The following is a 144179-nucleotide window of genomic DNA, read 5'->3' as shown; positions in this document are numbered from 1 at the left end:
GAAACAGAAGTCACCTCATAAAATCACCTAGCAAGTAGCAGAAATTGGATTCTGATCCAGAATCCGAATCCTTCCCGCCATTCCAGCATCTGTTTTCTGTAACCTGTGATAGATTGTGTTGAACGGTAGCTTTATCAGGTATAAACCAGTCCCAGGATTCTGAACCTCGCTGGTGATCAGGTTATCCCTCTACTTTACTCTTCATAACCTTGAAAGATTTGCTACAGGCCAGCTACGGTGCCTCACACTCATAGTCCCATTATTCGGATGATGGAGGCAGGAGAATCAGGAGAATAAGGTCATTCTTAGCCACAAATAGCAAATTTGAGGCAATCCTGAACCAAAGGAGACACTGTCTAAAACAAAACAAAACCCAAGGAAGTAGCTGTTGGTACAACACTTGCCTAGCAAGCACAGACCCTTCACCCCACCCACAACATGGCTAAGAAACCAAGTGTGAGGGGGGTGGAGGGAGACATGGGAGGGGGTATGGGGTGTAGGGGGTGGGGTGGAGGAGGGTTGGGGGGGTACTTGCCCGTCCTGACGCTTTACACCAGAAGAGTGCTAGCTTAAGATCAAGCTTCCTGACTTTAAAGTGAACAGAAGCTTGGCATTTTATTACACACCTTCAAACCAAGCACTCAGGAGGCAGAGGTAGACAGAGCTCTGTGAATTTGAGGCCAGCCTGGACTACAGAGTGAGTTCCAGAACAGCTATGGCTATGCCTCAAAAAGCAAACAAAATTTAAAGAGGTTGTGAGATGGCTTAACAGTTAAGAGCACTCGCTGCTCTCCCAGGGACCTGGGCTTGATTCCCTGCACCCTACACATAATGCACTGACAGCTCACAACTGTCAGGGACTCTCAGGAGTCCCACGGCACATGTTCATACACATAAATCTAAAATCAAACAAATAAAATGAATAGTACAAATAAAGGAAAGGGGTGATTATGTTCAAAATACATTGTATGAAATTTTCAAAGAATAAAAACATATTGCTCAGCAGTTAAGAACACTGACTGCTCTTCCAGAGGTCCTGAGTTCAATTCCCAGCAACCACATGGTGGCTCACAACCATCTACAATGAGATCTGATGCCCTCCTCTGGAGTGTCTGAAGACAAGTCAGTGTATATATGTGCAATTTTAATTCTTGTATGTGTGTGTGTGTGTGTGTAAAAAGTAGAGAGAACAGAGGAAGACTGTGAACTCCTGCTAGAAACGCATCCAGGACATAATACTGAAAATGTTTTTCGAAAAGAACTTACTGCACCCGTATGGCCCCTTGAGCAAACTCTGGGATTTCGGCGATTTGTTTATCTGGCTGTTTCTCCATATCTATGGAGCATTTGTCCACTGAACTTCAAACACGCTTTTCTAGTTGACTGCTAAAATCCACTACTAACCAAAACCAATAAAACACACTTGTTAGTACGACTTATTATCTGAGGTTTTATGAAAACTATGGGCACATTAGTTTTCCTCAAGGGAAAAAACAAAAATAAAAAAATGAAAATCAAGGAACTAAAGAATTATTTATTCTCAAGATATGCTGGAGAATAAATAGGAAGTAGAGTTCTGTTTTTTGCACACTCTAGAAATGGCTATAAAAATGCTCTCCAAGAAAGTTTTGCATCAATCTTTAGTTGGTGCAGAGAGCAGGGAGGATCTGCAGAGGACACCGCATTTCCACCCGTCCCTGCCGGTGAGGACCCGGAGCTCAGACCCCGCCGGGCTCCCACATTACCGACGCCCGCATCTGCCACATCCCTTTCTTCTGTTCCTCCTCCACTGCCGCCGCCAACGCCGCTGCTACCAAGGACTCTAAGGGGTCTTCGCGTTCGTACTGGCCGACCCTTGCTCCGGTGATGGGATTTGCAGGCATGTGGAGGATGGCAGCAGAAGGTCTGACCGCCTGGAGCGGCGAAGCCATCGCCCCGCCTCCGAGCCCGAGCGCCCGCGCCCGCCCGGGGCGGGTGAGCAGACGCCGCCGCCCAACACGCTGATCCTGGCTGGGGGGGAGCGGTTACTAAGGGCTCGGTAACTAGGGACGCTACAGGAGGTGGCGAAGAACCTCAACGCACGCTACGTCCTTTCTCACTGTCACAAATGCGAACCCCGAGTCCAGCCAATATTTAATGGTGGTTTCTGATACAACCCTGCAGTTTAACGGGGCATTCTAGAAGCATAACTATCTGAAGCTACACGAATGACTACCACAGTAAGCGAAAGTAAAACGCAATTTTCAAGAGAGTTGCTCAGTGGGAGTCTCATCCGTGCCGGGACAATTACTGACTCATTTGAATGACACCCAGGTCCCTGGCTAGGGACTGAGCTTTTCTCCAGCTTTATTTCGGTCTAACTATCTAAACGAGAACTTCTCGCGGAGAGCACGTTTTTACTAACTGGATCATCATATTAGAGCACAGAAGAACAAAAAGACCGGGTGTTGGGTGACCACCCCAAGAAAAGGACAGGCTTTGCAGTGCGCTCTTCAACATGGCGGAGAATGCAGTTCATCTCCTAATTGACAAGAACCAGCACGAGCTGACCAATCAGAAGGAGAATACTTATTTGTCCCGCCCTCTTTTTTCTGGACTGGCCAGTAAGACACTAGACTTAGGAAGTGCCTGTCACTCGGACCAGTGAGTGATGGGGTAGCTTGTCTTGGGGTTCTGCAGCTAGCTTAGCGGCAGGATTGGAGGGGGCGAGAGCCCACAGGGACCACACCCTTTCAGCTCACCCCCACAAACCTCCTGGTCGGTCTTAGGTTTTTGGCCGCTTCGGATGGTCTTTCACTGACGTCTCAGCCACCTGCGACATAATACTCAATTTAAAAGCCCAGCTAGTGCCCCTGTCCCCACCATAAGGGTTCCGGTAGTTTCCACATTATGCAGCAAACCTTCCACAGACCTTTTTCTGACGCAATTGCTACCAGCCCTTCCTTGTTCGCCCCCGCGAAGTCTCCAACACCTCACCTTCCCTGCTTCCTGTTTTGGCTGAGCTTGCCTCTTCCAACGGAACTGATGGATTACTGGTTGGTTCTGAAAAGCTAGATGTGGGGAGGTATCCAAAACCGTCTGAATGACAAAATAGTGACTTCCTGTCAGCCACATGCAACTAGTTCTGTGATGGGATTTGGTGTAAGCCAACTCAAAATCATGACCTATCTACAGACTGAAGCCCTGTAAGCAGATGATTTTAGGAACGTGAAATAGTAACATCAGTGTGTGCATAGAATAGGAAAGTTTTGGCTAACAGTATTCTAAATTTGCAGACATCTAATAACAGCTATAAAGAGGGAGGGGGACAGAAAGGGGCAGATCTGAAAGAAAATGGCATCGCAGAAGTGCTTTTGCACTTTTGTATTGAATTGTAATACACAGGATAGTGAAATGAATAATTTTGATTGTATAATTAAGTGAACTGACAAGAATGAATACCCAAGGAATCACAGGACAGCTACACAGAGAAACCCTGTCTCAAAAACAAACAAACGTATATGCCAGTTGATGTTTGGGTTTATACTTGAGTAAGATGGAAACAAAGCATCCAAGATGTTAGAATTGCTTGTTAGTATTGGGAGAAGTTCTTGCAGACAGATGATGTTCTATGGAAAGCTTTAACTTCCTGTTACACTGTAAAGAACACAGAGGACACTTAAGCTTTCTCCCTCAGTCTCTTAACTATCAAGTTCTTAGCATTTGCATTGGCTGATTTCAAGGTCTGATCCCTAGTTACTGAAAGAAGAAAAAGAAACTGAACAAGAAAAGTTGGCATTTGTGAAAAAGGAAAATGAGGGCAACTTCTGCCATTCACGGACTTGGAATCTATTTAGGTAATCTGAGTGCTGATACCCTCGTTACACCCAAAACACCCCCTTGTGATGGTGCTGGGAGGCAGGGCCTTCAGGAAGAAACCAAAGGGCTCCGATGTCTAAAACGGATCCGTAACTTTAGTTCTCTTTGATGATGCAGAGAGATTTCCCAGGAGCTTGTAGACTTTACCATGAGTACTTGAAAGAGATTGAGGCCCTGGCATACTTTATTAAAATTTTATGTTCCAAAGCAAACAATTTGACAAATTTTAGTGAATGTGTGAGAAATTTGTCATTTCCTCAGAAGGAGTATAGCACATAGTTCAATGAAGCTAAATACAAAACACACAGTCACACTAGAAATAGGTAATCTAATGAATGGATCAATGTCTGGTACCACAGAGCTCTCTGCAACGACCATGGCCAGCAGAGCAACAGAGGGGGAGGTAAGAAAGCTAGCTGTCCAGTTTGACAGGACTCAGGAGCCAGTGCTGGTTCACTATGGGAGTCTAACACTAGGTAGGTAGTTTTTTTAGGCATATTTAAATTCAGCAAAGGTTTCCTGGAGATAATTAACTCAATCCCATGTGAATAATAAAGTTTAAGACATGACTACAGAAAAACTCTGTAAAGTACACGATACCTTCCATGAAGATGGGTTCTATAGATTGATCCTCTGGGGGAGGATCCAGTATGCTCCAGACTCTATTACCCATGTCCCATTCCAGCCTTCTGAACAGAAAATAGGTTGTACATATCTCCCTTTGAGGGGACAACCCTGGGTGTCACTCCTGGTTTCCCAGGGGCTTATCTGCGAGCACAGGACCTCTGCCACTTTCTAAGAACCCCCATAAATCAAAGTGCAGCTCTTCCACAACTCTAGTTGTTTCTCAAGCTTAGGTGCCATATTTACATAGGACTGCTTAGCCATTTTTAACAGGTGCACACCTTTTCTCTTTTGTTAGGTTCATTGTATACTGCTGACTCAGTTGTGTTAGGCCCTGACCTTTGGGTGGTGATAGGTTCCTTGCACAAGCTCTTCCTCCTAAGAACACCATCTGAGATCTCTAATTTTGCATACTGTGGGCACTTCAAAATTGACCGAATGGCAAATCTACTTGGAGGAAATAGTCTGCACACCATTCATTAAACACATGGAAACCTTATAATGAAGTTGGAACTGAGGAACAGCACTGAAATATCAGCCTACCTTTCTAGTCCCTTTGAAGTACATCCTTTTAAGTTTAACAGGGCAACTTCTTTCAGCATTAATAGAACAAATCTCCCTTTGGAAAAGCTAACTTTTTCTAATCCCTACAACAAAGCTATTGTTAGGATTGTTAGCTATTGTGCTACAATGCCCTACATCAAGTCCTAAAGGTAGTGGTTTGCTACCACTGCAAATTTCACATAAGCAGTGGTTAGCAGAAGTTTGTCAAAACAGCTGCATATTTAGACAGACCTAAGTAGTAATGGATAATATCCCAGTATCCATTAATATGAATTAGAATAGTATTTTGACCTAAATTTCTAAGATGTACCTGATTCAATTGTTTTATAATGTAATTTTATAAACAATTAAAAGGAAATACTAAATTCTGGATAATTCAAGTATCTTTATCAAGGCCCTAGATCCAAACATTCTTTTTTAAGATTTTATTACATGTGAGTACACTGTAGATGTCTTCAGACACACCAGAAGAGAGGACTGGATCCCATTACAGATGGTTGTGAGCCAACATGTGGTTGCTGAGATTTGAACTCAAAACCTCTGGGAGAGAAGTCAGTGCTTTTAACCACTGAGCCCATTCATTTTTCTCAAGTTTAGATTCTGTGATGCAGGGGTAATGAAGCACCATATTATGCAGGTCAAAATATGCCTCACCTTAAACTCAGCCTTTATTCAAAGGTACTTCTAACATATTTTCACACCTATCAGGTCTTAAAAACTCATAGGTATATAGCTAGAATTAAGGTAGCCAAGTTGAAATTTACAAACATGGTGAGACATGAAATACAATTAATGTGTGAAATACAGTGGTTGGCAATAAAAAGCTAAGCTCATTTGACTCTGTAAAATATGCCACATTGCACAGGCTTGTTTTTTAGGTTCTGGAAAGACTGAACATGAAAATGAACTTATAAAGATCTCTACCACTGGGCCATCCCCTCAACCAGAACACTACAGGAATCCCAACTAGCACTTGGCTATTACTTCAAAATCATACATATTTACGCTTTTAAGCTTTCTACAGGAAGGGGTACTTGTGGATGAGATATCTCCCACAGGCTCAATTGGTGGTAGTTTGGGCAGCTAATGTCACCGGGGCAGGCTATCACCACTGGCGTTCAGTTTTGTGCTTGTTCAAAATGCAAGCCCTCGACCTTCCATGTCTCCGGGTTTGCCACCATGGACTTTAACCCTCTGGAATTGTTAAGCCCAAATAAATTCTTTCTACAAATTGTCTTGGTCATGGTGTTTTCTTACAACAGGAAAGTAACTAACACAGTATTTGTGTAATAAGCATTAAGGAATTTTTTTCCCTTGAGACAGGGTCTCACTATGTATAATCCTGGCTGGCCCGGAACCCACAGAAATCCACCTGCTCTCCCACATGAGTGCTGGGATTAAAGGAGTCCACCACCATTCCCTGCTATTAAACCAAAATAAAAAGCTTACTAGGGGTCATCAAGATAGCCTAACAAGTTGAATTTGATTCCTGAAATCCAGAATGAAGAGATATGCTCCCAATTTGTCTTATTTCCATGTACCATATCATGTACATTCCTCCCCAATATTCAAACAAAATAAATAAAAACCTTATATCTGGTACACACTTGTAATCTCAACATTAAGGTTGACAGGATCAGGAGTTGAGATAATCCTCAGTAACACAATTCCAGGCCCAGCTACATGAGACACAGTCTCAAAAACAGAAAACAAAACAAAATTCCAACCAACCAACTGAACTGTGGCTCAGTTGGTAGAATGCTTGTCTAGTATACCCGAAGCCCTGGGTTCCAACCCCAAGAACTTAAAAACTGGGCATCACGGTGTTAATCTTAGCACTTGGAAGGTGGAGGCAGATCAAATGTTCAAGGTCATCTGAACACAACCGAGAATGTTAATAGAACACACAGGATTAAGGTGTAAGGTCAATAGGTAAATGTTACAATTTTGAAGGCTATAGTTTACTTATAGGCATTTCCCCCTAAGTATCAAAAACAATTTTGGAATGACAAATTAATATGAAGTTTAAAACCAAATATTTAATATTTTCATTAAATCGTTTCAATACAATTTTGAACAAATGCCAACTGGAAGACAGTGTCCAAAAACTCTGAAGAAGCAAGCTTCCAGATAAAGGATGAGGCGATCGCCTTTCACTCTACAGCCACAGTACTTCTGTTGATCATGGTGCCAGTCGGCCAGCCTTATCCAGATTATCGAGTATTTACCTGGTAAGAAAAAAACATTTAGGTTTCAAAACTTGTAATGACAAATGTACAACCTAAGTACGCCTTTCTGACTTCCCCTGGAACTTAGCTCCATTTGCTTACCACATCATCAATTTTCAGAATGCTTCGCACTGTTTCAGTTGCTAGGGTCAAAGCACTGACTGACACCAACAGAGGCTGAACAACCATTTCCTCCAAAATGTTGGAGATTCCACCCTGCAGAGAAGCAGATCCTTCAGCATTTGATCACAGACAACAAAATAAACAGCAAGAGCACAGCTGTCACTCTCCCGTGCTCACCAGGCATGCTAACTGCTGATGCTCACCCTCCCGAAAGACTTATGTGCCCTCCCCCTAAAGACTTATGAGGTACTGTTTTTACAACCCAGGAAATGAAAGACTAACTTCTTACAAGTTAAGTTAGTAAATGGCAGTTAATAACTGCTACTTCCCTGGCATCATCTTTATTCTGAAGGACATGCAGTAAGCTTGCCAGGTCTCAGGTTACAAAGCCTTCTAACAAATCAACAAGGACAAAATTGTAAACAATGTTTCCTTCCACCAATCTGTTCTTCAGCAACCCCACCAAGATTATTACCTTTCGAACATTAATGCCTGTTGTTTTTTCTCCTTGAGCATGGCGGTTTCTTAGTTCTGTTACAGTAGAAATGGGATTCAGGCCAGCGTTTTCAGCTAGTGTAGATGGAATGACTTCCAGAGCGTCTGCGAAAGCACGAACACAGTAGGACTCCATACCACTCAGTGTTCGAGAGTACTCAGTCAGTCTGAGGGCCAACTCTATTTCTGGAGCACCACCTCCTGCAATAAGAGCTCTGAAATTCACAAATATTTTTAGCTTATTTTACCCCAAAGACACTATTTAATTTACTACTTAACTAAAAAGTCAAAATATAACAGTTTGGTTATTTTTTAAAGGTAGGCTAGCCTAGAACTTGGATGAAGTGGAGGACACAGAGCTTTTAGTCTTCCTTCCTTCACCTCCTAAGCATTAGGATTATAGTTGTGTCTGACCACACACAACTATATTGTTGTATGCAGTGCTGGGTGGAGGCTGAACTACTAAGTACTGTTATCAACAGTAGGTATTATATCCCAGCCTCAAACTAAAGTCTTCAGAACATTGGGGCCAGCAAGATGGCTCAGCAGGTAAAATGCCTGACATCAACCCAAGTTTGGTCCCTGGGACCTACATGATGGTAGGTAAAAAAAGAGACTGCCCATTGACCCACCCACGCATGCTATACACTCAATAAATGTAATAAATATCCAGTGGTGCTCATATTACCTCTTCTTTACTAAGCATCGGATAACACAGAGAGCATCATGAATGGAACGCTCAGCTTCTTCAATCACCAATTTGTTAGAACCACGTACAACAATTGTAACTGTTTTGCCTGGGCTTGTACAACCTGTAATCTTTAGTGAACATATTTCAAATTAAGTAATGGGCTAAAAGGAAAACAAAACAAAGAAAAACAAGGTAAGGAAAGTAAAGCTTAACAATCTATTATTACCTTGAATAGTTTTCCAGAACCATTCAAACTGACTTCCTCTGCCAACTCAGCAGAACCCAGCATGTCAGCAGTGAATTGGTCAATGTGAGCAACTGGTTTGGTTCCAATTGTCTGGGGAAAAAACCATCAAGTTCATAAATCAAGACAGCATTGTGCTAGACTCAGAGGAAGAACAAACACTTGTCTGGTATTTTATTCAAAGCACTACTCAATACTGGACTACACAACAAGAAAACACTGCTGGGCCTGGAGACAGGGCTCAGTGGTGAAGAGGCCAGCTGCTCTTCTAGAGCACCCACTGGGCAGTTCATAGCCCCACAGGAACATGAAGCCCAAATCAGGCCTCCAAGAGGACAGTGTGGTGCACATGCATGCAAATACATATATAAAAAATCTGAAAAAACAATAACCCACAATACATGTTAATAGATATTTCGCACATTAATTTTACCTTACAGATGAATTCAATGTCTTCTCTTTCAATGTCCTTAACCACCATGATCTTCATCTTATTCAGAAAATGTAATGCAAGATCACTAAGAGCATCTCTAAAATACAAAAATGTTATCTTAGGTTTTAAAAAATATTATTGTTCAATAGTTACAATTTTAATTTAATTAATGGCCAATTATGAAGGAAAACACTTCATGTTCATTTAAAAGTTCAAAATGTTTTCCCTCTTCCTTTTGAGACAAACTTTTCCTATGTAGCTTTAGCTGCCTGGAACTCAAATCTGCCTGCCTTTGCCTACTAAGTGCTAGGATCAAAGGCTTATGACATTATACCCAGTAGAAGTTCAAAATTCGGGTTGGAGAGATGGTTCAGAGGTTAAGAGCACTGACTGCCTTTCCAGAGGTCTTGAATTCAATTCCCAGCAACCACATGGCGGCTCACAACCATCTGTAATGGGATCTGATGCCCTCTTCTGGTGTGTCTGAAGACAGCAACAGTGTACTTACATACATTAAAAAAAAATTTCTAAAATAAGTAAATAAAATTTTTTAGAAAGTTCAAAATTCTTCCGAAGGTTTCTAATTTTACTGGAAAAACATACTACAATACAAAACTGTACAACACAAGTAACTGGGTGGAGATTGAGAAATGAGTACATTTTGCTAAGCGAACGTTTACTTTATATATTTAGAAGCACAATTCTCACAGTCTATCAGAAACAATCCTAGTAATAGTAATCCTATGATCTACCAACATAGACATTACTATCGCTGATCAAAGCTGAGAAGAAACCAATTTTGGTGAACAATTTACTGAAGGTCAGAGCCACTAAATGACTGGAGATTAGAGCCGTCTTTTACTTGCTCACAAAGGACTCTCTATACCTTCAGGCATAGCTTATCAGGAGTAAATGGGAATATGCCCTATCTATTTAAAAACACCACACACACACACACACACACACACACCAGAAAAGGGATGGGGGAAGGTGAGTTTAAATTTAAAAATTCTCTTATCTATGTATGCAATACCCATAAATTCTTTTAGTTAATTCAGCTGAGGTTTTTCACTGTTTTGAGACACCCCAGGCTAGCCGAAAATTTTACTCTGTAGCTGGACCTTGACTCCATCCCATCCTCTTGCCTCAAGCACTAAGAGTAAAGGCATGTGACACTACACCAGTTTAAGCCATGCTGGAGATCTAGCCTCAGTTTTAGAACAGGATTTTGAAATGTTGCGCTCTCTTTAAGATGAGTGTTTGCCTGTACATATTCATATGAACCATGGTGGGTCTGTTGTTCAGAAGAGGGTGTCATCCCCAGAACTGGCATTATGTATGTTTGTGAGCCATCATGTGGATGCTAGGAACCAAACCTGGGCCCCCAAGCAACAAATGATCTCAAAAACTAATCCTCTTCACCTTTTCTAAAGGGTTCAGTCTATCCCAGGCTGGCCTGACTTGCAGCCTCAGCCTTCTGAGCACGAGGGTTACAGGCACGAACAACTATGTCTGACCTTCATTTTCTTACAACTTTGATCTAAAAACAAAAACCAACTATAGCCCATGTTTAAATTACCAAGAGAAAACAGTCCTCCTGTTTTTATAAATGAAAATATGATGCACCAAAATATGTACTTTAGAGTCTGTTTCGTTTTAAAACTGCTGGGGGAGGGACAAAGATGGCTCAGTGGTTAAACAGTGCTTGATGCTCTTGCAGAGGGCTTGGGTTCAGTTCCTAGGTTCCTAACACAGTAGCTCACAGCTGCCTATAAACTCCATTTCTAGGGCATCCAACACCTTCTGATCATCAAGTGATTCTGATCCTGTACACAAGCAGTGCACACCCTTAAGCAAACACATAAACGTAAATATTTTTTTAAAACTACTTGTAAGATCCACAAATCAATTATAATTTCAGGGATAAGAAAGTAAACAGAACAGACCTTAGGATAGACTTCTGTATGAGAAGGACATTACATCCTGTTTTCTTAATGTGCTTCACCAAATTTAAAATATAGGCTCTTTCTTCTCGAAGCACTCGATCCATCTGGGCATAGTCAGATACTACTATTTGATTATCCATCTGATGGGAACAAGAACACAGAATTATTTACAGAAAAAGACTTCAATGTTAAGTGAAAGACTAGTCCACACTTACTAGTTACATAAATATGCACAGAAAAGGGTCTAAAATTACACACATAAAGCTAATTTTATTTATGTTTCTTATATTTTTTTCTTTAAAGATAGGGTTTCTCAGTATAGTCAAAGCTGTCCTGGAACTTAACTGTTCCAAAGATGAGGTTGGCCTTGAATTCAGGAGCTCTACCTGCCTCTAAAGTACCTGGGGGGTGGGGTGGGGGAATTAAAGGCATTTGTCAGTACAGCCTGGCTAAAGCTGGTTTTTCTTTTTTCTTTCTTTCTTTTTTTATTACACACACACACACACACACACACACACACACACACCCCAGAAGAGGACATCCGGCTTCTATTATACATGGTTGTGAGCCACCATGTGGTTGCTGGAAATTGAACTCAGGACCTCTGGAAGAGCAGTCAGTGCTCTTAACTGTGGAGCCATCTCTCTAGCCCCAGCGGACTCTTTTTAGTCACACCCATTACTAGTTATTGTTGAAAGACAAGTCCTTACTATATAGCTCACTGCTCAGGCTGGCCTTGAGTTCACCATCCTGACACCTCTGAGTACTGGAATATAGTTTTGTATTACCTTATACACAAGGCTCTACTGCTTCTGAAGCTTTCTGCATATACATTTTTAGTAACTAAAAAAGCCCAAATTCTCCAAAATGAAGTTGTCCTACATACCATACACATTACAGAAATAACTTTGAATTGCATCCTTTTTACTCTGTGGCTTGTCATATATATTGCACAAAAATTAACCATCAATTTTCGTATGGCTTTTTTTTTTTTTTTTTTGAGAAACAAAATACCGAACAAGCCTATGATGGCAGAATATAATACAAACAATCTGAGGTGTCAAACATATATTTTTAGATAATTAGACTAACACGGTAATGTCTTATGTAACAAACAATTTTTAGTTTGGCTATCAAGTTAGTCTAAGGTTCCACTTGCAAACAAAATCTTTGTGGGCTCCATCAGGTAGACACAATCTGCAAACTCGAGGAATGAGTACAAGGCACGTATCTCACTTCATGCAAACGCCTATAGTCTCCACCTCGTGTTACTTGTAGCAGCAACAAATTCTGATTTTGTCTCAATTTTATTAACGTTTTTGAGATCTGCATTTTAAAGACATCACCCACACCAGCATTTTCTAGTTTCATCTTAAAGAACACATCTTATTAGAAAGTTACAGTAGGAAACCAGCTTGGATTTTACTTACATCTGTCTTAGGAGCAGATAAGCAAAACTGAATAAGCCCAATCTTGGCCTTTTCAACTCTTGTTATGCCAGAGTTCGCCACTTTCTGTGTGAGAACGAGGCCTTCCACCAGCTCACAGTCATCTATTGTCCCACTAGGAAAAAAATCAGAGCAGAAAGTGCTTTTGGTCTTACTCATTCTCAGAACCCATCCTGGGACCTTAGATACACTTCCACACATCATAAGGAAATATGTGCAACCCTTGAGGTTGCCATACAATAAGGTCCAAGCCAACAAGTGTTTCTAATATTCACTTTCAGAGTTACTTTCACTTATGTTACATCACTGGCCAGGAAGGTCATCAGCTTAAGAACATACTAGTTTTTAAAGGGTTTTGTAGAGACAGAATCTCACTCTAGCTCAGACTGTCATGTAACTCATAGCTTGTCTCCCACCTTAGCCTCCCAAGTGCTGGCATTCTATGTATAAGCCACCCCTAGCTTTCTTCAAGTTCATCTGGTTTTGGCAAAACTGAAATTGAAATCAGAGATGCTTACCCAAGCTTCTTAACTATTTTGATATCTCTAAGATCGACACTGGTAGCTGTGGCCGGGTCGATCACTTTCATCACCGCATTGACACTCATTGGAGAGAGCAGACTTGAATACTGAGACACAACCTAGATTCAAGACAGAAAGTAAGCTACTTGCACAGAAGCAATAATTTAAGAAATAAATACCAAGTATGGATTTACAAGGACTTGTTATCACCTATTTGGATATAGTAGATGAGACACTAAAGTTAAAATTGTTTTTCCCACTCAGTTTGCAAGTTGCCTGATATACAAATAAGAACATAGATGCTCTTCTTTTATTACAACATTTGGCACTATCTAGATTGCCAATAGCTATAAAGAAAAAAAGGCATTGAATTTTATATGAAAAGTTCCTACCTAAATTGAGTATGTAATCATGCTATCACATCAGATTATATTTATGTACCTAATACCAAGGGGCTGAGAAGACAGCCAATGGATAGTGTACTGGCTGGTTTTGTGTCAACTTGACACAAGCTGGAGCTATCACAGAGAAAGGAGCCTCCCTTGAGGAAATGCCTTTATGAGATCCAGCTGTAAGGTATTTTCTCAATTAGTATCAAAGGGGAGTACAAATGGATATTACACCTCTGAGGAACCCCTAATTCTTTTGTTTTTTTTTTTTTGTTTTGTTTTGTTTTTTGGACAGGGTTTCTTTGTATAGCCCAGGTTTTCCTCAAACTCAGGAGATCTGCTTTCCTGCGCCTGCTGAGTGCTAGAGTCAAAGGTGTGTGCCGCCATATCCAGCTAAAAACTCATTATTTTGTTAATCTGACGGATCATTTTACCTCAATCTTAAAGCCAATTCCATTATAGTACTATTAAATAATACTAAATAATTATTTTTACTAGTCTTGAGGCAGTGCTAGATACAGTTTGGGAATCAATGCTCATAGTATCATAATACACTATTAATTAATTTTCCCTTAGTGGTAGTCTCACCTTTGAATTCAATGAAGTGGTCGCGCTATTTAACAAAGTTTCTCTGTCGCTCAGTTGCACAGGTCGAGACATGTCAGTGAGGATTTCAAGACCCTTTTCCAAAGCTTTCTGGAATGACTCGGAAATGATAGTTGGATGTATACCTGCCATTTATGAACCAAGTTAATTTCAAACTACTTACTTATCATTATTTTGAAGTGTTTTACTCATTAAAATGAACAAAGTAATCCAATACTTTTCCTCCCTTTTTTCTTTGTTTGTGATGCTGAGGTTGACCACAGAACCTCTAGACTGGTAGGCAAATACTAAGCTATGCAAGAGGCTCCAAATCTTCACCATACAAACAGAAATTCTTGACAAGAGAGCAGCTACTTGAAATTAAACCCCACATTACTAATAGCTTGGCTTTTTATGTTTGCTTTTTAAAAGTTTTTCTGTCATTCTTTAGTAGTAAGAAGTGTTTTGTATTTTACATACCTTTCTGCAGAAGCTTGGTACAGGAGTCTAAAAGAGACCCAGCAATGATGACAACTGACGTGGTACCATCCCCTGCTTCTATGTCCTGAGCTTTGGACAGTTCCACCAGCTATAGGAATAGAACATGCCAAAATACTAAGTGAGAACCCTGTAATGTAACTCAAGCCATCACATTGATGCCACTGACACAGAATTATAGAAGGCAATACATTCCTGACATCTGATTTTTAGTTTAGGTTTTATTTAAAGATAAAAATCAATTTGTGGTGTACACAATTGTTCTTATGATTTCTAGTTTAAATTGCATATTGTAAAGAGTTCTCAGAGGTCCAATACAAAAGCATCAATACTTAGGGCTGAGGATATGGCTTGGGAGTGTTTGTGTAGCACTCAGGAAGCCCTGGGTGTTTGGGCTCCAAATAGCATAAAGGTGCTGTGGTGCACATGTAATTTCAGTACCTTGAAGGTGGACACAGGTTATCCTTTGCTACAAAGCGGTTCTAGACTAGCCTAGGCCAAAAAATGATGCCCTGCCTGAAAAAAAAAAGGCATCAAAGTCTTACAGGTATCTTATAAACACTTTAGTCAAGTTTTTCTGAAGTGACCACATAGAAATAACCATACTTATTTACAAAGTCACCCTTAAGTAAGGAAAGGAGAACTTTTGAAGCATGTTGTCTATGACAGGCTCCAATGATCCTTTTGTTTCAGAGTACTTAAGATTACAGGAATTTGTTTGTTGTGCCTAACAGTACATTTTAACAGAGAGCAATTCCTAAAGCTTATATTGCTAATACAACTTCTCACTTGCCACAAGACTAATTGTGACTCTTGAATTATTATTTTTAATAAAAACTAGTGAGAACATTTGATGTGATTAAAATTATTTTGTTTTCTATTAACTGTGGGTGTAGCTCAGTAGTTGAGTTCTTGTTGATCTTGTACAATGCTATGGGTTCAATAAACAGCACAGAACCAGGAAAAAAAAAAGAACCTCAACAATATCTTAAAAAGTACATTTTTTAGCATAAAAATAAAACTGCCATGTTTAAATAGTATTAAAATTAACTCTATCAAGTATCATGTAAGTACACTTAAAACAAACCACTTATCAAGACAGCACATGCCCATGAATATAATCCCCAATATTCAGGAGTTCAAGGATGTACAGTGACTACCAGGTCAGCAGGGCTACTGAACAAAGACCGTGCTAAAAACCCAACCACTCATCTATACTTACCATTCTGGCTGCTGGGTGTAATACTTGCATTTGTTTCAGAATGGTGGCACCATCATTTGTAATGGTCACATCGCCTTTTCCATCTTGAATCTGGAAAGTTTGTTTTTTTAAAACTGTAATGCAGTATTCTACTTAGCTCTATTCCATTTACTATTACATACAAGTTAGTTTATATATGTACAATAACTTAAAATTCTCTTCATTAGTAAAACAATAAGAACATTCAGAACAACTCAACTTTACAAAAGAACTGGCTCTGGCCAGGTGTCAGATCCTCTATCTAGAGACAGAAGCACAGCCTGGGTCCTTTGTAAGAGCAGTATGTGTCATCTCTCTGGTCCCTGCTCAGGGTGTCTAGAAAGATGAGGCTCATTCAGTATTACCACTCAAGCATCAGGACCTTGGTTCAAATCCCCCAAGTTCCCTGGCCAGCCATATAGGTTTGTCTCATTTTTGATTGCTATTTAGCTCTTAATCTGAGGACACATCAATCCAAAATTATTACAACATATCTGTTTTATGTTACCAGTCAAGAAAAAGCTTGAAAGGCTGAACTGAGCACAGTAGCTCACACTGTAATTCTAGCATTCCAGAGGCTGAGGCAGAAGGATTAAGCTCAGGTTTCAAAATAAATGAACCGCCACACATGCTAGCACAAGCCTGTGATGCCAGCACTTTAAACAGAAGCAAGAAGATCAAGGGACAGTCTCAAGGGACTGACTCAAAAGGCATTAAAATATATAATTAAATACTACCTAATCCCTTCTTTTGATGAATTCTAAGACTTTTGGAGGAATTCTGGGGGAGGTGGTGGTAGTACATACAAGGGCTCAAACCTAAGGCCTTGCTCCATCCTAGGCAAGTACGTTATACCATAGAACTATCTGTCAGGCCTGAAACAGCACCACCTTTCGTGAGACTGTAAATGTAAAAAGTTCTCAATAAGTAATGAGTTATTTAAACTTTTTACCATTTTGTCCATTCCTTTAGGTCCCAGGCTTGTTCTAATGGCATCAGCAACAGCTGTTAAAATGTAAAAACAAAGTCACTTATTAAACCAAGACAAAAAAAAAAGTGTTTTGTTTCAAACTTCTCCTTATTAGGATATGCTATATAACAGCTTATTGTGTCCCCTAAACCTTCATGCCTAGTAAGAAACTGAGCCCTAAGAGACACCAGAATTCACATATGCTAGGTCTATATAGAACAAATTTTCAAGATTCCTATGAGAATCAAAAACAGCACAATCTAGTCTGAGTCTGAAGTTCTTAATTTTATTTCCTCTGTTCTTAACAGTACAAGCAGCAGTGAGACAAACATCCTAATGCAGTACACAACTCACTCATTAACTTTCTCTCTCCCCAACAAAAAGCATAATCCATTAAGAACACATATCCATGACCAAGTCTAATTCTTCTGTATCCCTTAATATGCTTTTGCCTGAATCAGGTAAGAAAAAAAAATACATAAATTTAACAGAAAATGCCTTGTATACCATTAGTATTTTATGGATTTCATGACTTTGATCTAGCAGTTATTATCGAAGTTTCAGATGATTTTGGTAGACCTTTTTCAAAATATTTACTACCCCAAAAAAGACAGTATTTTAAACTCTACATCTGTTACTCTGTAACACAAGCTAGTGACTGTTAAAGGATTCATACTAGCAGTATTTTCTGTCTGAAATCTTCCTCACCAGTAAGCAAGTACTGTTGTCATTTTTTTTTTTTTTTGGAGAGGGACGGATAACTCCAAAATGAACTAAACTCAAGCTGTATCTGGAAAAAGCCTTTCTTACTTCCTAGGGCTTGTCTTAAGTTAGAAAAATGAGTTTGCCCTTTGATCTTTTAGTAACTAGATAGCTTTACAGGCAATCTGAGTAACCAATCTTTCCCATGTGCATGGCTTCTGTTCTGTTTTATTTTGACGGGTGACTGTGATGGATAGTTTATATCAACTTGACCCAAGCTAGTCATCTCAGAAGAGGGAATCCCAAGTAAGAAAAAACCAATTAAGTCTGTAGGGCATGTTCTTAATTAGTGATTGAAAGGGAAGGGTTCAGTCTATTGTGGGTGGAGCCGTCCCTGGGCTGGTGGTCCTTGGATCATAAGAAAACAGGTTGAAGGGCTGGAGGGATGGCTCAGCAGATGGATAAGAGCACTAGCTGCTCTTCCAGAGGTCCTGAGTTCAATTCCCAGCAATCACATGGTGGCTCACAACCATCCTTAAGGAATCTGGTGTGTCTGAAGACAGCTACAATGTACTCATATACATAAAATAAATAAATAAATCTTTTTAAAAAAGGTTAATCCATACCCTCTGTTTTTTTTTTTTCACAGTAGTAGAAACCCTAGCTAAGATGGCTACCTGAAATGAACTACTTACTCATTTATATATGGTGTGCACTCTATTCTTGGTCACTTAAATGGCCCTAGAACCGATCCACTATCTATGTGGACCTAATGTAACTAAAGAACGCAATAAATATCCTGGTGCCAGGTTTTCACTACAAACTTACAAAAGATTTTTAAGCCGACTACCCACCAACTTGACTTCTCCATCCTGCACTCCACAGAGCCAACATAGTCCAGACACCTGCAATACTTGCAAGTTTTACTTTATACACTTTCACATTTTATCCTCCCAGCAAATAAATTGTACAGAAAATAAGCCAATGATTTCCTGGATCCCAGGACCTTCATACTTGTCCAATTTCACTTCTCAAATCACGCATCTTTTTCTCCAATCCTGGCAATATCTCTAAAGCTTTGCTCTTAATTTCCTTTCCATATTTTTTTTTCTTTTTCAGTTCGGGTTCTCTAAATGCTCACAATCACAGAAAGCAGTTGGTTTATCTTCCCCGAACTGACAGTAAGAAAACTTTGGTTCAGAGGTTAAAAACATGATATAACACATGCAGAGAATAAAACTCAGGCCTGGCTGATTTTCATCGTGTGCTTTACAACCTTTATGTTCCCCACCTACCAGTCCAATGGAATTTATACTGACTATCCAAAGTACCACAAAGCCAACCAAAAAAAGTTTATTTAACTTGGATCTTTAAAAAAATACTGTGCCGTCTCCCACTAGGTTTAATAATCAGCCAAACTTCAGACCCGAAGCGTCCGATCTCAAGGATCATTGCTTTCAGTGTCTTCTACCGTTTGTCCGCACTAACGTGACGAACACCGCCCAAGCCCGCAGGGGATGAACTAAGGAGCACCCCGTCCCACAATGGGGCGTGTCCGAGGCCTCCATGCTTCAAGTGCTTAGTGTTAGTACAAAGCTGTGCCCCACGGGACGAGGCCACCTTGGGAGGAACACAGCCCACCCGGGGCTAAGGTCACAGTGAGAGGCTGGGCCGTATCGCCACCAGGCAGGCCGGCGAGGGGGAGATACCTTTGGCCGCGGAAATGTTGCTGAAGCGGATCTGCGCCGGCTTGTCGCGGTCCTGGTAGGCGCCTTTCCCGCGGCTGCCGGGCCCCGCGGCGGGTGCCCCGCTCCGGGAAGCTACGTTCTCTGGCATGGCGACCTTGGTGGCGTCTGAGCGGGTTCAGGAGGACCGATGGACACGGATTCCGGCCTGCCGTAGAGTAACGGTCTCTCTGGCCGCCTCCTCCACGAACCTTCCAGAAAGCGACGCCGGGAGAGAAGGCGGAAGCCGGGGAAGGGGCCTGCGGGAGAGGCGGCGCAGGTGTGACGTCAGGGGCTGTCCGCCGCACGCCGGCTGCGGAGATCACGCCTGCTGACTGTCAACCCGGCCCAGTGCCTGGGAGCTGAGATGGCGCGGAGGTTTTAAAGGCGTGGCTCCTGCCACTCACTCTATGTGGACCGGAGCCACTAGCTCCAGCTAGTCTTGTTAATGAAGCCGTGGCAGCCCTGGCTTTGTTCCGGAGTGGGTGTGGCGCAGCCGGCATTTTACGGACATCCATCCATCTATCTATCTATCTATCTATCTATCTATCTATCTATCTATCTATCTATCTATCTATCTATCTATCTATCTATCTGTCTATCTATCTATCTAAATTCTAAGTTCTTTTCCTAGTTTATTCAGTTTGTAAAGGTGTTGGAGGAGAGATTTGCTATGAATAGTTTCCTCTCTTTTGTATTTGAGTGCCTAGGGATTTACATACACTGGTTAAATGGCGCAGAATCTTAATAGTTGCGGAGCCACATCCAGTCTGTTTTCTAGTTAAGACCTCTTCCATAAACATTTTAATAATTGATTAGTAGTTATCTGCTGAACAAAGTGTGAAGTCTTTACACCCTTTACCTTACCTAATCCTCCTCATAATCCCATGAAATAGGTGCCATTGTCTTGACTTCTTAGCCGATGAAGCTAAAGCCCAAGGTCAACAAGTAAGGCAATAGAAGCCAGGAAGAAGTCTTTAGGTAAGTTTCCAAGGTTTCTATAACCACTATCATTGACTAGATAAATTTATATAGGTAATACTCATTCACTAATAGTTCACAGTTAATCACTGAAAGCCCATAGAGTGCCAGATGCCTGCGGTAGGTTAAGAAACAATTGTTTCCTGGACTTAGTTCTGTGATGAAGAGGAGCTTTTACATGAACTCAGGCTATTAAGACTAAAATGAAGTTTTCAAGCCCCAAGTCATCCCACCCCTGGACACATCTTTTTCAAAGACCAGTTTACCCCTCCCTCGAAGGACATAAATATTCTATGGTTGTTGAGACAACTGGTTTATATAAAGAGGACAGGTGCTGGTACTGTGGTGGTTTGAGATGCCTCCTCTAGTTTCCGACATTCAAATACTTGGTCTCCAGTGGGTAGCTCTGATTGGAGACACTTAGGAAGTGTAACCTTGCTAGAGTAAGTGTATCATTGGGAGCAGAGTGTGTTTCAAAACCTGCCAGCCATTCCCAGTTTGTGCTGTTTCCTGGTCATAATTTGAGATGGGAGCTGCTCCTGCTCCATGCCTACCCTTTGCCAAGCTTCCCCACTGTGCCAGTGATGACATAATCCTGGAACCATTACCCCCCCCAAAAAAACCCCCCTCTATAAATTGCCTTCCTCACAGTATGCTTGCTTGTTTGTTTGCTTGTTGAGGTATGGTTTCCCTGTGTAGCCTTGACTGTCCCGGAACTAACTCTGTAGACCAGCCTGGCCTCTAACTCACAGTGATCCACCTGCCTCTTCTTCCCCAGTGCTGGGATTAGAGGTGTGCCACCACCCAGCATAGTCATAATGTTTTATCACAGCAACAGAGAAGTAACCAACAAAAGAACTCTGACTTCTCCTGCCCCTAACAGCAGGAGACAAAACCCCTACCTGAAAGGGGCCTTCACTGTGCCAGGGACGGGGAAGCAGAATGAAAGAGGTCCAAGCCAGCCTCTGCCAATCGTGCTGGAAATCTGCATTCACTGCCCACCCAAGAGGCAGAAGTTCATTCATGGATGTTTCAGGGAATTCTTTTTTTCTGCCGTAGTTGGATGAACAGCTTGGGTGGACTGTCTGCGTGCTTTGCTGTCTTGTGCTTGTTGACATTTCCTTCATGGCCTATCTGTCACTGACATAGAAGACAAGAAGTGAGGGACAGAAACATTAAGATTTGTTTCTTGCAAGGTGAACTGAATTGCTTTCACAGCAAAACATGACCTTAAACCATCTATGTTCTTACCAAAGCGTGGATTTGTTGGCTCAAGCCCCTTTATTTGTCTCATTAAGATATGATTGTCTGGATCAAACTTTCTTTTTTTTCTTTTTGGTTCTTTCTTTCCTTCTGAAGTAGTCTATGTCATGTAAGGCTTAAATTTATATGTTTTATTTATCTGTCTTTGTTGAAAACTTCTATCCAAAAATGGGGAGTTGGTGGTGCATGCCTTTTACACCCCTGTACCCCCACACTCAAGGGTTTAAAAAAATTGAACTCAGAGCTGGAAAGATAGATACTTTAAAATACAGTTTAGAATACTTGTTACTCTTACAAAGGACCAGGTTTGTTTCCCAGCACACACAGAGATTACAACCACCTATAGGTTGTATAGATGGATTACAACCACCCATAACCCAGCTCCAAAGGATCCGACACCCTCTCCTGATCCCACAGGCACGGCACATACATGGTGCACATGCGTACATGCAGGAAAAACACTATTAAGGAAGCTGCTTAGTGTGTGCCATCATGCCTGGCACAGTTTAGATTCTTAATGTTGATAAAAATATTGCTTCTGGAACCATTTGCTTGTTGGCATATTTGGCCATGATTAGAGTGAAACCTGTGTGGAAGGAGGGCTGTTTGTTAGATGTTGGTTTCCCTTGGGGCTGAGCTTCTGGGGCTTTTCCTTGTTGCTGCATTAGAACATTCTCTTAGCGTTTGCCCGGGTTTGTTATCTATAAAACCTACGACTCGGAATTTAATAAAAGATAACTGTATTTTGAGCCTTTTGTTTGAAAAGCATTCTACAATGCAGCTGATGCCAACCTGCAGCTGCAGCTATGGCAATAGCAGCCTCTGGTGGCAGAAGAATGAATTTCTTTTATTGATCAACCTGGCAACAGGCTGACAAGGTTCTCTGGTGGTCCTTGGCAGAGTATAGCCCCACCCAGGCACCACTTTGGTATAGAATTATTATGAATCTAAAGCAATTAAGAAAGAGTAGGTGCCAAAAGTCTATCAGCCAAAATCTGTCTCGGTGAGTATTCACTCTAAAGCTAAGTGGGGCCTGGCTGGAGAGACGGTTCAGGGCTTAAGTGTATTTACTGCTCTTAGTTACAGAACACCTGGGTTCAGTTCCCAACACCTCCGTCTAGTGGCCTCCCGGAACTGTGATTCCAGGAGATGCAGTATCCTCTTCTGACTTCCTTAGGTAAAGCACATGCATACATTTAGGCACATACTCATAAAATAAAATGAATAAATAAATCTTTAATGAAAAGAAATGGAGCCAGAGAGGTGATTCATTGGGTAAAGATGCTTGCCGCCAAGTTGACACCTGAATTCAGATCCATATGGTAGAAGAAGAGAATCCATTCTTGAAATTAGTTTTTTAGCCTCCTTATGTATGCTGTGGTGTGTGGACAGACAGGCAGACACACACACACACACACACACACACACACACACACACATGGTGGGGGAGAAAGAGAGAGAGAAAGAGAAGGGAGGAGAGGGAGAGAGAAAGAAACAAAAATTTAAGAAGTTAAAAACTATGAGATAACTTTTTCTGTGTTCCATGAAACAAAAAAAGGAATGATTTGGACACGGCCTTCCAGATGGGAGACTTACAAGTTATCTGCTTAGTGGTAGCATTTCTTCCACCTGTCACCTTCTCTCTTCCACCCATTTTTGCAACCTCTTTTTTGTTGTTGTTTGTTTTGTTTAAGACATTTGTTTATGCTTTGTTTGTTCCTTGACTACTCTGTTTTGCCTTAGGACTGACCATAATCTTTGTACGTACCTAAAATGGTATAAAAGCAGACTGGAAAAAACCAAGCCGGCTTCAGCCTCAGAACTGGCTGGGGCCATGTTTTAGTGTTGTCTAATGGTCTTTTTCTTTTCAGTCCTCACTTTCTCCCTGGAGACCCTGTTGACTGAGCTGGTTCTCAGTCTGCTGAACTGTTCTCTATGGAAGTGGTCCCATGGACTTTGGAAAGACTTCCAGAGTAAACATATCTTAAGCTTTGCTGTACCCAGAGGAGTGAGTTAATTATCATCAGGAAACTCTTCCAAAATTGTGCTGTGGTTAAACATGTCTTAAATAAACTGCCCTGTGTCAGACTCCTGAGGTTTAAACCAACACCAGCTCCTGAGATGTATTCAGTGGGATTTCCTTCTTGCCTCAAGTGATTGCTGGTTACGATGTTTGAAGAGCCATGATCCCCCCACCCCCACATAGGTTTTTTGTTTGTTTTGTTTGTTTTTGAGACAGAATCTCATGTGCCTACAGAGTGCAAGTATATAGAAGCCAGTATGATATATATATATCTCCATCCCTGGCCTGGAGCTCCCTATGTAGCCCAGCCCATCTTCCAACTTACAACTACCTGTCTCTGCCTCCTGTAAGATGGGATACAGGAATGTGCCACCACATCTAGCTCAATAAGTTTTATATCAACATTTTAGACCTAATTAAAACAATTAAAAAGAAAACAGCCATTGTTAGTGTACTCTTAAGTCCTCAACACGGTATAAGTTATCCATGAAATAAGTTTTTGGTCTTTCATGTGGATATTTAAAAATTAAAGCAAATTCACTGGAGATGTTGCTTAGTGCTACATGCCTGCCTAAAACACACATAGCCCCTTGTCTAATTCTCTAAAAACACAACTGAAGTAAATAAAAACTTCAGGGTTCTTTGAAAAGTCAGTGGGATGGTGTTTTGCTGGGACAAGCACGTGAAGAAATTTTGGCTAAAGTGCACACAGGTGTGAAAGGCTAAGGCCGACTCATGAAGGAATGTTTTGCTGAAGCAGATACAGGGGAGAGGATGTTCTACTGAAACAAACACATGAAAAGACACATGGTAGAAGCTTCTTTACTAATGGCACACATATATTGGTTTGCCTTATTTAGCTGAGCCACGTCTGACAGGATGCCATAGAAAGAAACGCACCAAAGCACTTTCAGCCCTGTGCTACTGTTTGTTGTTGCTTCCAAGGGCTCAGGCTGATTGAATATACGTGTCGAGGCAAGACACATGGAGGACACATGATGTTTGGAGGGCATAAATAGAGCTCCAGAGACAGACTGTGGCTTGCTCATCCAGCTATCTGAGCACAACAACCTCTCCCCAATCCGCAAATCCACGTCTTTTGTAGAAGCCACTGTTCCAAACACATTTCCTTCAAAAAAGATGGAGGCATTTGGCTACTTCACACACTGTTTGCTCACCAGTCTACACAATCGTGCTTAAACACAACTGGAGTTCATACTGTATTATGCTATTTCCCTTTATTTTAATTTTTTGGTTTTTCAAGACAAGGTTTCTCTGTGTAGTCCTGGCTGACCTTGAACTCAGAAAACCTCCTACCTCTGCCTCCCAAATCTAGGGATTAAAGCCTGGCAAGCTATTTTTTTTTAATATTACAATTAGCTTACATTAATTTTTAAATTGGGGGCTAATTTACATATTGTGAAACTGTCTTTTAGCATATACAATGCACTAAGCTTTGCTAAAGGACAAAGCCGTGTAATTATTACCAGTGGCTGCTCATAGGCATTTTCATCATCTGAAAATAGATTTTTGTATAGATTTGCTTAGACATTGCATATAAATAAAATTGTCCAATTGCCTTTCATGTCTGTCTTCATTCATTTCATGTGGGTTTTTTTTTGAAGGTTTATTTTTAATTTTGTATATGTGTCTGTGCACATTGCTGGTAGCTCTAAATTTCTGAGGTTGGAGTTACAGGAGGTTGTAAGTCGCCTAAAATGAGTGCTGGGGACTGAACTCTGGTCCTTTACAAGGGCAGTATGCATTCTTAACCACTGAATCTGGCTAGCCCTTACTTAGCACATTTTAAAGATTCACCTATATTTTAGTGTCATGCTATATGCTTATTATAGCTGAATATAATTAAGGTTCCTTTTATAATTATGTAAATAGGTATTTACGTAAGTGATTCCATTTCAAAGATGAAAAGGAGGCGCTGAAAAATATTGGTTATAGAAAGAAACTGTGGACCAGACTACTGATGATGGTTAGAAAGACAACATTCGAGTATAAAAAAGGAATTAACGCAAGCAAAGGGATCATGTCCTCAGGAGGTAGCTACATTTGGGGGTGGGGGAATTACAGAGCTTTGCCCTGAGTGGTAGGCACTATTCACTTAATTGCAAACTCTAGAATGAGATACTGCTATAGAAAAGTTAAAGTGGCATTCTTACGGAGTTACGGCTAGGTATCTCCAGCAAGCGATCTTTCCTTTGAGTACGCATCAGAGTGAAAAAGGAAACAGCAAAAGCAGTGTCCCTAAAGGAACGAGTAGATTTGGCTGTGGTGGAAGTAGTTGATGGGTGTGGCAGAGAGCAAACGGGAGAACGGTTTAAATCAACTAGTGGAGGAACCCGGCTTCGCGTTCCGTGGGTGCCTTTGCCAGCATTTTCGGCCCTTCTCGGCCCCCGTAGCGGACCGGAGATCAGCCGCTGGGCGACAGGCCCTTCCTGGCCATGGCGGGCGAGCTGGAGGGCTGCAAGTCCCTAAGCGGGCTGCTGAGCGGCCTGGCGCAGAACGCTTTCCACGGACAGTCGGGTATCACTGAGGAGCTGCTGCACAGCCAACTCTACCCGGAAGTGTCACCGGAGGAATTCCGCCCCTTCCTGGCGAAGATGAGGGGGATTCTCAAGGTACAGTTGTTCCGCCGAGCAGCCCTGCCCTCCACAGCGTCAGACCCGCCCCCAGCCTCGGGTGCTGCTCAGTAGCAGGTCTTTGTATGCTCAGCTCTTCTCCAGAGCCGTGGAGCTCGCTGTTTATCCCTTTGACTTAGGGACACATAGCGGTGGAAACCCTCCCCATGCCCCCGCTCAAGACTTCTCTGTGTCTGCAGTATAGATAAGTTTCAAGTGTTCTTTGTCCCGAACTTTGATGGGTTGCACCAGGGCTTTAGTGCACTTTAATCTCTGCACTAGGGAGGCAGAGAACAGCTTGTACGTAGCGAGTTCCAGGACAACCAGGCAAGCCAGGGCAATGTGGTGAGGTTCTTATTTAAAGAGAGTGAGAGTGTGCTTGGCAGCTTTCCTAGGTTGTGGAAGTTGGAAAGCGTTAGAATGAGGTGGTTGGTGAGATAAAGGATTAACTGGAGTAAACACCATTAAAACAGTCGACTCTGTGGTTAAGATATACTTACCAAATGGAACGAAGTATATACACTAGACTGTCTCATGAAAAGTATTAGAGGGCAACATAACAGGTGAAATTAAGTAAAAAGACTTATTTTATGGTATGGGTGTGGTGCCTGCATGTGCACTCGTGGTTGGAACGGTTATAGGTCACCACGTGGGTGCTGAAACCCAGGTCCTCTGCAAGAGCATTATAACGTGCTCTTAGCCTCTGAGCCATCTCTCCAGCACCTCCCCACCACATCCCCCCAACCCCCGGTTTTGAGATAGGAACTCTTGTAGCCCAGACTGACCTTGAACTCACTGTGTAGTTGATCCTTCTTCCACTTCCCGAATGCTAGAATTACAAGCATCTACACTACCCCCTGCTGTAGCGTGTGTGTGTGCACGCGTGTGTGTGCGTTTAGGGCGTATGGAGGTTGTGGCTCTAGACTGGCACCTTGCACTGTCTCTCTACCCATCTTTACAGAGCCTCTCACAGTACCTGGAATCCAGTCTCACTGACTGACTAGACCAGCCAGGAACTCGAGATCTATTTGTATTTGCTCTGCCAAGGCTTGGGTTACAAAAATAGGGGCCCATGCCAAGCCAAGCCGTCTCATGGGTGCTGGAGAATCAGAACTAGGCCCTGACTGAGCTATCTACCCAGCTGGTTCCTGTGATTTGTTTTTTGTTTTTGGTAAGATGTTATAACTAAAGGTGTTATTATTTATGTAATTACTATACAGTGTATTGTTTTCACAAGTTTGTTTTTTTTTTTTTTAAATGTGCAATGGCATTTTGTCTGCATGTGTATCTTTGGGAAGGTGTTGGAAATTTTGATGCTGGAGTTACAGACAGTAATGAGCTGCCATGGGGGTGCTGGGAATTGAACCCGGGTCCTCTGAAAGAGTAGCCAGTGCACTTAACTACGCAGCCATCTCTCCAGCTCCTTCACAAAGTCTTTAAAATGTTATGCATATTTTACATTTAAACTTTTTAGTTGCAGCTAGCCACATTTCAAATGCTTAAAGTGGCCACATGTGGCTAATGACCACTATATTAATTCTGATTAAGACCCATGTGGCAGCCTATTTCAGTCTGTCACCAATTTTAGATCTAGCACCTTCTGGTCTTCATGGGCACCAGCTACTCATGCAGTGCACATATATATGTGAAGGCAGAACAGTCATACACATAAAATAACAGCCCACACCTCTTTAAAAGACAGAGCGGATGGACTAGGGAGGTGGTGCATTAGGTGAGGTGCTTGCTGTATGACTGGGAAACTGAGTTGGACCCTAACCCCCAGGTAAACTTCAGTCATGTATGTAACCCAGCTCTTGTGAGATGGAGAAAGGAAGATGCCCAGACTTCACTGGCCAGTCAACCAGCCTAGCCAGTTAGTGAGCTCTGGGCTCCATGAGATCTTGTGCTAGAATTTAAAAATAGAGTGGAGGGCCAGGGAGATAGCTTAGCAGGTGAAGACTCTTGCTGTTAAGTCTGACAATCTAAGTGAAGTTCTTGGAACCCATATGGTAGAAAGTGAATTAATTGTGGCAACTAATTCCCTGGCCTACACAATCACTTCTTTTTCTTTTTTTCTCTTTCTTTCTTTCTTTCTTTCTTTCTTTCTTTTTCTTTCTCTCTCTCTTTCTTTCTTTCTTTCCTTTCTCTTCCTTCCTTCCTTCCTTTCTTTTTTAAAGAAAAGCTGGAGAGTGATAAAGCAGGATACCCCAAATCAACTTCTAGCCTCCACACCACAGGCTCACCCATTTACACACAAATGGTTGTGCCAGTGAGGAAAATACCTCTTACATCCAGCTGCACAGATGAGGAGGCAAATTTCAGATGTCTACTTTTTTGTTGTTTTTTTGAGAGAGTGTTTCACTGTGTACTTTAAGCTGTCTAAATAACTTAAAAACCAATGAAAGTTCCTGTTAAATTTTAGCTTGCTACTAAAAATCCTTATGCTTTTATTTATTACAATAAATATCTCCTTTTTTAAATCTCTTTTTCAAGACAGGTCTTTATGTAGCACTGGTTATCCTGAAGCTTACTCTGTAGACCAGGGTGGCTTTGAACTCGAGATCCACCTGCTTGTGGTTCCCAGTGCTTGGATCAAAGGCAAACACCACTACCTAATTTTTCTCAACAGTATTTGAATATAAGAGAAATAAATGCAATTACTTCACTTGCATTTGACTGGAATTGGCTCATGAAATGGGAAAAGTGATGTCTGAGTCACTTGTGGTAAAGTAGTGTCAGAGAGGTGTAGGTCCGATGTGCTGACGCCCTGGAGGAAAGACAGGGCATCTTGAATTGAAGGCCAGCTTAGGTCTACAGAGCTCACTAGGCCAGAGGCTGGGGATGTAGAGTGCTTGTCTAGCATGTTCAATCAAGGCTCTAGTTCTGAACCACTGTCATCAAAATACAATTTGAAGTCTTGTATGCTTGTAGACATTCTGAGCAATTTTATTGGTATCATATGCCCTGATTGGATGCCTGCTATTTTATCAAATCTTATTCTTCAAGTAATCTGTCAAGATTTTCTAGAAGTTTGTATGTGTTTGGTGTTTACTTGGTCTACAAGGATCTAGGGCTGCAGGAAGAACTGCACATACTGCAAGCAGTATTTTAGGATCTAATGTTGGTGTTACTGTTCATCTCCAGACGATTCTTTGTTTTATAATAAGATAAAATTTGCCAAGTAATACAGAGAAGAGAGTATTTGCAAGCTATCTCTTTTATTTCATTTTAAATATGTTGCTAAGTGAGGTCTAGGAAATTTGAGTTTTCTGAGTGGGTCTGAGTTATAAGGCTTGCCTGACTACCTACAATAGGCAGTGCTTCTAAAGCTGCAGGTTGGGTGGCGGGTAGCACAGGTGCTCATCATGATTGCTTTATTTATTTATTTCGATGTTATGTATTTTATTTTATGTTTTTCCTTTTTTAAATTGGAAATTCTTTACATTTACATTTCAGATGTTATCCCTTTCCCATAATCCCATCCTCCCTCCCCTCCCATTGCCTCCATGAAGATGCTCCCTCTCCCAATGACCCCCTCCACCTCAGCACCTTGGCGTTCCCCTACACTGGGAAAACGAGCCTTGGCTGGGCCGAAGGCCTCTCCTCCCATCGTTACTGCTTTAAAAGAGAAGGCCTTGATTAGTTGAGATCTGGAATGTGTGCTTAGGAAGACTTGTTTTAAATCATCAAATCACCTTAGAAGTAAAAATTATTTTTATGTATTTATGTATGCCTGTGCACGTGAATGCAGGTTCCTGTAGAGGCCAGAGGTGGATTCCATGGAGCTGGAGCTACAGGTAGTTGTGAATTGCCTGATATGGGTCGGAACTCAGGTCCTCGGAAAGAACAGTGCATGCTCTTAACCACTGAAATAGCTCTTGAACCCCAATTCTTATAAAAACATAAAGTGAAAATGATTTTTAAGTGGAGAATGTCTATTAAGTTTTTATTATATATATATTTATTGTGTGCATAGGTCAGAGGATCACTCTGAATCCTGTCCCCTACCATATGAAATTGCTTTTGTTTCTGAGACAGGGTCTCATTATATAGTCTGGGCTTGTCTGGAACCCACTATGTAGACCAGGCTGGCCTGGAATTCACAGGATCCACTGCATGTCTGTCTCCTGAATGCTGGGATTGATGGTCTGCAATACCAGGTGGTTTTGGGGAAGTCAAGTCCAGATGGCCAGGCTCGGCAGCAGTGTCCTTTTCTGCTGTGCCATCTCACCAGCCCATCCATCTTTAATAAAAGGGAACATAGGTAGATATATGATGTAAGGGTGTTATAGTATTTATAAGCAGAAGTAAGAAACTGTGGACAGAAAGGCATTCTTTCTGCCAGACGTTTTTCCTTTAAACTAAAAGCTAATAATTTTATTTTCACAGTTCATGATACAAATAAAACTACTTTTAAAAAATCCCTCTTTTCCTAACCAAAACTATTCCCTATGCTGGATATGGGGAGATGTCTTGCTTGTCATACCACTGTAAGATACTCAGGTGTAGCACCCTGGTCTCCACTGAAACAGAAGAGTGCAGAACCAGTGACCCCTGCCCTTACCTGATGTCTGTGGCATGCCATGCTAGGTGAGTACCATCTTATCACTGGAGGCCTGGACATCAAGGGCATGCGGTCTCCCGTGGGTGACCTCATTATATGAGTGGCCCCACAAGCATCACCCAGGAGGAGGGGCAATTACTGGTATCATGGGAGGGTCTCCCATATTGGGTCCTTTCATCATACCAGAATGAGGAGGACCTGGGGGACTAGAGCCAGGTGGGATTGTGGCCCCTTAAGAAGGAGGAACAGAGACTGCAGCAGGAGTGTCTTCCCTGTTGAAACCAAGTGTCATTTGTCAGGCTCTGGCCTGCTCTTAGCTGTCTATTTCTAGAAGTAGTCTTTCCCATTCCTCTGTTTCCCACCACTGCAGTGTCTTCAGACCGAGTCATGGATAAGATATGTGTCACAGTAATTACAAGAGAACCACCTCTACCCTGCCGGATTATAGGACCGCCCCCTTATTTTTAGACAGGGTGTCAAGACCAGGCTGGCCTTGTACTTATAGAAACATGCTTGTTAACGCCTGCTGAGTGTTGAGATTAAAGACATTTACTACCACCACCACTCTGGCAGGCTTCTTGAAGGTGCTTTGCTGTTTTTGAACAAAGTGATTATTTTAGATGTTGATAAGGGGCAACTTTATGTGGTAGTCAATGTGAATGGCAGATGTGGGGTAGTAAAAGTGTAGACCATGTTCAGGGGTTAAATAGGGCTGGAGAGACAGCTTGGTAGGTAAAAGTGATGGTTGTTGAAACCCTGAGTTTGAATCCCTAAAACCCACATAAAAACTGGCTGTGTACGGGCTGGAAGATGGCTCGGTAGCTAAGAGCACTTGCTCTTACAGAGGATCTGAGTTTGGTTCCCAGCTCAGTCATCTGTGCGATAAGTTCCCGGGAGCACAGCACAGCACCCTCTCTTCAGTTCCAGGGAGCACACCACCCTCTCCTCAGTTCCAGGGAGCACAGCACCCTCTCCTCAGTTCCAGGGAGCACAGCACCCTCTCCTCAGTTCCAGGGAGCACAGCACCCTCTCCTCAGTTCCAGGGAGCACACCACACCACCCTCTCCTCAGTTCCAGGGAGCACACCACAGCACCCTCTCCTCAGTTCCAGGGAGCACACCACACCACCCTCTCCTCAGTTCCAGGGAGCACAGCACACCACCCTCTCCTCAGTTCCAGGGAGCACAGCACAGCACCCTCTCCTCAGTTCCAGGGAGCACAGCACCCTCTCCTCAGTTCCAGGGAGCACACCACAGCACCCTCTCCTCAGTTCCAGGGAGCACACCACACCACCCTCTCCTCAGTTCCAGGGAGCACAGCACACCACCCTCTCCTCAGTTCCAGGGAGCACACCACAGCACCCTCTCCTCAGTTCCAGGGAGCACACCACAGCACCCTCTCCTCAGTTCCAGGGAGCACAGCACCCTCTCCTCAGTTCCAGGGAGTACAGCACCCTCTCCTCAGTTCCAGGGAGCACACCACACCACCCTCTCCTCAGTTCCAGGGAGCACAGCACACCACCCTCTCCTCAGTTCCAGGGAGCACAGCACCCTCTCCTGGCTTCCCTGGGCACCAGGTACATACAAGAAGCATGTGCAGGCAAAATACTCATATCCATAAATCTTTTCTTTTAAAGATTTATTTATTTATTTTAGGTATATGAGTACTCTTAATACACATCAGAAGAGGGTATCAGATCCCATTACAGATGGTTATGAGTCACCATGTGGTTGCTGGGAATTGAACTCAGGACCTCTGGAAGAGCAATCAGTGCTCTTAACCTCTGAGCCTTCTCTCCAGCCCCATAAAATCTTAAAAAAAAAAGTCTTAAAATAAAAATTCATCATGTAGTGTATCTGCAATTTGCACACACTCCTATGAAGAGATGGGAGGTGGAGACAGGAAAACTCTAGAAACTTAGGGCCAGTTAGCCTGGCATATACAGTGGAAAGACAACAAAGAAACCCCATCTCAAATTTAAGTAGAAGGTAAGGACAAACACCAGAGGTTGTTCTGACTTCACTATGTATACTGGCACACACATGCTCCTGCAGTCACACGTGTGAATGTGTGCGTACACACATATGATACACACGCATGAATGTTTGCATGCAAACACACACACACACACACACACACACGAACACGCACATACCCATACAAGGAATGGTGAATCATCTAATTTGATCATAGTGTGAGGGATGTGGTAAGGAATGCAGAGATCCTTTATTCTCCAAGCACTCCTGTTTGAAGCAGGCTACACACTTACACATGGATGGTAGTAGACTGTGTGTTGTCTGTCACCTAGAAAACCATGTTCTGCGTAAAAATGGGAAAGGGAGATACAAAGGACAGAATGTGAGGAGAAGATGTGGAATTCTAGAGAATACCATGGGTGTTCTCATGCTCCTGGTTTTGATAGGCTGAGGAGCAAACCCAGGATCTAATGCTTGCTAGGTAAGGGAGTAATGCTGAGCTAAACCCAAGCCCAGGTACCAGTTTTCTTATTGCCAACTGCCTGGCAGTTTGTTGTGCAGGGTGTTTCAGGTTCCTAACTTTCACATTGTTTCCAAATGTTAGGTCTGCTTTTCTGACATGTGTACTGAATGCTCTTTTCTATGCACAGTTAATCACAAAAGGGCAGACATTTACTATGCTTATGGATATAGGAAGCAGCCCATTCATTCACACTAGTGCACCGTGGTGCACATGTGGATATCAGAATTATAGGAGTCAGTTTTCTCCTTCTACCAAGTAGGTTCCAGGGATCAAGCCTGCAGCTTTAGGCTTGGCACTTTCATCTTTATCCAATGAACTATTTTACCGGCCCCCACTCTCACTTTGTTTTCTGGGTAGTGCCCAAGGAGTTGTAAAATGAATAAAGTAGTCATAGTATATGCAGCTAGTGCTCTTAACCACTGAGCCATCTCTCCAGCCTCCATTGGTTTGGTCACTATGTGCCTGGAACTCGCTCTGAGATCAAACTGGTCACAATCTATAGAGCTGCTCCCAAGTGCTGGGATTGAAGGTATGCACACCAGTCACAGCACACTGTCTAACTTTTATATGTCTTTTATCTTTGAAGACTCAATAATACTACTTCATTTTTATACTGTACTTACTAGGTTGTTCACTTGTAAAAAAGGCAAACTTTATTATTTTTCCTACCCTTAATACTTATTTCTGGCATGTGATAGGCACTTAGTAAAGATTTGTAGACTATTTGAATAAATGGGTAGTGATTAAATGTGCCAGTCACATTGTAAAGGGTCAGCATAGTTGGACACAGTGTCATATGCCTGTGTCCTAGCTATTGGGAGGCTCTGACAGAAGTCTAGAGCTAGCTTGGGCAATGTGAAGGTACAATTCCTGCTGGGGGAGAGCAGAAAATCTAATACTCCAAGTCAGAGGGGGCACTCTGGCTGCAGAACTGATCTGGCCGGTGCTCCCATTCTGCTCCTCACTGTATCCCCATCCTTACTGTTTTTATTGTTTGCTGTTACTGGGGGTCATTAAACCCATGGCCACGGGCATACTGGCAGGTGCTCTGCAGCAATTCCTCATTGTCCTTGATTTGATAGATAAAGCTTTGCTATAGCATGGTAACATGTTCATTCGTTTGCCATCTTTAGCAGCTGTTGGCAATATAGTACCAGTGGCTGTGACAGATATTGATATTAAGAGCCTAAAGTATTTAAAAATCTAAACATTTACATAATGATAACTCTTACCTTAAACATCTACTCTTAAATTTACAACGTTGGTTTTTTTGGAAACAATATGTGTAAATTATGTTGATTACTTGGTAGAGAACCTAAAATTTTTACTAACTTGTTCTCAAGACTCTTGAGATCTATGATTTAAAAAAAAGTCACTATACACACACACACACACACACACACAACACAACACACACACACACACAACACACACAGGCTTAAAAAAAATAACTGAAGAAAAGTTACCATTGGATTTTTGGAGGTGGAACTATTTTGTGACCCCAGCAGCTGATAGGCAGGTCTTTGTGAATCCAAGGCCAGTCTAGTCTACACAGCAAGTTCTAGGCCAGCCAGGGATACATAGTGACAGCATGTCTATAAAAAGACATTAGTGTTTCTGTAATCCTAGTCTTTTTTTTGTAAAACAGAGATACGTATTTGGAAATTTTGTCCAGATTCAAACAATATAAAAACAATGTTAATAAATATATTAATGATAAAGCATCACAATGCAAAGTTATTACAGGAAAACAACACAGGAAGCCAGCTTAAAGTATATGGAAAATAACATCAATAACATGATACTAAGCATTATAACAGTATTATAAGCATTATAACAAAGAAACAATACCTGGTTTTGTCTCTGTTAAAGCCACAAGATTTTGTAACTTGGTTGGGAATTAGATTAAGTCACCATGCCCTTCTTTTGTAATCAGTTTTGTTTTGAATATCTTGGGGAATCTGAAGGATACTGTGTTAGGTTTTTATTCTGTAATGAAGTTTTGTTGCTGCCAAGCCTGATATCAGAGTCTTGGGTCCAAGTGGTTCTGCCGAAGCCGGGCTCAGGTTCTGTGGCTCTGGCTTTGTGGACCTGGGCTGCTATCCTCATCTCTTCCTCTTCTCGAGCTGTGCCTCTCATGACTCTTGGTTGCCTGTTTGTGAGATTTCTTCCACCGGTGAGGACTCTTCCTCTCAGACTCCCTGTTTCTCTTGGAGGAGTGGTAAGAGCCAGAGTGGTAGCTTCTTGACTTGCTATAGTATTCCTCATGGTGGTCCTTCCTGTCCCTCCTGTCTGAGTTTTTACCAGAGGAGCCAGTCCAAGCTGGAGACAGGTAGATATCTCTGTTAGCTTCTCTGAACTCGTTGTTGGGATTTCTGAACACATGAAGAAAGTTGCAGTGCTTTCCTTTTGGACACTTTTGCATTTCAAATAAACCGCAAATCGCAACCTTCCACCGGGTCACTGGACAGAATTCACATTGGAGCTGTCGTCCAGCGTACCATCTTCCATTAAAGAGAGAGAGGGCTGCCTGGCATTCTTCTTCCGACTGGTACTGAACATACACATTGCCCCTCAGATGAGGTTCCAGGTTGCAGCTTACTTTGAACTGAATTACCTTTCCCACGTTCTTGAATTCGGGCAGCACGTCATGGTAGAAATCCAGGAACTGCTGGTAGGTCTCCTCCTCACTGTACTCCAGATTTGCGTCAGAGTCATAGTCATCCCTTCTGCACTGCTCCATTCCAAACGTTGTAAACATACTCTTCACAAGAAGGGTTGGACTTGACGTGGGAAAGTCATGTTTCCGTGAACACCTGTTACCAAATCTGCAGGCTCCCGTTTTATTGTAGAAGGGACAACTGGGCCGATATTTCTCCAGCCTTAAATCCTTGGGTGGTTCCGGGTTCTGCCAAGTGCCTTCATTCTCAGCCTGGTCCAACATCTTCTGCACTGCTTCCTCCCTCTCTCTCTTCTCCTGTAGCTTCTGCTCCTCCTCCTCTCTCTGTTTTTTCTGTTGTTCTTCCCATTCGGCCTTTATTTGTCTCTCCTGTTCTTCCTTCTGTTTTCTAGCAGCCTCTTCTTTTTTCTTCTTTATTCTGAATTCTTCTTGTGCCTTCTCCTCCCTAAGCAGCCACTCTTCATGTAATTTTTGCCGCTCTATCTCCAGTAATCTCTCCGCAAGTTCATCATTGGCAGAGACATCATCGTCCTCCTCCTCTGGTGGGGCTTCCAGAGCTCTCAACCGAGCCATTTTCTGCCGACGTTTCTTGCGTTTTTCCTTCTTCATTGCAGCCTTGTATTGTTTTCGGCTGAGTTTCTCAGGAAATGTGGTCTGCTGTGATGCCATTTTACCGCAGAGCACGGGCCCCTTCCTGGTTCTCGCGATAACCTCTTTCTGATGCCGTGGATTGAAAATGTCACCAACTGCTAAGTTGTTCTGCTGTTTAATGTTCGTTACCTTCCTGAATAGCGACTACAAGGTGGCACCATCCAGTCCAGCTGACTTTCCTTTTCACCAGCCTAGAGAATTGAACCAGCTGAGTCACGGGTGTGTTTGCGCAGTGCAGCAACCAGTAGTTGTATGTGCGCATGCGCAGTCCAGGGCCCGTGTTTGCGTTAGAATGTGGGCTGTACCACCTGCCTGCGCAGTTACCCGGTTATCCGGTTTTCCGCTGTACGGCCAGGCTGCTCAGTTACCCAGCTATCCGGTTTTCCGCTGTACGGCCAGGCTGCTCAGTTACCCGGTTATCCGTGGTACGACTTGCCTGCCAGTTATGGCCTGCTGCGCAGTTACTCAGTTATCCGTGGTTCGGCCTGCCTGCCAGTTATGGCCTGCTGCGCAGTTACCCAGTTATCCGTGGTTCGGCCTGCCTGCCAGTTACGGCCTGCTGCGCAGTTACCCAGTTATCCACGGTACGGTCTGCTGCACAGTTACCTAGTTATCCGTGGTACGACTGGCCTGCGCAGTTAACCCGGTTATCTGTGGTACGGTCTGCCTGCGCAGTTACCCGGTTATCCACAGTACGGTCTGCTGCGCAGTTATCCGGTTATCCGCGGTACGGTCTGCTGTGCAGTTATCCGGTTATCCGTGGTACGGTCTGCCTGCGCAGTCATCCGGTTATCCGCGGTACGGTCTGCCTGCGCAGTTATCCGGTTATCTGCGGTACGGTCTGCCTGCGCAGTTACCCGGTTATCCGTGGTGTGTCCAGCCTGCTCAGTTACCCAGTTTTCCGTGTTGTGACCTGCCCAGTTAGCTGGTTATCCAGTTATCCATGGTACGACCACCCAGTGCAATCCGTGGTGCGGCCGGACTGCGCAGGTACCTGGTTATTTGGTATGTCCTGCCTGCGCAGTTACCCAGTCATCCGTCATCCGCAATACAACCAGCCCGCGCAGTTACCCGGTTATCCGTGGCACAACCTACGCAGTTACCTGGCTATCCGCAGTACGGCCTGCCTACGCAGTTACCCAGTTATCCGTGGGCACAACTGGCCTGCGCAGGTACCGGGTTGGTTATCCATGGTACGGCCAGCCTGTACAGTTACCAGGTTATCCACTTTATGGCCAGCCTCTGTGGCACAGTCAGCTTGTGGAGTTAACTGGTTATCCGTAGTCCAGCCAGCCTACGTAGTTACCGGATTATCCATGGTACAGCTGACCTGTGCAGTTACCCGGTGGTTATCTGCTTTACGGGCCAGCCTGTGCAGTTTCGGGTGGTTATCCGCAGTAGAGTCTGCCTGCGCAGTTATCCAGGTATCCGCAGTTATCTGCAGTGAGGCTGGTCTGCGCAGTTACCTCGTTACTGCAGTTACGTCTTTTCTCCGGGAACAGCAGGCCTGCGCAGTACACGTCTTACTGCTTTTTGTCTCCGCCCCCTGCAGTGGGAGTGGTCCTGCTGTGGGAATGCAAGGCCCTGAGCCTGCGCAGATCTGTTTCACTGCAGGCTATCCCTACAAGCCACTGTGCTGCGTCAGCCCACCTTCCCGGGCTCCTTTTTGTGGGTGCTGGGGGTAGAAATTAAGTTCTCATATTTGTTTGGCAAGGGCTTTACCAACTAAATCATCTTTCTGGCTTCTGTTCTTCACTCTTGTGGAAAGTCAGATTTAAAAAAAAATTGAATGTTTTTTTTTATTTTTCTTTGCAAAACGCATTCTTTTCATTTGTTGCGTAATGTAGTTTTGTGGGGTATTCACCAGAGAAGACTGCTCAGACAAGGGTTTAAGCCAAGAGAAAATATTTTCTTTTCTTCTTCTTCTTCTTTTTTTTTTTTTTTTTTTTTTTTTTTTTTGCGACAAGGGTTTTACTGTGTAGCCATGGCTTTCCTGGAACTTGCTCTGTAGACTAGGCTGGCCTGGCATTATGCTATGTTTACGTATGGCCCCCACAGACTCATAATGTTTGAACAAGCCTATGGAGGCCCAGGGAGTGGCACGATTAGAGGCTGTGGCCCTGTTGGAGTAGGTGTGTCACTGGGTATGGGCTTTACGAGTACCTGGAAGCAGCCTTCAGATGAAGATGTAGAACTCTCAGCTCCTCCTGCACCATTCCTGCCTGGATGCTGCCATGCTCCTGCCTTGGTGATACTGGACTGAACCTCTGAACCAGTAAGCAAGCCCCAATTAGATGTTGTCCTTCATAAGATTTGCTTTGGTCATGGTGTTTGTTCACAGTAGTAAAGCCCTAAGACAGAAGAAAGATCTGCCTGCCTCTGTGTTACAAGAAAGTAGATAGATACTTGTAGTTAGTATAGCAAAAGGTATGTTTTATGCTGAGGGTCATCACACAAGGGTCACACTTTAAATTCCTAACTATGGTCCTTAGTCTTTATCCCCAGGGTGCTCACCTGTGTGATATATCTTAGCTGGAGGACAGGCCCAGTCTAACAGAAGTCTCTGAGTGGAAGATCAGGATCCAGTTACCCGGCTCATCTAGGTGGTCTCACTCCAGATGTGCAGAGCAGTGGGCATCATGGGGTTTTATGCCTGTGTCAGGCTTTCATGAGTAGGTGATGTTGGTGGGTTCTGGTTATCAGGCAGTGTTGGCTGTAGTGGAGGTTATGTCTAAGCTATTTCTACTTGTCTAAAGACGTTTTAAACAGTACTTACTCATTATACTGCTTCCTGAGTGCAGGGATTAAAGGCCTGCACTCCCTTCACCCAGCTAGAAATTCTTTATTAGGCTGCTGGTACTACACTGAGCCTTTCCAGGGTGACCTTTTAAGCACAAAAACCATGTTCTGGGTTGACATATTTCAGCTAGCAAGAACATCTAGCCTCAAGCAGAACTAGCCAGAAGTAACATTAGCATAGTTTATGGACTGTATTTTAGTTTTGGCAGGTGTCTGTCTGTGCTGAGTGTCACAGCGTGATGGCACTTCCATCACTGAGTCGGTTGTGCTGAGGGCTTCCCTGTTACAGTAGAAAGATTTTACCCTTGTTACTGAATGGTTTGGATAATATAATTAAACATTGGTAAAGATAGATTTAGAAGAATCCCAAAGAAAATAAAACAAATCCAGGCAGTGGTGGTAAACATCTTTAATCCCAGCACTCAGGAGGCAGATGTAGGCAGATCTCTGCAATCAAGGACAGTATGATCTACAGAGTGAGTTCCAGAACAGCCAGGATACACAGAGACACCCTGTACGTCTCTGAAAACAAAACCAAAAATGTGAGTTACTTACTTGGGATACAGTCTCACTCTTTAATATAGGCTGGTCTGGGACTCACTGGGTAGCCCAGGTAGGCTGTGAACTTGAAGCAACTGTCTTGCACGAGTCTCTTGAGGGTTGGCATGGACAAGACCTGAGCTAAATATGGGCATATTTTTAGGCCTTAGCTGTACTTTTATTTTTGTACTGTAGGTGGCAGTAGAATATTAATAGCTGCAGGCCTGCACAGAGATGTTTAAATGTTTTTTTTTTTTTTTTCCTGGAATGTTCGGGGCAGAAAATGCTTTTTCTGGTTATTCAACAGTAATAATTTTGTATAAAAAATTCTAAACATTTGGCTTGGCATCTTGAAATTAAAATTATTTTTAATAAAAAGTTTGTTTCAGTGGGCCTGGAGAGATATCTCAGTAGTTAAGAGCTCTGATTGCAAGCTGGGCAGTGGTAGCACAAGCTTTCACAAGTGCATGCCCACATACAGATAGATAAATTAATGTATAATTTTTATTATTATAATTAAAAAGAATGGGAGCCGGACAGTGGTGGTGCATGCCTTTAATCCCAGCACTTGAGAGGCAGAGGCAAGTGGTTGAGTTCAAAGCCAACCTGGTCTACAAAAACAGAAAAAAAAAATGGTGGCTCACAACCTAGTGTTACTGCAGTTTTAGGGGATCAGATGTCTTTCTGTTCTCCAATTCAGGGAAAACATTTATATACATGAAGTAAACAAATTTAAAAATTAAATTATTTCAACTAATTTTTTCATTAAAAATATTACACAGAATTTTGTATAGCAAGGAACAGTGCCTGTTAATCTTTATAGTCCTAGAACTAGAGAAGAAGAAGCAGGAGGATTGGGAGATCAAAGTTATATTTGACTACAGCCTAGGCTTGCTCTGTCTGTCTGTCTGTCTATGTTTTCTGGAGACAGGGTTTTTCTGTGTAACATCCTATCTATCTATCTATCTACTTACCTACGTACCTCCATGATTTTTGGAGACAGGGTTTCTCTGTGTAGACCTGGCTGAGTTGAAACTCACAGTGGATCCACCTGTCTCTGCCTCCCAAGTAAGTGCTTTGCTCAAAGGTGTGCCACCACTGCCTAGCTTTAAAAGTCATTTTTATGACTTTATGTGTGTAAGTGTTTGCCTGCATGTGTATCTGTGTTTCATATTCATGCCTGGTGCCCACAGAGACCCTCAGTTGCCTTGGATCTGGATGGCTGTGAGGCCCCATTGTGGGTGCTGGGAACTGAATCTGCGTCTTCTCTGAGAGCTGCCTTTAAATTAGCCTTTTCTTTACTGGAGCATATTTTGCACTTTCAAAACAAAGTATTATTAGTTTATTTGAAATATAGTCATGTATTCAAGTCAGCATCTTTGTATACCTCTATGAGGTCTGTGAACATCAGTGAGACAGACTATTTCCTTGCCCCTTGAACCTGGATGTTCAAGGAGTGGCTAGATATGGGAGCATCCTGACAGTGAGTATGATAAACACGTGAAGATATGAAAAAGAAATATAAATTCGCCTTTTTACAACTTTCCTCACCTCCTGTAGAGGAATTTTTAATCTAGCAGCATGGCTGCTCTGGCAAGGGATAGCATCCAATGACCTAGGTGGCTGGAATGCAAATGTGCTACACACCTTTAATCCCAAACAGTGTAGATGAGACTAGTGTGTAGAAGGAAGCAACCATGTTTGAAACTGATGTCTAATCGAAGCGCAAAGTGACGAGTCAGAGCAAGATGTGACAGAATGGGTCGGGGAGAGGACAGTGCAGTGAGTGCGGTGCAGCTGGGCTGAGCTTGTTCCTGAGTTCATGCTGTTCAGTGCAGGGCAGCAGGGCAGCAGGGCAGCAGGGCAGCAGGGCAGCAGAGGCAGAGAGCAAGGAGTGAGATGATTAGAAAATTGCCAGTTAGACTCCAAACAGCACAATTCATTGAGAAGCTGAGAGAAGTCAGATTCAGTCAGTCAGCTTAGAGAGGAGTTTTAACCAGAACAGCAGAGTTGAATCAGCCTGCCAGAGTTCAGAAAGACTAAAAAGGCTACTCAGCAGTAAGCCTCTGAGATGATAGTGATATCAAGCAGATAAAAGTTATTTTTACAACCTCCATTCTTCATTTTTAAAAAATATACTTGTGTGTGTGTGTGTGTGTGTGTGTGTGTTTGTGTGTATGCGTGCATGCATATGCCAGAAGACAACTAATAGATATTGTCTTCTTCCATATGGGCCCCTGGTTGTCATGGCCGGGTGGCAAGTGTCTTTATCTGCTGAGCCATCTTGTGGGCCCCTTCCTTCCATCTTAATCTTTATTATTTATTTAATTTTTAAATTTTTGTTTTTTAAGGCAAGGTTTCTCTGTGTAGTTCTGGTTTTCTTGGAACTTGCTCTGTAGACTAGGCTAGCCTCAAATTCAGGGGCATGTCTATCTCTGCTTCCCAAGTGCTGTGGTTAAAGGTGTACGCCACCACTGCCTGGCTTATTCCTTGTTTGTTTTGCTTTAGGTTTTATTTTATATCTGTGACTGCACTGTTCCTGTGACACACCAGAAGAGGTCCAACCTCATTACAGACGGCTGTTTTATACCGTACTACCTGCATCACAGTTTAGGGCCTTTTTATCTGTCTGTGTGTCTGCCTTGTCTGTTTTTAGTGCTAGAGGCTGTGCTTCACCCCCAGAGCAAAAACACCCAAATACTTTTTGTCACATTTTAATAGTTTCTCTTAGTTTTTTTTTTCTTTTTAAAGTTTATTTTTGTTATTATCATTTTAAGACAAGGTCTTGCTTACTTAGCCCAGGCTGATCTTAAAATTGCAGTTTCCCTGCCTCAGCCTTGTGATTGTTAGAAGGCCTGAGCCACCAGGCCCAGCTCCTAGTTCTCAAGCTCCCCATCCCACACACACACATAAAATGAAGTAAGTATATACAGAGACAAATACTTACTTGTTCTTGAGTTGTGCGCTGCACAGATCAAATACTGTCTCCCAAAGAAGCCTCAAGGCTGCAGCAGCACAGCAGTGAAGTGGGAAGGAGAAAGGACTCTTTCTTACTTTGTAATTATTTTTGGAGGCTTTCCTACCCTTAATGATCCTACTTGGTAAAAATAGTGTTTTGGAGCTTAAGTCTTGCTCAGCAGCTCCCAGGGGTGTTAGATCTCTGCCACCTCAGAATCATAGCACTTGGGAGGAGATGGCAGGTAAAGTTCAAGGTCACATTTGGCTTCATAGTAAGTCCACGTCTATCCTAGGATACGTGAAACTCTATTTCAGAGAACATCTGGACTGGCAAGATGGCAGAGCAAGAAAGGCATTTGGCACAACGCTTGCTGACCTTAGTTGGTCCATACAACCCAACCCTGTAAGTTGTCCTTTGAGCTCCACAGACCTTGATTCAAGCAACAGCAAAACCAAGTAACAAAACTACAAAGTTATCTATCTTAGCAGCTGTCTAGGGATAGTACATTCCTGTTGTGGGAGAGGGAACCTGAGGACAAACATCTATTTGCAGGAGAAAAATTAGAGTCAAATATATATAATTACAATTGATTTTGTTTTGAATGATAGCTAGGTTAACTGTGAATTAGTTTTAGAATGACTAAAATTATAAATCATTTTATTGAATAACAGAGTAATTTAATATAATCCTAATGTAATGTTCTGTAATTAGAGTTAGGTAATGTAGAAGATAACATGCAATTGCTTTCAAGAGACCTAGCCTCGGGATTTTGCAGAAGCAGATACTAAGCTTTTAGATGTTCAGAATATTAGTATTAGAAAGCTGGCTGACTCATGGGGGTGAAGACAGAAGCTTTTTTTCTTATTAACTGAAAGTTCATTCTTTTTGGTTAGATGTAGTCCTTAATTCCTTGGGTGTGACATTCATAACATGAATGAATGTATGGAGACAGAATTGATGACCTGGAGTGTTTAATGAAGCCACCATACACGTATGAGGTGTCTCGTTCATTCTTGTATGCAAAGTACTGTACTAAGTGTGCCGTATCTGTGCTGCTGGGGTGAAACCCTGAGACCAGAGAGTTTGTTTGGGCTTAGGATTTCAGAATTTGCAGTTCTTGGTTGCTTTCAGATTTGATGCAAGGTTGAATGTCAGAGTGATGCGAACATGTGGCACAGTTCATCTTGAGGTGGAAAGGAAGTGCAGACAGAGAGAACAAGATACACTCCTCAGAGGTATGGTCCAAGTGACCTACTTCCTTTAGCCCTGTCCCTCATCTTAGTATCCTGTTTAGCTATGAGCTCATGAAATACTTGATGAGATTAGTGTCCTTAGGATATATTCTCTTTTAAAATGGTTTATATTTTATTCTATGCATATACATGTTTGTGTATATGGATATATGCACATGTGTGCAGGTGCCCACAGATGCTAGAGGCATTGGATCACCCCAGAGCTGGGCTTACAGTTGTGAGCTGATTGGCATAAACTCGGGTTTTCAGGAAGAGCAGTACATGCTTTTAACCACTCAGCCATCTTTCTGCCCCCAGAGACAGAGTTTCATCTGTATAGCCTTGGCTGTCTTGGAACTAACTCTGTAGCTCAGGCTGGCCTGGAACTCACAGAGATTCACCTGCCTCTGCTTTCCAAGTGCTTGGATTAAAAGACATGCATTACTATTGCCCAGATCCCTGTAGCTGGGAAACAAGCCTTCGACAAGTGAACTTGTTGTTGAGATGCTTCATATGTAAACTATAACAATCTATCTCTGGGTATAAAGACAAGTATGACATCATGTGTTTAATAAAGAACCCATACTGTATTAGAAGAGATGAAAGTGTATTCAAATGGTAAGATTGAAAGCAAAATAAAAAGCCTAATAAATGAGTTGTAGATTATAGCAAATTTTTGGTTGGATTCTTGGGCTAGTGAGATGGCTCATCAGGTCAGGTGCTTGCCACTAAGCCTGATGACCTGAGTTTGATCCCTGAGACCCACACAGTGTAAGGAGAGAACTGTAGCAGTAAATATTAAATTAGAAAATAGGGCTTATCCCTTTATTGGCCCCGAAGTCCCACTCTGTGGGTCTGATTCTACTATGGAGCCACCTCTGTGGCTCAGTCTGAGTCACCCCCATGGCCTAACTTTGTCTGCAGGACTCCCTCCCCTGGTAGTTTTCCAACACCTGTTTTCCGCCTCCATCCTGGGGTGTTTCCTTATCCCAAAACCCAACACAAACACAACTCTATAGCCCGATAGCTTTTCATACAGGTTTATGTATTTAATTCTCAAGCCACAAACCCTCTACACATCAAGATTACAGCAGATGGACAAAGATACAAACTGCCCTTCTATATGAGATATTGGACCTATAAAATCCTTAAATGTTCATAGCTATTTAATGCCAATCAAACCCATCTGGATCTAGCTCATCTTTCTGGACGTCCATCTTGGAGTTTTTCTCCTCCCTCCTCTGACCTCTTTTTCTCCACCTCCCTTACCCTGCCCAGTCACTGGCTCTCCTTTATTTTTTTAACTAAAATGGGAAGGTTCAGATGAAGTCACTGCATGAGTATGTGACTAGACTGCCCTTCTTGGGGAAGTGGAATTAACATCAGAATACGAACAGCTTCAGGACAGTCTACAGAGAACTGAGTCCTGCAGGTTATTCTCTGATGACACATGCACGAGTGCAACATATACTAAATATAAACATTATCGTTTTCGCTTTCTTGCTGGTCCTAGATTTTTAAAATTTTTATCTTTATATGTATAGCATGTATGTGCTCATGTGTGTGTGTGTGTGTGTGTGTGTGTGTGTGTGTTATGAGACATGTTAGAGGACAGCCTTAGCTGTTGGTCCTGGTCTTCTGCCCTGTTTGAGACAGTTTCAGTCCTAGGAGCTTCCAGGCATTCTCTACCTTTGCCTCCTCTCTCACCAAAACCAGGTTTGAACCTGGTTTTTCACTTGTGTGGCAGGCACTTTACCCACCTTCTCTATATCTTTGAAGATGAAATTCTGGGGCAGGCATGTGCTATGGTGAATGAGTAGAGATCAGAGAACTGTTCAGTGGAGTCTCTCCTTCCTCCCACCTTTATATGGGTTCTGAGCAGGTCATCAGGTGTGGATAGCATATACCTTTACTTGCTAAACTATCTTGCTGGTTCGTGATGGTCAAATTTTGACTACTAGGTTCTGCCTTGATGGGGAACACATTAAGACTTGAGGATGGAATAGTGTGAGTTCAGGGACGTCAAGGTCATGATACAACAAGTGAGGTACAGTTGCTAAAAGGGATCTAACTATCAAGGATGCTCTACCATCTGTGGGGAGGAAGGAGCCAGGGAAAAGTTGAAATTGGGCAGGTAGCATAAATTCACATTTCTAAGAGGATTTTTTGAATAATGTGTAACACAAACCATTTTGAGTGTAGTTCCCAAGCCATGGTGTTCCAGATGGGTTTGTTTCTTGCTGGGAGACACACTGACCTATTGACCTTATCCTTGTGAGGTTGGATTTAATTTCCAACTTTTTTAGCCAACCATAAAAGTGTCTGGTTAGGAGAAATGTTGACAAGTGGCAGAGGATGTGGTTATCGCTCGGCCCCTTTCCAGCACCACCTATTCTACCTTCAAGCTTAGCGTTTGCTGCATGGCTGCCCTTGCACACCAACTCACAAGATTGTTACAGATGGAAGCGGCTAACCTGCCTGGGCAAGAAAGCAGATTGCAGAGGCAGGCCTTAGCTTCCCAAAGTCAAAAGTATTTTTGAACACTGTGATTTTACACTGTAATGGCTCTTGTTGGTGGTGGTGGTTTGTTGGTTTTTTTTTTTTTTTTTTTTGAGAGAAGATCTCTCTGTGTAGTACTGGTTGTTCTGCAGCTCAATGTGTACACCAGGCTGGCCTCAAACTCACAGAGATCCTCCTGACTCTGCTACCTCCTGTGCTGGGAGTCTGCTGCCACGCCTGGCACATAGTGACTGTCTTAGGTAGGGTTTTTATCACTGGGAACAGACACCATGACCATAGCAACTCTTGTAAAGGAAAACATAATTGGCTTACAGTTCAAAGGTTTTGTACATTATTGTCATGACAGAAAGCATGGCGGCATACAGGCAGACATGGTGCTGGAGAAGGAGCTACAGAAGGAGACTGTGAGTGTCTCTGGTGTAGCTTGAGCATAGGACCTCAAAGCCTGCCTCCACATTGATACACTTCCTCCAACAAGGTCACACCTCTGAATAGTACCACTTCCTATGGGCCAAACATTTAAACACAGGAGTCTTTGGGGCCCATTTCTATTTAAACCACCACAGTCAATGTGGGCAATGAGATCTTCTCCTAACTACATGGGAGCCAGTCTTCTCCTAGCAGCCTGCAGAGGAAGATGTAGAACTCTCAGCTCCTCCTGCACCATGCCTGCCTGGATGCTGCCATGCTCCTGCCATGAAAATGGACTGAACCTTTGAACCTGTCAGCCAGCCCCGATTAAATGTTCTCCGTATAAAAGATGCCTTTGTCATGGTGTCTGTTCACAGCAGAGAGATGGCTCAGCAGTTAACACTGTTCTTCCAGAGGTCCTGAGTTCAATTCCCAGCAACCACATGGTGGCTCACAACATTCTGTAATTAGATCTGATGCCTTCTGGTGTGTCTGACAGCTACAGTGTATTCATGTATCTAAAATAAACAAATCCTTTTAAAAAGTTCTTAAGAAAGTGTTTATTATCTATATTTAATTATGTGTGTAAGAGAGAATGTGTACCGTGTTTGTGCTGGTGCTCATGCAGGCCACAGGCAGGTGTGCACTCCTGAGTGTGGAAGGAGATCCCACTGTTCTGCCTCACTCACCACACACTGTATTCCATGGGACTCTCTGTTCTCTCCTGCTGTGTTAGCAGCTGGGGCACAGAAGGGCCTATCTTAGTCTGGTTTTCTATTCCTGCACAAAGCATCATGACCAAGAAGCAAGTACACTTCCACATCACCAAAGGAAGTCAGGACTGGAACTCAAGCAGGTCAGGAAGCAGGAGCTGATGCAGAGGCCATGGAGGGATGTCACTTACTGGCTTGCTTCCCCTGGCTTGCTCAGCCTGCTTTCTTATAGAACCCAGGTCTATTATCCCAGGGATCAAACCACCCAGGGATCAAACCCCGCTTGATCACTAGTTGATAAAATGTCTTACAGCTTGATCTCATGGAGGAATTTCCTCAAGGGAGGCTCCTTTCTCTGAGATAATTCCAGCTTGTGTCAAGTTGACACAAAACCAGCCAGTACAGAAGTCTTGGCCTGATTAGTCAGTATAGATCTGTGTCTAATTGAGGTAGGCTGCAATTTCTTTTAGTTTCTACTGTATCTGAGTTTTCTCTGGCTTTTGTAACAAAATACTATGGACTGCTTGGCTTAAACAGTATAACTTATTTCTCATATTTCTAGAGGGACCTGTGGCCTCTGTGTGTGATGCAGTAGAGAAGACACACACTTCTAAGAGTTCTAATACCATCGGGAAGCTCCTGTCTGCATAACTTCTAACACCGACCACCTCTCAGGCCCCATCTCCAAACCCTCAAGTTAGGAATTTGGATATGAGTGGGATATATGTATCCATTTGTAATTAATACATTAGAGTCCCTTTTCCTCTGTGATAAGTTGTTTCAATAGCACATAGGTTTGAAGAAGAAACTAATCATTATGCTTACTGTTGAAATTTACAGTCAGGATCCCCCTCTTTTCTTCTCTTTAGTGCTAGAGAGCAAACCCAGTGGTTTGCATGCATTAGGCAAGCACACTACCTCCGAGACATTTTATCCTCACCCCTCAGGTTTTACTTATTTTATTTTACTTTTTTGAGATAGGGTCTAGCTGTGTGGCTTAGGCTAGCCTGGAACTTGCTATGTAGATCAGGCTGGCCTGAGTGCTGTGTTCCCAGGTGTGTGTCACTGCTCCCAGCTGCCACAGAATCTTTGGAGCACAAGGTTGACATTTTTTTTCAGATAACCAGAATATACTGGATGCTCTCATGCTGAGGACTGAAGTCTCATTCTGAATCTGCATTGTTCTTTGTACAGAAGGAACAAGCAAACAGCACAGCTGGCTGTGCTTAGCTTTGGTTCTGGCTCACTCCTGTTTATTTTGGCTCCACTACAGAGGTCAGATCCTAGGGAAGTAATTGGTGCCTTGCTCACCTTCAAAATAAGACTAAAATTGGTGGGTGAGTAAATGTTTCTTAGTATGAAAATTGATGGATCTTCTTTCTTCATAATATGATCACAGAAACACATTGCTGTTACTTATTAAAAATAGTAAATAGACTTATTTTTTAAATGACAGGGTCTCATTATACAGCCCTGGCTGTCCTAGAAGTAAACACAGAGATCTGCCTGCCTTTGCCCGTTGAGTGCTAGTGTTAACGAGGTGGGCCACCATACCTGCTTAGACTTCTTTACTGGCAGTGTAGACCTTACTATAGTTTCACAATCTTCACAATCACTTGTACTGACACACACACACACACACACACACACACACACACACACACACACACAGAGAGAGAGAGAGAGAGAGAGAGACCTGGTAGCCACTGTCGCTTTCTTGTCTCCCTGCTTTTACCTTTTCCAGAATGTCCTAATAGTTGGAATCATGCAGTATGTAGTATTTTCAGACTTTTTCCCCCCAATTAGTAATAGGCACTCTGTAGTCTTTAACGCCATGATAACCCGTGTCTTCTTAGCACTGGATAATACTGCATTGTTTGAGAGCTGGGGATTTAGTTCCGTAGAGTCTTAGAGACTACTTAATTGTATGCAATAATTATTTAACTTTTTTTTTTAAAACACTGGCAGTGTTTATCCAGAATAGGATCTAATTGAGAGTGCCTAAGATGTAAATTTGTCTGTGTTTAAATATCTTTGTAGTTTGAAACTGTACATGCGTTCTGACTGTACCTGTGACCCCAGGTAGACAGCGTTCTGACTGTACCTGTGACTCCAGGTAGACAGCAAGTACAGCAAGTACAGAGAGCGACCTGGGTGTAGGACTCACTGCCATTAGCATTGAAATGTTATGATAAAAGAAAGGTTGGGTGGATCTGTTGAAATATTTCATATTTGAATTGATTTTAGGTAAAGTCCAGGATGTTTTTTAAGTCTTTATAGTATTTGTTTTTGTTATACATAGTCAACAGAATTTTATATTTGGTCATGTTAAACAATATGTTTGATTATATCCCATCTATGACAGGTCGAGGATAACCTGGGTGTAGGCTACCATGAATATTTACGCAGTGAATAATGTCTGAGACACCACAGCTTACTTCTGGCTTTTTCATCCTAATCCACATGCTGTGTTTACATGCCATGTTTGTTATGGTGGATGAACCAACATTTTACACATCACTAAATCTTTCGTCTAGGCTTTACTGTTTAGTTTCCTGTTTAGTTTTGATTTTTTTGAGTATAGCCTTAACTGGCCTGGAACTTGCTATGTTAACCAAGATGGCCTCCAACTCATAGAGATCCCCCTGCCATCATTCTATGGGGTTTGACAGGCATAATGACAAATCTGTAAAATTCCTCAAAATAGTTTTATTGCCCTAAAAATCTCATGGGACTTATCCGTTCATCACTTCCACACTCCTGATCTTGATCTTGTCTTTTATAGTCCACAGCTACATACTGTGTGTCAGTCTGTGTGCTAGGCCATAAGGATTAAATAATAAAAATTGGGGCAGAGTCCTTACACTCTCTTGTTTGATTTTTTTCAAGACTGACATTCTCTGTGTAGCCTTCACTGTCCTAGAGCGCACTCTGTAGACCAGGCTGTCCTTGAATTCAGAGGTCAGTCCTCCTGAGTGCTGGGACTAAGGGTCTGTACCAGTATGACTGACCGAGCCCTTTAAATCATTTCTATTTTGCTGCAAGATCCAGGTAGATCTGGTAGTTGTCCTACACTAATGGCACACCACTAATTTACTGTAAAGTCTAGGTTTGGAGGTTCAGGAAAAATATCCTATGTAAAGTAAGATCTATTTTAGTTTGTTTTTTAATTAGGTCATAGTCTCATAGAGCCCAAGCTGGCCTTGAACTCCTAATCCTCCTGCCTCAACTTCCCAGACACTGGGATTCTAGGCCTGTACTAGTATACCAAGCTAAAGAAGTTAAGTGGTGCTGTCTTAGGGTTTTAGGCTGTGAACACACACCATGACCGAGAGAACTCTTATAAGAGCAACATTTAATCAGGGCTGGCTTGCAGGTTCAGAGGTTCAGTCCATTATCATCAAGGCAGGAACATGGCAACATCCAGGCAAGCATGGTGCAGGAGGAGCTGAGAGTTCTACATCTTCATCTGAAGGCTGCTAGCAGAATATTGACTTCCAGGCAGCTAGGATAAGGGTCTTAAAGCCCACGCCCACAGTGACACACCCACTCCAACAGGGTCACACCCACTCTAGCAAAGCCACACCTTCTAATAGTGCTACTCCCTGGGCCAAGCATATACAAACCATCACAGGTACTATCTAGAAATGGGGGTGAAGGAACAGCAGCTGGGATTTTCTGGGTAGAGGGTCATAGGATAAGGGTAGGATGGCTGGCTTAGGAGATGAAAGGGGCTTAGTAAAGGAGAGAAGCACAGTGAGTGGGAGATCATGAAAAGAATGGCGAGATGAAGAGAAATAGAAGTGTAGAGGAGAGGCCTTGCTCACCTTTACATCTTGAGGAACCTAAATCTGGAGGTCAGAAAGTCCTTAAAGGGCCTTCATGTCCTCCCTTCTCTTATTCCCTCACAGGGATTTGAACTCAGGCCTCACAGATGTTGAGTTGTACTGTGTCACAGAGCTGCACACTTGGTCTTTTTAAGTTCTTTTTTGGAACATGTATCCTTGCTGGTCTTGAGATCACTAATGTAGGTGAGGGGAACCTGAACTTCCAAACCTCCTGACTCTGTTTCTTGGGTGCTGGGATTGCTGACAAGTCCTGCTTCCACCGCCACATTTGGTTTGATGTGCCAAGTCTCGAATCCAGGGTTATAATATACATATATAATATACATACAGGTTATAACATATAATATACATGGTAGGCAAGCACTCTATCAACCGAGTGATATCCCTAGTGGTTTCACCCACTTCTGAAACTTTTATTTAGTATTAGTGCAAAGTTATGAGTGTTATTGTGATATCTCATAAAGGCATGTTGCCTTACTTAGGCTTACTATGTCTGTGATAAACACCATAACCAAAAACAACTTGGGGAGGAAGAATTGTTTTTTATCTTACAGTCCATCATGCAGGGAAGTCAGGGCAGGAAATCAAGGCAGGAACTGATGAAGAGGTTGTAGAAGAATGCTAATTACTAGGTCGCTCCTCATGGCTTGCTCAGCTTGCTTTTTTATACACCCCAGTCTACCAGCCTAGGGGTGGCCCCACCCACAGTAGGCTGGGCCATGCACATCAATCACCATTCAAAAACAGTGTCCAAAAGCTTGCCACAGACCAGCCTGGTAGGGGCATTTTCTCAATTGAGGTTCCCCACATGGAGGTGTACGACTTTCTGTAACTCTTGTTCCAAGGGATGTGGTCCTCTTTTCTGGTCTCTGGGGGTACAGATTTACATGCAAGCAAAATGCCCATATGCACAAAACACAGAATACACACACACACACACACACACACACACACACACACACACACACAGAGAGAGAGAGAGAGAGAGAGAGAGAGAGAGACAGACACACACACAGTGTGCATGATGTGCGTGCTCAGAAGAAAGCTTTGTGGAGGAGTTTGTCCCTCTCTGTGTTTTGTATGGGCTCTGAGAATCAAATTCAGGATATCTGGCTTGTCTCACTGGACCATCTTGCCTGCGCTGGCTGGGTGTGGAAAGCTTCTATGTCTGGGACACTGGTCTTTTGTTGTGTCTCACAGGTCACTCCTCCTTTCTTCCAAGGTTTGTATATGTGCTGCTGAAGCAAGCTCACCCCCTTCCTTAGAGAAGAAGTCAATTTGATGTCGGTTACTTTCTTTTTTCCTTCCTTCCTTCCTTCCTTACTTCCTTCCTTCCTTCCTTCCTTCCTTTCTTTTTTCCTTTTTGTTAAAGATTTATTTATTATATATAAGTACACTGTAGCTGTCTTCCAGAAGAGGACATTGGATCCCATTACATGATGGTTGTGAACCACCATGTGTTTACTAGGAATTGAACTCAGGACCTCTGGAAGAGTAGTCAGTGCTCTTAACTCCTGAACCATTCCTCCAGCCCCCAGTTTTTCGTTTTGAATTGTGTCTTTTGTTGTCAAGAGACACTTTTCATAGTCTTAGATCCTAAAGATTTTTTTTATTTATGTGTACATATGAGTTTCTGTTTCATTTTAAATTTAATAAAAGCTGGGAGTTTACAGTTTGAGATGGTCTTTTAGTACAGGCACACCTTGCTCTGGTACCTTGTCATTCAGAGAAACTGTGAGATGTGTTAGTCTCACAGAGCAGAATTGGGGGTTAAGCAGGTTCCTTCATTCTCTGTGAGATGTGTTAGTCTCACAGAGCAGAATTGGGGGTTAAGCAGGTTCCTTCATTCTCTGTGAGATGTGTTAGTCTCACAGAGCAGAATTGGGGGTTAAGCAGGTTCCTTCATTCTCTGTGAGATGTGTTAGTCTCACAGAGCAGAATTGGGGGTTAAGCAGGTTCCTTCATTCTCTGTGAGATGTGTTAGTCTCACAGAGCAGAATTGGGGGTTAAGCAGGTTCCTTCATTCTCTGTGAGATGTGTTAGTCTCACAGAGCAGAATTGGGGGTTAAGCAGGTTCCTTCATTCTCTGTGAGATGTGTTAGTCTCACAGAGCAGAATTGGGGGGTTAAGCAGGTTCCTTCATTTTGCTGAGGCAAGTGCAGTGTTGGAGAACTGAGAGGGGCAGTTGCCTTATTGGGGAGAAGACACTGGAAAAGACATCTTTGAAGAGCATCCTGATGGGTAGAAAGGGCTAATGAGGTGAGGTGGCTGAAGGACATTCTCAGCGGCCACAGCAGCACAGAGGCACTGAGAAAGGAGCTGCGGTTGGAAGTACAGATATGAGACTTGTGAATAGGTTAGCGCTGCTTGAGTTCAGTGGGGAAGGCAGAAAGTCGTCAGTAAGTACTGAAGATGTGCCTGGTTTGTTAAGCTTCTGCTTGATGCTCAGAACTTACAAAATGTTTTCTATAAAAAGTGAACAGGGTCCTGGAGAGTAGTAGATCTGAATGCTCACATAGTAGATCTGAATACTATCTGAACAGTAGTCCTGAGCCTATCTATGCTTGTATTAACTTAAAATGTATTATTATTTCTTTTATGTATATGTGGGTTTGTCTGCATGTACCATTTGCATGCCTGGTGCCCAGGAAGGCCAGTGGAGGGCATTAGATCCCCCTGAGACTGAAGTCACAGTGTACTGCTATGTGGGTAGCTGGGAATTGAACCCCAGGTCCTCTGCAAGGGCAGCCAGGGCTCTTAACCTCTGAGCCATCTGTCCAGCCCCCTGCTTACATTTTATAGTAAACATTTTTTCTAAGACTGGTTTTATATCCTTATAACAAATCTTTATGTAAGTATATGGAGCTGGGGAGATGACATAGTTGTAAAATACCTGATATTCAAGCATGAGGAGCTGAATTTGGTTTCCCAGCATCCACGTAAAGAGCCAGGCACAGCGGCATGCATGTGTAACTCCAGTGTGGCAGTGGTAATGGTGACACACATACCAAGTCAGTGAGCTCCAGGGTTAGTGAGACATTGTGCCTCAAAGGGGAAAGTGATTAAGGAAGACACTGACCTCTGGCCTCCACATTTACCTGCAGAGACATGGATGATCACTTGCCCCTCCTCCCCCGCCCCCCTCACCACACATATGCACATGCACACACATACCACACATGCACACACACACCACACATATGCACATGCACACACACTACACACATGCACACATACCACACACATATTCACACATAGATACACCATATATGCACAAACACACCATACATATGCACACACAAAATATAGTTTGTATCTTTATAAAAAAATCAGCATGGCATAAATAAATAAAAATGAAGGAAAGTAGAGTAATCTGAGATGTTGTAAGATATAACTATTCAAGCACTATTGTATTATGTATGTATATGTTCATGTTGTACCTATATGTGGAATCTGTGAATATATAGCTACAAATGTACTTAGTGTACAGCTGTGTTGCATTGGCAGTTCATACATTTTAAACTTAGCAATGATTCTTCCAAATGTTCAGCATCCTGTTTATAAAGTTGAACCCTAACCATAGTACAAATTATTTTAGTTACATCTCTAAAAAATTTAGTGTTTACTAAAACTGTTTAAAGGTACTTTCTCTTGTAAGCGAAGTTAATTTCTAGGCTCTGGTCATTATAAACCGGTTTCCTCATATAATGTCAGGTGGGGCACTGAAGTCACATGAAACTTGGCTCAGCCTGTTTTGTGGTATGTTTTTGAGCAGGGCTTGACCATACTTCCTGTCCTTGTATAGTTCATAAGCAGGGAATTGCTGTTTCTGTTTTTTGCTGTTTGTTTGTTTTTCTCAGTGCAGCCCCAGCTGCCTTGAACTCACTCTGTAGACTAAGCTGTCTCCTCCTGCTTCTGCCTCCTGAGTGCTGGGACAAAGGCACATGCCACCACCTCCTGGCTGAGAATGCTTTTTACAGTTTTACTTGTTTAAAAATGAGAAGAAAACTGCAGTGAAGCTGATGAAGGGAATCCATGATTTTGAATTCAATTCTAAGTCAGTTGCTCATTTGTTTTTGAATTGTGTTAAGAGATGGATGAATTGACCCCAGTTCAAGATACTAATTGAAACTTAACCAGAGTTATGTCAGAGTTCAACACGCTGTCCTGGAACTCCTTGGGTAACTGAGGATGTGGGTCCTGCTGCTGCTCTCGGACTGTGCATACAGGGTGCATCACCACATACGTCCCAGAATAAAATCTCATAGAATGAGGAGGAAATAGTATAGGGCTTCTGTGTCGTGAAACAAGGTGCTAATAGGAATATTTAAAAATCAACGTTAGTATACTATGCTCAGTAATTTCCCCTCCCCCTGGGGATTTGCCATGTAGCTCTCTACCTGTCCTAGAACTTGTACAAACAGGCCAGATGTACTCTTGGCTATTCTCTAATTTTATATCCTAAGTGCTGAGATTATAGTCATGAGCCACCAGGCTAGTGTTTAAAGGAATTTCTATTGGGAGTCACAGCTAGAGATTTGGGGTGTATTATATGGCAAATAGCTAGTAAATGTTTTCAACTGTAATATGAAGTATAATCTGTCAGAAAGTTTGGGTGTTTGCCACACAATTTTTTAAAGGAGATTTTTATTTATTTTATCATCATCATTTTTGGTTTTTTTCTTTTTTCCTTTTTTCCACTTTTTAAAATGTATAAATGCTCTGTCTGCATATACACCTGCATGCCAGAAGAGGGCATCATATCCCTCCATAGGTAGTCATGAGCTACCATGTGGTTGCTGGGAATTAAACTCAGGACCTTTGGAAGAGCAGCCAATGCTCTTCACCACTGAGCCATCTCTCCAGCCCTTTCACAATTTTTATATAAATAGAGACATCAAAAACAGTACATCTATAGCTGTTCTTGGCCCGTAGCTGTGGTTTGACCTACACCATTTTCTAAACTTTCTTGCAAATTCTTAAACTAAATTAGTTGGATGGCTTATAGCAATGAGTATTTCTCACTTGAAACAGCTAAATTTTTAAAAGATGAAATTTACTTTCCAAGGAATATGAATAAAGCTTTGTAGCTAATGCTTAGGTGGTGGGTGACATTTTTATATCATTGATGGTAGAAAGAATCAGTTTGACCTTTTAGCCATCATCATCAGCAGCAGCAGCAGCAACAGCAGCAATGGTGACAGTTTCCATATCTGTGTGCAGTCACTTGTGACAACCAACCAGAGAAACATGAAACATGGCTCAACAGGACTCTTTGGCTCGCTGGGCCTTATGGGAAGTCTGTGATCAATACTTCTTAGTGCTTCTGACTACCATGTTGTCTGTGAAAGGGAAAATAAAATATGAGTTTCAATAGAAGTAATAGATGTGCGGCATGGGCTGGATTGAAGACAGCCACAGCCACAGCCCACAGAGCCTGGGCCTATGATAAAACCAAAGATAAAAACCTCCCGAGGCCATGTTGATCTTCTACCACACAGTGGCGCCCTGCCCACATGGGAGAGCTGGCCCCAATGAGCAAGGAAGAACTGGCTCTGAGCCTTGCCTGGCCAGCAAGAGAGTCAGCTCTGGTGGTTGTAGGTGTGGGAGAGCTGACAGGCTGATCAATTTAGCTACCACTTATGCCCAGATCCAGGACTTTTAGCTGGTCTACCCAACCATCTACCCTATCTATTAGCTCCTGGAGTGTGTGAAGGGTCTGGTCCTGTAGAACCAAAGCTGCAAGATCTCCATGGGAGAGGAGTCTTAGTGACATTCTAGTATTTGTATAGCAGAAGCAGGAGGCCTTAAACCAGACCAGTGACTCATTGTAATGAACGTTTGCAAGTAAAGCTGTTTGGACAAGAGTATACTGTGTGTGTGACACACCACGACACACTGCAGCATCCATGGTGGGATGTTCTGTTTTGTGGGGAAGGTTACAGGGTGGAGGGTATAAATGGAAAGACTAGGAAATTAGTATGATTGGGGTGCGTGATGTGAAATCCACAAAGAATCATTAACAATTTATGAAAAGAAGTGATAGGGGGCTGGAGAGATGGCTCAGCAGTTAAGAGCACTGACTGCTCTTTCAGAGGTCGGGAGTTCAATTCCCAGCAACCACATGGTGGCTCACAACCATCTGTAATGGGATGCAGTGCCCTCTTCTGGTGTGTCTGAAGGGAGCAAGTGTATGCCCTTAAATATTTAAATAAATATTAAACATATTTTAAACATTAAACATACATTACATAAATAAATCTTAAAGAAAAAAACTTATAGATGTGAAAATTCTTTGAACATAGAGTATTTTGCACACTTAAGACATTTTATTTTACAATTAATATAGTGTCTTAGTTCGGATTCTGTTGGTGTGGCAGAACGCCATGGCTATAAGAACCCTAGGGAGGAAAGGGTTGATCTGGTTTATCATCAGTGGACTGGATGCACACCATGGAGGAACGTCGCTTCCTGGCTTCTCCTAACTTACCCATTGCTTTTTTAGACAACTCAGGGCCACCTTCTCAGGGGTTGATCCCACAAGTGGGCTGGGCCCACGCCGCCCATATCCACTGTCAGTCAGGAAACTATCCCACACTGCCCACAGGCCAATCTGATGCAGACATTTTCTCAACTCAGTTGTGGTTCCTTTTCTCAGATGACTGGAGATTGTGTCAATGTTGAGCAAATATCAGGCTGACACATTTAGTTACTGTGTTTTCTTAATGCTAGAGTTGAGAACCTAACTTGAGTGGTAATTAAGTAAAATGTAAGTTAGCATTCAGTGTCAGAGTAGTAGTGGCTCTGCATGATTGAGACAGACCGCAGAGTTCAAATAACATCCATTTAACAACATTTACTTAGTGCTTCTAATGGATAGCTCATGGTACCACAGTAGCATGTCAGACCAGGCCTATTGAGAAGGAATTATGTAAGATTTTATCAGAGAACTGTTTTTTGTTTGTTTGTTTGTTTCATTGTTTAGGATAATTTTTATTTCTCCATATGAAGCTGGATATTTTAAAAATTGGATTTATTTATTTTATATGTATGAGTATTTTGCCTGTGTGTATATATGTGCACTCTGTGCATTCTTGGTGCCCGAGGAAGTCAGGAGAGGGCACCAGATGCCCTGGAACTGGAGTTATGGACAGTTATGAGCTGCCATGTGCATGCTGGGAACCTTGGCAGTAACAGCAAGGGCTGTTAATCTTTAAGCCACCTCTCCAGTCCCCTGAGACTGGATATTTAAAGTTATATTCCCACTTTTGATAGAGAATTTCTGGTATTTGAAAGAGTATTTTTGCATTTGTGCTTTAATCATTGCTCATTTTGTCTTGTCACTTGTCTTGACCAGTGTTCCATTGCTGTGAAGAGACACCATGAACAAGGCAACTCTTATAAAAGACAACATTTTTTCCCATTAATTTGCTGCTCTAGTCTATCAGTGATAGGAGCAGTTATACGCATGGGATAAAACAATATTGGGCCACTGTACGTGGAGATGAAGTATATTTTGTTTCTTGTACATGGTCTAGACATTGTTAAAAAAAAGAAAAAAGATAACATTTAATCGGTGCTGGCTTACAGGTTCAGGGGTTTAGTCCATTATCACCATGGCAGGAAGCATGCTGGCATGCAGACAGACGTGGTGCTGGAGGAGCCAAGACTTTTATATCTTGACCCACAGGCAGCAAAAGACTATGTATCACACTAGGAGTAGCTTGAGCATAGGAGACCTCAAAGGCCAGCCCTCGCAGTGACATACTTCCTCTAACAAGGCCACATCTACTTAGTGCCCCTTCCTATGGGCCAAGCATTTAAGCTCATGAATCTATGTGGACCATACCTATTTTAACCATCACAGCACTCGATGGCTCTTTTTGAAAGCATATTCAGTGATTAAATTCAATCAAAATATGTCTGTAGCTAGGCAGGTAGCTTTGTCTAGTTATCTACCAAGTTCAAATATATTGCTTTTTCTGTTATCTTTATAGTCTATTGCATCTGCAGACATGGATACCAACCAGTTAGAGGCGTTCCTGACTGCTCAAACCAAAAAGCAAGGTGGTATCACCAGTGAACAAGCTGCAGTCATCTCCAAGTTTTGGAAGGGCCACAAGACAAAAATCCGAGAGAGCCTCATGAACCAGAGCCGCTGGGACAACGGACTTCGGGGTCTGAGCTGGAGAGTCGATGGCAAGTCTCAGTCACGGCACTCAACTCAGATACACAGCCCTGCTGCCATAATAGAGCTGGAGTTTGGGAAAAGTGGACAGGTGAGTTCAACTTCACTCTCCCTTGTGAACTATGTATTTTCATTACTTATTCTTAATCCATACACTTAGTTTACTTTCATTTAACAGTGTTTGCATAGGTAATCTTAAAATCTCTTTTAGATCCAGAATCACATGAAAATTTTGATGTGTTCAGTTATAGACATTCTAAAAAGCAGCCACAGCGTCCTTGTAGTTGTCTCAGAGAAGGGCAGAGTCAGACAGGTGTGATTGCCGTCTCCCAGGCGATGATGGGACACAAAGAGCAGATGCTGAGGTTAGCCAGTGTGGGAGAAAACATTTCTATCCTGTTATCTGTGTATTCATTCCGGTATGGGAGGTGACACATCCTAATCTCTTAATCAATCAATGTATTTTTCCTAAAGACCACGTGTGCCATCTCTGACCTTAAGCTCACAAATAATTTTCACCTGGATCTTGATTATTCATGAACCCGTGCTGCTTACCTTTGGAGTCTCAGTCATTGTAATGGGGTTTTAGTGTCTGCGGTTCTACTTAAAGCTCCCCAACTCCTGCTCCAGATGCCTGCCAAGTACACTTCAGGTGATGGGGAAGAGGAGTAAGAAACTGGTAATTAGAGACTATCCAGACCACTGAGATAATCAAATAAGTGCTTTCCTTATATCACATCCAGTTATATCCTCTACTAGAAATGCATTTCCTTTTTCCATGATATGCACCGTGCCTTTAGCTGGCTGGTTTCTTCACATATGCTAGTCTTTAGTTTTTGGGTTTTTGTTTTTCCCAATGTAATTCCATTTAATTTAAGGCTTTTTGTTAATTAAAAAAATTAGAATGCCTTTATCATCTAGTTTAGAACAGTGTTAATTGTAGCAATGGGCTTGGGTTTATTGATTGTGAAGTCTCCTCAACTAATGATTCTGCTCTATAGAAATGTGCCTGTTCTTTTCCATACAGAGTAAACAAAGAGGGGTGAGAGAGAAGCAAAGAAAGGACTAACAGCTAGACGTGGGGTTTTCTGGCATATGCATAGGCAGTTTACTTTTTATTCTGGTAATAACTGAGTGTACACATCTATCTGTGTCTTTAAGAAGATTGGTTTTAGGACACCATGTCCCTGCACAGATACCAAAACCCATGCTTAACTCCTTTTCATAACATTAGGTAATATTTGCATGTAATTTACACATATCCCCCTTTATTTTAAATAATTTCATATTGCTTATAATTTATAAAACAATGTAAATTCTATGTAAATTATTGTTATGCTGAATAATGGCAAAATAAAATTAGTACATGGTAGATATAGATATTTTGTATGAGTGTTTTTATGTTGTGGTTGGTTAAATCTTCAGATATGGAGCCTGTCAGGAGGAGTCTACTGTATTTCATGTTTCTTTAAGTACTTAATATGTGCTCAGGATATGAGAACATGCATGTCTATTGTAAGAATCTTAGGAAATTATTAGAGCATTTCTTTAACCTAGTATTTCCCTAATACTTCTTGAATTAAGATTATAATGTGCCTTTTTGATTTTATTACAATAGTTTATAAGGCATGCAGTCAAAGGAAAGAAGCCTTGACACACAGAAAGTTATTTACTGTTAGAGAAATTACATAATTTATATCTGATTCTTTCTATATCATAGTTAGACTGTCAGTAATGCCAGCCTGAGGAGCAAAGTTGATGTCCGTGTGTTGGCTCTCAGCCATAGCTTCCTGCTCAGCGCTGCTCCTGTTACATCCATATGTTAGCATGTTGTGTTTCCATCTGATTCTAGGAATTTCTTTCTCTTTTCATACTATAAAATATTTATTTAATAAAAATAAATATATAATCTATATAGAATTTAATAAAAAGTACAACAAATATTTTCACTTCTTTGTAAAACTTTAAACAGTTCAAGCAACACACTCCAGAATTCTATAAATACAGTTGCATAGTGAGATATGAACATATTTTTTATTTTAGTAGGTCAAAAGGATGAGACTGGGTGTTACAAACTTAAAATCCAGGGAAATGTTGCTTTGGTAATGTGCACAATTTGGTTGTGCTTCAGTACATGGCATTTTAGAAAAGAATTTTCTCAAACACAGCACTTTTCTTGTTTCTGAGTAACCAGTTCCCTATAGAGCAACAGATGAACGTTTTGTGTAAACTAAAGCATTGGCCGGAGGAGCGCCTTCATCTCAACAGACTTGCCACCCCGGCACTGGGCACGCTTGTCAACAAAAAACCGCTCCTGGCATTTCTTAGCAGCACCCTTTTGTTTGGTTTTTGCTTTTGTTTTTCAAGATAGGGTTTCTGTGAAGCCCTGGTTGTCCTGTAGACCAGGCTGGCCTCAGACAGAGAGATCTGCCTGCTCTGTCTCCTGGGGGTGGGATTAAAGGTGTGGGCCACCATCACCTGGCTGTTTTGTTGATTTTATAATATTTGATGTCCTCATATTTGCTTGCTTACTGCTTCAGTATAGTTCATTGTTCCCTATGTCTCATGAATGTTATTGTTTTCTTTAGTGTGTAGGATTCCTTCCGGTAGCTTCTGTACTTCTGGATTAGTGGTAATGAGTTCCTTTGGCTCGTATTTATCATGGAGACTTTTTTCCCTCTTTGTGAAGAAGAGTTCTGCTGGGTATAGTAATCTAGGTTGGCCATTGTTTTTCAGAGCTGAAAACGGACCGTAGCTTCCTCTGACCTTTAGATTTTCCAGTAAGGAAATGTGCTATTGTTGTGATGGACTTACCTTTGTATATGACTTGATATATTCCCCTATGAGTCTCAGTGCTCGTTTTTCTGTGAGTGTGATGTTGAACTGTAGCACGCATGGTCTTTTCTGTTTGGCTTGGTTTTTGAGTACTTCCTGTATCTGGGTAGCCATCTCTTCCCATGTTTGGGAAATGTAATTTTCCCGTAATTTGTCAAATCTATTTTCTGTACCTCTAACTTAAATAACTTCTCCCTCTTCTCTGTCTTTTCATTATGTCTCATAAGTCTCATATGTTGTCTTTGTCATTTCTGCTTTTGTGGTATCGGGAACGGAACCCAGTACATACATGCTAGGCAAGTCCTCAGCCACTCAGCCATCCCTTCTTTTATCTTTCTGTTTCTGAGATAGGATTTCAGAAAGCTGCCTAGGGTTGCCTTAGCCTTCTGTAAGCTCAGACAGGCCTTGAACTTGTGGTCCCACCCTCTGTTTCCCAAGCAGCTGATGTTCTAGGCTAATTGGATATGCCACTGTGAAGTGCAGTATAAGCCAGGTAAAGACAGTCACTATTTCATTAGAATATTTTTTGAAGGAGCAAAGAAACAAACATAGCACATGCAGCCTCTCTTGGGAACAGGTGTGAGGCCTGGCTCTGAAGTCCCCAGGCCCTATGATACTTGCTATGGATTTCCAGAGTGAACTGAGAAGATATTTGACAAAATTACAGAAGGGAGGGATGCTTGCCTCTAGACTTCACTGCTGCTGACTTAGCAGGGATCTTTTCAAAATGGCTTCTTAGGGTTAGAGAGAGAGGTCAGTGGTGAAGGGCACTGCCTGCTCTTCCAGAGGACCCAGGTTTGATTTCCAGTCCCCAGACGGTGGCTCACAACTGTTGGTAATGCCAGTTCTAGGGGATCCAATATCCTCTTCTTGCCTCGGAAAGCACCAGGCATGCCCATGGTGCACAGATGTACATGAAGGCAAAACACTCGCACACATACAATAAAAATGAAAAATAGTGGTTCCTCGGGTGTGCATGCCAATAATCCCAACCTTGGCGAGGCGTAGCCTCTGGTCTCCTGTCCTCCCACTTGGCTTCCTGGTAGTAAGCTTCTTTTGAGTGATTTGCATATTATGCTGTGGGCAGACCAGGCTTCAAGACTCTAGGAGCTGACATTTGCATCTGTTTTCTTTTCTTCTGATAGCTTTAGCCTTCTGATCCAGTGTGCACACTTACAAATTAAGGAGTCACTACAGACAGAATCAGTTCTGTGAGCTTGTGTTAAGTCCTCTGCATTTACCTTGCTCATCACTTTGGCAGTGACTTAGGAAAGGTTCCTAGCAGTAGCCAGTTCTTTTTCATGTCTTCATACATGTTGCTTCTCCATTTCCCACCCTTGGGCTGTAGTAGTTGACAGAAGCAGCAGAGGTGGGGGCTGGGATGCTCGTTGTCTCTGAGGCTCTCAGCTGCTGGGCACCTTCGGACAAGGGTTTCTGCGTTAGGTTGAGTATTGAATAGCAGGAAGGTCCCAACCTCAGGAAGGTCTAGGGGACAAAACTTACAGATAGAGGTATAGCCAAGCTAGCCTTGTGTCACAGTATGCACATGCAGGTCAGAGGAAAAATTTCCAACGTCAGTTCTCTTCTACCGTGTGGGTCATGGGAATCAAACTCAGGTCATCAGACTTGGCAGCAAGCCCCCTTTCCTGCTGAGTCATCTTATTGGTCTGGGATGAAGTTTATGCTGTGTTTGAACTTAAATCTGTTAGAGCCACTGCTTTAATTTTCTTGTATTCTGCTAAAAGTGAGGCTAGACCTTTTCAACTAAACAGAATGCCTACAAGATTGATAGTGTTATGACTATCCCAATGAATTTTTATAACATGATTATAACCTATAATTAAATAAACTATACAGTGCACTTTTCTGTGTTTTTGCTCTGTTTCATTTGCAGTACTGGAGTTAAGTCAAGTTCTCAACTAGTGATTGATAGTCTAGTCCCTGTAGTTCACAGTTGTGTCCCTCAGAAGTTAAACAGATATTTTGTATTGGTTCAGTCAAGAAGAATTTCTGTTTTTTTTTTTTTTTTTTTTTTTTTTAATGGGTTCTTCGGAAGATCTTGCTTCCTGGGACCTGTGTAAATTCAGAGCTGAGAAATTTCCCTTTCCTGTGTTGTCTCCTTAAGAGAGCTCTGTTTGAGCTCCTAGGAGCACTGTTGCTCTGTAATCAGTGTAGATAGACTATGTGCACAATAAGGTTCTTCTCCGGCCTGAATGTGCACCTGCATGTCAGAAGAGGCACAGATCCCACCACAGATGATTGGGAGCCACCATGTGGTTGCTGGGAATTGAACTCAGGATCACTAGAAAAGCAGCCAGTGTTCTTAACCTCTGAGCCATCTCTCCAGCCCTCCTATACGTTATTTCTCTAGTTTAATATTTTTGAGTACACCAGGTATGTGCAATTCTTTACATTGAGCATACAGTAGAAGAGACTCAGAATATGCCTGTAACACGTTGCTATGTAAGGATTGACCAGAGTACATGAAATCTTACTGACTTCTTCAAAGTAGAAATATGTATTTGCTGTTCAAAGCCTCTAGTGTGTTCTTTGAAATGAAGAATTATTTACTTCAGTGAAACCCAGTATCCTCATCTATACTTCCCTGCACTACTCTTTGAAACTTTAAAAAAATTTTAAAGTTACATTTATTCATTCATTTTGGGTTAGGGCATGTGCCAGGGTTCGAATGTGAAGATCAGAGGACAGCTTGCTGAGAGTCAGTTCTCTCTTTCTGCCTAGTGGGCCTCAGAGTTGAAATTCAGGTCACCAGTCTTGGTGGCACTTGCATTTACTGGCTGAGCCATCTTGCCGCCATCTTGGCAGCTTTTTGTATTGACTTAGCTTCTTTAAAACAAGGTATAAGTAAACATATGTTACCTTAAATCTTATTTTTAGATTCCTGGTCACTTATGACACCTGTATATTTATTTGGCCACTATATTTATTAACTGAAAGGGTGTGTATGTGCTTACATGCATCTCTCTGTCTTTCTCTGTGTCTCTCTGTGTCTCTCTGTGTCTCTCTGTCTCTCTCTCCCCCCCCATGTGTGTATGTGTATGTGTGTGTGTGTGTGTGTGTGTGTGTGTGTGTGTGTGTTAGTGTGTAAGCCAAAGGCTAACCTTGGGCGTTGTTCCTTTGGTTCCGTACACCTTGTTTTTCTAAACAGGGGTCTCATTGGTCTGCATCTCACCAAGTAGGACAGGCTGGCTGCAGTCCGTCAAACCCAGGGATCCACCTGCCTCTGCCTCTTCAGTGCTGAGATCTCAGTGTGCCCCATTGTGTCCCATCATATGATGTGGTTTTTAGGGATTGAACTCAGGTTCTCATGCTCAGGAAGTACTTTTGCATCTGATTTATCTTTCCAGTCATGAGATAGGAGTTTTACAGGATCAGATATACCTTCCCTTTTCTTTGAAAAAGAATGCCCGGTTTAAGGGATAATACCCTGCAGAAGTGAATGAGGAAACAAACAAAAATCCTGATCTCTGATACAGCTGTGCTCATACTTCCTCTCACTTTTTCCTCAGTTAATGGGAAAAGGCACAGACTTTTGGAAAACCATTGAATTAATTAATAAGCAAGCTTTGAGAGGGAAAACCAGAAAGTAACTCCCTTAAAATGATTGTGATCCATCTTACATTGTGTAGGATTGATATTTACTTGAATTGCTGGCTCATTGTTTACACTGAAAGCTTTTGCAGTTAGCAAATGTGTTAGCTAGCATGCTGTAGAGTGCAACCCCAGCCGGCAGTGGATGGGATGGCCCACTTTGTACTCTGTGTTTGTGATGTAACCTGGAGTTAGAAAATGTGTCCAGAGCAACTGCCAAGTTGGAGATTAGCCTGTTGAGGTGGAAGAGATCTTTGTTTCTATTGAGGATCACATTGTAGTTATGTCCAGGCATGGAGGACAGCACAGGATGCCCGGATTACGCCCAGCCTTGCTCCAGCTCTCCATCTTTCTGTCCTTCCCTTTCTGGATGGTCACTTTGAGCATCTCTGCCGCTGGTTCTCTTTCCACTTGGACTATGGTCTTCCACGCCAGCTCTTTTCTCTGTTACAGTGCTGTAGTTTAACTTCTCACTAACAACTGATAAATACGTCAGTGCTCTCTGAATGCTTCTCATTGCCCAGGGCCCATCTCATCATTTTACATTAGGCTGTATCTCTGACCGAGAAGTTTGTGTAATATCAGATGGTGGCCATGCACTAATCACCATGCATGTGCTGCATGGGTGCTGATGGTTTCTCCCTGATACCAAGTGTCCTTGCCCTTTGACTCTTTTAAGTACAGACCTGGGAAAACAGTCTCATACCTCAGAAGGTGGCACTTGATTTATATTCCTACTAAACAAGAAACCAAGTGGCAGTTGAGGTTGTTAGTAATGTGGAACCCAAACTGCAGGCTCTGTAGTTACTTTCTAGTAAACAATTCCCAACTGTTACTGAGTGCATTTCATCTCTTCGGTGCTTTGGTTTCCTCATGTAGGGAGCTTGGCACACTGCTTCAGTATCTGGCTTAAGTTAAACACTTGTGTTGGACTGCCTGCAGGTCCAAATCAGTACAGCACAATCCTCTGCAAGCCTGGAGCAGAGTGGGCTAGGCAATTCACATTTACACTAGCTGTACCCATTGGTATATTGGCACATTAAAACAAACAATCAAACAAGATGGCACCTTTCACTTAAAACTGTGCCTTGTTTGCAAAATGTGTCCCCAGTTTTCTCTGTCTATGTTTATGGACACTATGTAACTATCCAAATAAAATGGCTTCTTAGCATAAAGGGATAGGGATTCTTATTTATATTTTCATTTCATATTCAGTTACCTGCACAAATTAAACTTAACTGTTACACTCGGTTGGCAGAGCATTGCATTATAAGTTGGATATTTAGCACTGTACTTTAAAATCCTGCTTTATGTACCTCATTTTATTGTCCCTACAACAGTGTTGTGTAAAATGGGCATTAGGATTTCTTTTTAATAAATGAAGAGAATAAAAAAATTACTCGTTCTGTAGATCACATAAGTAATTCTTTGCTCAACTTAAAAGACAACAAATGTTCCAGTTCACTGACTTTTTCTGAAGGTCACATTGTCTTAAAGTATTGTCTGTTACGACTTCAAGATAAACTTGTGGGTACAAAAGCTAATTCAGTGGATGGATCGTGTGTGGTTGTGAGAAAGAAGTGGAGGGAGATGGAGAGATGGCTCTGCCGCTGGGAGCACTTGCTGCTCTTGCACAAGATCCAAGTCAGTTCCAGCACCTAAGTGTAGGCAGGCATTGTGTGTGACTCCAAATGTCTGTGACTCCAGCTCCAGGAGCTCCGATGCCCTCTGCTGGCTTCTGTGGGTAGCTGTACATACTTGGTCATACTCGGTCACAGATAGACACATAATGAGAACTAGAAAGATGTTGTTCTTTAGAGACAGCGTTTCTCTATGTAGCCCTGTGTTGCCCTGGAACTTGCTCTGTATACTAGGGACCCAAACTTACAGACGTCTGCCTGCCCTGCCTCCTGAGTGCTGGATCAAAGCATGCACCTCCACACCTGAACAAGTAGTTCTTTTAAAGTAGAGCTGATAATAGCTTCTCTGGAGCTTATGTATGGGTCATTGTTTGTGCAGAGGCTTCTTAGTCCTATACAAGCTAAACTTTCTCCAGTTCTAAGTTTTCCTAATGCTCTTTGAAGATTCCTAATGCTCTTTCCTAATGCCTTCTAGAGAATGTAGCCTCACATCCTATAGGGTTTTAAATGCAGACTGTGAATCTCTACCAGACTTTTGAATTTGAAGTTTACTTGCAAAATACTTTGAGGTTTACTTCTGTTGTCACCTAGGTTAATAAACTCAGTCTTCTGGTAGTTTCTGTTTAAATCCTGGAAAGCCTGATGTCAGATTTTTTTAGAGTAATACTTTATTTTCAGAGCCATGTGCGAGATGGTGATGGACAGGAAGCCCATGCTGTGCATTGCGTTGGAGTCCATTTGCCTGTTTGTCCGCTTCAGATGCTGGCCTAGTTGCAGTGTTGCTATTCTCCATTTGCATTTCAAGAATAAACTTAACTTTTGCCAGTTGTGTTCCCAGTCTAATGTTTCTGAGCACTGGGCTTTGTACAGGTGTCCTAGTCACTATTCTACAGCTGTGAAGAGACACCAGGACTATAGCAACTCTTATAGAGGGAAGCATTTAGATGGGACTTAACCGTTTCTGAGGTCATCCATTGTCATTATAGCTGGAAGCATGGGAGCACACAGGCAGACGTGGGAGCACACAGGCAGACGTGGGAGCTCACAGGCAGATGTGGGAGCACACAGGCAGACGTGGGAGCTCACAGGCAGACGTGGGAGCACACAGGCAGACATGGGAGCACACAGGCAGACGTGGGAGCACACAGGCAGACGTGGGAGCTCACAGGCAGATGTGGGAGCACACAGGCAGACGTGGGAGCACACAGGCAGACGTGGGAGCACACAGGCAGACGTGGGAGCTCACAGGCAGATGTGGTGCTGGAAAGAGTTCTGTTTCTAGATCCACCGGCAGCAGGAAGAGAGAACCACTGGGCTGGCTGGGTAAGGCTTTGACCTCCAGTGACACATTCCTTCCAACAAGGCCACACCTTCTAATCCCTTTCAACTGCTACTACTCCCTGCTGACTAAGCTTTCAAAAGTAGGAGCTTGTGGGGCTCCTACTTTATTCAACCCCTCCCATTTAATTAGAATAATTCATATGTTGCCTGCCATATAATGCCCAGATGAAGACTGGAATCTATAGATAACTTGGAAACAAATGGGTTAGATAGAAATTTAAGGTCAGAATTATAAATGAGATAGTATCACCACCTTTACCATGTAGTGTCTAAGAGCCCTTTAATAACTGCCCTCATGCGGCCTATAACTTGTATTTCCATCATCAGCTACGAAAGCCTTCAATACAGTAGCTGTGGAAGTGGTCATTTTATTGATTGTTGGCCTTATTTATGTTTGGATTGGAATTTCATGGGTTTCCCTTGGGAAATAAGCCAAAGGGATAACCTTTGATGAGGATATTTCTACACCTTGACCATGACCTCTTCTGTAGACAGCTCTTTCTATCTTGTTTATTTAAATTGCACAGCTTGTAAACTCAGTGACAAAGTTGGTAGTTAGAAAAATAGAAGTAACTCTCAGAGCTTTAAAGAGCTCAGGCTTGTACTCTTCCTCTTTATCCGAGGAAGTATCATCAGAATGGCCTTTCTTAGAGAGGTTGATTCCCTCAGTAGTGTGGGGTCGCAGGATCTTAGCTCTTCCTCCAGATAAGTCCATGCTGGGATGTGATAATTCATTTAGGTCATAAATTCCATTACCCACAGTGGTTCTCAGCCTTCCCTCCTAATGCTGAGTCCTTGATAAGATAGTCCTAAATATTGCAGTTACCCCCAACCATACATTTGTTTCATTGCTACTTTATAACTCAGTTTTGCTACTGTTAGGAATTGTAATGTAAATCTGTGTTTTTCAATGGTCTTAGGCAATCCCTGTGAAAGGGTCATCCAATCCCCAAAGGGGTTGTAACTAACAGGTTCAGAATTCCCCTACTAACAGGCGATAAGATTCACTTTGAAGGTTTTTTGCTCATGATTGCAGTTTATTTTAAATGAATCTGTTCATACTCTGTGGATAAAAAGTTTTCTCATCTAATTTTTTATATTTAATTTTATCTTTAATTACATGTCCATGTGTATGTTTATGTGTATAAATATGATATCCAAAGAATCCAGAAAAGGGTGTTGGATTCCCTGAAGCTGGAGTTAACAGTCAGTAGTGAGTTGCCTGGCATGGGGTCTGGGAACCAAATTCTGGTCCTCTGTAAGAGCAGTAACCACTCAACAGCTGAGCTGTCTCTCTAACGCCTTTCTAGCTTTCTTTATAATGAAAAACACTGTGGTTTTCTTTGCTTGATACATTATTATATTTGTAGAGTTGACGGGTTCTCTTTTGTCAGGTTACATACTTATGGAGTTTAAGCGTTGTTTGCTGGTCCTGGGGTAATGATGCCACCGGTTGAAAACAGCCCTTTAACATGGGTACTATGGTACATCCGCTACCAGAGGCTCTCCTCCGATGGTATCCACAGGACGTGGAAACAGTTCTTTCTAAAGTCGAGTGTTTCTCCAGACCTAGTTTTCTGAGACTGTCAGGGAGCCACCAGTTTTGGAGTAAGGAGTGAACTTTCAGCCTCCCATCTACTAAATGTGCGTTGTTTATTCAAAGACGCTGAGCTTCACCATCTTTGACAGTGGCCTGAGTCAGAGCCTTTGGAAAGGGCAGCTAAACTGGTGGTAGTGGATAGCCTTGGGCCGAGAATAGTTTCTATTTTGGTGAGCTAGAAATTAAGAATTTACTATTCTCTGACAAAGCTGTTTTAATCTGTTATGGTGAGGTCTAGGAGTGTCTCTTTTTAAATGGTTTGCAAGTTCATGTACATTCATACTGTTTTGTAAGCTGTCCTCTCTCCCATCCTGTCTCCTCCCATTTTGACACAAGGTCTCTCTATGTAGTCCTGGATGTCCAGTCTTTATGTAGACCAGGCTGGCTTTAAAAAAAATCACAAAAGGCTGCATGCCTGTGCTTCCCGGGTGTTGGGATTAAAAGCATGCACCATCACACCTGGTTTTCCTTTAATTTCTTTATATTTTTACTTCTTGTAACCAAACCTATTTGGGAAAAATTTTCAATGTTATTATAAAGAAGTTTTAAATGTTTTGTGTTCTTAGTAATGCCCCATATATAGAAAATTTGCCCTGTTTTCTCTTTTTCCACTTCAAATTTTAATTAACTTGAATTGTACAAGTTAGGTCTAACTAAATTTACTGACCAAATGTATGGCCATTGTGGAAGAAGACACACCCTGTTATAATTCCCTCTTGTTTGCCCAGGTGGAACCAACTAAATTTCAGAATATGGTGAGGTTTGATGTATAGACAACTGGAAAGAAGGGTGGCATCCTGTTATGAAAGACTGTCAGGGATGGTAATATTCCTCCTATGAGTGTCCTGGGAGGTGAGCGGAGCACCCAGTCCTTTTTCTCCTTCCCGTGTGCTCTCTTGGTTGGTCTGGTTGTGTAATTTCCCGTGTTATACTACACACCTGGGTATGTGCACAGGAATGCAGAGACCAGTGGGATCCCCCTTGAGCTGGAATTACAGGCATTTGTGAGTTACTAAATATGGTTGCTTAGAACCAAATTTAGGTCCTCTGCAGAAGTAGTATTTACTCTTAACTGATGAGTTCAATCTGCTTGTTCGGTATCTGTCTTACATGGTGTTAAAGGACATAAACATAGGCACTGTGCTGTTTTGATATCTTATTACTTTTTGAATCATGGATGCTAATGATGGTATCAGGCTTAGTGATGCCAATTATAAACTAGGACTTTATATGCTCTTATAAGATGGGTGGTCATTTTCTTTTTCTTATTTTCTTTCTTTCTTTTTATTTTTTATTTTTTTATAACCACCAGAACATCAAATTACTTGTTTCTAAATTAGTTATACTATGCTTTGTTTTGGTTATTTGTATTTTTTTCTAATTTTAACAGATTTAGGTTTTTGGAGTTTACGTTTTGTTTGCTCAAGACAGGGTAATCACCTATGTAGCCCAGCCTGGCCTTGAACTTCTGAGACTGACCATAAATTCCTGATTCTTCTATTGCCCCCTCCCACATGGTGGGATTTTATAAAGGCGGATGCCACTATAGCTGGCTGATCTAGGCTTTCTACCAGTTTTTTCTTGATGGTTGTGTCAGCTTGTGATTTTTATAAGCATTCGGAGATTTATCAAAGAGATGACTGAAATACAGGTTGCCATCAGAAGAACTAGCATGTATATGTTTGTGTGGGTGTGGCCTGAGAAACAGAAAGAATGTGATAATTAATGAATAGCCTGTTGTGCTCAGAGCACATTGAGTACATTAAATAGAAGGGAATTGAAAAGACCTTAGACCCAGGTCTTTTTGTAATTCTTGGGGCAGAATCTCACTGAGTAGCCCAGGCTGGCCCAGAACTTAAGTTCCTCTTGTCTTTGCCTCTTTAAGTGTTGAGATAGGAGCAAGAATGTTTCTGTCTGATTTTCCAAAGTCTTTTTTAACCTTCCCCATCTTCCTGTCTCACAGCCTCTCAGAATCTCTTTTCATTGTGGTTAAATGGAAACTAGGACACTTCTCCTTCAAAGCAAGCCATCAAATCCAGGAGCGTTCCCTTCCTCCTCTGCCTTGATTCTAGAGGATCCCGCCCGCCATCTCAAGAAAGGATGGCCTGCAGAGAGAGGTCTAGCAGAGGCAGCCTCGCACACCTCTCATCAGAGAATGCTTAGGTATGAAGCGCTTAGCTTGGGGCTTCGGTTCTTCATTTCTGAAGGCTTCTGTGCCATGTAAAATTGGATTTAACAAATTATGTGATTTTCTTTTGTCTTTTGCATTGGCTATGAAGGAAGTTTTAAACTCCGTTTGTTTCCCTATAGATTCTTTAAGTCATTTTATGATCTGATAAATATTATTATAATGATGGTTCTGTACAATTAACTGTAGCATTGAGAAATATTTGCTTCATCTAATATATTTTTGTTTCTCTGTGAGCAATAGGGGAATCCAGACATTTTCTAAAAGGAACCTGTGTTTTGTTGCTGTTCTGATGGCCTTTCCATCGCCAACCTCTCTCCAGGTTTTCTCTGCCTTAGGCCTCTTACGTTAAATCCATGAGTAGTGAAATTCTTAAACTCTTGTAAACTTTGTCAGCACTAGAAGGCTATGTGTGTACCCTGTTCCTTATTTTTGCTTGTCTGAAACTCAGTTTTTGTTTTGGCTTGCTCAAACTGGTGATCATCCTGCCTCAGCCTCCTGGTGCTGGGTTACAGGTGTGTGTACACACCCAGCTCAGACTTGAGCTCTAGCTGTATGTATACTAGATCTTCCTTCTGTTCAATTTGTCTCTGTAACTGTGCGCCAGGGCACAGGTGGAGCTGACATCTTGAAGGATCAGATGTGTCTGATAACTTTCTGATCTAGGGCCCAAGCAGTCATTAATACTCATTTTCTCAACCCTTCCTTCCCTCCTGCGTCACAGCCTGTGTCACGCCCAGGGCTGAGTGCCAGCCAGGGCCTTTATACCTCAAGCCCTTTGACTTGTTACTTATGCCTTCTGTTGATTTTATCTTATGGACTTAATTGTTTTCGCTGCCTCAGTCCTCCAAATATTGTTCATTTTCCATCCATTGGCTTAGGACTAGCAGGTTGGCTCACTGAAACAGAGCTTTCCCCTTCCGTCAGTTATGGTTTACTTCCAGCCAGTTGTAACTGGTTAGCTCTTTCTAGGAGCTCCAGCATCAGAGTAGGCAAAAACTGACCAAGGCTAAGGGTGGGGCCAAGCTAGTGAAATTCTTAGGAAGGAAGAACTTTAATCTCTGTGTTGTCTTTGGACAGAGATGAGAAGTGGGCATCTCCGTTACTACCTCAGCCCCAGAAACAAGCCCCAGCTCCTTCTGTGAAAAGGATATTCAGAAATGTTTGCTCAGCTTTGCTGCACACCAGAAGCATTAGAATTATAATAGAGAATTTTATGTAACTTAAGTGCTTGTTGCTTGTACTTTACAGTTTGTAAATACTTGGGAAATATTCTGTATTTCAAGAGCATCTTGGAATTACCATACAAGCTGCCCAGTTGATGGACAAAAAGCCCTATGATTTTTAAGCTGATTTGAATGAGAAACTAAATTCTAAAAATTAATTACTGAATTTTGTATTATAGATAGTAAAATGTAAATTATTATGCAAAAATGAGCAAGCCCACTAATCAATTGATACATTTTATAAGGTTCACAAAATCCTTGGAATTATATGGTAAAATTACGTATAGGTACTTTATAATTTTATTTTTTAAGACAATTTTAAAATTTAAATATACTTGGACCACATTCCTCCCTTCTCCCAAGTCCTTCTAGATCCTGTCCTCTTCCCTGTCCACCCAATTTTAAGTTCCCAAACCAGTAAGACACTACCCAGAAAAACAAAACAAAACAAAACCCCACCAAACTATAACTAAATAAAAGCTCGCGCACCCATGCGCGCGCATGCACGCACGCACATACACACACACACACACACACACGCACACACACACACACACACACACACACACACACAAACTGTGGAGGACCAGTATGTTGGTCAACTACTCCTGAACATGAGGCCTAGAGTGGTTGATACACCCAGGGTCACTCCATGGGAGAAAACTGATTTTTTTTCTCCCTAAGCAGAGGTATAAATGAAAGTTCACTTGTTAACCTTTACCCTTGTGGCTAGGGCTTGTTTGTTCTTCCTTCCTTCCTTCCTTTCTTCCTTCCTTCCTTCCTCCCTTCCTTCCTTCCTTTCTTTCTTTCTTCCTTTCTTTCTTTCTCTTTTCTTCTTTCCTTCCTTCTTTCTTTCTTTGCTTCCTTTCTTTCTCTTCCTTCCTTTCTTCCTTTCTTCCTTCCTTCCTTCCTTCCTTCCTTCCTTCCTTCCTTCCTCCTTCCTTTCTTCCTTTCCCTTTCAAATATTTTGTTATTCTTCTCTCATATATTCCATCCTATCTGCAGGTTCCCTTCCCTCCCCTCCCATATAAGGTAAAACAAAAATTATGACATCAAAGTTGGACAAGACAAACCAACAGAAAGAAAAGAATCCAAGAGAAGGCACAAGCATCAGAGAACCCAGTCATTCACATACTGAGGAATCCCATTTAAAACAGTAAACTGGAAGCCATAATTATAACTTTAATTTTTCAATGCCTATTTTTAATGATGGTTTTAAAATGCTTTAACCTCCCTTGTAACCCACTGCCCACCAGAGGTAGTGGAAAAGAAAGGAAAGGGGTGATGGTGGCAGAGGAAGTATCTTTGGAGCAACTCCTGTCTGTGTTGTCTGGAAATCAGCAGTTCAGTTACAGGTCAGCAGGCAGTGACAAACATGTTGTGGATCTATCAGAAGTCCAGTTCGGTAGAGTCAAACTTGAATGAGCAGTGGTAGCATGACCAAGGTTTCAGCTTTGGCACACGTCAGCAGAAGGGACAAGGAAGGACATCAGGAGACATTATCAGCTGTGCCTTTCTCTCAGGGAAGCGAACATCAGTGAAGATGAGACCCACAAGCATTCCACAGCTAGCTTTATCAGTAAGCGAGCTCAGCCTCCATCAGTCTGTCTAGTTCTATTTATACCACTCCAAATGTCATGTGTCCTCCACGGGGCTGCCTCAGCTCAGGAGTCTGTCTCAGCTGACATCACTCTGCCCATCAGCCTGAGTCTGAGGAAGCTGCAAGAAGCCGCAGCACAACACCAGAAGGTTTAACTGTGCTCCTCTCTATGGAGACCTGACAGACGCAGCTCAGCTACACAGTGCAAGGGTATCATTAGCAAAGAGTCCTTCCTCACATGTCCTTTCATGTGCTTGCTTTAGCAAAACATCTTTTCTCTTGTGTCTGCCTTAGCTTTTCACCTCTGTCCACTTCAGGAAAGCTCTCCTTCACGTGTTTGCCCCAGCAAAACACGATCCAACACAAATGACTTTCCAAAGAGCCTGTAAGTTCCCACTTCAATAATACAAATGCAGAAGACCTGGTCCAACCCTTGTAGGCCCTGTGCTTGGTGCCTCAGTCTCTGTGAGTTTGAGTGAACTTTGTTCATGTTGGTTTAGAGGCCTTATTTTGTGTCCTCCATCCCCTCTGGCTCTTGCACTTTTTTCATGTCCTCTTCTGGGAGGTTCCCTGAACTCTGAGAAGGGTTTGATGGAAACCTCCCATTTAAAGCTGTGTGTTCCAAGGGTATTCTGTAATGTTCAGCTGTGGGTCTCTAGTTTTCCATCTGTTGTAGGAGGAAGCTTCTCTGATGATATCTGAACAGGCACCGATCTATGAGTAGAACAGAATGACGTTAGAATTTATTTTTTTAAACTACATTTGTTTTTAGACCAGTATTATTTGGTTTTACCCTAGATCCTTGGTCCATGTACTTGGTCACCTAAGCAGTGTTGGGTTTGCGTTCCATCTTGTAGAGTGGCCTTAGGTCAGTTATTGGTTGTTTACAAGCTTTGTGCCACCATTGCCCCAGCATATTTGGCAGGTAGGACACCATTCTAGAAGATTTGTGGCTGACTTGATGTTTTGTTCTCTTTTGGTAGCATGCACAGCACCTTCCCCTACCAAAGATGCTAGAACACAGGGGTAAAGGCTCTATTCAGGAACCAGCTCAACATCTCCGTGTTCATGAGTTGTGTTAGAGTATTCATCAGCAGAGGGACCCCACTGTCAGTTTGTGGAGAGCAACCTATGGTCTGGGCAATGGCCTGGGTTGATTGGGGATTCCCATGGGATCCATTAGGCAATAAGTGCTATTTTCTATGAGGAAAATGTGTAAATCTCATCAGATTTTTTCTTCCATTAAAAAAAAATATGTATAGACAAAGTCTCACGTGCATCAGCCTGGCCTTAAAATGGTTATACAGTCAGTCATGGTCAAGAACATCTGACCCTAGTGCCTCCATTTCCCTGGATTACAGGAATGCACAACAATACCAGGTTTTTGTGATGCTAAGGATAGAATCCAGCCAAGACTCTGAATTTCTATTAAATTTAAGAACCTCAAGTCTGGTCTTATCGGCTCCTCTTTGGAAGAGGCTTTTCAGCTTGAGAGTGGGCCGAGGGGTTGATTCGGCGGCCGAGGGGCTGGTGTTTTTCGTTGGTGGGTGCTAGGGCTGGTGTGAGCAGCCGCCCGGAGGAAGCACCATGATTTCGGCCGCGCAATTGTTGGATGAGTTAATGGGCCGGGACCGAAACCTCGCCCCGGATGAGAAGCGTAGCAACGTGCGGTGGGACCACGAGAGCGTTTGTAAATATTATCTCTGTGGTTTTTGTCCTGCGGAATTGTTCACCAATACTCGTTCTGATCTTGGTCCATGTGAAAAAATTCATGATGAAAATCTAAGAAAACAGTATGAGAAGAGTTCTCGTTTTATGAAAGTTGGCTATGAGAGAGATTTTTTGCGATACTTACAGAGTTTACTTGCCGAGGTCGAGCGTAGAATTAGACGGGGTCATGCTCGTTTGGCATTATCTCAAAATCAGCAGTCTTCTGGGGCTGCTGGTCCAACAGGCAAAAATGAAGAAAAAATTCAGGTTCTGACAGACAAAATTGATGTACTTCTACAGCAGATTGAAGAGTTAGGATCTGAAGGAAAGGTAGAAGAAGCCCAGGGGATGATGAAATTGGTTGAACAGTTAAAGGAAGAGAGAGAATTGCTAAGATCTACAACCTCGACTATAGAAAGTTTTGCTGCCCAAGAAAAACAGATGGAAGTTTGTGAAGTATGCGGAGCCTTTTTGATAGTAGGAGATGCCCACTCCCGGGTAGATGACCATTTGATGGGGAAGCAACACATGGGCTATGCCAAAATTAAAGCCACCGTGGAGGAACTTAAAGAAAAGTTAAGAAAAAGAACAGAGGAACCTGATCGGGATGAACGTCTCAAAAAAGAGAAGCAAGAAAGAGAGGAAAGAGAAAAAGAGCGGGAGAGAGAAAGGGAGGAACGGGAAAGAAAAAGACGAAGAGAAGAGGAAGAAAGAGAAAAAGAAAGAGCTCGTGACAGAGAAAGGAGAAAGAGAAGTCGTTCACGGAGTAGACACTCAAGCCGAACTTCTGACCGCAGGTCTCGGGACCACAAAAGATCACGGAGTAGAGACAGAAGGAGAAGCAGAAGTAGAGATTGACGAAGAAGCAGAAGCCATGACAGATCAGAAAGAAAACATAGATCTCGCAGTCGGGATCGAAGACGGTCAAAAAGCCGAGATCGAAAGTCATATAAACACAGGAGCAAAAGTCGGGACAGAGAACAAGATAGAAAGTCCAAGGAGAAAGAAAAGAAGGGATCTGATGATAAAAAGAGTAGTGTGAAGTCCAGTAGTCGAGAAAAACAAAGTGAAGACACAAACCCTGAATTGAAGGAAAGTGACACTAAGAATGAGGTCAATGGGACCAGTGAAGACATTAAATCTGAAGGTGACACTCAGTCCAATTAAAACTGATCTGATAAGACCTCAGATCAGACAGAGGACTACTGTTGAAAAGTTTTTGAAGAATACTGAAAACGGAATAAAGTGAAGATCAACATTAAAATGAGGTGAAAGAAAGCTATAGTGGCGTAGAAAAAGTATAAAGCTCAGTTAGTTATTTGGTTTTTTTTTATTATTAAAAATTAATTCAGGACTGTTGTGACCTACCAGATTTCAGAACATGTGTTAATAGCACATATGCCACTTTGAAAACCTAGGTCCTGTATCATATTTTTTCTTTAAGACTTTTTAAGAAATATTACCTAAACATGTGGCTTGCTCAGTGTTTACTTGCAAGTTTTCAGTCTTGGACTTTGAAAACAGGATTAAACGTTAGTATTCATGTGAAGCAGACTGGGATTCCATTTTTACACTTCTGCTACACTTAGCCTTTGGATTTAGAAGTGAAAATAAAGTATCTCTGACTTTCTGTTAAAAAAAAAAAAAAAAAAAAAAAAAGAACCTCAAGTCTAGCCATGCCTGGTGGTGCACGTCTTTAATATCACACTTGGGAGGCAGAAACAAGGAGATCTCTTAGTTTGGGGCCAGCCTAGTCTACAGAGCAAGTTTCATAACAGCCAGGGGTATGTAGAGAAACCCTGTCCTGAGAAACCAAAAAGAAAAAAACCCAAAAGAATATCTAGATGACATTGCACAAAATAGGTATAATTTAAGTGTTGTCCCCTTTAAACAAAAAGATAATTTAAAGACCGTTTCTACCTTCTCACCTATAACTTCATTCTCTAAATTTTAAGAGGGAGCTGGAGAGATATCTCAGCAGTTAAAGGCACTGGCTGCTCTTCCAGAGGACCTGGGTTTAGTTTCACTCACATGGCAGCCCACGGCTACCTGTAACTCCAGCCCCAGGGGATCTAGCACCTTCTTTTGGCTTCAGCACCAAGCATGCATGTGGGGCAGAGACATACATGCTGGTAAGCATGCACTTAAAACACAATAATAAAATTATTTTAAAAATTTACAAAAGTAAAAAAAAAACCAAAATTAATGTTGGAGAAATTTTCAAAAGATAAAAGAAAGAAACCTTTATTACTCATACCTCCCCCAGTGCAGCTGCCAGCACTCCATGCATCTCATTTTGGTTATTTTATCAAAGAAAAGAGCTCCCTCAGAACATTGTATACATATCATACAATTTTATATTTACATTTGTTGGGATGAGAAAGCGAAGAAAATATTTACTCTTCTCACTTGTATATTATTATTTTCGCTTAGCTTTGAAATAATTCACTTTAGCCAAGAACTTTTCACTCAGGAAGAGCCCATGGAGAGAGGCCAGGGCTGCATGACTTTCTATAGAGTTCACTTTGTAAGTGGCTTACATTCCTTATTCCTTATGAGGCAGTGAACTTCACTTAAAACTTACATGGACTGGTGTGTGCAGGAGCTGGGACTCAGTCTTTGTGCCTCAGAAAGAGAAGAGAAGACACAGAAAAGAGAAGGCTTTATTTAAATTATGATTGTCCTTGCAGATGCCTGGCTGCTGTTCTAGACCTTGACCTTGTCAAGGAATGTGCCATAGCTATTTGAATCCTCTGTCTTTTTCTTAAAGGAACATCCTTTCTTGGATGCTCAGTGGCAACTGTAAAGTTAAAGTGCAATATAACTTTTGTGAAATTATTCAAAATCTGAGTTAAATACTACCAGAAACCTAATTTTCTCTTTACTTAATTCAGAAAGTCCTATCCCCTGCTACTTACCTGAGATAATAAACTTACAAGGAACAGTTATTTGGGTGGTTCTGGAGAAACCTACTTTTAGAGGTTTGGGTCATAATCAGTTGGCACCATTGTCTGGGGACTAGGGTGACACATCCTAGTGGGAGCGTGTGGTGGAGAAGGACTGCCCACTTTATGAACAGGAGAGATGGGGGTTGGAGGAGGAAGGGAATAAGGCCACATAATTTCTTTCAGGGACGAATGCCACTGACCCAAAGGTTTCCATTGGATTTTATACTGCAGGTTTATACCACAGCCCAGCAGCACCAAGCTGAGGACCAAGGCACATGCAATTCTGGTACCTTCTAGTCAGAAGACTGAAACCTTTTTAGAAAAAAATTACTGTATTTCCATACTTTGTTTGACATCGTGCTTTTTTTCTTTTTTAAACCTTTTGACCTATTGACCTTGGTTAGATACAGACCCTGAAAGGCTTTGAGCCTGACAATTCACATCAACCCTGCAGGATTAAAAAAAAAAAAAAACCTTTTTATTGACTCTTTGTGAGTTTTACATCATACACCCAAGTCTTGCTCATCCCTGTCCCCTTATATCTGCCCTTCAGTCTTGTAACCTCCACCAAAATAAACCACATGCACAAATGAAGCAAAGCATAGAAAATATCTCATTGTAGAAGTTTGTCACAGTGTGTCACAGTGTGCCTTACAATGTATCCCTCTGCCCACACATCTTCACTTGCAAATGTTCAAGGCCTCTGGTTTCTGTGATGCTGTCAATATTGGATCCTTACTGAGACTCCTCCCTCTTATCCTGTTGTTGCTCTGTGTCATGGAGATCCTGCAGCTTTGGATCAGCAGGACCAGTCACTTGTAAGGTGATACAGATGTGGGGGTGGGCCAACTCAGAGCTCTAGATCTGGGCCTGGGTGGTAGCTGAGCAGGTTAGCGTGTGAGCAGGTCAGCCTAGCTTTCCTTATCTGTTCACTGTGTGGACCCCTGCAGAGTTGTAGAAAACTCATCCTGGCAAACTAACCATCCTTTGCAGGAGTGAATGGCCCATGTATATACATATATAGTAGGATGGCCTGAGGAGGAAACTTTCTGTCTCCCCACAATCTATACCGTGAAGGCTTTTGTCTGAGGCCAAGGACCACCTGGGCCAAGTGACAAATATCACCACATGGCAATATCTGGTCAAGAAGCCGCTCCCTTTTTGGTTGGAACCCTTTTTATCACTAGCCATGCCACTCACCACTGAGGGTTGGCCTTGTTCGACCCCCCTCCTCGCCCCTTGCTCCCACCCTCTGACCTTCCCCCAACCAGGAGTATTTCAGTCCTCCTCTTTACATCTCTGCTCCTGCTGCCCCTGCCCAGCCAGCACAGGCAGAGGAACAATCCCTGACTCTTCTGACTCCACTTGGAGTGCACCTCATATTTGAGCCTGTACTGCCCAGAGGGCTGACGCTCCCAAGACTGGACCCCTCCCAACTATAGAACCCCCAGATGTACAGGGAAGACAGTTAATAACATATGTGCTATTTGCTAGTAATAACTTTTTTACAGTTGGAAGTTGCAACTCTTCCCCCCTGTGATGCTTGGCCCAGGGAGTGGCACTATTTGAGGTGCGGCCTTATTGGAGTAGGGTGTCTCTGTGGGCATGAACTTTAAGACCCCACTCATAGCTGCCTGGAAGCCAATCTTCCAGTAGCAGCCTTCAGATGAAGATGTAGAACTAACTCTCAGCCTTCCTGCACCATGCCTGCCTGGATGCCGCCATGCTCCTGCCTTGATGATAAGGGACTGAACCTCTGAACCTGTGAGCCAACCTCAATTAAATGTTGTCCTTTGTAAGAGTTGCCTTGGTCATGGTGTCTCTTCACGGCAGTAAAACCCTAACTAAGACACTCCCCATTTTCAGAAATCCCTTCAGCTCTTGTGAGTTTTCAGATTCAGTCATGTGAACTTACCAGCTCACCCAAGACCATGGTCAGCAATTGCTCCAGGTTCTCTTCACACCAGAGAGAGAGAAAAAGATAAAAGTCACCCATGGCTAACCTAACAGGCTTTACATTGACCCTGCAAAGTCCACACCTCTGTCTTCCTTCCCGATGCATGGTGGACTCCTGCCTGCATTCAGGTGCTCTGCAGAATAGAGGCTCTTTGCTGTTGCCTACTGTGTAAATCTAGGGTATCGTTTTTTCAAAGATCACGGACCCTTACACCCAGTGTGGCCATTGGCAGGAGGCAGGGTCAGCTCCACTGTGTTACCCAGGCGAGGTGCAAAGCCCACTCTCCTGAATGCTGCTCTGCAGGATTTTTGTTTAATCATCTAATTAATTTAAAATGATTTGCAACAAACTTTCTTTTACCTGTCTTTGCCTTTTGTCTGATGTGTCACTTTAATTTTTAAAGCATTTTTAAAGTTCCCTTAAATTGACATATTTCAGGACTTGGGTATAGTACATGTTTTGTGTGCATGAGGTCCTTGGGTTTGCTCTCCAGAACCACACATGCACATGTACATGCACATGTGTATGTATGTGTGTGTGTGTATATATACACGGAAAGAATCTTTTTTATAAAATAGCTTTACTTAGATGATAATCATACTTTGGGTTTTAAGTGTGTGAGCTTATTAAGAATGTAACAAGCTAAAGTAAAAGACTAAATATCAGAGACAGATGGATGAAAGAGGAGTAGACAACAGAGCATCTTGAATTGCAGATGAGACGAGCAGCTGGAGTCTCCAGTAGTAGCAGATGCAGTATGTTATGCTCCCTTGGGTCAGACTTCCAAGGAGAACAAATAGTTACAGATAAGGACAACACCATCAAGCTGGGCTCTCAGAGACAGCATCCACAGAAGCTGGCAGGGGAAGCTTTCTCTCCATTGACGAACTTGCAGCTTCTACATCATAGGATGAATCATAGCAAAATCTACTTACTGGCAGTGGTCTGCCTTCTGGCAGTGTTTTTATACTTGGACCGTCTTATCCTCCCTGTTACAGTTAGGGAGCAGTTCTTTTCTAGACAATGGCACTTTAAGGACTGGAAACAAACAGCACCTTATAGTTTACCAGTCACTAAGTTTTGTGTTGCTGGGGATTGAACTCAGGGTCTTTTTACATCTCGACATTGGTTCCATTTAGGCCTCCTGCAGGTGACTGAAAGGAACACTGTGAGGAGACCTAAGATTGAATAGTGAGTGAGTGGGTGGGTGGGTGAACTGGTGAGTGAGCAGGCTGCCTGGTGCATGCAGAGGCTGGCAGAAAGCATCAGATTTCCTGGAGCTGGAGTTACAGATGGTTGTGAGCTGCCATGTGGGTGCTAGGAATTGAATGTAGGTCCTCTGGAAAGCAGCAGATGCTCTTAATCATTGAGCCATCTTTTTAGCCCTTGGTTTTTTAAAAAAAGTAATTTCCATATTATATTTTACTGTAAAAAATTTCAAATACAGAAAATAGTTGTAGTATAACTAATATATTTCTGCCATGCATGTGACTGTAGTTGCTCAGTTTGTTATTTTTAGCCACTATCTTCCCATCTATCTACTTACCCGGCAACACTTCTTATTGTTTTCTTACATTTTAAAAGCAGTGTGCAGACACCATTATACTTCTCTTCTGAAATTTCCCCCTCTCCTATTCCTCTCTCTACCCCCATTTCATTTGTTTATTTTTTTATTGAATGATTGATTGATTGATTTCTTTTGTAGCATTGTAGGCTTTTCTCATGGTAGTCAAGCACATTACTGCTTAGCTGTATGCCCACCTGGCATATATTTTATAACCTTATTTCTTTACGATTTTAAAGGTAAAATTTGTATCCAATAGAGCACTGAAATCTTTGTTTTGTTTTTTTTTAAACAACTTTATTTTACAAAACAAAGATAAATGTACAGATTTTAAGCATTTTTTGCATAAAATTATACAATACATTTTTGTCAGTACTTTTTTTTCAGATTTTAAAATAATTTTTACATAAAACTGTATGAATATATTTTTTAGTCAGTACTTGATTTTTTTAAAGGTTTGATAGTATGCATTGAAAACTTAATAGGTACAATGAGCATAAAGTACATGTAAAACAAAATGTAACATGGAAATAGTCAAAGTTTTCTTGTTGTATTAAGATTTTTTTTGTTTTGTTTTGTTTTGTTTTCTTTATTTCTTGGACTTCCTACAGTCTGTGAGTTGTTTCTGGGGGAGTGCAAGCCTCTGGGGTTAGCATCCCACTATCAGTGACTGCATATTATGTCTGTTCTTTGGTGACTGGGTTATCTCACTCAGGATGACATTCTCTAGATGCAGCCATTTTTTTAAGAATTTGGTCAAGTCATTGTTTCTGGTGGCTGAGTAGTATTCCATTGTGTAAATGTACCACAATTTTTGTATCCATTCATCTGCTGAAGGACATCTGGGTTCCTTCCAGCTTCTGGCTATTATAAATAGAGCTGCTATGAACATTGTGGTGCATATATCTTTGTTGTGTACTAAGGTGTCTCTGGGGTATATGCCCAGAAGTGGAATAGCTGGGTCTTCAGGTAGTATTATGTCCAATTTTCTGAGGTATCGCCAGACTGATTTCCAGAGTGGTTATATTAGTTTGCAACCGCACCAACAGTGGAGAAGTGTTCCTCTTTCTCCGCAGCCTCGCCAGCATCTGTTGTCATCTGAGCTTTGGATCTTGGCCAATCTGACTGTTGTAAGGTGGAATCTCAGGGTTGTTTTGATTTGCATTTCCCTGATGGCTAAGGATGTTGAGCACTTCTTCAGATATTTCTCAGCCATTCGATATTCCTCAACTGAGAACGTTTTGTTTAGCTCTGTACCCCATTTTTTAATAGGGTTATTTGATTCTCTGGTGTCTAGCTTTTTGAGTTCTTTGTATACCTTAGATATTAGGCCTCTATCTGATGTGGAGTTGGTAAAAATCTTTTCCCATTCTGTTGATTGCCGTTTTGTTTTCTTGACAATGTCCTTAGCCTTACAGAAACTTTGCAATCTCATTAAGTCCCATTTGTTAATCTTTGACCTTAGAGCTTGAGCCATTGGTGTTTTGTTCAGAAAATTTTCTCCTGTGCCTATATGTTCTAAAGTTTTCCCTACTTTCTCATCTAATAGTTTCAGTGTATCTGGTTTAATGTGGAGATCTTTGATCCACTTACACTTGAGCTTTGTACTAGGAGATAAGAAAGGGTTTATTTTCATTCTTTTGCATGTTGAGTGCAAGTTGGACCAGCACCATTTGTTGAATAGACTGTCCTTTTTCCATTGAATGTTTACGGCTCCTTTGTCAAAAATCAGGTGACCATATATTTGAGGACTCATTTCTGGATCTTCTATTCTATTCCATTGATCCACATGCCTATTTCTGTACCAGTACCATGCAGTTTTCAGCACAATTGCCTTGTAATATAGCTTGAGGTCAGGGATAGTGATTCCCAAAGATGTTTTCTTGTTGTTGAGGATGGATTTCGCTATTCTAGGTCTTTTGTTGTTCCATATGAAATTGCACATTGCTCTTTCCAACTCAGTGAAGAACTGTGTTGGAATTTTGATGGGGATTGCATTGAATCTGTAGATTGCTTTTGGTAGGATGGCCATTTTTAAAATGTTGATCTTTCCAATCCATGAGCATGGGAGATCTTTCCATTTTCTGAGATCCTCCTCAATTTCCTTCTTTAGAGGTTTGAAGTTCTTGTTGTACAGGTCCTTCACTTGCTTAGTTAGAGTCACACCAAGGTATTTCATAGTTTTTGTGACAATTGTGAAGGGTACCTTTTCCCTAATTTCTTTCTCCACATGTTTGTCCTTTGAGTATATAAAGGCTACTGATTTGTTTGAGTTAATTTTGTATCCAGCCACTTTGCTGAACTTGTTTATCAGCTGTAAGAGTTCTCTGGTGGAGTTTTTGGGGTCACTCAAGTACACTATCATGTCATCGGCAAAGAGTGATGTTTTTATCTCTTCCTTTCCGATTTGTATCCCCTTGATCTCCTTTTGCTGTCTAATTGCTCCAGCCAGGACTTCCAGTACTATGTTGAATAGGTAGGGGGAGAGTGGGCAGCCTTGTTGAGTCCCTGATTTTAGTGGGATTGCTTCAAGTTTCCCACCGTTAAGTTTGATGTTGGCTGTTGGTTTGCTGTATATTGCTTTTATTATGTTTAAGTATGGATCTTGGATTCCTGTTCTTTCCAGGACTTTTAACATGAAGGGGTGTTGAATTTTGTCAAATGCTTTCTCAGCATCTAGTGAGATGACCATGTGATTTTGTTCTTTGAGTTTGTTTATATGGTGGATTATGTTGATGGATTTCCTTATAGTAAACCATCCCTGCATCCCAGGGATGAAGCCTACTTGGTCATGATGAATGATCGTTTTGATGTGTTCTTGGATTTGGTTTGCAAGGATTTTGTTGAGTATTTTTGCGTCAATGTTCATAAGTGAGATTGGTCTGAAGTTCTCTTTCCTTGTAGGGTCTTTGTGTAGTTTAGGTACAAGGGTTATTGTAGCCTCAAAAAATGAGTTGGGTAGTATTCCATCTGATTCTATCTTTTGGAATAGTTTGGAGAGTATTGGTGTTATATCCGCAATAAATGTCCGATAAAATTCTGCACTGAACCCATCTAGACCTGGGCTTTTTTTGGTTGGGAGGCTTTTGATGACTTCTTCTATTTCTTTAGGTGTTATAGGGTTATTTAGATGGTTTACTTGGTCCTGGTTTAACTTTGGGATCTTGTATCTGTCTAGGAATTCGTCCATTTCCTCCAGATTTTCCAATTTTGTGGAGTATAAGTTTTTGTAGTAGGATCTGATGATTTCTTGAATTTCCTCAGTTTCAGTTGTTATGTCTCCACTTTCCTTTCTGATTTTGTTAATTTGTATACTCTCTCTTTGCCCTCTAGTTAGTCTGGCTAGGGGTTTATCAATCTTGTTGATTTTTCTCAAAGAACCAACTCTTGGTTTTGTTGATTTTTTTCAATGGTTCTTTTTGTTCCTATTTGGTCTATTTCTGCCCTAATTTTGATTATTTCTTGCCGTCTACTCTTCTTGGGTATATCTGCTTCCTTTTGTTCTAGGGCTTTTAGCTGTGCTGTCAGGTTGCTGATGTAAGCTCTCTTCAGTTTCTTTTTGGAAGCACGTAGGGCTATGAGTTTTCCTCTCAGTACTGCTTTCATTGCATCCCATAGGTTTGGGTATGTTGTGTTTTCGTTTTCATTGAATTCTAGAAAGTCCTTAATTTCTTTCTTTATTTCTTCTTTGACCCTGCTATCGTTTAACAGAGCGTTGTTTAGTTTCCATGTGTACGTAGGCTTTTTGTTGTCTTTGTTGTGGTTAAAGACCAGCCGTAGACCATGGTGATCTGAGAGGATGCATGGGAGTATTTCAATCTTCTTATATCGATTGAGGCTCGTTCTGTGTCCAATTATGTGGTCAATTTTTGAGAAGGTGCCATGGGGTGGTGAGAAGAAGGTGTATTCTTTTACTTTAGGATAATATGTTCTGTATATATCTATTAATTCTAGTTGGTTTAAAGTCTCTGTTAGTTTTGCAGTGTCCTTGTTCAGTTTCTGTTTCCATGATCTGTCCATTGGTGAGAGTGGGGTATTAAAGTCTTCCACTATTATTGTGTGGGGTGAAATGTATTTTTTGAGCTTTAGTAGGGTTTCTTTTATGAATGTGGGTACTTTTTTATTTGGAGCATATATGTTAAGGATTGAGAGTTCCTCCTGACAGATTTCCCCGGTAATGAGTAAAAAGTGTCCTTCCTTATCTTTTTTGATAACTTTTGGTTGGAAATTTACTTTATTCGATATTAGAATAGCCACTCCAGCTTGCTTCTTGGGGCTGTTTGCTTGGAAGTTTTTTTCCCACCCTTTTACTCTGAGATAGTGTCTGTCTTTGTCTCTGAGATGAGTTTCTTGTATGCAGCAAAAGGCTGGATTTTGTTTATGTATCCAGTCTGATAGCCTATGTCTCTTTATTGGGGAGTTGAGTCCATTTATGTTAATAGATATCAAGGAATAGTTGTTTCTGTTTCCTGCCATTATTGCTTTTGTTGGTTGAGTTTTGTCTCTGTCTTTTTCTTCTTTTAGTTTTCTTGTTTAGGAGTTTTTTTGTTTTTATTAGGCTGTATTTTCCCTCATTGTATTGGGTTTTCCACCTATAATTCGTTGTAGTGCTGGGTTTGTGGTCAGATATTGTGTAAATTTTGATTTGTCTTGAAATATCTTCATCTCTCCATCGATGGTGATTGATAGTTTTGCTGGGTATAGCAGCTTGGGCTGGCACTTGTGCTCTCTTAGGGTGTGCATGATGTCTGTCCAGGCTCTTCTAGCTTTCATAGTCTCTGTTGAGAAATCGGGTGTGATTCTGATTGGCCTGCCTTTATATGTTACCTGACCTTTTTCCCTTACTGCTTTTAGTATTCTTTCTTTGCTTTGCGCACTTGGTGTTTTGACTATTATGTGTCGGGAGGTATTTCTTTTCTGGTCCAACCTATTTGGAGTTCTGAAGGCTTCTTTTATGCTCGTGGTCATCTCATTCTTGAGGGTAGGGAAGTTTTCTTCTACGATTTTGTTGAAGATATTTACTGTGCCTCTTAGTTGATACTCTTCTCCCTCTTCTATTCCTATTATCCTTAGGTTCGATCTTCTCATTGTGTCCTGGATTTCCTGGACATTTTGGGTTAGGAGCTTTTTGTTTTTTGCATCTTCTCTGGCTGTTTTGTCTATGTGTACAATGTTGTCTTCCGCCCCCGAGATTCTCTCTTCCATCTCTTGTAGTCTGTTGGAAATGCTTGCTTCTGTGACTCCTGATTTCTTTTTTAGGTGTTCTACCTCTAGGGTTATCTCTTTTAGTGTTTTCTTTATTGTGTCAATTTCCGTTTTAAATTCCCTCTTCCATTCCTTCATCTCTTTGATTCTGTTTTCCTCTAGTTCTTTGAGTTCTTTGAGTGTTTTTCTTGTATCCTCTTTAAAAGCTTCTGAATCTTTTTGCTTTTCCTCCCGTTCTTGTTTAAGTATCTCTATCAGCATCTTGAGGTATGATCTCAGGTCTACGTCTTCTTTTTCTGGAGTGTTTGGCATTCCGATGTTTGCTGTTATGGGAGAGCTGGGTTCTGGTGTTGCCAGGTTGTCTTGGTTTCCTTGGGATATACTCTTTCGCTTTCCTCTTGCCATTTTGTTGTCAGTGATATGTTCTCGCCTTTCCCTTGTATCTGGTCTGTGTCCCTGGATCTCCACTGGTCCAGGTGTCAGATGGGCCCAGCCCTGTTCTATGCCTCAGAGTCGCCGGGTGGGAACAGAGGTTCCAAAGTTCTGTTCCTGGTCCCTGTATCAGGCAGGTCGGAGGGTGCGCCCCCCGCGTGCGCACTCCGCAGAGATCTCTCTGCTCCCCGGCCGCCCAGATCTCCCACTCACCAGTCTCTCAACCTTAGGAGCTGGCGGTCCGCGTGGCAGATGGGCAGGGCTCTGCTCCGCGCCCTGAAGTCCTTTGTTTTGTTTTTTAAGACAGGGTTTCACTGTGAAAGCCTGGCTGTCCAGAGACTCACTCTGTAGACTAGCCTGGCCTTGAACTCACAGAGATCCACCTGCCTCTGCCTTCCAAGTACTGGGACTAAAGGTATATATACCATCATGCTCAGCTAGGGGCTCAAGTCTTAGATGGGTTTTTTTGGAAAATGGATATAGTGGATAGACCGTTACATTTAGAAGACACAGAACGTTTCATACTTTAGAAATTTGCATGTGTGTTGTTCAGGGAGAAGCTTATCTTGGCATGTTTTGAAGTTCAAGTATATTGTATTTATTGGAATACTAGGATCTATTTAGAAACATGGATAATACTGCACTATTTGTATGTTTGTATATACATAAAAACCTATAATAAATTAAGGGACAATAAGAGGTCAATAACAACAGTTATAGAACAGTTAAACAAAGTACTATATTAAAATTGTCAACGTTACTTTCTTATTTTTGGGCCAGTGCTAAGCAAAATAAGAGTTACTGAACAAAATCCGGATGTAAGTGACTAATTATTTTATATATATTTATAATATTTTATATATTACATGTGTAATGAATATACTGATTAGAAGTTCAACTCTGTCCCTGGCAGGAGATGAGATCATGTGCTACTCTGAAGAGCATATAATCGCTAATTTCTGGAGTCTTTAATATTTGGGGGTTGCAGGTAACTGAAACTTGAGAAAGCAAAACCAGATAAAGGAGGACTTTGTAGTTATACCTATGACATTACTGGTTATTTGATTATAAGAACGTACTCTAGCTCAGTAGTCCATCCTCTGGGTGGTTGGCCAGACTATAAAGTAGTGCATGCATCACACAGCCAGCTTTAGTGTACACGAATCCTGGCATGCGGTGTACACTCATAAACCTAGTGCTCTGGAGGTAGAGAGACACAGGCTCAAGAGCTTGAGACCAAAAGCAAGATGGTCCAAGCAGTTTAAAGCACTGTCTCTTCTTGCTGAGGGCCCAGGTTTCAGTCCCAGCACCCATGTGGCAACTCACAACCATTCCGTTGTAAATACAGTTCCAGGGGACCTGATGCCCTCCTCTGACCTCTACAGTTACCAGGAAAACATCTGGTTGGTGTACATGCACACATGTAGGCAAAAAAAAACCTCTTGCATATAAAATTAAAATAAATCTTTTTAAAGACAGTATTAAATATATGTACAAGCTTTCCCTTCCTACTTACTATTCTCTAAGCAATAAGATATACCAACTATTTACATGTCATGGACATCATCTGTGTCTTCTAAGAAATCCAGAGACAGGCTAGAAGTGGTTGAGAGCATGCACAGCTCTTACCCAGGACCTGAGACCTAGTACTTATATCAGGTTGCTTACAAGTGCTGGCCTGTAACCTCGGCTCCAGGGAGCTGATTACCCAAGTGTCAGCAGCCTCTACACTCACGTGTGTATTCTCTCTCTCCATCTCTCTCTTTCTTGCCCCCCTCCCTTTCTCTTTCTCTCTGTCTTAAATAATCTTTAAGGGCTGGAGAGATGGCTCAGTGGTTAAGAGCACTGGCTGCTCTTCCAGAGGTTCTGAGTTCAATTCCCAACACTGACATGGTGTCTCACAACCATCTGTAACTGTAGTCCCATAGACTACAAGTAGTCTCATGTAGACCTCTTCTGGGTACAGGTGTGCATGCAGATACAACACCCATGTGCACAAAATACATAAATCTTTTAAATCTCTAGACTATTTAAAACATCCTATACCAGAGGATGTGCATAGATTATATGCGAGTTCAGTGCTATTTTTGTGAGCAACTTGGAATATCTGTGGATTTGGTGTCTGGGAACTCTGAACAAGTCTCCCATAGATACTAAGGAACAGCTTTTGTGGACTTGTGGAGCTACTGTTTTACAAATGTCAGTTATGTTGGTAAATAGATCCAGTCCATACTGAATCTGTAGTTTCCTTTGTGGGAGATAAGTTAAATATATTCAGTGTCACCATGTCTCTGGGTCAGATCTAAACACAGATGTCATTGGTGTTTACATCCATTATTAGAAAGTAGAGTTAGATGCAGCATATTCCAGAGCATGAGCATATCTAGAGAGATCTAAACCATTATCAGTTCTTATGACAGCCAGATGCTTTTCTGTAATTTCTAGGTCCACTTAACTTTTTATTTTCATCTAAAACCCCAGATATGTGTGCATTCATTTAAACTGTAAAAGTTTCAACAGTGTTGTCGTACAACCTTTACACCTTTACACCTGCTGGTACTATGGTGTTGTTTTTAATGTTAGATTACGGTAATGTTAATTTCCACTTGTTTTGTGGTGCTGGGAACTGTGTTCTTGAGCCTCTTGTGGCCTTTTGTCTTAATGTTGAAACACTATTTTAATAAATTCATAGAATTTCAGTTACAACAATGGAAGAACAAACCTGATAGCTCAGTGAAAACCGAGATGTAGTACTTCCTGGGAAGTAGAAACAGCACAGGATTGTGGGCGCTGCAGTCTCACCCTTCCAAAGTGCGAGTGTGCCCAACCAGGCGTACACTATTAATACCAATAAAATTTGTTTTATGTAGTCAAGTCAATTTTTAGGCCCAAGTTACTTGGGTCTCATCAAAGGTGTAAACAACAGCAACTCTGATGAGTTTGTTGTGGGTGTCAGCATTGCTCACAATACAGCTGCTGCTTGTACTGTTGTGTCCCTTTTACCTGTTAGTGCCATAAAGTGTTGGCCACCAGCTGTGCTCACATTGTAAGGCAGCAGCAGACTGTAATAGACACAACTGTTTTGACATCTGTTGAGTCAAGGTGAAACACATCACACCGGGACTACCCCCTGGATGATTGCTTCCTCAATTGAGAACTGCACTTTTGAGTTGTTTTTCTAACGTGAGGAACACACCTGTGGATCTCTAGACTTTAGTCTCTGATAGAATATGTTTGTAAAGGAAAATCTACATACTCAAATGTTTTGGGACCTGGCACATTTTACTTACATTATAGTGTTTTTTTCTGTTATTATAAATCATAGTTTATAAGCTTAAATCTGAGACCTAATTTTTGTGGTTTTTATATTGGCCTCAGAGCTGAACTTGATGGTGCTCTCAGATGGTGGTACATAGGTGAGCTGGGATGCTGGCAGTGACAATTTAGGAGCAAAATAAAATGAGTGACTTTAGCTGGGTGTGGTGGCACACACCCTTAGTCCAGAGCCCAGGAGGCAAAGGCAGGCAAATGAGTTCAAGGCCAGCCTAGTCTACAAAATAAGTTCCAGGACTGCCAGGTAGCAGACCTGGTGGCAACTGCTTTGCATCTGCACCCTTTGACCAAGCCTGCTTATACTAGACTGATGTAGAGAGGCCTAGCTCCTCACACTTGGGTGTTAACAGAGAGGGCTAGCTCACACTTGGGTGTTAACAGAGAGGCCTAGCTCACACTTGGGTGTTAACAGAGAGGGCTAGCTCACACTTGGGTGTTAACAGAGAGGGCTAGCTCACACTTGGGTGTTAACAGAGAGGCCTAGCTCACACTTGGGTGTTAACAGAGAGGCCTAGCTCACACTTGGGTGTTAACAGAGAGGGCTAGCTCACATTTGGGTGTTAACAGAGAGGGCTAGCTCACACTTGGGTGTTAATAGAGAGGCATAGCTCACACTTGTGTGTTAATGGAGAGGCCTAGCTCACACTTGGGTGTTAACAGAGAGGGCTAGCTCACACTTGGGTGTTAACAGAGAGGCCTAGCTCACACTTGGGTGTTAACAGAGAGGGCTAGCTCACACTTGGGTGTTAATAGAGAGGGCTAGCTCAGACTTGTGTGTTAATGGAGAGGCCTAGCTCACACTTGGGTGTTAACAGAGAGGGCTAGCTCACACTTGGGTGTTAATGGAGAGGGCTAGCTCACACTTGGGTGTTAACAGAGAGGGCTAGCTCACACTTGGGTGTTAACAGAGAGGCCTAGCTCACACTTGGGTGTTAACAGAGAGGGCTAGCTCACACTTGGGTGTTAACAGAGAGGCCTAGCTCACACTTGGGTGTTAACAGAGAGGGCTAGCTCACACTTGGGTGTTAATGGAGAGGCCTAGCTCACACTTGGGTGTTAACAGAGAGGGCTAGCTCACACTTGGGTGTTAATAGAGAGGCCTAGCTCACACTTGTGTGTTAATGGAGAGGCCTAGCTCACACTTGGGTGTTAACAGAGAGGCCTAGCTCACACTTGGGTGTTAACAGAGAGGGCTAGCTCACACTTGGGTGTTAACAGAAAGGGCTAGCTCACACTAGGTGTTATTATTAGGAGGGGAACTCTGAGTCCTGGCAAGAAAGGCACTGACTGAGCAGTGGATAAATCCGACCTCTTTCTGAAAGATGACACCACTGTCTCCCAGACCTGTTCATTCCCAAAAACAAAGGAACAGAAAAGTGTCCAGGCTTTTGCTCACAAGCATTGCAGAAATACAGTGCACCTGTGCACACTTAACTCTCAATGCTGGTGTATATATTCTTTGAAAATATAATTTTCCATAGCCATCTGGATCAGGACATATCATATAAACTTATTTTTTTTCTTTTTGATTTATGTTTTGTGTTCTGTTTTCTTTTAAAATGTTACTTGGCCAATTTCTTTTTTCTCAATATTACATTCTAGTTCGTGGGTTTGGTTTGCTTTTGTTTTCTGGTATTTCCCTCATGCTTTGTATGAAGTGGGAAGAGAAGGTAGTGTTACCATTCTGCAGACGAGAGACAGACACAGTTCCTTAGCTACATAATATTTTCTGATTTCACTGAGCTTTTTGTAGAACTAATACATTTTCATATTTTCTTACACTTTGTGGTCATTTGATCTATTTAAAGCTTGATATAAAATATTGAATTATTCTTTTCAACCAAGTATTACCAACTCAATTTACTGTTGACAGATGATAAAAGGATGCCTGCCTAGAGCGTTATAGGTACAGAGTGTATGTGTCTTAAACCACTGAAGAAATGACCAAGATGGCTTTTCTTGGAGTCGAACTACCAAGTTCAGGCACTCACAGCCTTATTCCTGAACGCAGCCTTGCTGCTAGCAACACTGTCTACTGAAACATTTGGGCTGTGTGCTTGTTTGGATTTCTATTCACACATTAAATGAAGAATCTCTTTGGTATAAACTCCCACCTCAGTGTGGGCATTTGTAGCATTTTTGAGAACAGAACAGCCACCTGACTTCAGTGATTATATTTTTGTTCTTTGAACTGTGTTTGGATCTTCTAGAATCTATCTGGATACACATTGTTCTTCAGTGTTTGGCTGATGATCCTTTTATGGAGCACGGGGAAGATCTAAATTATTCCTAAGTTGTCTTTGCTACATTTTTGCTTCCTGCACTTTTGATTTTGGGTTGAGCTTTGCTTTAAGGTTCAAGTTCTCTTGCTGAGGAGAAGGCTCTGTGGGCTGCAGGTGTCTCCATCTCCCATCCTGTACAGGCCTCCGGCTTTGTCTTCTGTGTGATCGAGAACTTTGTTGATTTTTTTTTTAGACCCCTCCCTCTAGGCACTTGGTGTGTGTGTATTCTCCATTTATTTAAAAGAAAATTATCTAAAAATTCAAAAATTATTTATCCAACATTTCTAAGAGATATGTTTCAGGAGATGTTAATAATTATGATTTCAGAAACTCATGAGTGTAGCTTAACAAAGATAATATTATTAAACCTATTTTTCTGAATGGATGCTACACACATATAAAATGAAGGCCACCCTTTTTTTGTATAAATGCTTTTACTTTTAAGATGGACCATGTAATTCCAGAATAGCCTTTCTATGTAGCTTCTGCTCTACCTCTGCTTCCCAACTGTGAGGATTTTAAGCCCGTGTCACCACACCTCATTCATCTGTCTGTCTGTCTGTCTGTCTGTCTCTCTCTCTCTCTCTCTTTCTCTCTCTCTCTCTCTCTCTCTCTCTCTCTCTCTCTCTCCCTACCTACCTACCTACCTATCCATTTTTGAAGTTCTCACCATTGCAAAAATATTTTCTCTTTTTACCTGGCAACTATATGATAATTAATTTAATTAATAGAATGCCAAGAGTCAAAATTTGTGAATCAAAACTAATTACCCCTAGTCACTGTGCCCTAAAGAAGTGCAGCAAGGGTACTCTGAGTGTATTACCATGAAAGGGACCCTGCAGCTCGACACCTTTTATTCTAATATTTAAATGATGGAATGATATTAGTATAATTGGTCTTTTTTTTTTTTTTTAAGTCTCATGGGTAAAGCTTGTGACAGAGAGTAACCGAAAGCAACAGTTAGCCTACTGTTCTGGAATAACTTAGGAGAAACAATAGCTGTAACTAAACAACTCAGTAGTGATTTGGATTCTGCTGCACACTTTAATTACTAAAGTACAACTTAAAAGCTGCAGGAAAATAGAGAAAAGGAGAGAAATAAGACCAGTATTAGCTAGCTGCAGTATTAGGAGGCTGGCATGCCCAGGTGCATGTACTGGATCTTTCCATTTACCACCCACGAGAGAGCTACTGCAGAGTCTCCCACTCACTGTGGGATTATAGGTGACAAAAGTGACATCACTTAGGTTTAATGGGAATTGGCTGAGGGCACTCGTCCTTCTTTTGAAAGATAAAGTTGGAGAGAACACAGTAGATTCTTGAATTATTTATCATTTCTGATCTTACAGTTATTTCCTAAAATGACTTGTAAGACTGCTCCCCCACGCTGACACTTACTGAGAGCTTTGCTTGACATTTACATATCTGTGTGGTAGATGGAGGAGAAAGGATATGAAAATGCCTAACCAGGGGGCGAGGAGGGGAAATCTGACTACAGGTGCTTTCCTTACATAATGACTGATCAGGGATGCAAATCAAGATGCAATCTCTACAGATTTGATGAGGGTCTGTTATTGCAGCAGTCCTAGGTCCAAGCTCAGTATCAGAAGCAGAGAAGGTTGAACTTAATCAGTCTCCTGGGCAGGCTCCTGTCGCTGCCACGCCCACTGCTCAGCAGTACTTGCTTCCTAAATGGAACTAAAAATGAACTTATATTAACAATTCATTGTCCAGATTTAATGAGGATGAATGAGCTGATTTCTGTAGCTCATTAAGGCTTTTCCCCATCTCACCTTCAGCAGGTCTTGTTACGCTCTGCTTCCCAGAGAGCCTTGGAAGGGATGTAACTTCTGAGTAGAAAAGGAAAAATGGCTGATCTGCCAATAAAAATTAAAAAAAAAAATTAAGACAACTAGCAACAGGTAACCATAAAAATATATTTCAGAAATGAAGACCTAAAACTGAGATAAAACTGTATGTTTAAAACGTTTTCTTAAAAAAGTACTGACAAACATATATTTATATAGTTTTATGCAAAAATGCTTTTAAAATCTGTACATTTATCTCTGTTTTTTAAAATAAAGTTTTTTAATAAAAAAAACTGTATGTTTATATTTACAATTGATGAGGAAAAGGGCTTATACAAGTACAATTAGACAGAAGCAGAGGAAAAAACAGAACTGGCCAGGTCTGACTTTCTTCTTCACTGTTTGGCCCCTCTTTCCTCCTGGCCTCAGGGCAGGGTACCTGCCATCTGACAGGTCAGAGAATGGTCTGCTGATTAGCTATTAGTCTTCCTCCAGCTTAAAGTGAATAGTAATGCATCAGGTCTCCCAGGTCTGAGCTACAAGGTCATCAGTGGTATAGAACTTGTGCTAGAATGTAATGCTTATTAGATTCTAGGGCTGGAGAGACCCATTTGAGACAGAGACTGAGAAAGACAGACATGTAGAGACAGACCAAGAGACATGAAATTAGATTGACCATCAGGCAAAAGGTCTATTAGAGTTGACAAGACAAACAGAAGGTCTTCAGTAAAGCTGAGCCTGCCCAAGCAGAGCAGAGGCTGTTCTTTTAAGGCCCCCTGTGAGGGAGTAAGGGCAAGGGGGCTGTGCACCAGTAGGAGATGGTCGAAGGTCGTTTGATATCCAAGTAGACCTAGAAACATGATGCTTATTATACTTCTGGCTTTATATAAGTGGTTGTTTAAAGGCTCAAGGACATTCTGAGGTCAGGGCTGAATAGTTGTCGGGGAGGGGAGACTGTGGTACTGTAGCTATGAGAACAAAAAGCCTGTGCCTGTGTACAGCCTGTTTGCTTCCCACTGACACCCAGAGAGAGAGGGGAACCTGGGAGAGTGTGGTCAAGTTTGTAAGACCCTTTGGAGCAGCATCTGAAAGATCTGGGATCTGACAGTAATATTTTGTATACAAGATAGTCTGATATCCAGACAGAGTGTATCTATCATGTGGGGGAGAATAATAAATAGATTGTTGATTATTTTCTAAAATCTTAGTTAGTAAAGAAATAAACCATTGGTATGTCATCATACCAGAGCCATCATGATCCAGTTAATTGAGACAGGATAAACAGCTAGGTCAGTACGTAGCACATAATGCTGTGCATGGCGGCCTATACCTATAATCTCTGTATCTAATGCTTAAAGTAATGGTTGTGAGTTTCAGGTAAGCCTAGACTACATAGTGAATTCAAGGCTAGCCTGATACCCTGTTTCAGAAAACCAAAAGAGGGTCATCAAGATGTCTTAGCAGATGAAGGCACCTGCTGCCAGGCCTAAGGGCATGAGTTCTCTGGGCTCCACTCAGTGACACTGACCCTTGCAAGTCGTCTCTGACCCCATGCACTGTAGCTCCACACACAGTTAAGAAAATGTAATATAAAAATTAAAAGGAGAAAGAAGAAAGTGAGGAGGGGAAGGAGAGGGAGGGGTTAGAGTACAAATTGAACTCCAAGAATGCATGATCAATTGATTCAATGGAAATGGCTATTCGTCTCAAGAAATGGAGGTGAGACAATTTGCTATCCGTCTGTATGGTATCAAGAAAATAAATGTCTACCACAGAAAAAAGCCAGTCCAAAGTGGTCATAAATTATGAAGCCTCTCCTAAATGTTTAGCCCAGTTTCTGGGCTTGTCTTTTTTTTCTCTTAATGGTGTCTTTGGCAGAGCAAAAGAAGAAATTGGTATGGTGGTGGTGGTAGTGGTATATGTGTGTGTGTGGGCTATCTTAGGCAAAGAAAATCAAGATTATATATGTATATATGTATATGCCATGAAAGAAGAAACAATTCTTTTATTTTCATAAACAGAGTAATTATGTTTCATGCTAGTGAAAAGATGCACTTTCTCAGATCTTCCTAGAACAGTAACACAGGGAAGATGAGAAACAGAGTCATCAAAGTGAAAACATCTACGGTCTATGCTGTTATGGGGACTAGGGGAAAAAAAGCCAAAGATGGGGAGAAATTATTTGCAGAGGACACATGTAATAAATTATTTATATCTAGACTGCATAAGGAGGTGTCAAAATTCAGTAATAGCAGGCAACGGAAGAAGTGGGCAGTGGTATGGAACTTAGCAAAGATACATGATGACAGACACCATCAGGCATTAGGGAATGGCACCATCTACCCATTAGCATGGCTAGAGCCATTGAAACTGATCCTCCTGGGTGCTGATGAAGATGCTGGGCATGGGAGCTCTCCTACCTGAAGTAGTATGAAAAATGATTTGGAGCCTCTTCCTCTCTCCTAGTCAATCTTTTGTAGCCCAGGCTAGCCTCCTTCCAGGACTGAAGGACAAACCTTCATTGGTTATATTTCTCAGCCTACAGACTATGAGAATAAGCTTATGGAGCTAAATACTTACTTTATGACTCAATAATTCTACTCATAGATATTTACTTGCCAACTGAAAATTATTATCTTTACTTACAAACCTGCAGTAAACATCAGGATTCTGTAAGAACAGAACCAAGGGCTGGAGAGATGGCTCAGTGGTTAAGTGCAGGGATTGCTCTTCCAGAGGTCCTGAGTTCAATTCCCAGCAACCACATGGTGGCTCACAACCATCTGTAATGGGATCCGATGTTATCCTATGGTGTGTCTGCAGATAGCAACAGTGTACTCACATACATGAAATAAATAAATCTTAAAAAAAAAAAACAACCAATTATAAGGGGGATTTATTGGCCTGGGTTCCACAGGCAGGGACTGGGTTGTCCAACAGTGCACACCCACAAGTCAGAGAAGGGGCTGCAGCAACTAATAGGCTGAAAGCGTGACTGTAGAGAGGTGCTAGTGTGAATCCTCACTCAAAGGCTGAAGGCACTGGAGCCCAAAGTTCACCGATGGCAGCAACAGCTGCACTGAAAGCACCCAGTGGGGGCAAAGAACAGTCTGTCCTTCCAGTGCCTGGAGGGCAGAGCCTTGATGATTGTAGCCTTGCCTACAGGAAGTACCTTAAGCCTTTGGGACAGAACCTCAGCAGTGTAGAGCTGTTGAAATTAACACTAGAGTAAAGGTGCCTGTCACCTGCTGAGATTGGTCTCTAGCAGCCACATAGTGGAAGGTAAGAACTGAGTCATCTCCACTCCTGCCCTCTTATCTCTACTTGATGTGACACCTGCAACAGACAGAGCAAAGGAGCAATCGACCAAGTACAGCTTGGGGAACCAATGAGGTTACAGCAGCAGCAAGCCCAGTCCCAGCCTGGTGACAGGTCACAAAGCTGCAGCCCTGGAGTTTGGCACTTGAGAAATGGAGGGCAGGAGGATCACACAGTTAAAGTCATCTTTGGCAATATAGTGAATTTAAGACCAAGACCAACCGGCCTGAGATACATGGGACCTCACACACACACCTAAATCAAACTCAAACAAACAACAACTCTCTCCAAAGCAAAACAAAAAGGTTTTAGAGTCTAGGATGGAGTAGATAAGAGTCAGTCTATTATTATGTAATCATATGAAGTTATTATTCTAACTTTCATTTTGAATCTGAAGAAAATGAAACCTGATAAATGAGTTTTCCTAGTGGATTTCCCAAAGCTTCATAATAAATGCAAGAACTAAATTTACTGCGTCTTTATTTTATTGTTTTCAGTCAAGATCTCACTGTGTCTTAGTCAGTGTTTCTATTCCTGCACAAAACATCATGACCAAGAAGCAAGTTGGGGAGGAAAGGGTTTATTCAGCTTACACTTCCACATCGCCTTTCATCACCAGAGGAAGTCAGGACTGGAACCCAAGCAGGTCAGGAAGCAGGAGCTGATGCAGAGGCCATGGAGGTATGTTGCTTACTGGCTTGTTTTCCCTGGCTTGCTCAGACTGCTTTCTTATAGAATAGAACCCAGGTCTTCCAGCCCAGGGATGGCACCACCCACAATGGGATGGGCCCTCCCATTCTTGATCATTAGTTGAGAAAATGCCTTACAGCTGGATCTCATGGAGTCATTTCCTCAACCGAGGCTCCTTTCTCTGTGATAACTCCAGCTTGTGTCAAGTTGACACAAAACCAGCCAGTACACTGTGTATCCCAGTCTGGCCTGGTACTTACTCTGTGTTCTCTGTACGGGAGCCTAGGCTGCCCTCAGACTTCCTGTGTGTGTGGGTTACTGGCATGTACTACCGCCATGGGGCTGAATATCATTCTTTTCACTGGTTATTGCTCTGTTCACCTATCCCCAGAACTCTTATCTGCATGCTCATTCTGAGAGCTGAAATTTCAGATTCTAAGAATGTATATTTAGTTGTCTTGTATAACTTCTTGCCCAGTGCATTAGTACAATAGAAGTCTGTTGAAATGAAACTAGGCAGTAAAGTTATTGATGTGTGATTTATATGAACCATGTGTTGTCTCACACCAAGATAATGGTTTGGAAGTTCTGATAACTGGATGGTCTCTCAGACTGACAGTAAGTATTCTTGCTACAAATTCTCTGAAATGTTCTTTTCTAATTCCACAAGGAAAAGCTATTATAAAGGGAGTGAAAAGGGTCCTTGTGATGTTCAGTATTGTTAATTTAATTGGATTAAGAAATGTCAGGGAAAAACAAAAATAAATGTCAGGGTGTGGTGACTAAAGTTGTAGCAGTTGGTAGAATGCTTGCTTGCCTATCTTCTACCAAAGCCTGGGATGCTGTCCAGAATGGGACCTGGGCCATACCTGACTGCAACTGTGAGGGAAAGGAGAAAGAATGGACAGATGGACAACAGACAAAATGCTGGCATCTGCTGGTCTGCCCTGGAGAAATCTCTGCATCTAGGAAGCTCGGCAAGGTTTTTGCTTACATTGAACAAGGAGATATGCTAATTACATCCAGATAAATACAGAGTTATGGCATACATCTGGATCAAGAAGACAAGCTTAGCTAATCTCAGTAGGAGCTGTCTCTAGAGGGGAGCAGCCTTCAGACTGTAAATATCCTGGGGTGGGAAGCTATAGTGTACATTTTCTGCACACATTATCAGCATCCACACATGGGCCAGAAGGAAGGCATTTCCATTTCCTACTGAGCTTCAATCTGGTTGTGTGTGTGTGTGTGTGTGTGTGTGTGTGTGTGTACATGTGTACGCATGCATGTGCACATACATACATACACACACATGCATACATGTGGCTTTGCCATGTTCCTATGAGTCTGAGGCCACAGTCATCAACATGGATGGCCATGCTCATGCCAACAGTACACATTCACTTAGGACTTCACTCGGTCAGGGCTTCCTCTTCTCTGTTCACCGGGTTTGGTCTCCAGTACCACATGAACTGAGAGATGGGTCAGAAAGATCAGAGGTTCAAAGTCGTCCTTGGTCAGAGGATGAGTCAGCCTGAGCTATATGCGATCCTGTCTTTTTAAAAAAGGAAAAGGAAAAGAAATACATAGGGTGTTAGTGAAACAGGGCTTCAAGTGTGTCTGTGAGGATGTTTTCAGAGAGAATTATGGGGAATAGAGAAGAACTTTCAGCTATGGTCTTCGGTTCTAAATTGAATTAGGCAGGAAAAGGGCAAAGCCCGTTGAGCACCTGCACTCTTCGCTGCCCGACTGTGAGGTACGAACAGACAGAGCCGGCTCTGCTTCTGCTTCATGACGGGACTGTGTCTCCTGCACTCGGAGCCAGAATCATCTCCTCTCAGCCGCTTCTGCTCAGGTGTCAGGTGACAGTAGTGAGAAAGTAACTAGTGCCATCTGGTAGCTGCCACGCATCGCCTACCGTCTTAGTCCTTTGTTAAGGGACTGCGCAATGGGTTCCACTCCTCTTACTGTTTCTGACTCTGGCTTCAACAAACTCCTCTATGTGTCAGTGGGCCAGTGATTTGTGAAACGATGTTCAGAATAATGCATCAGAAGCTTGGGGTGCAAAGACAGGCGTGGTGCCCATGATGGTAGCCTTTGATTAGAAACGGTTTCCACAAAAGTGTGTGTATAGAGCAGTGATGGTGACCAAATTGAGGAAGAGAGGATGGCATTGTCAGCCAAGAGGATTGTATAAAAATGAGGGTGTCTTTGGTCTAAGCAGTGCAGATTGGGTACACGTGGTATATGGGTCAGATGACAAAGTATTGAGAGCAAAGAAAAGGATCCAGAGAGCAGGGCACATACCAAGAATATCAAATTGTTTGTTGAGGTACCTTAACAGTCAGATAGAAGCTTTTAGACTGAAAACAGATATGGCAGTGCCTGTCTGTAATCCCAGCAGTGGGTGAGGCAGTGCCTGTCTGTAATCCCAGCAGTGGGTGAGGCAGTGCCTGTCTGTAATCCCAGCAGTGGGTGAGGCAGTTCCCGTCTGTCTGTAATCCCAGCAGTGGGTGAGGCAGTGCCTGCCTGTCTGTAATCCCAGCAGTGGGTGAGGCAGTGCCTGTCTGTAATCCCAGCAGTGGGTGAGGCAGTGCCTGCCTGTAATCCCAGCAGTGGGTGAGGCAGTGCCTGCCTGTAATCCCAGCAGTGGGTGAGGCAGTGCCTGCCTGTAATCCCAGCAGTGGGTGAGGCAGTGCCCGTCTGTAATCCCAGCAGTGGGTGAGGCAGTGCCTGCCTGTAATCCCAGCAGTGGGTGAGGCAGTGCCTGCCTGTAATCCCAGCAGTGGGTGAGGCAGTGCCTGTCTGTAATCCCAGCAGTGGGTGAGGCAGTGCCTGTCTGTAATCCCAGCAGTGGGTGAGGCAGTGCCTGTCTGTCTGTAATTCCAGCAGTGGGTGAGGCAGTGCCTGTCTGTCTGTAATCCCAGCAGTGGGTGAGGCAGTGCCTGCCCGTCTGTAATCCCAGCAGTGGGTGAGGCAGTGCCTGCCTGTCTGTAATCCCAGCAGTGGGTGAGGCAGTGCCTGCCTGTAATCCCAGCACTTGGAAGGAGGGGCAGGAAGATTAGGAATTTAGGAATCTGGGCCTGGGCTACATGGCCTGTCTCAAAACAAAACAAAATTTGGTTGTTAGACATTATCTGAAAGGCAGTGTAAGGATTATTAAGTGAGGAAGTGAAATAATTATGGCCAGTATTTTCTTAGTGAGTGACTCATACACATTTATATCTGAAAGAAAGGCATTGCAAGCACCTCTAAGAGATTAACATTTAGTCTTGTTGGTAGACAGTGTAGACTGAGCATCACACTGGCCGTCACAGCAGAGAGAAAAGAACAGATCATAGGACTTCAGTGTTGGAAGATAAATACACTGAATACACTGGCTCACCCCACCCTCCCAGTTCTGAGGATTGAACTCAGGACCTTGAGGTGCCAGGCAAGCATTCCACAACTGATTCATTTTTGTAGGTCTTGTTTAGTCCTAACAATATAGGTCAGGTTCGACTAGGTTTGCTTTAAAAATGCAGACTAGCTCCAAACTCGAGCAGTATCTTTCTTTATTTGCTCCCAATACTGGAATTACAGTTATGTGACAGGTCTGGCCAAGTGTCCTTGAAAGGCTGGTTGCCTGTCTTGATTCTTCTCTGTATTCCGTGTGCTTTAGTGCAGTGCTGTGGACAGAGGGACATCTCATTTTCTTGCATTTGGACTTGGGAAAACAGACCGGATCTAAGTGGATGTTAGTCACAGTGAAAAGAAAGCTGTCAGAGGAACCAAGGAGCTGAGCATGCTGATTGCAGGGATAGTAATTTTTCTGGAGAAGTAAGGAATGAATAATGAACTTGCTTAGCAGGAAGATGGCTAAATTTTAGCAGTGTGCTGGCAGACATGGTGTTGGAGAAAGAGCTGAGAATAGTTCTACATCTGGATCTACAGGCAGCAGAAGGAGCCTGGGTGCTGTCCTGGGTAAAACTTGAGCATCTGAGACCTCAGAGCCCACCCCCACAGTGACACACTTTCTCTAGCAAGGCCACACCTACTCCTACAAGGCCACACCTCCTAGTAGCAACACTCCCTGTGGACTAAGCATTCAAACACTTTGAGTCTTTGGGGACTGTTCCTATTCAAACCACCACACCATTTAAGAAGATTTCTTCCCTGGAAAGCTTTAAAATATTCTGATCACTGAGAAACACCTATTTCAGTTTTGTGTATCTGTATCATTTGCAGGTGGCTTCTAATTTGTGCTGGAAGAAAAGGTAGAAAGTTGGACTGAGCTGCAAGCTGGTTCCACTGTGACATGCCTCTTTTCTGTCATCAGCATGTCATCTGGAGATACTAAGGATGCTGTTTCAGCCTGTACAGGGATAGACCTGACTGGACAGGGGCAAGGGAGTAAAAGACAGACATACAGACAAGCTGAGAGTAGGTGGACTGAGCTCTCTGGAGAAGCAAGTGTCCCAGAAATTGTTTTATGATATATAGAGAGGAAGGTGGGCCTTACATACAGATAAACAAGATATACAGTATACATCTGGATCAAGGAGACAGGTTTAGCTCATCTTGGTAGGAGCAGTCTCTTTAGGAGAGAAGTCTTCAGGCCATAAATATAGGATCTGGGAAGCCCTTGAGGGGCGTTTTCTGCAGACAGCTTCAATTTTCATACTCAGACCCTTCAGGAGGCATTTATCTGAGCTAGGGTAGTGTGGGCTTTGCCATTTTTGTATGTGTCTGAGGCTAGGTTCCCTGATGTGGCCTTGCTGGTGTCAGGAACACATTCAATCACTCAGGACTTCCTGCAGGGAGGCAAGGTGCCCCACAGGGAGCAAGGAGCCTGGTGGGAAGAGTTGATCCACAAGTGCCATGTTGCTACAAATCATACTATTGTTTTTTTAGAGTATTACTTGGTTTGTGTATCAATGGAGAAAAATACTGTTTTTGTTATCAGGGTAGTCAGTCAAATTTTCTTTAATTAGCCTTGAATTCCTCAGTGTATTGGTGACTGTCTTGTTCTGTGACAGAATACCAGACAGAATGGACTTCATTCAGGATGAGACAGTTTGGCTCACAGTTCATCACTGCAAGGAGATCCTTAGTGGTGCATCTGCACTCAGAAAACAGAAAGCAGCAGTACTCAGTCTTAGTCAGGTTTCTGGTGCTATGATAAAACACTACGACCGAAAGCAACTTGGAGAGCAAAGGTTTACTTCATTTCTCATGTTCTGATCGTAGTCCCTCATGAAGGGAAGTTGGGTCAGGAAGCCAAGGCAGCAAGAACCGAAACAAAAATCCGGGGGAAGGGGGTGGCGCTACTGCTGCCTGGCTTGCTCCCCAAGGCTTCCTCAGCCTGCTTTCTTGTATCCTGGGCCATGTGCCCTCCCTATCAATCACTAAGGTAAAGTTGTCCTACAGAGTTTGTCCACTGGCCAGTCTCATGGGGACATTTTTTTTTTCAATTGAGAGTTACTCTCTCAAATGACTAGCTGTGTACAGCTGACATAACACATTATCAGCTCACTTTTTAAAGTTCAGCCTGCTCCTTCCACTCCCCAGGAGATGTACTGGCCATATTTAGGGTGGATCCTCCCACCTCAATAGACGGAATCTAGAAAGTGCCTCACAGTCACGCCCAGAGTTTTATTTCCATGGTGATTCTAAATCCAACCCAGTTGTCAATCAACATGAACCATCACACTCTGGACCCTGGCCAGGCTGCTACTCTGTCAGGGCCTCAGCGGTGTTTCCTCCATCAGGGTGAGTATGGAACAGACCTCAGGGATTCCACTTTGAGATAAAAGTTGACATCCTTTGTACAACCCTTAAATTAATAGCACAAATGCTTGTTTGTTATTTATTTTTCCTTGTCTGTGATAAATCTACATATGAATTTTGTTAGAAGAGGACAAAGGAGTCAGCCCAAAGCAAGGAGGAAGAGGGGCAGCCGCATCTTTGTAGCCTAGGTCACGTTTCACACTGGGTTGTAGCTGTGGCTCCTATTTCCCAACCCCAGCTCCATCTTTTTTTTTTTTTTTTTTTTGTCTTCAAGTGTTGATTGCTGTTTTTCAGAATTGAACAAGGATCTGTAAGCCTCAATCTTACTATAGCAAAAAGCACAATCAGTGAGGACAAATTGACTTTAGGATCTCAAGTGAAATTTCTTGCTTTGAGCAAGAATGATTTACTACTGTCAATGTTAAGGCATCAAAATTGCCTTATCAATAGGGGGACCTTATTCTAATATTATCTGCTTTGACTCCCTTCTCCCCAACTTTTTTTGTTGGAGGAATGGGGGTCTCATGTAGCTCGGGTCAGTCTCAAACTCCCATGTAGCTAAGGATTATGAACTTGAACTCCTAATTCTCTTCTTTCTACCTCTGAAGTTTGAGGATTATAGGCATGAACTACTCACATGGTATATGTGGTGCTGAAACTCTACAGACTGAGCCATAGTCCCAATCCTTTTTCAACATGTGAAACGGTTGCATGGATTTTTACGTGTGTAACAGATTTTCCTGGGGGAGATGTGAACCAGTATGTCTGCTTACCCCAGATGGGGAGCTCCCAGCAGATCAAAGCATGGAGCATGAATACCATCCAAGTCCAACTTGGCGAACTAGTGAGTTTTATGGGTATAACTTACAGAAATATAGGTAAGGAGTTACTTACAGGATCAGAGATTACTCACAACGGCCATATCACCAAAGCCCACCCTGCATGAGGGAGACAGCTCATGAGAGCTGGAAGCTGGAGCGCACTGTACAGCCTGTAGTCGCCCAGCAAGCTGTGGAGCATTCTCTCCATGTGGCTCAGTTGGCATTTGCCTCACCTAGCAGTGCTGTTGATCTTTGTGTCTTGTGTGCGATTTGGTTAGGCTGTTTCTTCCAGGCTACTTGGCTGGTCTTTGCATGGGCTGAATTTGTCTCTGAGTCTTTTGAGAAGATGGGCTGAGTGAGGCTTGGGGAGGGAGGGTCCTAGTCAATTCAGTCAGTTTCAGGGCTTCCTGGAGCTATTACTTTTTTTCTTTTCTTTTTTTAAAGATTTGTTTGTTTATTTGTTTGTTTCACACATGTGAGTACACTGTTGCTGTCTTCAGACACACCAGAAGAGGGTATTGGATCCCATTACAGATGGCTGTGAGCCACCATGTGGTTGCTGGGAATTGAACTCAGGATCTCTGGAGGAGCAGTCAGTGCTCTTAACCATTGAGCCATCTCTCCAGCCTGAGCTATTCTTAAAGAGCTTTGATGCATTATTTTACCTCCCCCAGTGTTAGATTCAAAGTGGCCCCCAAACCTACAGTGCTAGTGTCAGTGTCCTAAAAAGTCAAATTTCAGCGTTCCTTAGGAATCTAGAGGTTTCTGGGCTTCTGTTTACCACAAATCATCCTTAATCCACCCCCTGCCCCCAACCATGATCAATCCAGCATCCTCTGTCAGCTCCCCTTCACACACACACACCCTGCTGTTGTATCCTCTCCACCTCCCCACAGCTGCCTGCCTGCCTCACCAGAGATCCCCAGCAGACCTTCTTGCTTTCTTCCTACTCTCACCAAGCCCTTGCTTACACCGAGGACATCCTGTCTTCAGAGGTTGTCATCTCAGATGGAAGGACTCAGGAAGCTCTTGTGTATTTTCTTCCATCGTTGCCATTGCTCTGGAGTTCAGTTAAAGTGGAACACTTCATACAGGATAGAACCTTCCCAAAAGACCTTAAGAAAGCACTCAAGTAATTCACTTTCCATAATAGGAGAGCTGGCTTGGTAGCTAAGAGCAATGGCTGCTCTTGCCGAGGACTCAAGGTTGGTTCCTGACACCCACATGCTGGTTCACAATACTCTGCAGCTCCAGTTCCAGGGGATCCAAGGCCCTCTCCTCTCTTCTGCAGGCACCAAGCACAACGGTGCACTCACTATCCACTCAGGAACACCACTGATACACGTGACATTTAAAAGTCTTAAAAGTTCCTCTTCTGGGAAATATAAATGTTCACTTGAGATCTGTCTCCTGTAGAAATGGCTGTCACTCTAAGTGTACCTATCAGTGTCCTATGACTCATATGAAGATCAGCCGTGCAGCAGGAAATGGTTCAGATGATCGTCCTTCCCTCAGCTCAGAAACAGCATGGCCAAGGGACCACAGAAAAATGAAAACTTGCAGCGTACACTATATCAAGTCCTCAAGAAACTCTATTGAAACCTGAGATTCTTTCTCTCATTAAGGAGCAGGAATTCTTTAGAACTAGTCAAAACTGGCAACATTTAATCAAAGGCCCTATTTTCTCTTGCTTAATGGCAGTTCTATTATGACAAGATAAAAAATTCATCTACTAGATCTCAGGAGAAGGTCACAAGTTTTGACGTTGGAGAGAACCCTCTGGCTTCAGGAAGCTCAACTCTGGGAATTGCTCAGCAGTGAGAAGCAGCTAGAGCTGGCAGTGACTGAGACGTGGTATAGCCTCTGCAGGTCTGTGGGTGGAAGCAGTTAGCCATTTCTCCTTCGCTTACATCTGCCTGTGGCACTCATCTACCACAGGCATGAATGAAGAGCCACTGATGGAAGTAAGGCCGGGACTATAAGACAAGGTACATTTCAGAGAAGAAAAGCAATAAGGAAAATGAATTAAGTCCACCTGTCCATCCTTCCTTTCTCCCTTCTTCCCTATCATTTTTCAAGACTAGGTCTCATTATGTAGCCTAGGCTAGTTTTGAACATTTGGTTTGTCTTTCTGTTGTCCTTTTGTCTGTTTTGAGAAAGGGTCTCGTTTTGTAGCCCCTCTTGGTCAAGGACTTGCCGTGTGAACCAGGCCAGCTTTGATCTGCCTGCCTATGCCTTCTGAGGGCTGGGATTAAAGGCAGGCAGGACCATACCCAGTCTAGTTCTGAACTCTGAGGTTCAGTCCTGCCTTTCCTCCATGTAGAAGGAACACAAGCACACTACCACACCTAGTTTTCATTGTCCCTGTAAAATGTCAGCAAATAAGAAAACACTCAAAATTAGCAGCTACAGTGTACTCATATAAATAAAATAAATCTAAAAAATAAGAACATTTATACTTGCTGCTTGTTTTTATAGCTTACTTGCTTTACCTGGAGTTTCAAATTTGTAAGCAAGAGCACAGTGAAACACCAAACTAGGCCACTCCGTGGGTAGAAGAAAGGTTTATTGGAGATTCAATTGTCAGACTGTTTCTCAGGGACAGAAAAGAGCAAAAAAGCCAAAGAAATCTCGCCAGTTTTAAGGCAACATTGTAGAGGGTAGGTGGGAGAAGGGTCGTGAACCAGAACAGCCTGGGGAACCAGCATTGGGACTTCGACCTGTCATAGGCTTGCTTGACAGAGGACGTTGGTTGAAGGGGGAGGATAAGGAAAGTAATGGCTTTTCCTGACAAACAGAAACCCACTTCATAAGATTTGTGAGGAATTCTGGGTCTATGTTTTATTTATCCACTAGCAATTCTTCTGTATCCCTCCTGCAGTGCAGCCTGAGCAGAGTGTCAGGATCATCGTCAGGAGTTGCCAGCAGCACTGCCATTTTGGGACATGTTGGACCTAACAGTATTCAGACATAGCTCTAGGAGCACCTTAGACCAGATTTAATACATAAACAATATCGCTTTTCCTCAATGGATGCATTATAGCAAAACAGTGTATTTAATTGAAATTTAACCTGAAGGAACCATACTATAAATGTTTTTAATGTGTTAATTGAATAATGAATTTTTAAATAGTAATAATACACTTCCAAAGAATGCCCAACAAGGATGCTAGGATAAGCATTCATAAGGCTCGTGTTAATTGTCATCTTGGCACAATCAAGAATTTCTTGGGAGATAGGCCTCTGGGATTATCTTGATTGAGTTAATTAAGATGGGAAGACCCACTCATTTGGGGTCATACCATTCCCTGGCTAGAATCCTGGACTGTAGGTGGAGAAACCAGCTGGGCAGCAGGCATTGCTCTCTGGTTCTTCATTCTTTGTCTCTGCCCACCTTGACTTCTGTGATGCTTATTCTTGGTTGCCAACTTGCCGTTCTGTGGGAAAGGAAACCTCAGTTGGAGAGTTGCATCTATGGAATTGACTTAGGGGCTTGTCTGTGAGCATTTTCTTAATTGCTAGTTGATGTTAGTAGATGTCCAGCTCATGTGGGTGGTGCCACACCTGGGCATCCTTGGGTTATATAGGAAAACTAGCTGAGTGCAAGCCAGAGAGAGCCAACCAGTGAGCAGTATGTTCCTCCATGACTAGTCCTTCAAGCTCCTGATTTCAGCTCCTGCTCTGACCTTCCTTGGTGATGAGTGGTGATCTGCAAGGATAAGTAGAAATTAACCCCTTCCTTCTCTTCAAGTTATTTTTGGTCATGGTAGTCATCACAGCCTCCCTGCTGTGATGGGCGCTGTTCTAATTAAGGTTTCTCTTGCTATGAACAGACACCATGACCAGATAGCTCTTGTAAGGGACTGACATTTAGTTGGGACTGACTTACAGTTTAGAGGTTTAGTCCATTTTGTGGTCATGGTGGGAAACATGTTGGCATGCAGGCAGACATGGCGCTGGAGAGGTAGCTAAGAGTTCTTTATTTGGATTCATAGGCAGTAGGAAGAGAGAGTGAACCTTTAGGCCTGACTTCAGCTTTTGAAACCTTAAACTTCACCCCCTAATGACACACTTACTCCAACAAGGCCGTGCCCACTCCAACAAGAACACATCTCCTAACAGTGCCAGTCCCTGGGAGTGTTTGGGGCCATCATTTAAATTCACATTCCATACTTCTGACCCCACAGGCTTAGAGCCATGTCATACTACAAAAGTGCATTTAGTCCAACCCTGTAGTCGTCACAGTATAAAAGTCATAGCACTGCATAAAAGTCCAAAGTGCAAAGACTCTTCTGAGACTCATACAATCTCCTCTAAAGTCAAAATGAAAAGGCAAATCACATACTTTCCACATGCAATTGTTTTAAAAGGTGGGAAGGGAGCACAGTGAGGAACTACTAGACAAAGCAAGGCTGAGACCCAGCTGGGAAGACACCAAAGCCTGCGTCACACATCACACACGTCAGATCTCTACCTTCCTTCAGCTTTGTTGATTCCAATAAACTTCCTTCTCTTGTGCTGGTTTTCACTCCTTGTTAGCAGCTTTTCTTGGCAGGTGTTCTATGACTCTGGCACTTTCCATATCTTGGGAGTCTCCAAGGCAATCTAGGCTTCACCTTTATGGCTTCACAAAATGACCTCTCTAGGTCCTCTTCATGCAGGGATACCCCTGACACATGCCTGTCTTCAGGGGCTTTCCCTAGCTGCAGAGGGAGATTCTATGACTCAGAACCACGGGGCCCAAGCTGCTCAGTTTTGCTGCCTGCTGGGACTGGACCATGGTTCCCTTGTTGAAATACATTTTTGTCAGCGTTTTGTTTTCTCTGGTTTCCTTCACTGCTTACGCTTGGCTGTCTTGGAACTTGCTCTGTAAAACCAGGCTATCTGTAAACTCTGATCTGCTGCCTCTCTCCTGCGTGCTAGGATTCAAGGTGTGAGCCACCCTGGCCCTAATTCCTTTCATAAGTAGGAAGCTTGGGTGGCTGAGGTCTTGCTTCGAGCTCACCACTTCCTTTATTCCAACTGTACATTTCATCTTTTTCCTTCCTCAACTTGCTCCTTTTCAGTATAGCTCTGCAAAAGACTGGTCACTAATAGTCACACACCACTGTCAGTGCTAGGTTGTTAAGCCCACTAAAAGCATCCCACTGCTTTCCCAGGCCAGGGTTCCAGAGTCACGTTCCTCCCAAACAAGAACATGACCAGGCACTGGGAAATCCTCTACCTAAGGTGGAAGTCTACCATGTCCGGACAGCTCTCCTGAGCTCCATGAAAAATGGAGGACTCCCTTCCCAACAGGGCTTCCTCTTCTCTACTTTATCTGGGGAGTCCAGCCCCACACTCTACCTGAAGAATGTCACTTGGTGGGATTACAGATTCAACTTCCTGGAACACCTTTCCGTGAGGTATCCCTAGAACCTTAAACCTTAGCCAATGAAACTTCACCCTAAGAAGAACCTCTTCCCAATTTCCAAGTTTTATATAGTCCTTGTTCAAACCAAATAAACAAGACAAGCTGTTTTGTGGAGTGTGGTCCTAAAAGAGCAGTGTTCTAAGAGAGTCGTAACACTGAAGTCTTTGGAGGAGACCTTGTCTCCCGAACACCCCCTGCTGACTCACCACTTGCCTTTCATCCTTTTCTGCCCTGTGTGCACTGGGGTCTGGACACCAAAGGGAAGATTTGGATTTCAGAACTTGGCTCTGCTTCATCCTTCTCTGCTTGGTGTGCAGAAGCTCCTGGACACCCCCAAGGAAAGAAGTGAAAAATGGAACCACAGTCAGGCTTATCTCAGCAATACCCCAGTTACTGCTACCAACTGTGGTCTTAGTTAGGGTTTCTATTGAAAAGAGACACCATGACCACCAAATGCTTTTTTTAAAATTCTTTTTGGAGTACAGAACTTCTATCCCATAGTTAACCTACTGAAATTACTGATTGTAATTACTGACCCAACGTGTCAAGATAAAATAACCAAGGGTTTCTACCATAGGTCTAGAGTGAATGAATACCACAGCACCCTTAGAAGGAAATGTTTAATTGGGATCGGCCTACAATTCAGAAATGTAGTCCATTATTAATATGGTGGGACGCAGGCAGACATGGTACTGGAGAAGTAGCTGAGTGTTCAAAATCTAGATCAGTAGGCAGCAGGAAGACACAGGGAGCTATTAGGCTTCGCCTGAGCTTCTGAAACCTCAAAGTTCGTCCTCCAGTGACACACCTCCTCACAGGGCCACACCTCCAATAATGCCACTCATTGAATCTACAGGGACCGTACAAAACATTCAGAAAGTTTCTGAGTCTTACCAGCGAGGTTAATTTTTTCCCCATCATTTTCCTTGCAGATAAAATACACCCACACAGGGTTTGGTAGTCTGGTTGTAACCTTTTGTGTATTGCCGGTGCCTGTGGCTTTGACAGTGCACTAGACTAAGGCGACGCCACCTCTCATTAGATGCAGACACTGTAGGGTTGTGGTGTGCACACACACACATTTCTTCTTGGTTTGCACTATGTGCATTGCTGCAAAGAGCACAGAAAAGTATTGTGTACCTGTGTGTATCCTTGTGTACTTGTGTTCTGTTTTCATTAGTCCCCCAAGCAAGAGTTTGTTGCAAAGAGTTTGCTGTTTTGTTTTGCTTTTCAAGACAGGGTGTGGCCCTGGCTGTCCTGGAGCTCACTCTGTAAATCAGGCTGGCTCTGAACTCACAGAGATCCACTTGCCAGTCTTTCATTTTCCTCAGCCTAGTCTCAAAACAGACTCTTGGGATTATTTTGCTCTGTGTTCTTTTGTCTGTTAGTGGTTGTGCTGTCATCCGTCCATCTCTGTTGACATGGACTCTGACTAATCACCTGTGCTGACATTTGTGCCTGTCACCTTCTATTGAATTGTTTGGTTGTTTCCATCAATTTACAGCTTCTTCATTAGAGACATTTTAGCCTTGGGATTAGCATTTAAACTTGGTTAATGGTGCTGTTTTTCTTCAGAAGGATTTTTATTTGTGTCTATTTAATGTGTCAGTTTTGCTTTGCATTTATCTTAGGTTTTTTTATGTTTAGTGTGTTAGGCCCTCTAAAAAAAAATCCTACTACTCTTTAAAGTTTTTCCCCCGCTTTGGATTGTTTCTTTTGCATTAGCATTGAAATTTGTAGCCTAATATGTAGTAATAATCTGGACCTCATTGCTCTTTTATTCTTATTATTTATTTATTTTGTGGGGGTGGAGGGTTGTGCCACACGCACGTGTGGAGATCAGTTTTTCTTTCTACTATGTAGACCTCAAGGATTGTGTTCAGGTTACCAGGCCTGTCAGCACATGTGCCTTATCTGATGCACCAAGCCTTTCCTCTTCCTTCTCTTTGATGGCGGTGGTGAGATACATAGTTATCACTGGCTCTCAATGTTTTCATCACTTTAATACAAGTTATCACCAGGAGGAGAGTTGAGAATTGGATATAGGATTCCCTGCACAAAAGAACAAATGCTAAAAGCTTATGTACTTTAAAAATGTTGTGGTGCTATTTCAGTTTTGCTTTTAGATTTTTATGAATATGGGTGTTTTGCCTTCATGTATGTGTGCCTGGTGCCTGTGGGAGACAGAATTGGTTGTTAGGTCCCCTGGGACTAGATTTACCTGTAGCTTTGAGTTGCCTTGTGGGTCCCGAAAATACAACCCAGGTCCTCTATCAGAGCAGTCAATGTTCGAAAGCACTGAGCTATCTCTCCAATCCTATGCTAAGGTTTTTATTTCTCTGTGATATTGTATAGTGAGGTGCAGGTGTGTGTGTGTGTGTGTGTGTGTGTGTTTATGTGTGTGTGTGTCTGTCTGTGTCTGTGTGTGTGTGAGAGAGTTTTGAATAACAGGCTTTCTATAAAGAGCTGTAGATTAAATAATTTAAGCTCAGTCTGCATATGATCTCTGCCACTGTAGCCTGATAGCAGTTGTAGATGATATAAAAATGAATGTGCCTGACTATATTCCACTTGAGTGTTAATAAAGAAAACAGATGCAAGCCAGCTTTGATCTAATGGCTGACATTTGCTGCCAGTTTCTTTCTTTTCCTGTTTTATTAGCAAAGGGCATCCTTTCTGCCTCTTTTTCCACCTCCTCCACCACCTCTCCCTCCTCTTTCTTCACTCCCTCTTCCATCTCCGCCATGACTTCCTCCATATGGGTATTTTACCTGCATATGTATCTCCATGGTGCATACTCAGAGACCAGAAGAGGATGTCAGCTCCCCTGGGACTGGAATTAAAGACAACTGTGCACCCCCATGTGGGTGCTGGGGATCAAACCTGCGTCCTCAACCTGCGTCCTCAGAAAGAGCAGTCAGTGTTCCCAACCTTTGAACCACCTCTCGAGTCATGCTGACAATTTCTAATCTACATAGGCTCTGCCTTTCTCTCTCTCTCTCTCTCTCTCTCTCTCTCTCTCTCTCTCTCTCTCTCTCTCTCTCTCCCTCCCTCCCTCCCTCCCTCCCTCCCTCCCTCCCTCTCTCTGTATCAAAGCCAGTGTTCTTACTGATGTCTTAATTTAACCTACATTGAAGAAGTGCCTGCATCAGATTAGTCCATGGGCATGTCTGCGGGGCATTTTCTTGATTGCTAATTACTGTAGGAGGACTCACTCCACTGCGAGAGGTACCATCCCTGCAGGTGGTGCATGGGTTGTATAAAAAGGCTAGCTGAGTAGGCCTGGGGGAATAAGCCAGCAAGCAGCGTTCCTCCATGGCCTCTGCCACAGTATCTGTCTCCAGGCTTCTAAACTAAAAGATCTTTCCTTTTAGCCAGTGTTTGATCACAGCGATGTACAACAAGCCAGGACAGTCACTAACTTGTGACTTGTTGCTCCATCTCCGATGAAATGGAACATAACTTTGAACTTCTTTGGCAAGAGCATTTGTAAATGAATGTTATAAACAGAAGTTTTGCTTCATGGGTTTTAAAGGATATGTAGCCTCTGGGAGGAGGGAACCAAGGCAGGAGTGTAACAGGAAATATTCCCAGGTGGAAGATGAATACTTTGTTTTTCACAGAACCATCACACGGCACAGTCTGATTAGCTACTCGAGTACGTTGGCTTTTTAAAAATTAATTAGTGTCTTTCTATTTTCTCCTGAGTATAGCAAAATTTAAAACTTTGGCTTCTGGGGCTGGAGGGATGCTCAGAGGTTAAGAGTACTGGCTTCTCTTGTAGAGGACCCGGGTCCGATTCCCAGTACCCAAATAGTGGCTTTATACCTGCCTGTTACTCCTGTTCCAGGGGATCTGATGATTCTGACCTCCACAGGGACCAAGTTCACATGTGGTCAACAGACATTCATACAATAAAAGAAAAGAAAAATAAAGAATAAAATAAAATAAAGATATAAATTTAAACATAGATAAAACTTTGGCTTATAGGGTTCTTCCCCTCTATTTCCATTGTCATAAGTTGGGAAAGTAGAAGGCTTCAATTTTAAAATATTCAGTGGCTGGAGAGATGGCTACACAGTTAAGAGCAGTGGTTGCTCTTTAAGCCTATCTGGATTCTGTTCCCAACATCCACATGGTGAGTCATAACCATCTATAATTTTAATCCCAGGGCATAAAAAGCCCTCTTCTAGTATTTACAAGCACCTGAACACACAAGTGATATGCAGACATACATGCAGGCAAAATACTCACACATAAAAGGAAAATAATTGAAAAGAACATTCTTTTTTCTTTTCTTAAAAAAAAAAAAAACAACTCTGAAAAAAAAAAAAAAAAAGGCTCTTCTGTCACACCTTTAGAGGCAAAGTCAGGTCTTCCTTCCTAAGTTTGAGGCTAGCTTGGTCTACATAGTGAGTTTCAGGACAGCCAGGGCTACATAGAAAGACCCTATCTCAACCACCACATCATCTTCTCCAAAGAGACTTTTTTGCCAGGCATGATGGCTCAACCTCCCTGCACCTGTAATCCTGGCACTTAAGAGGCCAAGGTAGAAGGATGACTGTAAGCTTCAGATTTTGTCTCAAAACAAAACTGAACACAACAGAAGTGTTCCAATAAATATTAAGAAATAAAAAATGGTTTATCTCTTTACTGGCCCTGATATGGAGCCCCACGCACCTCTGGAGCCTAGTCTGAGCCGCCAACATGGTCCAACTCTTCTGTGCAACTCCCTTCCCTAGGCGGTTTACTACCGTCTGTTCTCCGCCTCTGTCCCTGAGTATTTCTGTACCCCAAAATCCCACAAACACAACTCTACAGCCCGATAGCTTTTCATACAGGTTTATATGTTCAGTTATCAATCCACAAACCCTCTATACAACAAGATTACATCAAATAGACAAAGATACAAACTGCCCTTCTATATGAGATATTAGACCTGTAAAATCCTTAATGTTCATAGCTTTTTAATACCAATAAATCCCACCTGGTCCAGCTGGTCTTTGGGAAGCTCCATGTTGCCATGATCTATAACCTCTGTCCTCTGAGCTCTTCACCCTCTCCACCTCCCTTGCCCGGCCCAGTCACTGGCTTTCCTTTATTTTACTAATTAAAATGGAAAAGTTCAGTTGGAGTCATGTGACTAGGCAGCCCTTCTTGGGGAAGTGGAATTAACATTAAAATACAAACAGTTTCAGGACAACCTACACCGAAGAATGTGTTTGATTTTTTTTTTTTTTTTAAATAATCTGATGGCATTATGCCATCTTCAGACCCTTTGCAGTGGTTTTTTGTTGCTTGCCTGGGAGCCATTGTTTGACAGCATCTCGTAGCATGGGTGTTTTTCTATGCTCTGTTTTGTAATTGGCCTGTATCTAGGACAGATAGCTGATTTATACTTTAACTCTTTGGTTTGTGATAGTTGCTTTTTCTAAGCATAAACTTTAGAAAACTGGTGTGAATGATTGTGCTGCTCGATGGTAATTAAGGCCTTTCATCGGTGCCTTTCAAAGAGCTTGGAGAATATTGTTTCATAATTCCCAAACTGCCTCTGAAGTGGAGAGGCAAATGCCATTACCCCAGTTTACAGAAGCAGTTGTGGTCTTTAAGAGATGAGAGATGAGCTTCACACGGAGTTAAAAGCAAAGGTGGGGGCGGCTTATGAGAAGTATGTCAGTCTCTCTAGACCTTTCCAGGTCCACAGTATTTTATTACTGTAGTCCTGCCCTGTTTCCAGTCAAAATATTGAAAACATGACATTTTGTGTTGGGAAAAGGTTTCAATTAGCAATAACTGCCCTTGGGTGAACATTGGCTACGGCACTGCCGCCATGCAGAGCTTGAAACCTTCTAAATGAAATTCTGTGTGTTTCGTGCCCAGCTAAACATTTGTAATGGATGTCTAGGCAGTGAGGGTGCTTCAGAACCATTTAAGGCTTTACAAAACCACCAAACACTGTTTATTATCACTCAAGGGCCCTCATTGTAAATAACACCTTCTTCCTAAGCATTCCTAGTCTAGACAGTATACCTGGGAGCCAAACGTTGTTGAGATACTGGTTGCTTATGGTGTTAACTTTTGAATAAATAAAGAAATATTTCTGCATGTAAACCAACAATCTGATACAGGGGTGTTTTCTTAAGTCATGTTGTACAAATAGCTGACCGTATTGTCTTGTGTCGGTGTTATTAAAGACTGGTAGTTATTGTGTTCACATTTCCTAGCAAACACCTGCAAACTATACTCACATCATGTAGAGAACTACCTACAGGCAAAGAACAATACCAGGAGCGTATAGTTCAGCAAATGGATGTGTCCACTGGGGTTACCCACAGGAACATGGATAACTCAAAGGCAGCTTCATCACTAGAAAGCACACCCCAGCAAGGACAAGTCAGAAGCTGCCTGCACCTGCAGGAGACTAATCTGTCTGCCATTCCTGCAGGGAGATCTAGGTTCAGGAGGTAGTCATGGGAAGAAAGCAGCCATACAGACTACAGGACAGTGACTTGTTCAAATCACTAAGAAACATTAGATCATCATGTTCTTGGCTGAACCTTGTGCTCAAATTTAAGTCAAAATGGAAATACTTGCTTGTCTTTCACCTTCCTCAATCATGCCAAATTTATAGATTATATAGTAGCATATAGAACTTAAAACTAAATAGACTGTATTAAATTTAAACATGCTTTACTGAAGGGACATTATTACAGAAGCACAAGTTCCTGGAAAAATCAAGCATCAGGTCTCCGATGCTTTAGTTTCTAATAGAAGAGATTTTATTTACTTTTTCTTGTATTACAGATCAAACACAGGCCCAAGCATGCTGCACAAGTACTCTTCCAGCTCTAATGAGAGTGTGTAGAAAAGAACACAAACTCCCTTAGAAGGGAAACAATCAAGGATCCCACTGGAACCAAACCAAGGTCGTTTTCTTAGATGGAGGAGCGCATCCCAGTTTGGCAAATGCCTTCCACGCTTGTTACCTGTGAGTGACCGTCAGCTCCAGCAGCTCTCAAGGCAGCTTTACTTCTGCTCTCAGCTATAGCACACAGGTCATGGCTGCCCTGATGGGACTGCAGGGCCAGACCGTGTATGGGAACCTCAATCTTAAGCACAATAGCACCTAAAGATGTTTTAGATCATGAAGGTCTGTTCTCTGGAAGGGATTGGCCTTGATTATAAAAGGTTGCAGAAATATTCTTGACTTTCCACTTGTGCCATGTGATGGTGCCAGAGGTGGATGTCCTTAGCATCAGACTTGCTAGTTTGTAGAGCTGTAAGAAATGGGTTTCTTTTGTGTATACATTACCACATCTACAGTATTTTGTTATGGCAGCCCTAAACCTACTCTGTGCAACCCAAAAGAACCTACTTTCTCTATGTCCCTGCTGTGTGAAGAGCAAACTGGGCCAGCTCTGTAGGTGAACAGAAACCTGAATGAGGGGGCCTAGCCACAGGCCAGACAGGTATTTGTGACACAACTTGGTGTAACAAGCATTGCTTAGAAAGAGATAATAACTTTTATTTAGAATTTTGGATTGTTTGCTTTTTTTGGACAGGGTCTTATGTAATTAATTCACTCTGACTTCAAACTATGTGACTGAGGCTGGCCTCTGACTCATCTTCCCATCTCTACCTCCCAAAAGCTGGGTTCACAGGTGTGAGCCCTCATGAGTAGCTTTAGCTATTAAGTGATAAATGGTTTAGAATTTGAGTGCAAGAAAGCTGTAAAATGGTGAAGAGAGTTGTAATGGAAAGGCCCCACAGAGTTTGACTCAGTAACCATTTGTACGTTATAGAAGTTGTCTTAGTTAGGGTTTCATTGTTGTGAACCATAACCAAAGCAACTGTTATAAAGGACAATATTTAATTGGAGCTAGCGTACAGGTTCAGAGGTTAGTCCATTATCATCATGGTGGGAAGCATGGCAGCATCCAGACAGACATGGTGCTAGAGAAGGAACTAAATGTTCCACATATAGGTCCCACTGCAGCTGTGTGGTCACAGGGGGAGGAGCTTGAGCACCTGGAGCCCTCAAAACCCACCCCCACAATGACGTACTTTCTCCAACAAGGCTAACCTAGTCCAACAAGGCCATACCTCCTAACAGTAGCAGGAAACCACCACAGAAGTGTTCTGAAAGGCAGAGAGCAGATGCAGAGGCTCTGGGAAGTGTGCTTGCTCCTGTGTGAGGAAGATGCCTAAGCATGGCAACAGTTTGTGATGGCCTGCTAGGCTGTGGAGCCCCAGGTTCTTGCCTGCGGACTGACTGCGCTCACGTCCAGCTCTATGTTTCCGTTAGTCTCCTACTTCTGGTCTTCCCCTGCCGGATCTGTCGTAAATATGACCACCAAGTTACTGTTCCCTCAACTCTGCCCCGATCGCGCTATTTACCTCGCCACTTAACAGTTACCTCACCACCTTTTTTAGAGATGCATACATGACTCTTTTTCTTTGTTCTCTATGATATTTTCTCTAGAAAGTAAACTAGTTATTGCTGCTCTTAATGAAACATCCCTACTTCCATTCCCCATGCCGTTTGTCCCCAGGAACATTTCTATTATCAAGTAGCCTGGTAGCTTTGGAATTCTGTGTTGCAGAAGAAAATGAAAATGACTTTGAGGTTGAAACATGAGTCACAGGAGGCATGTCTTGATAATAGGGATGGCCATCCGTGGATTCGGGGATTTTCTTCTGGCTATAGACTGTTAAGAGCTCAGCCTTCCCCAGTCAGCCTCTTGCCAAGTGGCAGCTGAGCCTGACAATGGGCCATTCTAAGTGTGTGAATTGATTAGCATGGAATGGCCTTGTAGATCTTAACATTTGCTTTGGAAGCCTTAGCTGCCAGGGTGCCAGCAGGACTGACTGTGTGTGTTTGGTTAAGCTAGCATTCAGTGGGGAACTTTCAGAGCTCTGCTTCACAGGCTAACATTTAGCCACGCAAACATGCCAAGAATATAAGATAGTCAATGAAATAAGCAACACAGAGCTGAGGTTGTCCTTGATATGAGTGTATGGATATTTTCACATGTGTGCATGAGTACACACACACACACACACACACACACACACACACACGAGAGAGAGGGAGAGAGGGAGAAAGATTTAAAACCCCACAAGCTTCATGCTGGAACAGTCTTCCCATCTATGGTCTTACAGTAAACTAGTCTGTCCACCCTGCTTCCTTCCCACAACTTCCCAGGTGTTGTGTTAGAAGTGGCTCGTGCCACACCAGGCCAGTACAGCTCCATGTAAAAGAGGTTTATTGTGGAGGAAAGGGGCAAAGAGGGTGACGGAGATGAAGAGGGAAAAGAGAGAGTGAAGGTCAAGAGGGCCTGCCTTTTATTTAGGCTGTGACGTAACCACTCAAAGGTAAAGGTGGGAGGTAAACCAGGTGGGCATGGTAACAGATGTGCAGGTCCCTGTGGCCTATTGTGATGTTGCTGTCATCACTGGATTCGGAGGTGACCTGTTAACCGTAAAGCTGGTTCCTGATACCAACACCAGCTGTCGTTCTGTTTCTGTTCTTTGTTCATTATCAACCTAATGTGGCTTGTCCATCTCTGGGTTGCAAGACCCAGCTTAATACTTCCCATCGCTCAAATTGACAAGTTATGTATCAGTGTCAGTAAGTATTCTTTAAAATAAACTATGCATTAGGTGTATGTAATGCCCATGGAGGCCAGAAGAGAGCACTGTATCTCCTGGGACTGGAGTTTCACACAGTTGTGAGCTGCTGTGAGTGTGCTGAGAACACTAAACCCCAGTCCTCCACAAGAGTGGAACAGCAGCAAGTGCTCCAACTACTGACTAGTCTCTCCAGTCCCGTTTTGCAGTCTCATTAACAAAAGATTTTTTTTTGAAAGAAGGAAACTCCAGGACAGTTTTATTGGGGTTTACAAGAATGTAACAGGCCAGATAAGCTGGAGTTCTTAGCATCAGCCAGGAAAAGTGAAGGAGAGCGTTCCCATTTCTGAGGCTGAGCTGGAAAGAGCAGGCAGGCTCCGCAGTGCAAGTGACAGTTGCTGGACATGGTGTGAGCACCTTCAGAGAGACAGTGACAGTAACAGTCAGGGCAAATGGCCTGAGGGGTTTGGCCCAGAAAGGTAGACAGAAAGCAGGGAAGGGAGAGGAGAGCTGTGTTTTATGATGGGCCTCGATGGAGAGGTCTGCAGAGGAAGCTTCTGGGGGATATAAGTACTCATCTGGTACAGGGGTAGCTCCTCTTCCTATTCCCACCCTCCTTCTCGTGGAGGTGTGTGTGTGTTTATTCTTCTGGCTTCCAGATGGTCTGGGTTTGTAAATCCCAGGAAGGCCCAGGACTCGTTTTTGCAAGATGAGCACCTTCTGTCTACATCAGAGGATATTGTGAGACACTGACCGGGTGGTTTGTAAGGGGGTTACAGACCATCACCTACACAGTTGTATCAGAGAATGTCAGCATATTGCTGCTCATACAGCCCAAAGGGGTCTGTGGCATGAGAGGTGCCTTCTGCCCAACTTAGAAGTGTTCATATGTCCATAGTGGTCATGGGAAGCTGCTAGCTGCAGAAAGCCTACCTTCCTGCCATTCAGTCCTCATCGGCTCGCTTTTCTAATCCGATGAAGTGAGACATCATCATCCCTTTAAATATGCCTGCTCCCTCCCTTAACGCTTCATTGCCTTCTTGCTTACTGCCCAACGTTAACACTCCTGGGCCTGCCTGACCCACAGGAACTTGAGTCAAAGATGGTGGCTGTAGAGACATCCAAGAAAACAAAGGGGCTGACTTGTAAGAAGAGAAGTTATCTATATGCTTAGTAATCAGCGCATCAATAGTTAAGGGGAAGGAGGATCCATGCAATAGAATGTCATACACATGTACGAAATTGTCATGGTGTATAGTTTTATTTTTAAGTTGTGTGTGTGTGTATGTGTGTATGTATGTATATAGGAGTGACATCACACCTGGCTTCTCCCACCCTCCCACCAGACAGGGTTTCTCTGTGCAGTCTTGGCTGTCCTGGAGCTTGCTCTGTAGACCAGGCTGACCTCTAACTCACAGAAGTCTGCCTACCTCTGCCTCCCCAGTGCTGGGATTAAAGGTATGCCACTACCTGGCTCACACCTGGTTTTTACTTGGCTGCTAGGGGTCAAAGGTCTTCATGTTTGAGCATTGAGCACTTTTATTAGCTGATCAGTCTCCTTAATCCCAATAAAATATTTGTCAAAAAGTGGGGTTTGGGCCTAGCAGTATAGAGGGTTACCACTAAAAAGGGCTCTTTGAAGGGTTCAGTTCCTCCAAAAGTTAAGCTTTAGGAGGTGGGCTGTGTGTGGTGACTTACCCTTGTATTTGCACATTTGAGTCTTCCTTTCAACATTTGATTATGGAATTATAGTTACCTTTGAGGTGTTTTAAAGGTATTTCCATGTTCTTTTACTATACCATTAAAACTTTCTTTTAAAAAACATCTTTGAAATGTTATAGATGAAGAATGTCAAGCTTCAAAAAGTTTAAGTGACCCATGAGTTCCCATGAGTATGATTAAGGGGTGGAACTGGACGCGGAGCCCAGATCTCTGGTCTCTTGTCTTGTGTTCGGTAATTTTATACGAGGTCTTCATTATCTCCCAACAAATGATGTCATCTTGCTTTTGTGTATTATCAGAGAACAGCAGTGTTGGCGCTGACTCTGGAGGAAAGACAGTAATGTGAATTTTGTATCTGGGTCAGCTTCTAGCTGTAATTCAGTCAACCTTCCTTACTCCCTTAGTAAACTACCTGGGAGAGGGCTAACAGTTTCCTCATGAAATAGAAAAGTTCTACTGTTGATGAACAATCTGCACATGATGCATTGAAATTGCTTTTAAAGTCATTTTGTTTTCTTTTCCCCATTAAAGTGGGGAGAGGACAGAGACTGCCTTGTTTCCTTGTTTAAAGCTGATTCTCCAGTGTCTAGAGTTGATTGTGGCATTGTGTCTCCTTTACCAGCTGACATGGGGTTCGGTCCTGTGATCCTTACGCTCAGAGTGACTGCCCCAGGTTAGATGTTGTGGCCTGTCTGGGGTTTGCTTCCCTTAGGGCTGTAGGAATAATTGCACTGAAAGAGTGTGTAGGCAGCTGAACCTTCAATGTGACAGGGTCCCTGTGTCTCTGGCACATGGCACCTTGTGGGAGGACCTTCCCCCTCTGTGCTGCAGTCTGTAGGAGCTACAGTTGTTCTGGGGGAGATGTGTAGCGTGGCTGGCAGTGCGCAGTGTGGTCTGCTGCCTCCCTCTCCGTGTCCTTCTGCAGAGATCTTCTTTCTGATCTGCTCTAGGATCTCCTCTTGGCCTCTAGTCCTCATGTTCTGTCCAGGGGATTCAGAAGAGACACACTGCAGTGTAGAAGACAGACTAAAGCCCGGGATGCTCTCAAGGGTGAGGATGTGCGACAGACAAAGATGCCATTGGCCTAATTTACTTCCTTTTCTTCTTTCTTTTTTCTTCTTTTTAAAGGCACTATACTACTTCTTAAAATTTCTGGGACAGCTTCCTGAGGAATGGTTTCCTGTCCAGGTGACTTGCAGACCCATAGATTAATTTACAGGAAGGGGCATTAATATTTAGTCATGTAATACTTGATCTTGTAATTTGGGAGTGTGTGTGGCAATTTAGAATACCATGTGTCCACTGATGGTCCGAAGTATTACTCTGGTCATTATTTTAACAACAACAGCAACAAGTTGTGTAGCAGAACAGATTAAAAAGAAGTAGAAAGGGGCTAGGGGGATGGTTTAGGAATTGAGTTGTGTGTCTTCCCTTGCAGAGGACCTGGGTTCTTTTGACTGTACACATGTGAAAGCAAACAACCCTCTGTTGACTCCAATCCTAGGGACCTTTTCCAGCCTCCATGGGCACCAAGCACACACACGGCATACATGTATACATGTGTGTAAAAATCTCAAAATATTTTTAAAGTATTTAAGAAAAATATGAAAAGAAATAACCCTATAAAATATCCATGTCTGGGCTAGGATGTATCCTAGCTTGTTGGATGCTTGCCTAGCATGCCCAGACCATGGGCTTGCTCCTTAGCACCATGCAAAAACAAGCAACAGTGTACGTGCCTGGAACTCTGCCTCACAGTCACGCTGGAGAGTCAGCATTAAGTTAAAAATGTTGGCGGCTACAGAAACAAAGGGTAGGGCTGGCCAAATGCAGTGGATAACTAGGTGGATGGACAGACAGTGGCATTCAGGCAGGCCATGTCCTCAGTGAGACCCAAGGCTACTAAAGCTCCCAAGAGAGTCAGGAGCTCACTGCCTCAGTCCTTTGATACACTGGATGGTCAGATGACAGGTCTGTGGGGGACACTGCCTTGTAACATTAAGTGTCTTTTTCTTTATGGGGTCCAAGTGAGGGAACTGCACCCTTTCCTTGATCTGCTATGTCCAGTAAGTTCTCAGGCCTGGCTTCCTGAGAGGATTCTATATGCCCATGTCCTTCTGTGGCATCCCTTGTGCTCTTAGGAATGTGTTATGTATCAGCCAGGGCCTCACAGGTGGTCCTGGACACCTGTTCATCAAAGTGCTTTTGAATTCAGAATAGATTCAAATGCTGCTTATAAAATGGAGTCTCTCAGGGCAAGGCACAATCTTAAAAAAAAAAAGGAAAAAAAGCCAGTTTTATAGAATATGGAGTAACTTAGGGCAGGGCACAGCTTGATCTTAACAAGGTCTAAAGCCATTTTATTCCCAGAAACATAGAAGGAAGTAGGAAAAGTTTTGTGTAAAAGGAGCCAAGGAAAAGTACATAGACAAAATGTTAGATTTACTATGCAGATTTAAATCCAAACCTGCAGTGATTTGATTTTCTTTCCATCCTCACAGAAAGAGATTTCCTTTGCGAATGTAACCTTACCTTGTAAAAGCGTCATCTTTCAGGGCTGGCAGGTAAAGGCGCCTGCCACTGAGCATGACAACCTGCATGTGACTTTCAGGATCCACGTGGAAGCAGAGAACTGACTTCCACATTGCAACCTTGACTTCTGAACATGCCATGGTGCTGTTAAAACACATGCAGACTAGTTCATTAGAAACCCCACAAGCATATGGTTTTTCAAGGCTTCTGAGTTTAAAGTTTCTCAAAATAATTCTTATGTGAAAGAGGCATTTCAGAATGGCGTACACTGGGTCTTGCCACAAGCTTGGGGTGGCACATTCCATGCCCCAGCAGTAGTACCTTTGCTTTCAAGGTTCTTTAGCTCAGAGCTTTACATATAGGTGTGGGGATCTGTGTGTGCTCTGGGTGGGAGAGGTTGGGAGCACTGCCTTCTTAACAGGCTAGCAGGCTGAGGCTATAGGCTCCTGTCCTGTCTTCTCCATGGTGAGAAGACCTAAGTGAGAGAGAGAAGTTTTAAATAGAATCTCTAGCTTTGTTAGGGTTTCATTCTGTGAAGAGACACCATGGCAGGGCAGCTTTTGTGAAGAAAAGCATTTAAGTGGGGCTGGCTTACAGTTTAGAGGCTCAGTCCACTGTTGTCATGGCAGGAAGCCTGGTGCTGTTCAGGAAGACATGGTGAGGGAGGAGCTGAGAGTTCTACATTGGGATCAGCAAGCAGCAGAAAGAGAAATGAAACATACTTCCTCCAGTAAGGCCATACCTCTTAATAGTGCCACTCCCTGTGGATCTACGGGGGTCGTTTTTATTCACATTTTGCTACTTTTCAGAAAAGAAAACATAAAATACAGGCCCTCAAGGTTCTTGAGACCTTGCCAGTTTCCTTATGGTTGAACCTGGCCCTTTTCAGTTCTTAATATTTTGATCTGGTGGGTGGTCTTGTTAAATAAACGCCTCTATTAGGATGGGAAAATAGAGCACACAGTATGTCTGATCCTTGCAGGGAGAAAGACTCTTAGAAGGTCCAAAAGCTCTTGGGAATTAAATCTGTAAAAACAAAGGAATTTGCTGTTTAACCTCTGTTGTTGCAATAATTGGTGTGAGAAGAGTTTTTTGTTTTATCTATTTTTGTTGCTATGAATGAGTTTTAGGCCCCAGGAGTCTTTCACATGACTGTTTCTCACTTTTAAAGGAAAGAGGCTGGTGAAGTGTGTATGTAGCTCGGAACAGGATGGAGAGACAGAATAACAGTGAGACTCACATACAGGATACAATACTGATGCTTGGGCATTGGCCTGTCCCACATGACGGCTGGACAGGTGTGGCAGCAGACTATTAACTTAGCATTTAAAAAGCAGAGACAAAGGGTTGCAGTGTGTGTGTGTCTGTGTGTGTCTGTGTGTGTCTGTGTGTGTGTGTCTGTGTATGTGTGTGTAGTTTTTCTTCCTGGGAGTTAATCTTTTGGAAGATGGTCTTTTAGGTAGATAGAACTTCCAGGAAGGGGGCTGGAGAGATGGTTCAGTGGTTAAAGCACTGACTGTTCTTTCAGAGGTCCTGAGTTCATTTCCCAGCAACTACATGGTGGCTCACAACCATCTGAAATGGAATCTGAATCCTCTTCTGGTGTGTCTGAAAACAGCTACAGTGTACTCAGATACATAAAATAAATAAATAAATCTTTAAAAAAACTTCTAGGAAATGTTTCTTCCTACGCTCTGGGAAAACTGAATGACAGGCCTGTAGGAGCAGGGGTCAGCAGTCAGAATATAATATTTTAAGTCCTAACATAGCACAGAGAGTTGAGAAGAGCTATTCTCCCTCATTAAATATATCTGCAAAAGCATATATGTATTTCTGCTAATTTCCATTGATGAAACATTTGAGCTAATAACATAAAAATAAATAAATCTGATCCCAAGCCTCAAGAGTGGTACTTTTACACTGAAGACTCAGTCCTTGTTTTGTTCACAATATCTAACATATTGTAAGATATTGTGAGAGGACAATTTAACATGCACCGAATAACTTCATATCAAAGCAAGGGACTGAGATTGCTCTGCATTCCCGCTCAGGTGAAGAAGATGAATACTATCTAAATTGTCAGTCCCTGTTTTCTCTGTGTATTATTGAATATTAGAATTATTTCTCAATTTGATTATAAGAAAAATGCTTAGACTGGGGATTCTTCCCAGAATGGCAGTGATGGACAGACAGAGAACAGAGTTGGGACCCAAGTCCTATAAGAAGGCCATTGGCAATCCTTTCCTGGAGCCTTGTTTGTTTCTGCCCTGTCAGACTCCTGTCCTGCGCTGCCCTGGCCACTGTCACAGCCAGCTGCTGCACCTCTGGTATTCTTCCACTCACTGATGGATGAGTGCTTCCTGATTTAATACTGGCAGCCCCAGAGCAGGGTATTGGAGGCAGCTCTTAGGCACATTAAGCAGCCAGATGAGGCTGACTTCAGGCTGCTCCCAAAGACCTTAGCCATGCTATATCATAGAGGCCTACTGTGTGCCAGCCTGACGTACTTAGCTTTTTCTGTTGAAAAATCAGAAATAGTGTGTAGGTAACCACTATAATTTTTATCTTGCTGGATAAGAACTACCATAGTAAAATAAGACAGGTGTAGGGCACAGGTTTCCTCTCAGGAACGCTGAATCACTCTGGGAGGATCATTCTAAAAGTCTCAGAAACCTTAGCAGTTAAACCTATTGAGATCACAAATTTACAAACTCAGAAACTATAATCCGGTTAACCTTAAGACAGCTGTAAAATGGTGGAATCTTAGTTTAGATTGGTGTGGTTTCAAAGCCTGTGTTCACTAAGCATTACTCATGGAGAGCAACACTGTCAGGGAGCGTGTGGTACTTGTCTTCTTTACAAGATCATTATGTTTTCTAGACATTCAGACGTACAGCTTACTTGGCAGGTAGAATCAGGAAATTTCTTAAAGATGTAAGAATTGGGCTGGAGATGTAATCCAGAGCTACAGTGCTAAACTTACATGCATGAGGGCCTGGGTTTACTCCCTAGCATTAAAGACATTAAAGACAGACAGAGACAGACAGACAGACAGAAAGACAGATGATAGGTAAATGGAATAAAACTGTTTGTTCATAATATTGTGTGCTCTGCCTCTTCTGTGTTTCACATGGTTGTCAGTCAAGCCTTGATTCTGTGATCAAGACATTATCAAAGGTTCTCTCTCCTCTTTACCTTTGGCTTAGGTGGAGGATAGATATGGGTCAAAGATGAAAGCTATTAAATGTTTAAGTTAGGGATTTAATATATGTTCTCACATTCCACAAGTACCTGATCTAATTTTTTTTTTTTTAGTGAGTAATTGATTTCTTAGATACAATATAAAATTGGCGATTCCTGTGGTTACTGATGAAGAGAACCCCAGGTCCGAGCAGGTGTTTTGGTTCTGCTGGTATAAAATAGGATGGTGTGAGAAGAAATCTCACTCTAGAAGTTTGAAACATTGGTTCATAGAACAACAAAGGTAGCTCTCCTGAGGACAAGCAAATTCTCCTACCCTCCGCCCTTTATAACCACAGTAGTCAGAATAAAAAGCCTCAGGAACTGAGTTTATTTATTTGCAGCCTGGGTCCAAAGCCCTTAATAACTCCACTGTCCTTTCTCCTTTCTCCCCATAAAATGACTACTCTTGTACTCAAGAGTTCTCCAGATACAGCCAGGACATGTTCATCTATAGCTCCCTCCTCTCCCCTTCTTCCCCTTCTGCCTTTCTTTTCTCAACCCCTACCCTTTCTTCCTTCTCCTGTGCTGGGAACCAAACCCATGACCTAGCACTTGCTAGGCAAGAACTCCACCCCTAAGCTAAATCCTCAACTCCTATAACGTGATTGGTGGAGGATTTTGAGAATTATACTAACAACACCAAGCTTTCCTTTGGCTCTTTATTAAAGTTACATCATTAACTATCAGTGATGGATTTTACATTACCTATAAATGTGTAAATATAAGCTGAGGTTGTGAAATAACCATGTGTTTAGGTTCTGAAGCCAGCCAGACCTGGGTTTGCTTGTTTGGTTGGTTGGTTGTTGGCTGGTTCTGAGACAAGGTCTTTCTCAGGAACCCAGGCTGATCTTGAAGTCAGTATGTAGACCAGGCTGGCCTCTGATCCTTGGTGACTCTCTTGTTTCAGCTTCTCTATTGCTGGGGTCATGGGCATGAACAACTGTGCTTGGCCCGGTTTGTATTTTAAAATGGTTTCTTTACTTATTATTCTTGTGGTTTTACACAGATTAGTTAGTCATTATCTTTCTGTGAAGCAGGATAGAATGACCCTCACCAGTGTATGTTAAGGTATATAGCATTTTGTTGCTTAGTCTTGTTACTATGTTTTATTATTTTAAGCATGAATTTGTCTTCCTCTGAACTTCAAATTTATTAGCATTTTCCAACAATCCTCCCCACTGCTTTTTTTTAGGGAGTGGAGGGAACACAGGATGTTGTGTACCCTAGTCTAGCCTTGAAGTTACTGTCTGGTGGAGGGTGGCCTTGAACTTCTGATCCTCCTGTGTGTGTTGCCATTTATGGGCACTAGCAGTGAAAGTGCACCTAGGCAAGCAGTCTGACAGACAGCTGAACTCCGCCCTCATTCCTTGTTTCTTTCCCTGCAGCTTTTCCTTTGTGCAGGGGCAAGAGTGAGTCCCCGTGTCCCATACCCACACTGTTCTCTTAGCTCTACTTATAAACCATGAATGGTGGTGACCACGAAACAGTCTTAGTTCTTTCCCCGTTAGGAGCTGGCTACCCTTGCCTATCTTTCACACAGACCTGAACTTTGAAACTCCAGCTTGTAGAATTGTGGACAATTTTAAGTAAACAAAATCTTAATTTTCTATCAGTGGGGTTATAATATATCAAAACTCATAAAATCCATTGTATTTTCTGACAAGGTTTGCTAGATTTGGCTCAAACCATCTGCTTTGGGTTAGAGGGGAAAATTCTGCTAATTCTACAATTGTTCAGAGTAGCTTACTTCTGGCTTTGTCCCTTCCCAGGGACTGTTAAAGGATCAAATGAGATCATGCATGTGAAAGGGTTTCCAGTCTATAAAACACTACACTAATGTGAAGCTGATCATTGTATTTGAACAAAGGCCCAGTACAACTGATGTTGGACACACCTTAAACAGAGAAACTATTTTCTCTGCTCACCTACCCACTGCCTTGAAAAGCTTGCCATAGGCAGAGCTAGCTAGACTCTGTCTGACTCCCTCTCTTCCCTCAGACTACTCACATTTTCTCTCAGAGAATGGCAAGAACATGGGTGTAGGCTTGGGGACACGGCAAGCCTGCGAGGCATTAACAAGAGCGGAGAGTAGGGCTAGAGACTCTTGTGCATTTTCTAATCTTCCTGGTCGCTTTTCTTCTGCCAGAACTTACAGGTTAAATAGAGATCAGGAAGGATGTGGTAGCACTGTGTGTCTGTGCATGCATGTGTGTGTTTGAATTTGTTTTCTTATTTTTCGTTTAGCTACTAGAAATTCTGATTTGCAAAGAATTATGAGATTGTTGACATTATCATATAATCTACAAATACCAGACCCTTGATAAGCCCAAGACCTTTTATCACTGGGCATTGTTGTTAAATAAATTGTGCCCCTTCCGAATTCTATATTTAAGCCCAGTTTTCACCTCAAAATAATGATTTTTTTTTTTGATGTACCTACTTTAAAAAAAAAAAAAAAGCAAGCAGCTCTACCATATGATCCAAAGGAAATGACATCAGTGTGTCAAGGAGACATCTGTGCTCCTGTGTTTATTACGTTATTATTTATCACAGCATTATTCACAACAGCCAAGTGTGGGAACAACCTAAGTTCTTGTTGACAGATGATGGCTGAGGAAGATGCACATCATCATGGGCTCTGAGTCATCCATAAAGATGGAGAAAGAGCAAAGGCCTGTCACTGCAACGCCACTGGGCCTGGGGTACATCATGTCAGTTAAATAGAGAAGACAGGCGCTGGGAGAAAAGGACCGCCTGTCACTCAGAAGCGCTGTGTAAAAAATGTTCATGTCAGCAAAGCCCGGAGGTGCACACATTTGATCCCAGTGTTTAGGAGGTAAAGGCAGGCAGATCCGTAAGTTCAGGGTCAGCCAGGACTACACAAAGAAACCCTGTATCTCAAAACAAAACATTCATCTCGGGCTAGAGAAATGGTTCAGTGAGTAAAAGTGCATGCGTCCAAGTATGAGGACCTGAGTCCAAATCCCCAGAGCCCACATAAAAGCCATGTAACATGAGCATTTGTACCCTCAGCATCCCTAGGAAACAGAAGATCCCCTGGAAGCTTGCAAGCCAGCTAGCCTGGCTTACACAGTCAGAAAAATAACAGAGAGCCTGTCTCAAACAAGATAGAAGGCATGGGCTCTAAGGCCCTAGGTTCAGTCCCTGGAAGCTACTAAAAAAAAAGCTAATGCTCAGGCTGTGGAGATGGCTCTAAGCCTGATGACTTGAGTTTGAGGCCCAACCCAGGTGATAGAAAGACAGACACAAAATAAATAAATAAAGGCAGAAGCAGCTCTGGCTCACTGTCCCCTGATCTCCACACGTGTAGTATAGCATGTGCCCTGTCTCCCACCCTAAATATGTAAAACATTCGAAACAAGATGAGGACTGACAGAAGTTATTTTCTGTCCTCCACACATGACCTCCACATGTGTGACGTGGCATCTCCACACACACAGCGTACCAGTCCCTCTCACTGTCACTGCAGCTCAGTGGTGCAGCGCATGCTTGGGTTGCATAAGGCCCTGGATTCAGTCCTTAGCGCCTAACAGCTGATTTCACAGGTGAGAGCAGGGTGTCGGTGAGCCAGAGGCCGGAGAGAATAGAAGGAAAGAAGGAATGGAGAGTTTAGTCAATGGGCCCCAGGTTACAGGTAGGAGTGAGATGTTCCACAGTTGAATGTCTATAGACACTATACTGCATATTTCCAAAGACTAGAAGAAAGAACTGGTGTTTTCACCACTTAAAAATGAGATAGGTATGTTTGACTTGATTCATTACACAGTATATGCAAGTTTCAAAGTATGCCATGGTACTCTATAAACTTCTTAATGTTTTCATTATCAGTAAAAATTGGTCTAAAGGCCAGACGTGGTGGTGCACACCTTTTCCCATCATTTAAGAGACAGAGGCCCTCAGATCTGTTAGTTTGAGGACAGCCTGGTTTATTTAATGAGTTCTAGGTGAGGCAGAGCTTTACAGTGAAGCCCTGTCAGATAAAAAGGTCACAGTTATGGGATTAGTGGATCGTAAAGTACATGGGAAAACTCGAGTTCAATCTGAAGAACCCACCTGAGAAAGCCGAGTGCAGTGGTATGAGCTTCTGATCACAGTGCTGGGGAGACAGATGGCCGCCACGCCCTCAGTGCGCTCCTGGCCACCAGGAGACTTGTCTCAAAAGCCAAGGCAGCGGCAGCAACCAGCAGCAGAGGTTGACCTCTGACTTCTACATGTGTATGTGTACATACACATACGTACACACAGTGTACACACACACATACACATACATACACGCCAAAACAAAACAAAAACCAGAAAACTGAAAACTCAGACTTGGAAAGTTCACCTTAGTAATGAAAGGCTAGTGAATGAGGTTCTTGGAGCAGTGGTGACAGGAAGCCAGTGGTAGACACTGTCAGTCGGCAAGATGCACCGTGTGACAGGAGGCCAGTGGTAGACGCAGTCAGTCGGTGAGCTGCACTGTGCCCACTTTCTGTCTTCTCCCACAGTCCTTGCTCTCAGAGGGTTTCGCTTTAATCACATAGAGAAAGCTCCAAGAATGGATCCGATGATTCTCAGTTGCCTTCAATTCAGAACAGTCCGTTTGTCAGAGTAGACTCTTGGGGATATTTTGATCCCTTTTAATTAAGTTTAGAGAGGAAAATGTACAGATAAGAGTATTAACCCTGTGATTCTGCCCGTAACAAACAAGAGCATTAGGCATATCCCTTGACATACCTAGAACCTTAATTTCATATTCTAGAAAGCAAGACCATTGGGTTGTATAACCTGTAAGCATGTATACTAGTGTAAAGTTTATACTGTCCATGAGGTAGGACAGACTGCTTCTCTTGGATACCTGTAATTTGCCCTTCTCGTTCAAGACAGTGTAGAGTTGGGGTTACCTGGGCCATGTGAGATTTCTGCCACAAATACCTTGGCTGACCAATCCTGAGTGACTGAAGGGACTGTACTGAAGGGAGATCTTGTGAGGAAGTCTTACCATATGGAGAAGGACCTGAGAAATATCTGTTACTATTTCAAAATCTGGCCACCTTTTTAGTTGTCTAGCTAAGACTTCCCAGTGAACCCATCACAAGTCTTTTTTAGGCAGACTTGCATTTGGGCCAGGCTAACTCGGGACAAATGACAATTCTTTCATTGTTATATAAGGTGGAGACAGCACAGACTTTGCCGTCAGCCAGATGAAAGTTAACCTTTCCTGCCCTCAGAGTTGTCATCGGAAAAGTAGCAATACCTACATACCTACCTCAAATGTGTGCCATGTCACTTGAGCTTCCGGGCAGAAGAGCTGCTCAGTGAGAACAAGGGCATCCGTCTCTGTCTGTGCCTGTGGTTCACTGTGAACACTCTGTGGATAAGCTTTGTATGGTAAAACTTCGCATAGGCTTAAAGGCCTGGAATCTGGTTTTCCGTGCTGCGCCCTGGGCCTCTCTGCAGCTAGAGTCTGAGTCACTGTTCTGTCACTGTGAGGAGACACCATTACCAAGGCAACTAATAAAAGAAAGCATTTAATTTGGAGGCTTAATTACAGTTGTAGAGATTTTGTCCGTGATCATCATGGCAGGAAGCAGGCAAGCATGCTGCAGTAGCTGAGAGCTTTATATTTTCATCAGCAGGCAGGCAGGCAGGCAGACAGACAGACAGACAGACAGACAGACAGACAGAGGCAGAGATTGGTCTTGGCTTTTGAAACCTCAATGCCCATTCTCAGTGACTTACCTCCTCCTATGCGGCCCCTCTGGAGAGTAAGCAAATACACGCCAATGTACGTGCCTTTGGTGCCATTTTCATTCAAACCAGTACAGCTATCTTACAGGTTTCTTCTGAGACATGCTTTTGTGTTTTACAGGAATCTGAGTTTCTGTGTCTGGAATTTGATGAAGTTAAGGTCAAGCAAATCCTGAAGAAGCTGTCAGAGGTAGAGGAGAGTATCAACAGGCTGATGCAGGCAGCCTAGCTGAAGAACGGAGGAAGGAGCTTTGAAGTGAAGGTGCTCAGACTTTCTCCACTGACCTTTTTACAGTCCTGTTTGCCCATTGGTGTGTACATGTATGAAAGACTTCAAGAATAAATAAAAATATATTTTAAAAAGTGGGTAAAAAAGAGAAAAACCTTCAAATTCAAATCTTGCCTATCTCTGCTTGCTGGGTTATTTTACTTTCCCATCTGTTCCATTGGAGAGATTCCCATATTTTAGCACACATAAAGATTCTGAGGGACACTTACAAAAACCACTGAAGTCTGCCAGGCGGTGGCAGCTTTATCAGTCCCAGCCCTTGTGAGGCAGAGGCAGGCAGATCTCTGTGAGTCCCACTGTAGCCAGAGCTACACAAAGAAACCCTGTCATGAATAAATAAAACAAACAAAAATCAAAATTAAACAGGAGGCTGGGGGCACGCAGCTCCCGGTAAAGCATTCATTTTTGTGTGAGGAGGTGGGGCAGGGTCACCTCAGAGTCAGTAGAAGTGACACTTTGGAATTCTTTCCAGCTGTTGTTTGTTCATGGGAAAACTGTTAGTAATCCATACATGACACCTTGTATATCATAAAATATTCTTGATATTTCCCCCTCAGAAAATGAGGAAAGTGTTATAGTCACGTAGGACTCACCGGTGTGTGTTCTGAACTGCAGTGTAGCAGAACTTGTCTTTCTGGACGAGATTTAGCCTGAACCTAGTGAGATTTTTCCGGGACTGACTGATGTAATTGAATAGGTGTGGTGTGAATCTAGAGGTTGGGTTTGACCTGAGTAGGGATATGCAAACTTTTTAAAAACTACATTCATAGTCTCTGTATGTGTGTGTGTGTGTGTGTGTGTGTGTGTGTATGTATGTATGTATGTATGTATGTGTATGTGTGTGTATGTATGTGTGTATGTGTGTATGTATGTATGTATGTATGTATGTATGTATATATGTGGGGGGGCGTAAAGCACACATGCTACAGGATACCTGTAGAGAGCAGAAGACAAGGAAATTTAGTTCTCTCCTTCCATAATGTAGATTCTAGGGCTTGAACTCTGGTTGTCATACATGGCAGTAAGTGCCTTTCTCACAGGGCATGTGAACGCACGCGCGCGCGCGCGCGCACACACACACACACACACACACAAGAAAGACGACCAACATCAGCTTCTGGCCTCCACATGTGTGTGCACACATATTAGACCACAGATGTATCCACAGATATGCAAATATGCATGTATACTCAGAGGGTGTGAGTATTATGATAAAAACTGTTCTAGTAGGAGTATCTTAATGGACTTCCCTTTATGGAGACAAAGTGCTTGGGGCATCACCAGTTCAGGAGAAAGGTTATCTTGGCTCACCATTTTGGAAGGTTCAGTCCATGATCACTCTGCTCCCTTGTTTTGGGCCTGAAGAGAGGCAGAGTGTCTTGGTAGAAAGCACTGAAGTGGGATTACACACCTCCTGAGGGCAGGAGCCTCAGGGAGATTGGAAAGAAGCAGACTTCCTGTCTCCTTCAAGGGCGTGTTATTACTGACCTAAATTCCTTCCTCTGGCTCTCACCTCCTAACAGTTCTATCTCCCGGCTGCACCACAGGCAGATGGCCAAACCTTTATCTCACAGCCTTTGGGGCATCCAGGACCACCACAGCAAGCAGTCACCACACAGCAAGGAATTCCAGCAGAAGACTTTAATCCTTGTTGAGTGTGTTTGTCATCTGATCCCAATGCTAGGAAAGTTTAGTTGCCTTTGCTTTATGCTTTTAAGACGCTGTTCTCTTGCCTGTGGTGACAGCACTCCAGCTCTCATGGATCTACCTTGGTCTTCCTTCTAAATCAACTTGGAGACACTACCAAAGCTTTCAACACCCCATCTAAAAGCACCAGCTTCTCCCCTTACTGAAGGGAAGAAATTAAGAAACAATGGCCAGAAGTCTTTAGATGAGCCCCCAAGAGTCCCTCAGAAAACATCTTGAAATCATAGAATATATTCAGAAAAGGTGTGGTTTGGAACAAAAGGCTGTACAAGCATCTTTCTATCCCACATGGTGTAGGGTTTGGATAATGTGCCTGCGGTGAAATGTGTTTCATCACATAACTCCGAGGCAGCCTTGGAAGGAAGGATAGCCACCTCACTAGTGTTGACACAGGCCATGAGGTCTGTGGAAGCAAGGAAGAGCCGTTCATACCAGCACACTGTTTTGCTGAGTCACGCCATTGCAAGTTATAACCACACAGGCAGTGTGGGCTTTTAAAAATGAGCTCTTCAAACTCTGGACCATTAGGAAAACTTCTGTTAATGTATATTGTTTTCTAAAATATTCTTTTAGGAAAGAAAACTGGTTTGTGAAGATGGTCTCCATATCTCATATTACACACTTCTGAATAAAAAGATCTTTTGGACAAGGTATATCTTATATTTACTGATTTTTAAAAACTTATTAAACATAAGCCATAATAAATGTATTAGTCAGAGTCCCCAGAGTCACAGAACTTTGGGTAGTAGTCTCTATATAGTGAAAGAATCTGTTAGTGACTTACAGTCTGTAGTCCAACTCCCCAACAATGGTCAGCAGCAGCTGTGAATGGAAATCCAAGGATATAGCAGTTGCTCTGTCCCAGAAGGCAAGCAGGGGAGGAAGAGAGAATCTTCCTTCTTCCAATTAGGTCTCCAGCAGAAGGTGTGTTCCAGATTAAAGGTGATCTGGAACTTGCTTTGCCCCAGATGACCTTGAACTCAAGAGATCTCCTTGCCTTAGTGTCCTGGGATTCATAGCCACTATGCCTCAAGATCTCCATGCTAAGATACAAGTCAGAAATTTATATCTCCCAGCCTCAAGATCAGGATCACAGGTGAGCCTTCCAATTCTGGACTGTGGTTCATTCCAGATGTAGTCAAGTTGACAACCAGGAATAGCCACTACAATGAGCTATATTATTCTATAAAATTCTATAAAAATATAGACACATACAAAGAAAAACAGTTAAATGACATAACAGCCAACTATACAAGAAGAATTCAGAAAATATGATTCTTCACTTTTAGAAACAGAGTGTGTAGTTTCAGGCTGGAAAAAGCCTTGCTAAAGGCTTTTTGAAATGCAGTCTGTGGCTTTCCCCAGACAGCAAGGGGATCCAGTCCCTTCTAGACACCTAGGTATTATCCTTTTTTGTGTTTTCTAGAAGGGTTGTTTTTGTAAAGTTTTGTAAGGGATACTCATTCTCAATGAGGAACAGGCCAAGAACAGTAGCAGGAGGTCTAAGAGCCCGCTAGATTTTCTACATTTGTAATTCTAGAACCATCTTGAGGTTAAGAACTGAGAGACTAAAATGACTGTAGCCAGAACCAGGACTCATGGAATCATCTCTGCTTTGGTAATAGTCATCCTAATACCCATTATTGGAACCCCACTCCGAGGTTAGCATTCAAGTCAGAAAGCCCCACCCAGGTGCAAGGATGTGAGTGAAGGCTCTGGCCTTACTCTCAGTTCTGGCTGTACATGGACGCTCTGGTTCATACCAGTTTTATCAGCTAAGGGCCAATTTCCACTACTGTGGCCTTCCCTTTCTCTGATGTCTCTTAAGATCACAGCCTGTTAGAAACTGTAGCAGAGGCTTGGTGTGAGCACCTACAATCTTAATAGCTGACATCGTGTCAAGCTGTTCATCAGTGAAGTTCTGTCTTCAGAACTGACTGAAAGCTTGGAGAATGGAATATAAATAGAAGCTAATGAAAATGAATGTTGATGAAAAGAACATGTCCTGTGGCCTGCACAGTTAATATCCAGACTGGTAAGAAGGGACCCAGGGTTAACTGAGTAGCAGGTGACACCTCCCAGAGAAGGATGCTGTGAGTGCTACCTTATGTCTTAGCTGCCCACCACTACAGACAAGATATCTTAGATGGGGTCTTGCAACAGAAGTGTGCATCTAAACACAACTGACTGTTAGGTTAAGCTGGACTCTAGTCAACTCCCAAATCTGAGAAATAACAAGTTTCATTGGAGTTTGATTGGTTCCTGCTCATATGGAGGTGGCCATTGTTGTCTCTGAATGCATCACAGATGTATGAAACACCAAGCTAGCTTTCATGCAAAGGAACCCCCCTTGTCTGTCTCCTGTAGGATAAGAGTGCCAACTGACACTTTATAAGCCCAGCACAGAAGTATCAATAAATTACAAAGCAGCGTGTGACCAGATGATTAAATATGAAAATTACACATAATTAATAAATCTTTTATAATTTAGTGTGTGTGTGTGTGTGTGTGTGTGTGTGTGTGTGTGTAGGTGTGCACACCTGTGCATGTATATATAGAACAGAAACTCAGGATGCTCTGGTCTGTTACTCTTCTCCCTTACCCTTATTTCTCCCAGATAGGGTTTCTCAGTGAACCCAGAGCTGGGCTGGTAGCCAGCAAACTCCACTGACCCTCTTATCTCTCCCTCCAGGCGTGCATGGGCACACTCAGCTTTTTATGTAGTTCTTCAGAACCAAGCTCAGGTGTAGCAGCAAATATTAATCGACGGGGAATTGTTCCAGGCACTATGCCATGCTACTCTCTGTCTCCAGTGGTCTCTCCACCTCCATGGCTGGCTACATGCAGGGCCACCTATCTCTCAGATATCTGCTCACATTCTCTTTATCCACGCCCTGGGTGATAATCACAATTCCCAGTAACCCGACAAAAATCAAAACTCTCGAAACTTGTAATTTATCCATTATATTTATATTAGTAAATTCTTACTCTACAAAACGTCCACACAATAAACTCAAAGCTAATTGATATGATATAAACTGCCCACCTAGATAAGACAAGTTGTTTTGAAATAATCCATCTCTTATAAGATATTCATAGCTACCTGTGACTATTTAAAGCCACATGGGGGTGGATCATCCTTTTCTTCTACCTCTCCCGCCTTTTTTTCTTTAAAAGGGGGCAAATTTATTGTTTGTTTTTTTAAGTCTTCTGCCTTTCTTTTTCACTGCCCAATCACAGGCCTTGTCTTATCCTGTGCCCGCCCCCACCGATGCATATAGACATCATCTGCACTCAGGTCCTAGATGATGAGTAGCAATCGTTCGTACCCAATGAGCCATTTCTCCAGAGCCTTTCCCCTGCCCCTTCCCTATTTTTGAGACAGGGTTCTCTGTATAGCCCTGGCTGTTCTGGAATTAGCTCTGTAGACCAAAGTGGCCTCAAACTCATATCTGCCTGCCTCTGCCTCCTGATTGCTAGGACTAAAGGTGTGTACCACCACTGCCAGACAACTGCCTTTATATTGAAGACATTAGAAGGTTTTATGTGATTTGTATTCTATCTAGAGCCAGGACTATGAATTGGCACAGACCTCAGAATGGCTGGTGTTGAAACTGACAAACTATTTTAGCATCCTGTCAAAAATGAGGAAACATCTGGATAGACAGGGCAGCAGACTTCTACAAGGGCATGCAGGGTGACCAGGAAGGCACTTCAGGGCTGCTGCCTTCCATCTCCTTTCTGTATCAGGGCCTTGGCAAAAACGTAATTATAAAACAAAATGATGTCCTTGCTCATTGTGTCTAGATACTATTTGTTCGTATCTCTGCACCCACCCAGAGCTCTGGATTCATGAATGAAAGACACACACACACCCTTTATATTTTATTATGCCTTAACTAGCTCAATGACTGGGCACTTCCAAACCTCCCCAAAGATAGCACACACTGCCCTCCAGTATTCCTTAGTTAACACTTTCTAAAATCTATACTTTATCTCTACTACCCCAGACCCACTTGGGGGAATGGCCCCTGGCGCTGTTCCCTGATTCTTATGTGGCTGGTTCTCTGTCTTCCACAGGTCTCGTGTTTGTATCCTCTTCCTTCTTTTTCCCTGTCCTGCGTTTCCTCTCTGGGAATCCTCAAAGTCCTGCCTGTGTCCCCTGCTCAGCCATGGGTCACTGGCTCCTTATTGACCAGTCAAAAAACCAACTGCTGCCAGGGACCTGCAGTGGACCTGCAAATTCTCATGTGAGCCCATTGCATTTGCATCCTGTGTCCATATCATATCTGACTGTGCTTGCGGCGCCTGTTGATTTTTATACAGCCTGGTTCTATTTGTGATGGCCTAGGTCTTCCTTCCCATTCAGTCACCCACTGTTGCCCTGCTGCTAAGGTCGAAGTCTACCATTGTCCAGATAGCCTTCTGAGCTTGGAGCAAATGGTGAACTCCCTTTGGCAGTAAGGCTTTCCTCGTCTCAACCTGGGGGAATCCCGGACCCCACACTCCATACCTGCAGAATGTCAGAAACTTGGTTAAATTATAGGATCAGCTTCCTCTCTCCTAAGAAGAATCAGTTCAGCGAGCATCTGGGATTCCTGAAGTGCCTCCATGCTAACGAGGTACCTCAAGCACCTTGATATCTTAGCTTTCAGCCAGTGATCTTTGCCCACCTTGGATACTCCTATCCCCCTTCTTCAAAACTATATAACCCAGGAATCACACCAAGTAAAGTTGATCTGTCTCCCTGAAGCTGGTTCCAGTGTGTCATTATTACTGTCCAAACCCTGTTCTTCACCTCTGCTCCCTTCATCTTCATAGGCCAATGACGCCAGGGAGAAGTGAGACCCACAACGTATCTCTGAGGAGAATGTGCAACATGAATGGGGCTCCCTGGCTGTCCACAGTACCCAGGGAGGTGGATTGTCCTCATCTTCCCAGGCCTCCCACCAATACAGTATAACTCTCTGCTATTAGTGAGCCCTAGCAGCATCTCAGTGAGTGCTGCAGCATCTATACCCTCATTTCCCAACAAGACTTACTTACCCATGGTGCAGTAGGATGACCAGGCTTTCTGAAGATTTAATTATCAAGCTGCACATAGTCCTAAAGCAACAGGATTTAAAGTTTTAAGTCAGCACAGAATTGTATGAAATAAAAACAAAGTTTTTTTTATAAAAAAGGGGGGAGGTTGCTGCAATAGAGATTGCCCAGCTGCTAAGAGCACTGGATGCTCTTCCAGAGGACCTAGGTTCAGTTCCCAGCATGACTGCTTACAACTGTTAGTAACCCCAGTTCCCTAACACCCTCTCCTGGCCTCGGTAGGCAGCAGGCGTGCACATGGTACACATACATACCTGCAGAAACATACACAAAATAAAGACAAATACTTTCAGGTTAAAAAAGTTTCTCCCCCGGTAGTTATTCTTAACAATTGGTAAGCTTCCTCCTGGATGCTTCTGGTCCATGTGAGAGCCCGTGTCCGTGAGAACATGTGTGTCTGTCTGTGTACATATGTTAGTTTGCAGTTACATTTATATAGTTATATGTGTGGATGCAATTCCAAGGCATTACTTTAGTGGGTTTTAACTTACAAATGCAACTGAAATCTAAGAATCCAGTAAGATCCAGGAGAAAGCTAAGAGGATATAGGTGCTTGCTGCCAAGCCAGGACCCACATGATGGAAGGAGAAATTACCAACTCCCAAAACGTGTCCTCCAACATCCATATGCACATGATGGATGGATGGATGGATGGATGGATGGATGGATGGATGGATGGATGGATGGATGGATGGGTAGATAGATAGACAGACAGTTTTAATTTTTTTAAAATGTGGTTAGTTTGGTTCTGAGCAACTGCATAAAAAGCTGAGTATGCCTATGGAGGGGAGAGATAAGAGGGTCATTGGAGTTTGCTGGCTACCAGCCCAGCTCTGGGTTCACTGAGAAACCCTAGCTGGGAGAAATAAGGGTAAGGGAGAAGAGTAACAGACCAGAACATCCTGAGTTTCTGTTCTATATATACATGCACAGGTGTGCACACCTACACACATGGACCCATATACCCCCCCACAAATATACATACAAACACACACAAGCTAAGCTAATCTAAATTTATAAAAGGTTTATTATTTTTAATTATGTAAAAATGTGTGTGCCATGTGTGGGTATGTGCATGTGTGTGCTAGTTCCTGAAGTGGCCCAAAGTATTGGATTTCTCTGG

General features: G+C 42.6%; 5 protein-coding genes across 7 annotated transcripts in view; 2 read left to right on the top strand and 3 right to left on the bottom strand.

Annotated features, from left to right (window-relative positions):
- FAM161A (FAM161 centrosomal protein A) overlaps window positions 1–1931 on the bottom strand; it is a gene marked incomplete at both ends in the record, with an annotated part of 15185 nt that extends 13254 nt beyond the window's left edge. Inside the window, one exon of the mRNA XM_080922309.1 lies at window positions 1746–1931. Within this exon, the coding sequence (XP_080778435.1) occupies window positions 1746–1931 (186 nt within the window). The remainder of the gene's footprint in view (window positions 1–1745) is intronic.
- Window positions 1932–7065: 5134 nt separating this feature from the next.
- On the bottom strand, window positions 7066–19519 carry CCT4 (chaperonin containing TCP1 subunit 4). The gene is made up of 14 exons (XM_080925979.1): window positions 19269–19519; window positions 16840–16892; window positions 15870–15959; window positions 14630–14738; window positions 14153–14295; window positions 13173–13294; window positions 12637–12769; window positions 11207–11346; window positions 9261–9357; window positions 8810–8920; window positions 8581–8711; window positions 7873–8107; window positions 7377–7490; window positions 7066–7274 (listed from the first exon to the last, which is right to left on the bottom strand). The coding sequence occupies exons 1-14, from the start codon at window positions 19393–19395 to the stop codon at window positions 7260–7262; spliced, it is 1620 nt and encodes a 539-aa protein (XP_080782105.1). The 5' UTR covers window positions 19396–19519; the 3' UTR covers window positions 7066–7259.
- Window positions 19520–25993: 6474 nt separating this feature from the next.
- COMMD1 (copper metabolism domain containing 1) lies at window positions 25994–142630 on the top strand. 3 transcript variants are annotated; one of them, XM_080920266.1, is made up of 4 exons: window positions 25994–26183; window positions 59597–59878; window positions 136079–136219; window positions 142034–142630. In XM_080920266.1, exons 1-3 carry the CDS (start codon window positions 26007–26009, stop codon window positions 136184–136186), a joined length of 567 nt encoding a protein of 188 aa, XP_080776392.1. In that variant the 5' UTR covers window positions 25994–26006; the 3' UTR covers window positions 136187–136219; window positions 142034–142630. The 3 variants fall into 3 exon arrangements, with proteins under 3 accessions (XP_080776392.1, XP_080776391.1, XP_080776393.1); XM_080920265.1 differs by lacking the exon at window positions 142034–142630 and having other exon boundaries at window positions 136079–136329; XM_080920267.1 differs by lacking the exons at window positions 25994–26183; window positions 142034–142630 and adding an exon at window positions 38670–38852 and having other exon boundaries at window positions 136079–136329.
- On the bottom strand, window positions 32417–38019 carry LOC308433120 (U2 small nuclear ribonucleoprotein auxiliary factor 35 kDa subunit-related protein 2-like). Its single transcript, XM_080933024.1, has one exon. The coding sequence runs from the start codon at window positions 36593–36595 to the stop codon at window positions 35309–35311; it is 1287 nt and encodes a 428-aa protein (XP_080789150.1). The 5' UTR covers window positions 36596–38019; the 3' UTR covers window positions 32417–35308.
- LOC308430234 (luc7-like protein 3) lies at window positions 77306–79193 on the top strand. The gene is given in 2 exon segments (XM_080929380.1): window positions 77306–78394; window positions 78398–79193. Coding segments are annotated over 2 exon segments (1287 nt in total). The 5' UTR covers window positions 77306–77416; the 3' UTR covers window positions 78707–79193.
- Window positions 142631–144179: the final 1549 nt, after the last annotated feature.

Source organism: Micromys minutus, assembly GCF_963924665.1.
Source record: "Micromys minutus genome assembly, chromosome: 1".
In the NCBI taxonomy this organism is placed as follows: Eukaryota; Metazoa; Chordata; class Mammalia; order Rodentia; family Muridae; genus Micromys; species Micromys minutus.
Note: the sequence above shows the minus strand (reverse complement) of the source record. Positions and strands in the feature narration are given on the sequence as shown.

Bases quoted from the DNA above. Each gene is read 5' to 3' on its own strand.
- CCT4 (XM_080925979.1), bottom strand. From the start codon at position 19,395: ATGCCAGAGAACGTAGCTTCCCGGAGCGGGGCACCCGCCGCGGGGCCC. The intron at 14,739-15,869 runs GTAAGTATAGAT...CTATTCCTATAG, and splicing joins TACACCCAGCAGCCAGAATG to CTGGTGGAACTGTCCAAAGC. The intron at 8,108-8,580 runs GTAATATGAGCA...TGTGAATTTCAG, and splicing joins CGATGCTTAGTAAAGAAGAG to AGCTCTTATTGCAGGAGGTG.
- COMMD1 (XM_080920266.1), top strand. From the start codon at position 26,007: ATGGCGGGCGAGCTGGAGGGCTGCAAGTCCCTAAGCGGGCTGCTGAGC. The intron at 26,184-59,596 runs GTACAGTTGTTC...TTATCTTTATAG, and splicing joins AGATGAGGGGGATTCTCAAG to TCTATTGCATCTGCAGACAT. The intron at 59,879-136,078 runs GTGAGTTCAACT...TGTGTTTTACAG, and splicing joins AGTTTGGGAAAAGTGGACAG to GAATCTGAGTTTCTGTGTCT.
- LOC308433120 (XM_080933024.1), bottom strand. From the start codon at position 36,595: ATGGCATCACAGCAGACCACATTTCCTGAGAAACTCAGCCGAAAACAA.